The following is a 132,472-nucleotide window of genomic DNA, read 5'->3' on the forward strand; positions in this document are numbered from 1 at the left end:
CGTTTTTATTCCTTTTAATTTTCAACGGAAGTTATGAATAATGTCGTTATATGTTCCTGTTTTCTCGAAGCTTTAGCGATTGGATTTGTTTCGTGTTGAAAATCCCTCTCCCGTTTTCTTGGAAGAAATTCTCAGCTTTGGTTAAAAGTGAAAGAATTGATCTGTAGTTCCAGAAAGTAAATAAGACAAGATTTACGGGATGAGCATAGGTTATAAGTATTATATTTATATGCAATCCTAAGTAAGGTACATGTTTCGGTCACTCTCCTCCATTTGTTCCAACACCTATCATCTCCCCGTTCATATGAGACATCCAACAATTTAAACTATGAAGGTGAATTCTATGGATTGTCTGCATGGTTTGATGTGATTGAAATGGTTATCTCAGTGTTCTTGGCTGTTTAATTTACTTATTTAATGATTCTGTTGTGTTTTCTTCTTTTATTGTTATTTGGGGATGAACTGACAGTGTTATTAATGTTTCTCTCCATGTACAATGAGCCACAGCCCTTTTGTCTGATCTTCATGATTTCAAGAAGCACTGCTGCATTCTGCGTTTCCTCTGAAGCAGGAAACGAAAACACCTCTATTCTCTGCAATCTGGTCTGCAATTTCCCTGAATTCTTTGGATCTTCGGGCGTTTTCCTTAATCCATTTGGTTTTCGGGGAGTTGAGGAGAAGCTTCTTTTACCGGAAATCTTTAGCACAAAATGGTTTCAGCCCATCTGCTTCCTGTTGGACCACCAGATGCCATAGTCTTGGGGTCTGAGAAAAAACCAGTGTTAGAGGGTGAAGGGAAAGTTGAGAAATGTTGTTCTGAGGATGTTGTTGCCAATGAATCTGTTGTTTCATCGAAACAAGTCGGGCTCGAGGAGTTTGAAGTGTTGAAAGTTGTGGGCGAAGGGGCGTTTGGGAAAGTCTTTCAGGTGCAGAAGATTGAAACCTCGGAGATCTTTGCAATGAAAGTTATGAGGAAAGACAAGATCTTGAAGAAAAACCATGTTGAGTATATGATAGCCGAGAGAGCTATTCTGACAAAAATAGATCACCCGTTCATCGTGCAGCTCAGATATTCCTTCCAAGTAAGCAGTGGATTCCTTAAAAACATCAAATTCGATGGTTGGATAGCGTTTTAAGATGAGACAGAACACATCCTTCAGTTAATAGCTCGGGATGTTAACACTTGTCATTTGTTGCAGACAAAATATAGACTCTACCTTGTTTTGGACTTTGTCAATGGGGGACACCTTTTCTTTCAACTCCACCATCAAGGCTTATTCAGGTACCAATACCATTAGGTTCATGTCAAATTTGAAGCTTTATATTCTTTCTTTGTGAGTTAATTATCACTCGATATTCTTCTCAGGGAGGATTTAGCCCTAATATACACAGCTGAGATTGTTTCCGCAGTTTCTTACCTCCATGAAAACGGGATAATGCACAGAGATCTCAAACCAGAAAATGTACTGTTGGATGCAGAAGGACATGTATGCCACTTTGTGTTCTTTCCCTTAATTGCTAAGTTCATCATAATCTGTGCCATTTCTATAAGAGTTCTTCGATTTACCTGCTCTCCGTGTTGATATAGGTTGTATTGGCTGATTTTGGCCTGGCAAAGGAGTTCGATGAGACCACGCGATCCAACTCGATGTGTGGAACATTGGAGTATATGGCACCAGAAATCGTTCTCGGGAAGGGCTACGACAAGGCTGCTGATTGGTGGAGTGTTGGAGTTCTTCTGTTTGAGATGCTTACTGGAAAGGTCTTTAGTTCTTCTTGATTAACCATTTCTGCAATTTTTTCATGGCTAAAATCAACTGTTATAATAAGCTAGTATTGTCTGCAAATCTTGCAGTCTCCATTTTATGGTGGAAACAGACATAAAGTTCAGCAGAAGATTGTAAAAGACAAGATCAAACTCCCAGCATATTTATCAAGGGAAGCACATTCACTGCTAAAAGGGGTATCTATCTATCTAATCTAATCTAATCTAATCTATCAGATTCTTTAGTTTTGGATCTCTGCTAGCAAACCGGGCGGAATTATGTTATTATTTCTGCAGCTGCTGCAGAAGGACCCGAGCAAGCGCCTTGGGAGTGGGGCGGGAGGGGGCGGGGAAATAAAAGGGCACAAGTGGTTCGGGTCGATCAACTGGAAGAAGCTGGAAGCGCGAGAAATCCAGCCAAGTTTTCGCCCCGAGGTTGCGGGGAAACGCTGCACTGCGAATTTCGATGAGCGGTGGACGAGCATGGCTCTGTTGGTGGATTCTCCTGCTGCTAGTCCAAATTCTGGTGGTGAAAACCCCTTCAGGGATTTCACTTATCATGATTCTCTGCTTTAATGTAACAAGAAATGTTTTTTATGGATATAAAAAAAAGTATATTTTTAGCATTAGCATTCATGTTTCTGCTTGATCAAGAATTACAGGCAATTAAGTAATTTGCATCCCCTACTATAGTTATGGATAGTTGCACTCTGGGGTGCGTTCGTTCGAGTCTCGAGACCTGTCCTCGGATGAGGGTCGGGTGTCTTCATCGGGCTGCCGGATATCCTCGATCATCCTAACCACTTCTTCCATGGAAGGCCGAGCATCCTGCACTTTAGCCACACACGAAAGAGCGATTTGAAGCATCTGCACCATCTCTTCTTCTATGTTCTGGTACTTTATCAGCTCTACGTCGAAAACCTCAGCTGTCCACTCCTCCCGGACCACGGACCGGACCCACCTAGGCAAATCAACGACATCGTCATGCCCCGTTGGCAGAGGGGATTTGCCAGTGAGCATCTCGAGGAGCAGCACCCCGAAGCTGTACACATCGGACTTCTGTGTGACTTTTCGTGTTTCAATCACTTCAGGAGCCCGGTAGCCCGCACCCCTGTATTTGATCGCGATGTAGTTCATCAGAGGGCTCAAGCCAAAGTCGGAAACACAACCTTCGAGGCTCGTTGTAAGAAGTACATTCGAGGATTTTATATTGCCATGAGTAAATCTAATGCCACCTTCAGAGTGGATATGCGCTATTCCCTTTGCTGCTCCTATCGAGATCTTCAATCTCGAATCCCAGTCTAGCGGGCTTCGATCAACGCCTCTGTTGCCTGTTATAGTAAGATCACACAAGAATGAAAACAGAAGAGACATTGCCAGTTTAAGGATGTTTCGGCTATGTCTGGCAAACCTAGCTGAAAAGGTATAAGGTATAAGCTGAAAACTGAAGAGCTGTTAACTAGCTGATTATGCTTAAAAGTGTTTGGTAAAATTAGCGTTTTGATAAGCTGATAAATGTAAAATATTACCATGGAGGGCTTCAAATAAGCTGCCAACAGGCATGTATTCATAAACAAGAAGCTTCTCATCCTTGGAATAGTAATAAGCTCTTAGTGGCACTATGTTTGGGTGTCGAGCGATTCTTCCCATAAGCTCCATGTGTTGTTCAAACTCTCGTTTTCCTGCTCCGACTTCTCTCAGGCGTTTCACCACCACCATTGCCATCTCATCCAAGGCGGCCTTGTATGCAGTTCCATAGCTCCCTTTCCCAAGAACTTCAGCAGAAGCCCTTAGCAGATCCTCGAGATCAAAGCCGTACGAGCACCCTTCAAAGAACACCAGCTTGTTCTTCTCAGAATCTTGAACCCCGCTTCCAAAATCCTCAGGCTTCTCGCTCCTTCCCCCGTTAGCAACCTTCTCCTTAACTTCACCGCCATCCGAGACTTTCTTCTTGAAACAGCAGAAGCAGATTAGCAGTGCCAGGAAAGCCAGCAACAAGGAAGCCCCTATGGCAATAGCAATGACAGTTCCAGCACTGAGTTTCTTCTTGGAAAATGCAGGAGACGATGATGGTGATGGAGAAATCGTGGAGCATTCACTCAGAGGTTTCCCGCAAAGATGAGAATTACCCACAAACGAAGAAACTGGAAACTTATGGAGGGAATTCGGGATCGAGCCATTCAGCATGTTATAGCTCAAATTCAAAACCTTTAGCCTTGAAGTTTCAAGATCAGGGACAGTTCCAGATAACGAATTATATTGTAGCTTCAGCACTGATAAACGCGTCAAATTCTTGATCCCGGCTGGAATTTCTCCAGTAAAAGCATTACCGGATAGATCTATTACACCAAGCAGAGGCGAGAGGGAACCAGGAATTTCACCAGTAAAGTTGTTATCTTGAAGGTAGATAGATTGAAGAGAAGGAATGGCAAAGATATCAGAAGGTAGAGTTCCATTGAAATGGTTGCTTCTTAGGCTAAGAACCCTAAGAGCATCCATCTTCCCTATACTTTTGGCTGGGATAGGGCCAAAGAAACCGACACCCGGGAGATGAATTCCTATCACCCTCCTTCCATTTTCACCGCATTTGATCCCAGCCCAAGAACTGCAGATCGGGCGAGTAGAATTCCAGTTGAGCTTCCGGACATGAGGTACAGATGCAGCAAACTCTAGTAAGGCCTGTCTATCAGATTCAAGATCAGCAAAAATCCCAGGAAGAATCGATAGCAGGAAGACAACAAAAGCAAGAACTGCTGATAAGAATTTAAGTCTCATTGTGTTTTTTATCCCCGCAAAAGTGTGCCACTCTCCTGAATCAGTCAAAAATTTCACCAAACAGACGACAATCTGATTCTTCTTCTAGGAGGAACCACCCTGTTTGACAGACCAAGAACATGAAACAGGTAATCAGCTTGAATAGAAGCATTAAGAATCGCATAATGTGTCAGGCAATAGACAACATAGACAAAAGAAATAACATAAACCAATCTGAAATTCAAATTGTCTGTTCCAAAAGGCGTTTTATAACAAGACATCGCAGACATAAACCTCAGATTGATAACTCAGAACTAAGCTCAACAGACTAGGATGCAGGAGCCATCTTGCAGAATGATTGAAACTGGAGCCACAACATGCTGGAAGAGTGCAGTGAGAATATTTATGCAATAATTAAGGCCTATAGTTCTTTTGCCAAAAAAGTCGTTCTTTTCTAACTTTACATATTTTATTAAGACAAAGGAATGAAATTCAATTTCAATTCCAAAGTGTTATACTTAAAGCAAGAACACTAAAACCTCAAAAGTAATCAAGACTATATTTTGACTATCTAGAACCAAGTTTCAATGACTGCAATCTACCACCCAGAAACCAATAGAGCTGCCAGTGCGGGCTTGTAATGTTTAATACTATTGCTACCATTTGGTTTATAGAAAAAAGCTCTAAATTTTAACTTTCCAAGAGTCTTAAATATAGTATTGTTCATTGAGATCTGAGACATTTTCCAGTATTCAATCCATTAATGGTATTATCACACTTCACAAGGCAAGAAAGCATTGACTTTAAGCAATCACCAAGGAAGTGAGGAACAGCCATGAAACATATGCCCACTTATCCCTCCACCCTTATAAAATATAGAAAGTTGAGAGCCAAATAATTGAAACTACATTGTTTCATGGCCACCAAAAGTTGAAGGTTTACTGAATTAATTAAGCAGAGAAAGCTAAAATGCAACTGTGTTCTTCAATGGCTTTTTAAAGGTGGAAAAGCAGGATTTCTAAATGATATTTTGCTATATAAAATGATAGTGCAACTTCTTTTTTCCAGCACATTAAAAGTTTCAGGGCATTATCAAATCTTGAAGAAGAAGGTGTGCACAGTAAGAGGCAGAAAAAGAAGGTGATTCATACAGGGGAAAAAGCAAAAGTTCATTATAAAGAATCCAGACCAGAAAAGAGAAGAAAAGAAAGTCATAGAAAAAGCAAAAGCAAAAGTTGAATTGTTCCTTTGTCCATTGATTAGGATAGAATTCTATGAAAAAAAGTTGGACAAATTAGCACAGGTGTCTCCAATTCTACACACTAAACACCAGTAAAACTCCTCTTTTTTTTTTGGGGGGGGGTTTCTTTCAGAGAGAGTCGAAATTGGAACCTTCTTGTTACCAAGCCAACGTGTGACCAATTTCGCCAGGTTGCTCCTTTTTTCATAATCATATGACCAAGAAAAACAAAACATCATGCCTAATTTTATGCTGCTAATGTCTACCACTCTAGCTCATCCAGCCAGACCACCTTAAAAAAATCACCAAAATTTAAGGAAAATCCCACCCATTGACAACCAAGTCCAAACAAAACTAGATATTGAGAGAGAGAGAGAGAGAGAGAGAGAGGCTTACAAAGGGCAGCAGAAAAATCAAATCTTGGGCAAAAAGATTATAGTTTGCAAGCTTGGAAATCACCATTAACAAGAGAAGATACTAAAGAGGTGCTGCAAGGTGGTAGGAAAAATGAAAAAGTGAGATGGTGGATTGTTACAGTCCCTCTGTATATATGTATTTATCTATCTATCTGATCTGATGAGTGATGAGTGTGCAGAAACGAAACTGAAAAACGTATATAACAAATGAGGTGTTGTTAAGACCGGAACAGAAGCAAAGAATACGGAAATATTTTCAAAAATAGCTGTTAGAGCATAACGGCACTCTCTACCAAATGCTGTTGTTTTCTTGAGGTGCCATTTATGGGAATTTACCTATCAAACCCGTGAGAACCCAACACCCATAATAGTCCATAGCGAACCAGTGCAAATTTCAGCTTTCTGGGTTTCAATTATTCAGCGGCTATGTCGGCTCCGACATTGATGGCTTTTTAAAACGACATTTATGTAACCAGCAAGCAAGACAGGCCTAATTTTTGTTGTTTTCTACTTAGATTTGACACGCAGAACAAAATTTAAGGTCGAAATAGATGATTGATTGGTCGCAGAAAAGATCAAAAGAATGAGTCTTGGTGGCCCCCCACGAAAATACTGCAAGAAGAATGAACTGATATCGCAGTGAAGAAGATGATGGAGTTGCAGGGTAGTGTGAGAGAGAGAGAGGGTAACTGCGTTTGTTGTAACGGCCATTTTCGTTGGTTTTTAAGATCGTTGTCCGGGTTCATTAATGAAGGTTAACGTTGGATTTGTTTTTTGGGGCGGATTCGCATTTACTGCGTTTTTTTGTCTTTTGAGTTACCTAATCGGATTAGGTGCTAACCAACAAGGAAATGGATTGTACATCCTCAGACATTGTCGTGTTATGCCGTCAACAAGGAAAATGGATACATTGTATTGTTACCACTCCAAGGGCCCCTCACGTTTCGGCCCGATATAACATTAATTATAGTTAAATTTTTACTTATTAATTGATTACTTCAAAATAAGTCGATAATTTAGTGTGATGGATATCAGTGGATAAATATTTGGAGAACTTATAAACCGCATTGAAACAGGTCTCGTGTAAGTAACCCCATTCACTAAGTCATCATGACATGAAAGATAAATTAAAAATCTTCTGAATTAGGAATAATTGGTTAAATTTTAATATATAATAACTTGTATCTAAAATTTTATATGCAAGTGTTTAATAAAATTTAAAATTTTAAGCATTATATATAGTGATAATTATCTATCAATTTTTTATTTCTTTTTTGATAATTTATGTCAAAATATAAAATTATAATTATTATTACTTTTTTTTTTCAATGACAGTTCATGAAACTTCTTTTCAGCATTTGCAGCAATACCAAATAATTATCATCAAACATGGTACTGTTGTTTTGCCCCTCCTTTTCATCCATGAAATCATTATCCCATTTGATGATTTGAATTTTATTTTCCAAAACATAAAATAATTAGCTAATACCTTATTCATATGGATCTTAATTAGGCTAACTTAACCTATACACTTTCGAGCTAACTTGCTATGGTCATCTTGGGCTTATCGATTTTGAGTTAATTAGAACGGTTTTTTATTAAGCTAAATTTATTACCGTAACCCTAAAACATTGAGCCGTTAGATTTAACAATTGGATTCAATTAAAATTCTTATCGAGTTCAATTTTTTTTTTTTTTGAATGCTATTAGCTCTATTACATTGTAGTATCTGTTCATATACTTTCTCAACCTACTGAAACACAAAGAGCTAATAACACCTCCACTGAGGCTTGAACTAACAAAATATATAGCACAAGTAGACAAATCAGTCTAAGTTGTCCATAACTAACTGTCTTAAATCGATAATAAAACCAATAAGCCTAGATTAATATTCTTATAATTTTTATTTTTATTTTTACATTACAAGTGATAGAATGAACATATTTATGAACAAATTACTCTATTTATATTTATATTTATATATATATATATATATATATATATATATATATATATATATATATATATATATATTTCATGAACCAAACTTTGATAGAGTCATAAAACAGATCTTTTAACTTTGCTTAAAATGCATTAAAAGCATATATGCAAGTTTAGGATATGAATGATTCAATTTGTGCTTTATTGACTTGTCACTCCTGGCTCCCCATGCATTAGGTCAAAAATTAAAGCCCACACCTATTATATTTCAATGCAAATCATCAACTCACATGGTGGGATCCAATTATAATCATAGCTTATTACATTATTAGGTTTTGATGTAAATGCACATCAAATTAAACTAGATTTACATATTTAATTTCTATCATAATAGCTAGCTAGGAGGAAACCCTAAGTTACATTATATTATGTAGGTCAAAAATAGTTTATTAAACACGCTTATTGATGAAAAAACAAAAAAAAAAAAAAAATTGCATGTTATGATAGATCGTGTAATAGTCCGCAAACTACGAAGGAGATAAATTGTATTAGGAAAATCGTACCATATATGTGTGACATGCTCAATCAAGAGAGTGTTGATCAAAATCATCAAAATACAAAAATCATGCTCCGTCCTCTTAGTTGTGCCTTGGAAAGGGTGGTTAACTAGGTGAGTATGATTCACGTACTAAGTTCTTGTCAGCACCCTTTCGATCGAGCCTATCAAATACATAATATTCATAGTGTAATTTATTTCTCATGTGTTATTTATGAAAATATTTTACACATGAATAGGGTTTACCCAATACCACCCTATTCAGTAGTGATGGTCGGTTTCCCTTTTCATAAAAAAAAAAAAAAAAAAAAAAAAAAAAAAAAAAAAAAAAAAAAACACACACACACACACAAACAAAGAATCATGTTAGAGTAGCTTAGGAATAGTTACCCTTTAAAAAAAAAAATTCAGGTTCGATTCCTAGTAACAACATTATTTTGTTCATTCATTATGGAATTTTAGTTCATGGATTATGGAATTATAGTTCATCGATTATGGAACTATAGTTCATCGATTCTGAAATTATAGTTCATCGATTCTGAAATTTGAGTTCATAGATTCTAGAATTTTAGTTCATTCATTCTGAAAATTTTAGTTCATAGATTAGATTATGGAATTATAGTTCATCAATTATGAAATTATAGTTCATCGATTATGGAATTATAGTTCATCGATTATGGAATTATAGTTTCGAACTTTTTTTTTTTTTTAAGGGGAGACGCGCGTTTTATAAAAACGACGTCGTTTTTGCATCCGTATGCACCATGCTTGGTGCATACGGATGCACAGCATAATTTGCCGTAGCTTAGCCCATGAGCAACAATTTGGGCCTTCTTTTGTTCTTATTTGTATTTATAAGCCCAATATCTGGGATAGCATTGAACTATTGGGCTCGATTGAGATTGTCGGCCCATTGTTTTTCTTCTTCTTCTTCTTCTTCATGGGTATTTCATGCAATAGTTCATTCAAAACCATAATTAAGTTGTATAGAAGAAAATCAAAATACTCAGTACATACCACCAAAGTACATATATAGTTGCTTTTTTATTCTTCCAACACGTATGGTACATGTATATACATTGTTAGAGTAATATTTAAAATGTATTTAGATATATATGGTTTATATTTTGTGTAGATTTGTTGTTTATATTCGAGTGAAATAAATGTGCTGACCATCTAGCAAACTTGGGGCAAATGCCGACTTGGGGGACAAAGTGGCTCGATGCTCCGCCGCTAAGCTTAATTCCTTTGGGGCAAGTTCCGTGAGAGTTTGGTAGTTTTATTCATCTTTTCCTATAAGGTATGAGTGTTATTCCACCAAAAAAAAATTATAGTTTTATGATAAAACTTTCCATCTCAATTATTGTTGTGTTTATTTCTTAGTGTTTAATTGTTATTTGTTAGTGGTTTTTTTTTTTTTTTTTTTTTTTTGAAAACTATTTTTTAGTGTTTAATTGCAATATGTTAGATCTATAAGTTAGCACGGACTAGTTGCATCAAACTTATAAATCTATAAGTTAATTTCTAAACATGTATATCTCAAAATGTACTTTACAAAGAAATCTTTAATAATTTGAAGTTTCATTATTTGGCACCTTCTAATATTCCTGCCCTGAACAATTCAATCTCCTCTCCGGCCACCCTCTCAAAAAACTTCACCTTGCTCAGCTTCTGCTTGCACGCCGGCGCCTACTGCCGCGGCTTCTTGGGCGCCAGCGGGCATAACAGGGATGTCGGTATGGAATTACAGGGCGATCTCGGCGTCCGACACTCTTCTTCTTCCTCCTCTTCTTGATCTATCTTACTTGTAGAGCCTTGAATTCCGTGGGTTTCAGTAGAGCCATTGACATCTGGGGGGCTAATCTTGAGTTTGGCAGTTGAGTTTCTTGAAGGTCTAGATCAGCAGACATATTACGGCGAGGATATGATATATGATGAAGATGAAAGAGGACGGAGAAAAAAGCTTAAGGGGTGGAGACAGGAGACTAGAGATATGGTAAAAGGGGATTTGGAGTGGCATATATATATATATATATATATATATATATATATATATATATACATATATATATATATATGTATATATATATATGGGTGAAAAAAATTAAGAAGATATATAAAACAATTATTTCGATAATTTTTTCCACCCATATATATAAACGTCAGTCCAAATTCCTAGCTTTTACCATCTTTCTAGTCTCCTGTCTCCACCCCTAGATTTTTTCTCCGTCCTCTCTCATCTTCATTAAATCATATCCTCGCCGGAATATGTTTACAAATCTAGACCTCCGGCAAGACATTCAAGAAACCCAACTACCAAGACTCAAGATTAGCTCTCAATAAATTACATGAAACAAATAAGAGAAATTCGTATTTTTTTTTTCAAATTTTCAATATATGAGACATTTTAGAAATTTCCCAGGTTGCTCTTTTTTTCTTAATCATATAATAACCAAGAAAAACAAAACATCATTGCCTAATTTTATGCTGCTAATGTCTATCACTCTAGCTCTCCGCCCAGGCCACCTTTTAAAAAAACACCAAAATTTAAGGAAATAAAAAGCAAGGAAAATCCCAGCCATTGACAACCAATTCCAAACAAAACAAGATATTGAGAGAGAGAGAGAGATCAGAGGCTTACAAAGGGCAGCAGAACAATCAAATCTTGGGCAAAAAGATTATAGTTTGCAAGCTTGGAAATCACCATTAACAAAAGAAGTTACTAAAGAGGTGCTGCAAGGTGGTAGGAAAATGAAAAGTAAGAGGGTGGATTGTTACATGCAGTCCCTCTGTATGTATATATACAGGTATATTACCCTCAATCCTCTCCCATTTACTCAATTTACTCAATTCACTCCCCTCAATTCTCTCCCATTTACTCCAAGAATTGTTCTTTGAATTGGAGTATATATGCATATATTTTTTTACTGGAATGTTCTATAAAACTTCTACCCTCTAATAATTATTTAGTTATTTTGGTAAAAACAATAAAAATAAATAATTCTCTTTATTATATGAAAGGGGATATACCCTACATATACACACTACTTGCCTCAAATGAGGTTTGAAGTTATCACTTTCCACGTAAGAGAACAATCGGTCCAGTAGACCACAAGGTCTTTGGTAATAAAAATAAATAATTCAACTTCGATATATCCTCTAATAATAATAATTATTTACTTTAAAACGAATAATGATTAGTAATTTAATTGTAGAATAATATTATGTATTTATTATTAAAATAAATTAATTTTAATTTATTCATAACATGTATTTAAATCTCATTAGTAAATGTATTCAAGGGAAATAAATGTGCTGACCATCTGGCGAACCTGGGGTAAACGGCGGCTTGGAGGACAACATGGCTTGATGGTCCACCGCTAAGCTTAATTCCTTTGGGACAAGTTTCGTGAGAGTTTGGTAGTTGTATTCCTCTTTTCCTATGGGGCGTTTGGTTGGAGGGATTTTAAATTTCCTTCCCACTTAATTCCAAAGGTCATTAAATTCCGCAGTTTGATTGGAGGGAATTGCAATTCCATGGAATTGCAATTCCCCCATTTTCATGGAATTAAAATCCCATGTCCCCCCTTGGTATTTTAATTCCTGAGAAAAAAAGATGGTGATGAGTCAAAATTACCCCTTCCTTTTTTAACCTAAAATTAATGTCTAACAACAATAATGGACATTTTTGACTTTATACTACTTGTTCCCTTTCAATTCCTATGTATACCAAACATTGGAATTGAAATTCTCAGTAATTTTATTCCTGTCAACCAAACACTGGAATTTAAATTGCCACTTTATTCCCAGTAATTCAACTCCCATGGAATTACAATTCCTTTCCCACATAATTCCACCCCTCCAACCAAACGCCCTGATAGGGTACGAGTCTTATTCCACCAAAAAAAAATATATAGTTTTATGATAAAACTTTCCATCTTAATTGTTGTTTATTTCTTAGTGTTTAATTGTTATTTGTTAGTTTTTTTTTTTTTTTTTTGAAAACTATTTATTACTGTTTAATTGCAATATATTAGATCTATATGGCTAGTAAATATATATGGTAGTGATTAGAGTGATTATAGCTTCTTCTTCTTCTTTTTTTTTTTTTGAAAATAGTGATTATAGCTAATCACCTATTAATGTAGGAGTAAGTTATGTTAGATATGTATAGTAGTTACGTTTTTTTATATTATTGTACTTTCATATCATATATTCAATATACATTTTGAATCATCCCTCTCATCTGGTATCGTTAGATCTCCATAATCTTTCTCCCTACACACCAATATCAACGACACGAATTATATGTTCTGGCGACGTGGAATTTTCTTTTTTTACCTTGGTTATTTACACAAGGCACCTTCTGATATTCCTGCCGGCGTTTGCACTGAAGTCCTCTCCGGCCACCATCTCAAAAAACTTCAGCTCCCGCCTCCGCGGCTTCCTGGGCGCCGGCGGGCATTCCAGCGCCGCCGGTATGGAATTCCGGGGAGATCTCGGCGTCCGGCACTCTTCTTCCTTCTTCTTCCTCTTCTTGATCTACCCTACTTGTAGAGCCCTGAATTTCGTGGGTTTCAGTATAGCCATTGACATCTGGGGGGCTAATCTTGAGTCTTGGCAGTTGGGTTTCTTCAAGGTCTCGCCGGAGGTCTAGATCTACAGACATATTCCGGCGAGAATATGATATGATGAAGATGAGAGAGGACTGGCGTATGACGTGGGGTAAATGAGTGAGGAATCGAAAAGCTTTGGGGTATTTCTTCCTCAAAGCTTTTCAACAGATGATCTGCTAAAAAGGATATGCAGATATAACTATTTATATACTCCGTATATCATTAATCATTAATTTCTAAATATCACATATATATATATATATATATATATATATATATATATATATATATATATATAATAGAATTCACAAAATTTTATACCTGGAAACACAGAGTTTTATAACTGAAAATTCTCATGTTTCGAATGTATATAATTATATAATAGAATGTACATAATTTTATACTTGAAATTAACTGAAAATGACATCGTTTTGGGAAGCGTAATGTGCGCCCTGATGCACAGTACGATTGAATTTTTTCCACCCATATATATACGCTAGTACAATTCCCCTTTACATATTTTATTAAGACAAAGGAATGAATTTCAATTTCAATTCCAAAGTGTTATACTAAGCAAGAACACTAAAACCTCAAAAGTAATCAAGATTATATTTTGATTATCTACATAGAACTAAGTTTCAATGACTGCAATCTACCACTCAGAAATTAATAGAGCTGTCTGTGCAGGCTTGTAATGTACATTATTTTTGTACTAAACGTATATTATTTGTGTACTAAATGTACATTATTTTACAATATACAAATTATGGTCCATACAACTTGTGTGGATCATGCTTGCGGAGCAACAATTTGGGCCTTTTTTTTGCTCTCATTTGTATTTAAGCCCAGTATCTGGGCTAGCACTAAACTATTGAGCTGTTGGGCTTCGATTGAGATTGTCGGCCCTTCGGTTTCTTCTCCTTCTTCTTCTTCTTCGTCCACTTGTCGCCGATCCGGTAGGTAATTCGGTTTTCCACTTCGCCATGGCTCTCGTTACTCACCAGCTTTCTTCTCTCAAATTCTCCACCTCACATTCGCGGTTATTTACCGTATCTGCTATCCGTCCTCAACGCTGTCGTTTACCCCCAGCTCGCCGGCGCTTCCTGGTAGTTAAATCCACCGTCGCCGTCGAATCTCCTGCGTATTCCTCCGCCGACCGCGACGATGGCTACTCGAATCTGTTGCTCGAAGTCAAAGACCTCTCCGCCGTCATCTCCGAGTCTAAACAGCCGATTCTCAAAGGGGTTAACCTCACGGTTCGCGAGGGAGAGGTACTCTCTTTCACCTGTCTTTCAGTATTGAAATTAGCATAATTTTGTTCAGTTTGATATAGAAAAGCAAAGGAAGCGGAAATTGTATACAATTTTCAGTTTAAAGGTTATAACTTTACAAGCTAGAAAGATTGTCTTGGTGCTATTTAGGGATGTTTTAGTTCTAATGTTGCTGTATTGGGGTTTATCACTTAGGTACATGCTGTAATGGGGAAGAATGGTTCTGGAAAGAGCACATTTGCAAAGGTCAGTGCTTGTTTCTCCTGCTTCTCTTTTTTGGGTCTTCTTCATATGTTAATCTTTGGTTCAATTCAATTTTGTTTTTTTATTCTAAGCTTCTATTATAAATATAGTTGTATAGAATCTATAGATAATGTTCTCCCAATTTGTCCTGGTTTGCATGGAAATTGGAACTTTACTAGCTGAATGAGTATGCAGTTTTTACCAAAGCCCTTGTATTAACTCAGTTGGTTTAGGTCCTCGTTGGGCATCCCGATTATGAAATTACAGGAGGCAGTGTGACATTTAAAGGCGAGAATTTGCTTGAGATGGAACCGGAGGAAAGGTCTCTCGCTGGGCTTTTCTTGAGCTTCCAGTCCCCAGTTGAGATTCCTGGTGTGAGCAATATTGATTTCCTGAACATGGCATATAATGCTAAGAGAAGGAAACTTGGACAGCCAGAACTTGGACCAATTGAGGTATGTAGAGATGACTAGCAAAGTGATTCCCTTGTGAATTAATACATTGTTCTTTGGGTGTATATTTCATTATGATTTATGAGTTCGTCTGGTCTTATTTTCTAAACTTGAAACTCATTCGCTTGAATGTGCAGTTTTATGGATACATCGCCCCAAAACTTGAACTTGTGAACATGAAGGTAGACTTCTTGAACAGAAATGTGAACGAAGGGTTCAGTGGTGGAGAAAAGAAGCGAAATGAGATTTTACAACTAGCGGTATTACCATTGTTTTGCATCCCTATGCTTTAAATGCAAAAATGAAATAAAGGCATCAATGAACTCTGTTGTGTTTTTATTCTTAGTTGATTTCTGCTTGGGTTTATATCCAAATAATAATAACCTTTCTAAGCACCTATAACAATTGTGTGGCACTCAACAATGTCATGAATACAAAGGTATTCTAAACACTGTTTGGTTGCAGGTCCTCGGAGCTGAGTTGGCTATGTTAGATGAAATTGATTCGGGCTTAGATGTTGATGCACTTCGAGATGTGGCAAAAGCAGTGAATGGGCTATTATCCCCCACAAAATCTGTTTTGATGATTACTCATTATCTACGACTCTTGGAGTTTATTAAGCCAAACTTTATCCACATCATGGTAAATAATAACTCTTTTTTCTAGGGGTGGAGAAACAGAAGAGAAATTCGAGTTTTTCTAAGCTGTAACACATTATTTGCTCAGTTTCTTCTCTTTTAACACTGCTTTTCCTGTCTCAGGAGGATGGTAGAATCGTGAAGACAGGGGATATATCCATAGCTAAACTTCTAGAGAAAGAAGGATACAAGGCAATTTCAGGTGCATAGCAGACTATATCTAAGCTGGTGTTCACTCCCTCCATTCTGTCTTCTTCGTCTTTTTAGTGAACTTCACTACCTATCCGCGAAGCATAGGGTGATTCATTAATTCATTGGAGGATACAAGGTATAGTTGCCTAACAATGAAGAACTTAATAATCTTGAAGAACTGGAACTAAAATAACTCAGCACCATTTCAAACCTCCAACTTGGAAGAGGATCTGGGAGTTTCAAAGCCTGTGAGTATTGAGATGTGATGAATTTTCCTTTCTTGTTTCCAGTTTCTTGTGCAGTTGCCCTTGCAGGGAAAATGTCTGTTTTGTTAGTTTACTTAGTTACTGTAATCATTATCTTCTTTTTTGTTCCTTTGAATTGGTATCATGTCATGTATGTGGGGAAGTAAAACAATTTTTAAAGTCTTGCAGTGAATTAAATGTTGAATAGAAACACTGATATGTTAGCTTATTATTATAATATATGTTTAAACAAAAACCTTAAGCGGGTGTCTGGTTCAAACTACAGATTATTATTATAATATATGTTTAAACAAAAACCTTAAGCGGGTGTCTGGTTCAAACTACAGATTATTATTATAATATATGTTTAAACAAAAACCTTAAGCGGGTGTCTGGTTCAAACTACAGATTATTTCACATAACTTTAGGAAGGAATGTGAATCTGGTAATATCAAATCCTCACATTTGATTCAAAGGAATGTAAGATTATTGCAAATCATGCGAAATTCTCAAACTTTGTTTTTAGTTTATTTTATAATATTTTTCACGGGAATCACATTCACCCTACAAAATGCAAGTGAGATTCTAAAAAAAATATTACATTATCTCAAAATATTCTTTAAACAAAAGACTTTGTCAAGCTAAGAAAACTAGCCTTTTATATATATACTCATATATATAATCGAGACAACACAACTTTATCATCCCGTTAATCAACATAATGACTAGTTGATATTGTAAAAAGTGTTTGATAAATTAATTATTAGCTTATAACTGATTATATGTAAAAATGACTTTATAAAAAAGTTAATTTGAACATCTTTTTGAATTTTAACATTTTGAAACAATAAGCTGTTACAAAAAGCTTATTAATCAAACATTCATATTAATTGTTTAATCGAGTCAAACAACTAATAGTGGTTAAATAAGCCAAAATTGACTGATAAGCTAACTATGATACCAAACAGGGCCAGAAAGAACTCTTGGGAGCACAGGCCTATTGTTCCATATTGGCATAGCACTTGCAATCTTGCATGCAGAAAGGTAATATCGCCTTCAAAAGGTCAAGAAAGAAAAAGGTAATAACCAGAAATACTTTTTATGTCAATGTTTTTGGACTTTCATGGCCTATGCTCATGTTATAGAGATAGATCTCCTTGTGAAACAAAGTGTCGGGAACACAATATGCAATCCATCATGAATCTCTTTTTTCTATTTTTTCAATTTCTTCTCGATGCCTTCTTTCAGCTTCTTGCCGTTTCCTTTCCTCGTCCTCTTCATCCTCCAACTGATCAAGATCTTCAAACTCCTTGCTCGCTGCCATTGCTTTAACAACGGGATCTCTTAGTTCAGAAATCAGACCACCACCTACCCTGTATTCTTCTTCATCGCCAATCAGATAAAGGCGCTGGTCAGGTCCGCTAACCATTGGTATGTCTACAGCCAATAGCTTCATATCATACTGCAGAAAACACGGGCAGCAAATACCATATAAGAACAGAAGGAACCAAAATATTAAATGAATAATACTATTTCTTATTGTCATAGATTTTTTTTTTTTTTTTTGGGATATGTGAAGCATACAGTGTAATCTAAAATCTTTGAAGATAGAAGAAAACCTGGCCTTTCTTGTTTTTGACTTCAACGCTTACTAAGCCTTTCCTCTCAGAGCCCCGTATAGGAAAAATTAGAAAACATCTTTTACTTCTAAACCGCGGCTTGAAGTTCTTCAGTGTAACACCACCCCCTGACATCACATATGCTCTCAGGTCTGTCCCTGACAAAGGAGCACCCATAACCTCAAGAATTCCAGCTGACGTATTGAGTCTTCTCATGGCCATTCTATAAACTTTATCTGGATTGATCGTGAATCGTGTTCGTACATACAAGCCCTTATCATAGAAAAACAAAGAAGGAATGAGAATATCATTATTTAGCAAAGCAAGCAAAAATTGCCATATTCATACAAACCCCGCCCCAAGGCACCCCCAAGAAAGAGATATCAACATAAAATGTTTTTTTTTTTTTAATGCTATTGACTCTATTACAATGTAGTATCTGTCCATACATACTTTCTCAACCTACTGAAGCACAAACAGAGTGTGAGTTATTAATGAAGTTGGTACTTTTGGTATAGTAGTCAATGGATCCATTCCACTAAGCACTGATCTTCATTACATTGCAGGGAGAGAGCTAATTTAGTTTTCAATTCATCTCAAGCTGAAGTGCACTTGAATATCATGTTATCAACTTGAAATAAGAAAATGCTAAAACACGTTGAATGCAAACATCTAAAGCATCCAAAAGTTTCACTATTAATCATCAACACACACCTACCCATTACTTTTCTCATACCATATTTGTGGTCTAATCCAATTGGTCCTTAACATTACAACAAATATTATCATTCCAGCTATTACCTACTACGAAAGAACCAATTTTTATGTACAATTTGTGTTTTTGAGTTCACAGTGAACAATCGATTCAAATGGTAGCAAGAGACTGAGAGTGTTCACATTAAGGCAAAACAGTAGCAAATTCAACCAGATATGCTCAATCACAAACCAAATTACACAATAGACGTGATAAATCAACTGCAGTAATAGCTAACAAGAACTAGAGCAACTTATGAAGAAGCACTCACAGCAAATGCGACAATGGCAGTGGAAAGAGCAAGGAAGCCATACTTAGCCATGCCTTCAGAAAGACCAATGAATGTGTTGGCAATCCCAAACAAAAGCTTCCAAAGCAAAATGCAAACCATAACCCCAACTGCACCATACAACACTAAAGAATTCCTCTTCCAGAATGCCTCAATCTGTAAACCCACAGCTTCCTTGTACCGCGAAACCGTATTCTTCAAAGCTCCCACCGGAATTTTCACCCCATTCCTCCCAAGCACGCCACTCATCTTCGCACCCAGCTCGGAACCCTTCATCGAAAACCACCTAAACCCTAACAAATTCCTCCTGGACAAGAAATCAATAGCCAATTTACCGTCTGGGTTAAGCTTCCGGGTAGGGCTTTGGAGATGCTTCGGAAATGGGGATGATGAAAAATGAGTTCTCTGCGACAGCCATGGCGATGGGATTGGGGTTTGGGGAATTCCTGGATTGCGAGTGAAGAAATGCGATGCTCCTCCACTCGAAGCGGCATTCTGGGCTGATGAAATGTAGTGATAGAGGTTTCTGATGATCAGCTTTGATGCGGTTGATGACGATGTTTTCGACATCTTCGCTGCTCCGAAAACGTTGCAGAGATTTAGATTCACGTTGCCACAAACTCCAAAAAAGAAAAAAGAAAAAAAATCTAAGCAATTATTCTTCGCTCAGAATTTCTCTTCCGTTTCTTTCCCTTCTTCTCTAGCAGTGATGAAGTCAAAAGCACGCTATATTGCGATCTGTTGCTGAAGCTCGACCCGATTGACCGACCCGGATTCCCTTAATTTCCCCGAAGCCCGAACGCAATTTGCCTCATCTTTGTCGTTTTCCGAGTTTACTTTCTTCTCACTTTTTTTTTTTTTTTTTTTTTTGTTTTTGTTTTCTTCTTTTGAGGTTTTTTTATTAGCATTATTATTATTATTATTATTATTATTATAACATTATCCTATTTTCTAAGGATCTTACGTTTCGGCTCAGCAGAACATCTAGAGAATGTAAATCACAGTCAGTTGACACATAAAAATTAGATATTTGTTTTAAAAAAATTTTCACTTTAAGAGATTATTCTTACCACAAGTAAAATTTAATTTTTGATCTATATTTTAAGGTATTGATCAATATGATACTTATAATATCATGTATAATTAAAAGTGTATGAAAAAGATTAATATGTCCTTGTAATTTAAAATATTAATTAATAGACCGTTCTAATAAGGAATTACATTTGAAACCTTGTAACTGATTAATTTAAGCTAAAATTATCCCTTTTATGCTATTTTGAATGTTCTAAAAGTAGGGAATAGTTATGCTGTGCATCTGTATGCACCATGCATGGTGCATACAGATGCAAAAACGACGTCGTTTTATTAAAAACGCGCGTCTCCCTTTAAAAAAAAAAATTCAGGTTCGATTCCTAGTAACAACATTATTTTGTTCATTCATTATGAAATTTTAGTTCATGGATTATGGAATTATAGTTCATCGATTATGGAACTATAGTTCATCGATTCTGGAATTATAGTTCATCGATTCTGAAATTTTAGTTATAGATTCTGGAATTTTAGTTCATTCATTCTGAAAATTTTAGTTCATAGATTAGATTATGGAATTATAGTTCATCAATTATGGAATTATAGTTCATCGATTATGAAATTATAGTTTCGAACCTTTTTTTGTTTTTAAGGGGAGACGCGCTTTTTATAAAAACGACGTCGTTTTTGCATCCGTATGCACCATGCTTGATGCATACGGATGCACAGCATAATTTGCCAAAAGTAGGGATTGAAGCGCAATGGGTGTCGAAATGTAGGCCGGCCACGTAGCACAATTTGGGCCTCGTCGTCGCAGTCTGCAGCGGTGCCGCCGCACCGACCAACTCGCCAACTTTTACTTGATTGTTTTCTTGATATTACGCCAAAATTCTACACTGCAATATATAATGTCATAAACATATACAACCTGCGAGTAACAAAAACTGCATGATTATTGTCACTTGAATTAAACCAGGAAAAAGCCATACCATACCAGAAACTAACTCCGATGAAGATTGTTCCCGTTCAGTGCTTCGAAGACGACCGCTATTCCTACCTGTAATAATATCCTATCCCTATCCTATTCTATAACAGCATGCTATTCAAGAATCAGTCTATCCCACTGTATATATATACTTTGCAGGATTATAGACGAGTCCACTAGAGAAGCTGCAGCTGTGGACCCGGCGGACACCGAGAAAGTCCTCCAGGCCGCCGACGCCAACGCCGCTGAGATTAAGATCGTCCTCACCACCCACCACCATCAGTTTGTTTATAACTTCAACAATATATATATTATTACTGGTTGTTACATCTGTCTCATTTTATCTGTCTTGTATACTAACTGAATATGTAATAATATGGGTAGCTATCATGCCGGCGGAAATGAGAAGATGAAGGAAATGGTGCCCGGAGTGAGGGTCTACGGCGGAGCACTTGACGACGTGGAAGGGTGCACCCATGGAGTCCAAGACGGCGACACCATTGCTCTTGGGGCATATACCACAATCACATGTTTGCTCACCCCTTGGTATATACAAATATATTTATGTTTCATAGAGCTGTCAAAATGGACCATATTAGTCTGACTCGTTTGGATTGATCTAGGACGAGATTGAGAAATTGCACAAAAGAAATAAATCTTATTAGAAATACTAGTTTGACTGGTTCGATCAATAGGGTGTTAGCTAAATTCATATTTGAAGTTATTGATTTTCTTATAACTTATAAGTAACCCTTTGTTTAATGTGCAGCCACACTAATGGTCATATAAGTTATTTTGTGAGTAGCAAAGAGGGAGGCCAACCTGCTGTTTTCACCGGGGACACCCTGGTAAGATTCGTCTACCCGAATTTATGGTTTTAAATTTACGAGGTTATGGTTTTAGATAACCTCGTAACCTTCTATATATACACAATTTGATGTGCAGTTTGCTGGCGGTTGTGGCAAGTTCTTCGAAGGCACAGCCGAACAGATGTATGAGTCATTATGCAAGACATTGGCTGCTCTGCCAAAGCTGACTCTGGTTTACTGTGCCCATGAGGTCTGTATTTAGCGGGATTTGATAGTATACTGTGAAGAATCTCGAGTTTGGTTCAATTTTTGAATTCGGGCATTAATTTTGTTTACTGATATCTAATTATTTGTATTTGACGGGATGTGACAATAGTATACTGTGAAGAACCTCGAATTTGGTTCGACAATTGAACCGGACAATGTGAGGGTGAAGGAGAAGTTGGAATGGGCTCGGCAGCAGAGGAAGTTTAACCTTCCTACTATCCCTTCCACCATTGAGGATGAACTGGAGACCAATCCATTCCTCAGGGTTGATTTACCAAAGATTCAGGTATCTTTTGTTATGAGATGAGATTTTGATATGTTCATAGTTACTTTCTCAACTTAGTAAAGTACAAAGAGTTAATACTGTTTTTACTGTGACTGATTGACAAATAACCGTCTAAATATTTAGCTTACATTTTAAATTTGGAGCAGTCCAACTGAGTTGGTTGAGTAATTGGCTTGATAGCTATAAGGTTATAAGTTTGATTTCTGGCGATGTAGTGTAATGATTGTGAATTTTTGGTAAATTAAAACTTAAATTTTAAAGAATTTTAGTGATTTGAAGTAATAATATTGCATACCATATTGTTGTTGATTATAGGATAAGCTGGAGTCCAAGTCCCCGGTGGAAGCTCTAAAGAAGCTAAGGCAACTCAAGGATAAAAATCTGAGTTAGATATATGATGAGAGATGGAAGAAAGTGATCTTGCGAGACAATATAATTAGCAGCATAGCCGCATAGGTTTAAGGTTTTCCTTCATTGTGTTAAACCAATAATGTAAGGAAGCACCTAACAAGGTTTCAATAAATTTTGTTGAAATATGTTGTCGTGTATTAATATTAGTAGACTATGTAATACGAATTATAGTCAAGACTACACATATATAATAAGAACATAGATTAAAATTAAGCATAAGATAATTTTGTGTAATAATGATGCGCATTAAACGGTTTATTTATCTGTCTGATAAAGTATTCTTATATATAATACAAAAGTATAAATTTGAATAATATTAAAGAGCTACAATTTATTGTCTAGATGGCTAAGTATTAGTAAAAATATATCTTATGTTGGTATCAATGATTGAGTGTAAGAGTTTTGTTATTAATTTGATAAAAGCATGTAAACAAATAATTTGAATATAAGACATTAAATAGAGACGTAAGTTGTGTATTTGTATAAAGAACAAAACATGATTCTTGATACTATGATTATTATATAATTTAGTATGATCATGTTTTAGATGGATTGATCATTCTCTGTCAAGTTTTTGATGTATTGATGTTAATAAAATTTAGCCAAGATAATTATAAAAGATTATCAATGATCATTTTCTGTCAAGTTTTTGATGTATTGATGTTAATAAAATTTAGTCAAGATAATTATAAAAGATTATCAATATTGTTTAAGTGTCATTATTTTTCTTAAAAATATGATTTATATACTAAGAAAGATATTAAATTATGCATTTAGATGATAAAACGTATCATTCAATAAAGTATATTACTATATTAGTTGGCCTAAGACGTTTGACCAAGTTAAAAGAGACACCATTATCTTATCTACCGTAAGAATATGTTGCGCATATATATTAATTAAAGTCATATATATAGAAAAGATCTTAGAGTTTTTTTTTTTTTTGAAAAAAAATCTTAGAGTTAATATTCAATATAATCATCAACTATAATGGTTTTATTCAATTTAATTCTAAATGACTTTTTGTGTTTAATTTAGTCATTAATTTTGATAATTTTACATAATTTAGTCTTTATTAAAAATTATGTTAGTAGACGGTTAGAAATAGTGTTATAATAGTAATTTCTCTTCCTTCATCCAATTTGGTATGATTCTTTATTTTTCCTTTTATTAAGATCATTGCAGAAATGTAAATCTTCGTACTCAAGTTAACTTCAACCTTAAATAAATAAATATTTAGATACGAAGATTTGTATTTTTGCGTGGATCTTATTGAAGAAGAAGGAATCATGTTAAATGGGATGAAAGATGGAGAAATTACCATTAGAACTCTATTTCTAATTTGTATAGTATTTTTAATAAATGACTAAATTATGTAAAATTATCAAAATTGAAAACTAAATTAAACACAAAAAATCATTAAAATTAAATTAAATAAAATCATATAATCCAGGACTATATTGGGTATTAACTCTAAATCTTATAACAAACTTGCCATTTTGCTGGAACGAGGCTTCAGCTTCTGGTTAATTCTATTTGTGCCCATGGAGATTTCCAGAGAATAGTAGATTAAGTACAGTATACTACCTAGTACATACGAGAATAGAGCGATAAGCAACAGGTTAAAGTTATCGGAATCGCCGGCCGCCGGAGATGAAGATCCTGCACATTCCATGCTTGGAAGACAACTATTCCTATATGTACTACCACCTCAACTCTCGAAACGTTCATTTGCTTTCCAACTTTAAGGGTTCCGCTCTAACTGTTTTCGCCGTTTGGCAATTGTGTTTACTGTTTACAGGATTATCGATGAGTCCACCAAGGAAGCCGCTGTGGTGGACCCGGTCGAGCCGCACAAGGTCTCCCGAGTAGCTCAGGAGAACGGCGTTGACCTAAAACTTGTCCTCACCACTCACCACCACTGGTTCGTTATCTCCGCTCATTTTCCATTAAGTTTCCAACTCTTTTAATTTGTTGTCATTGTTGATTTTCAGGTTTTGTGTTTATCTTCATTTATCTTTCTTCAATGTTTTTGCAATCTATTGTTACGTTGTTGAGCTTTTAATTCATAATCTGTCACATTGAAAGTGTTTTAGCATATACTTTTGAAATTTGCATAAACGGAGGTCCACTTATGGTTATGCTGTGAAGTTGATAAATTACTGTAAGACATATAATCATCCTAAGTTTAATATTCTTTTTCTTTTATGATAATCATTGCCTGAGAGTTTAATTTTATTACTATTTTTAATAGAACTTATTTGTTTGCATTAAGTTGCCATAGTAAATTTAGACATTGCATCCATTTAGGATGATTACTGATTAGGCTTTGACAAGTCAGATTCCAAATGTTTCTTTGAAATTTTGGTACTATCAAGCATTTATTTTCTGGGAAAAGATCCACTGGAGGAGGTTGATGAGTATTGATGTCCAAGAGACAGATTTAAAAGTTGTGATACTGAAGATCTCTTAAGCCATGACTTCTGCTCATTCACACATTAACACATGGGCTTGTGAAAAATAAAGAATAAAATAAAAAAATTGATGTGTGAAGGAGCTAAAAGAACTATAATAACTGTTCATAACCTATACCTTTGAATGCTCAGTCTCCACCCCATCTCCCTTACTCATACAAATTCAAATATTTTAAATCGCAAGGCTTAGACTCGCTGAATCTCTATGAAAAAAAACGTGACAAACTTCCTCTCTGAAGTCAGGTGATACAGACATGGTTGAGTATGCATGGATTTGAAGTTTAGTTCATTGTATTACTCTGATGTAGTAATTATTGCTTGACAGTTTGCATTTATTAATAGTTGTCATTTTGTTATATCATTTTATACTATATTACAATTTGATTATGATTTACAATTTTCCTCGATTATGTTTGGTGGCTTGGTTTTGCAATTTCATGGTCAGTAATTCTTGTTTGCTTGCACTATTCTGCAATTACATGATTTTTGTCAAGGTTGTTATCCTAGTTTATCTGCATTTACTGGTTGCTGATTGATGCTTATATATGATAGGGATCATGCTGGTGGCAATGATAAACTAAAGCAGTTGGTACCTGAAATAAAAGTTTATGGTGGTTCAACTGATAATGTGCAGGGTTGCACTGATAAGGTTGAAAATGGTGACAAGATATCTCTTGGAGCTAACATCAACATATTATCTCTTCACACACCTTGGTAAGAGTTTTGAGACTTCCAAACTTCAATCTATTATGCCACATTGTCTTCTGCCGATGTTGTTTACTATCTTGCTTTCTTTATTTTGTGAGTTCTTTTGAAATGCATGTAAATTGATATTATGCTCCATTAAAAAAAATAAAATCTCATGCCTCTTTTAATGGTGGTCAAATACCATTTTGCTTGTGCTGCCCACCATATGAGCTCTTTGCAATTCTCTCTCTCTCTTTAATAACTATTGCTAATTGCTATCTCCAGCCACACTAAAGGTCATATAAGTTACTATGTTACTGACAAAGAAGGAGATGAACCTGCTGTTTTCACAGGAGATACACTGGTAAGTGTGAAGTTCTTCATTATTTAGATTAGACATAACATTTCATGAAATTTTGCACCTAAAATTTATGAAGAGAAGTTATAAGATTTAAGATATGCCTTCTCTTATGTGTTAATTCATGCATTAATGACCAAAGTCTCAATCAATGACGATTATGTACTGTCCTCCCTAGATATGTTGAGCTTCCCTATTTTGCTGCTGGTTCTGACCCCTCTTTCTCATCCCCTGCAGTTTATAGCTGGATGTGGGAAGTTTTTTGAGGGCACTGCAGAACAAATGTATCAATCACTTTGTGTGACATTGGCTTCACTGCCGAAACCAACTCGTGTTTACTGTGGCCATGAGGTAATATATGCACATATATATGTTTATCAACCTTTTGCAGCAATCACTCAGCAAGTTTTCATGTGTACAATCTCATGTTGATGATAAAATGCCAACATATGAAATGTATTACAGATCCTGAAAATCTATTGAACTTGTCCAGTCTTGAATACTATTTATTTCCTGTGTTTTATTTCTAAACAAATGGCATGACCCAAAATAAGACTTGATTTGGCTAGATACTCAAAGGTGATTTGCTGTGCATTAAGCTATCAATCACAGGGGAGTCCTATGATTTTCCATATTTTTTTGTTCTTTCAATATCATCATAACCATGTTTCACGTTGAATTGATAATACTAACTCAAATGACATTATTTTCTAGTATATTGTGCAGGTGCAAGATTGATCCATTTTTTTATTTTTTTTTTTCATTTTCTTTATCAAAGCTTGTCCCGTGTGGAGTTTGGATTTCTTGTCAATTTTAATCTTTAACTTCCCAAATCCCAATAGTCCCCATCAGGGATTCTTATGATTTTGTTGTTTTTTTTTTTTTCTGCAGTACACGGTGAAGAATTTGCAGTTTGCTTTAACAGTTGAACCAGACAATGCAAAAATAGAGCAAAAGCTATCTTGGGCTCAGCACAAAAGAAAGGATGGGCTTCCAACTGTTCCATCCACTATTGAGGAAGAACTGGAGACTAACCCATTCATGCGGGTTGATAATCCAGAGGTTCAGGTTAGCTTTCTATTGGTTTGCAAAGTGCTTAGCTCTGCTTGTTTCCTCAAATTTTTTACTTTTCTCAGTGACATGGCATGGCCAATAAAGTGAAGGGATGGTGTCAGAAAGTAAACAAGTTCCTGCATCTGTCTTTGGCTTTTGAGGTTTAAACTTTTAACTGGAATCTCTTGCTTGTTACTCAGGGAAAGGTAGGATGCAAGTCTGCTGTTGAAGCTATTCGTGAGATCAGGCAGCGGAAAGATAATTGGAGGGGCTGAGGAACAACCTTCTGAACTGTATGCTGTTACTCTTTCCCTTTGTGTTTGTACATATCTATACTATATCCCAATAAGTGAAAGTGATACTCCAACTTGGATTCTCCAAAATGTTGGCTATTTTCTTTAAATAATCTTTACATTTTGTCGTTTTGATGTGCATTTTTAGCCTGAAATTATTCCCCAGCATGCTTGAGTTCCACTCAAAGCCCTCATTTATTGCTTATAGATGAATCAATACTATTATTTATGGAAAACATGAGTGGACCATGTTTAGCTTTTGCCACATTCACATATCAGCTTCAGTATATGGTATTAATAAATGTGTAGTTCAATTATCAATTTAGCTTTTAGTCGAGACAGGATACATTCTTTAATTTAGTATTAGAACATAACACGTGTTTCTCTATCTAGGCGTTGAATCAAGCATGAATGAAATGATGGGATGTTGTAGGCTACTAGTTAGGTTGTCACTTAGACTTGGAGAAAAAAAATTATGAACAATTATTGCTAATTATTAGCCAATTTAGTGATTTATTTTTTTTAAAAAAATCATGTTTGTTAATAATGATTATTAAGGCAGCCATGTTGTCTTCTCTTCATTGCGTAAGGAAGTAGCATAATTTACAAAATCATTATATACTTGATTTTTTTTTTTTTGGCTTCTATAACATTATTCTTTCAAGTTAAGATATTGCTCTAAATACTTCTAATGTTTTTTAGATTATGATGTATTATAGTTTGATCAAGGTTTTAGTCTAAAAATAATTTGAACATGATGAAGAAACCATCATGCAAATTGGAGTAATATTCCATTTGATTTATTGTATCAATCATTCAGCTCACAATCTCATATGATGTTTTGGTCCGATCGAGAAATCAGTTGTCTAATCTTCATGTAGCAAGACTTACTCGAGATTTAGTTTTATATCTTATACTCCGTATATTGTAAACATTTGCCTTGTTTGGTTAATAGCAAATCTGTTAAAATTTGATGGATTTGACCATATTCAACATTTTGTTGAATATTTGGAGCCACGATTTTATAAAGAAATCCTTGAAAGGAAGTAGTTTAAATTTAATTTTGAAATGATATTTGTAACAACGACATAATTCACATTAAATTTAAGATAAAGTTCGGAAACGGATGCTGTCGTTGCGAAGTGAAAATGCAGCATTTAAGCCTTGTGAATAAACAAAAACTAACCTAAAAGATCATACAAATCGGCAAAAGTTGCATCGTCGTCATACAACGTGGTGCCGCTTCTCGTCTCGTTTCGGTGGCAGGCCGTGTACGTCAAATCCGGTGAAGTGATAAATACATTTTTTTGACAAAAATCCTCATATACTAAAAGCGCGTTCCATAACTTCAAGCAAATTATTAGTCCATTATTATTATTATTTAAAAATTTCTATCCAAACTACTAGCTTACCTTTTTAGTTGAGGCATGCACAAGGTCATAGGAACCCATAAAAAGTAATAAGTGAGGGGTGTGTTAGTATGTAATATATAAACATAAATCTAACTACTAAATTATGTTTTTAGTTGAGACGAAATATATTTTTTAATTATACTTAAATAGTAAGAATATCAAATACTATAAATAAAAAAAAAAGCGTTTTATATTCTTTATAAATAATAAACCATTTTAAATTTTAATACAATATTAATGTAATTATATACGGAGTAGTTTGCAATATTATAGAATTTCAAACTTAAAAGAAATTATTGTAGGGAGAGGAAAAAGTGGGCATTAAATGCTCCTTTGTTGAATTTTCAGATGAGCTTTTACTTAAGCTGAAAGATTGAAACTTTTTCTTACTCAAATTATGTGAATGAATAGACAGAATACAAAAGAAATTTGTATATATAGTCTACAGTACTTTTGATATTTTAGTCATTGTTTAGGAACAATTTTTTTCTTATCTTAGTCTTCTGACTATTATTCATTCTTCTTGTTTGAACGTTTCTCTGTAAAACATCCTTCGTCTCCAAGAAATTCCAAATTTTTTTGCTAAAAAATCCAATCTTTAAGCTTGTTTGAGCGGTTTTTGGGTTTCTTCAATGGAAACAACGAATGGGTCTGGGTCGGATTCAGTGTCGTCGTCTTCTTCGCCTTCGTCTCCGAGCAGTATTCCTGTGTGGCCTCCACTTCGGTTCTTCCGGTTCCCGGTTTCCACCTTGTTAGAGTACTCTGGGATTCTCCGGGTTCAGCCCGACAGCTCTGAGAGCATGGCTCTGCTACCGGATGCTACTGAGCCCGGGAACTCGGATGCAGGGACTCGTGGGAGTGGGGAGGTTACGATTAGGATAATTGGAACAGCTGAGCAGGATCGGGTGGGGATTGAGGATGACGAGGCGGCGGCGGCGCGTGGAGGTGAGGCTGGGGTGGAGGAGAGGGGTGTGGGCGGTGAGGAGGCAGCTAGAATGATGGTGGATTCCGGCGCCGGGGAAAGTGGCAGTGGGACTAGTAGTGATTCTTCCTACCAGAGATATGATATACAGCAGATTGCTAGGTGGATTGAGCAAGTTCTTCCATTTTCATTGCTCCTCTTGGTGGTTTTTATACGCCAGCATTTGCAAGGTATTCTCAAATTTAGCTTCAATTCCTCATGATTGTGTCCAACTTCTGATTACACTGTTCTTGTTACAAATTACAATATGAACTGATGATATGGAGTTAGTTTTATCCATAAATTTACTTGGTTGTGGGGTATTGCTGCACTTTTGCAAGTATTTTTAAGTTTATGTGGAAGTGTTTGATCACCAGTAATGAGCTATGATCAGATTGATAATTGTGGAAAAGTTCGATGAAGCAGTATTATCTCAATCTTGGTATATAAAAAAGGAGCTATTTTGATCTTGTTTTGCAAATTACGCAGGAGTGATAGACAGTGGGATTTTTTCTTATGTTTGTGTTGAGGGAATATTGGATTATTGATGCTTGGTCTGCTTATAAGTGTAATTTTTACTTTGCACTAAACCACTGGCAAGAACAGTGCTCACCCAAAAAAAAAGGATGCTTTAAATGCTAGGAGATTTGTGAATATGGACGTTTAACCTCCGCCCCCTTTCCCTCCATCGTTTCTTGTGTGTGCATGTGTTGCTGTATTTAATCCCACCTTTTGGTTTTTAATACGGGGTTACAGGTTTTTTTGTTACAATTTGGATCACTGCTTTCATGTTCAAGTCAAATGACATTCTTCGGAAGCAAACAGCTCTAAAGGTGCAGGTGTATTCCATTTAAAAAAACATAGATCCATGCTACAGAAGAATAAACAAAATCCTACCTTTATGCAGGGAGAGAGAAAGATGTCTGTCCTTTTTGGTTATTTTCTGGCCTTCATTCTTCATGTTATTGTAATCTACTGGTGGTATCGGAAGGATGATCTTTTCTTTCCGTTATTCATGGTTCCTCCAAAAGCTATCCCGCCCTTCTGGCATGCAGTGTTCATCATCCTGGTAAATGGTATGGCCATTGACCTTATTTTTGTATGCCTCAACTCTTTCGTCTTTCTTTTGGATGTGTCTCTCTATCCTGAACAATGTTTTTGTATTTCAAAGTTTGGAATTTTATTGCTTTCAGACACTATGGTGAGACAGGCAGCAATGGCTTTGAAGCTGGTGCTGCTAATGCATTACAAGAATGGAAGGGGTCATAATTTCCGGAGACAGGTATAGAACTAATAATGTTAGCATACGGAAAGGTTGTTATTTACGATGTTGTCTCTTCAAACCTCGTACTTTCGTAACTCTGACTTTAATGGGTTTATCAGGGTCAAATATTAACTCTGGTTGAGTATACCCTTTTGCTATACCGTGCATTGTTGCCCACTCCAGTCTGGTATAGATTCTTTCTGAATAAAGATTATGGAAGCCTTTTTTCATCACTGACAACAGGGTTGTACTTAACATTCAAGCTCACTACAATAGTTGAGAAGGTATGCTTTACTCTCACGGTTTTTTTTTTTTTTTTGGTACGCTCAACCCTGCAAGATGAAGTCTTGAATGCAATTTTTTCTCTATGGCCCTTTGGGCTTTCTATTAGTCTCTTCCTTATCTCATTTGTTGCTGTTCAGGTCCAGTCCTGCTTGACTGCTCTGAAGGCACTATCGAGGAAAGAACTCCACTATGGGTCTTATGCTACAACTGAACAAGTATTGTGCTGATTCGCTTGAACTATAAATTGTTCTATATTCTAAGAGGAATTAAAAAATAAATAAAATGCAGTGGCCCGACCTATTTGGGTTTTGCTAAAAATTATCTTGAAAGAAGTATTGTTTGGAGGTTCCTTGGCTATGCTCAAGTATATGTCAAGAAACTGTATTTGTACTGAAAAACCCACAAACAATCATCTCGGGTCAATCGAAGTTTGATTCAGTGGTGCATAGAATCATAGGTCTGGATTATAATCTTACTACTTAGTTGTGGGCTAATGGTGCATCCCGACAATCTTGATTTCTCGGTGGCATAGTTTACTTCCATTCAAACTTATTGAAAAAACGAGGAAAATGGCACTTGTGGTCCCCCAATTGTGGGCAAATAGTGGTCCGAGTCCTTCAAATATTTGTGTCACCACCTTTGATCCCTAAGTTGCAGCTTTGTGGCGGAATTAGTCGCTAAGGTGACAAAAATGAAAACTTTTGACTGCTAAATATACAAAACCCCCGACTTTTCAAGGTTACTTTCTAATTAGTAGTATTCTTCTCCAGTTATTCACTCTATGCTTTTCAAGCTGCAAAATTGGTTGTATTAGGGAGAAGAGTGCTGCAATTTTGCAAAAATAACCTTGAAAATAGTTAGGATTTTAACCATTTTACATCCAAAATCAACATTTTCATTGATTTGAGGGAGTAAGTCAACTATTTTCCAAAAATTGGGGAACTGAAAGTGCGATTTTAGTTTACTAACAAGGAGGATTTTGGATTCTGTAAGTCTACTATATTTTGTAAGTATCCAGGCTTGTATTCATGTTCTTAGGTTAGCTGGTATTCCTTTATTGCCCTTTTTATCATCTACCTAATACTATAGAACTTCTAACCTGCCATTATCTTAGGTGAGGTGCAAGTACTTTGTAGTTTTCAGTTGTTTGTTTGTTACGCCTACTTTCCTCTGAGTTGGTCTGGCGAGATCATGGTTGTTATGCTATTCTTCTGACGAGAAAGAGGATACTGCTTTTACTTTTTAGCGTCTTTTTCATAGCTTTCTTGGACAACAAATCGCTACTAACTTTCTACCCTCCACTGCAGGTAAATGCAGCTGGCGATCTGTGTGCTATTTGCCAGGAGAAGATGCATGCGCCCATTCTATTGAGCTGTAAACACATCTTCTGTGAAGATTGTGTGTCAGAATGGTTAGTTTTTTCGTGCATCTCTGCAAGTTGTTTACTAGCATTTGCTCGTGATTCGTGAATGTTTATTTATTTAAAGACTTTTCGTTTGTTTAGTTGCTTATGTTATACGTTTAACTGAACTGAAGTCACACTTAATCCCGATTTCATATCTTCATGACATGAAAAATATGAAATCAAAATGCCAAATTTAACGATAATGTGGCATCACCTATGTTCCAGGTTTGAAAGAGAAAGAACGTGCCCTCTGTGCAGAGCCTTGGTTAGACCCGCTGATCTACGATCCTTTGGAGATGGATCCACGAGCCTTTTCTTCCAATTATTCTGAATATATATATCCTGTACAAAGAAAATTTCTCTCCCCACCTCTCCAACCTTGTCAATCCCGTGGGGTTATAACAGATTCGATACTAGGTTGCCCTTACTATTTCGACAAAGGAAGCTACCTCGTAAACCATACACCCCGCCATGGAAGACTCTAATGGAAAAGAAGCTTCAGATCTCAGTGCAATACATCTACTGATTTCTATTTTTTATTTTTGGATAATGTGAAATTATTGTCTAATGTTGTGTATAGATGCACAAAGCCTGTGTTTCTGCACTGAAACATGAGCCAAAAAAACGACTTCTCATACTACTAACAGGTTCAGTTATGTTGCTACATACATAATTAAGATGTATACAACTATACATACATTTTCTTGTTGACTCCTATAACAGCTTATCGTTCCTTTTTTATCTCTCCATTTGAGTCTATTTCGAGAATTGCTTGGTGTACTCTCATGAAGTATTATATGATCACGTGTTTTTCTGAACTAATCGACGTGTGTCACATTAGTAGGGAGTGTGTGGAGGAGATGGCCGACTCCCCCACTGCTTTTCGGTCCATTTTTTTGCCTGTCTAGTTGGATCTATGTTTGTGCATTGCTAGAGTATGGTTATACATTGAGAGAAAATGACTTTCATGGTGTTTGAGAATGGTGGGTGCTCTATGTGGTGCAAATTGATGGGAGGTAGAAGATGCACCATTGTAGTAGCATTTTGGTTGACTTACAACTCTTCAAACTTAACATCATTATGTTATGCCCACATTTCATCCCACTCCAACCATCTTATACTTTAAAAATATTCAATAGTTACCTCGAAAAAGTGACTGAGTGAGTAAAATATGATTCTTATACCAGAAGTTTGATTCTTGTCAACACTTTCTCGGTCGAGTCCATTGCATGAGGTCTTCTTGTTTACCTTATTTTGTGGTTCGCTGACATTACACAGAAATAGATTTACCTAATGCACACTCTCAGTGATGGTTGCAGGTGGATTTCTCTCATCATCCAATAGTTGACATGAGAGAATGATGTGAGATGAGATATACAGATATACACACACCACCACTAGTGGATTGTATGTATATATCTGCAAATATGCAGCCTATATTCATTCAAGAAATCATGATTTCAAAATCAACAATTGCAGTTAATGGAGGAGCTAGCAAAGATTTCCCCAAGAAAAAAAGAAGAAAGCATTTAGGTAGGGTAAGGGGTACAAGCTAGTGCTTTGGTGGGCAGTGGTTTGTTTTGGCCATTCCCATCTTTTAAAACGCAAATCGATTCATTCCAACCCGGAGTCTAAAGTAAGAACTTTTGTCAATAATACGATAAGATTATCATCAACACTTTTTATAAGCGTTATTATGGGTAAAATTTGTCAAGTAGGGAACATTTGTGGGATATCTCAAAGATTTGATGATCAGGAAGCAGAAGCAGGTAGACCATGAAACACAGTGTAGTGGAAACTGGGAAGGGGAGATGAGGCAGTGGCATCTGACACTGAGCACACAATCTGATCTGAGGACTGAGGATGGCTTCCAGAGGAGAATTGGGGCACTGAAAACAACTTCTTATGGAGAAAGATTCCTCATGTTCTTCTCCATTGGTCCCTTGACAACTCACCTGTCCCTTCAAGCACTTACATTTAGTCAAATTTACCCATATCTCATTTTAACATTGTGCTAGGCTTTTAATGGAAATGCTGACACCCACACGTTCTATACTCTATTTAGCTCCCGTGTGGTTGTGTAAGAGTCTGCAAATCACATTCAAAAGATGTTTTTGTACCCGAAAAGATGTTGGCAGGAATCGAACTCATGACCTTAATCATGTTTTACCCATTTAACCCACGCTTTCTGGGTATCTAAAAACATTGTTGGGTACATAAAGGAGGAATCTTGGTAAGAATTTGGCTTATCAATCTTGGGTAGTTGGATTGCTGTCATTTTATTTTGTTTTTAGGATTAGGGTTAAGGATGTTGGGCTCTAAGGTTGTGTATGAAAAAGTTGGGACACTGACAGAGTGACAGACATCAACTAGTTTCAGTGCTCACGTTGCATGTTGGTATAAATCCACTTGATGATGATAACATTCATAACCATGTCTTTTTCTACTCTTCCAAGTTCCAACCCAGAATTAAAAGGAAAAAATTACATGAATTTAGTTCTCACTACACTCATTAGATCGAGACAAGACCCTTAAGAATTACTGGAAATATAGAGTCCACCCATTACATATCAAAACTCGATATTATGCAAGCATACACTATAGAGTTCAGACTATATGCAACTAATCAGTTAAAATTTAATATTATACGATCTTACTTATCTTATCTTATCGTATGATTTTTGTGACGCGTATCTTTGAAAAATGAAATGGCTAATAATTTGGTGCTTGGTCAAATCTGTGATTGAATTTACTGATTATTTAATGACATAATCCAACAATTTCTACATAGACAACATAGTACACCCTTCACTGAAAATGCCCAAATGCAAGAACTCATCACTCATGAATGCAGGAGCATTTAATGGCCAAGCATGAGATCACCCACCCCCCTCCCTCCTTCTATTGCTCACTCCATTGTGGGATTTCAAGATTTAAAAAAAAAAAAAAAAAAAAAAAAAAGAAAAGATTTTTCACTCTCTTTCACCTGCCATTTTGCAATTTCCTGCAGTATCTTTGTATCTCTAACTATATGCATACATATATGTGGGTGTAACAGAAGGAGCTGTGTGAATGTGTGAAGAAAGAAGATTTGAAGAGATATTGATATTAAATTAAAAGTCGCTTTCTCATCTCTGATTCTCATGGCGAAAGCGACCCATCATCTTCATTTGTATTTATACCCTCTCCCATTTTTCTACACATCCTCTTCCCTTATTTCCCGCAAGAAAAAAAGGAGAAATTTTTTGCCCTTTTTCCCAATCAAACACTGCCCTTTCACTGCTTCACTGTTCTTTTTCTTTCCCCCTTTTTTAATAAATGTTTTCTTTACTTTTTGATTTACCCTTAATCTGTCACTCATGAACCAACTGAGCTACTCGTGTGGACTGATTTACCCTTTCCTGTCTCTATTTATTGCAGTGAAGTGGCATTCATAAGCACCTGAAGTGAATGAGGTAGTTAAAGCATATCAAGAATTGCTTGAGATACCATGGGGTTTCAGATTTTTCTAGCAGTTTATGTTCTTATATCTTCTGTCTATTACCTTATCCTTTCTTTTTTGCAGTTTCAGCCCAAAGATGGTACCTTTTAAGGTTTTCTTGTGGTCTAATTTTGCTGGGGACTGTTAAAGTGTTAATTGCTTTATTAGATAGTCTTGGTAATGCATGTTCATCATACTGGGAGAGTTTTGTTGGCCTACTGTTCATATTAGGTTTTGTGAATGAGTTAATTTGGCCCAGTATCTGTGATGATTTATGGCTTTTGGTTAGGATCAAGGGATTTATTGGTATTGTGTAGCTCTTTTGAGGTGCGATTTTCATTTGATTATGGAGAGTTCATAGTATGTTGATCATTACTTTTTGGTTTTCGGTTTTGTAATGCTTTTCTGGGACTAATCGGATTGGCTGAGAAGTTTTTGTTTCTTGGCTTTGTGTGATTGAACTAACCATAGGGATATATGTAAACGGGTAATTCTTTTTATGAAATCCATTTTAGTTTTTTTATGAAATCCATTTAAGTTTCTGCAGATGGGTAACGATATGTGCAGAGGTATTGACAAACCATAGAAAAAGGACTTATTTTTAGATGAAACGATACTGGTGGAAATGCTCCATTTAGGTATATTTCAAGCAGGAACGAGGAGAGAAGTAATACCATTTGCCCCCACACTTTGCTTTTTCACCTTTTAGACGAGGTTATTGTTATCATTTCTTCTTTGCTTCGTGAAATGGAACCATCAGCCCTCCGCTATTTTAATCATAGGCTTGGCTTCTGCATTTTTTGTGCTTTTCGTTTTTGTGCCTTTTAACTTCTGGTGAAAATGGAATTGAAGGGGCTCTGATTTTTCTTGTGTTACATTGCATCTCTTAAGAAGGCGACTTGAAATGATAGAATTTGTGAATTTATGTCTTAATATTATGCCATAAAATGGTTCGAAGTTTATTGCATTGGGGAATGGTCTGAGAGAGCTTCCTTCAGCCCACTCATGGATGAGAATTGGGGTTGAATTAGCTGCCACCTCATTCATCCAATCACTCAGTAGAAAAGATTACGCTTTGTGCTACTGTGATCGAGTGAATGATGCGGGAGATAGTTTTCTATCCCGCTCTTTCTTTGCTTGGACTGAAGGGAGCTCCCTTTTTCTATTACCTCCATTTTTGCTCTTCCCCGCATTTATACTCATCTCCTTCATCCAAACAATAACGTTTCCTACATGACATTTCTTATGATCTTATGATTACCTTGAATGATGAATGCCATTTCAAAGCTTCCCAACCCGAGCTTTTCCCTGCTCGTTAATGGAAGAACTATGATTATGACATTTGTTTCTTTTGCACTACTTCACAGTTGCTTGATATGAAGCATGTTGAGCATACAACTATCAGCTTAGGCTTTTACTTGAGATGGAGCACATGCTTCAATTTGGTATCAGAGCCAGACCAAAAGTCATGGCTACGGTCAACGTGTTGCTTGGAACCCACCGAGCATATAACCATTAATGTGCAATCTAACTATCAGCTTAGGCTTTTAGTTGAGATGGAGCACATGCTTCAATGCATACTTCTGGATCTTAGTACGAGGTTTCTTACAGGCTTTAACTATACAGCAGTCGAAAAGGCGAAAGCTTGGTTATGGAGAACAAGTTCCTGGAATGCAACTATGCTCGAGAATATCTACCGGGAAGATCTAAAGTCTGCTGATCAGGTTTCTCTCCTGAACTCGAATCTCAAAGAAAGTACCAATCTTTTTCCCTTTTTCCATTTGCTATAGAAACATTTGCTCACTTTTTTTATATCTGGAAAAGAAAGTTGCCTCAGCAGTGTCCTTTGCATGTGGTTGTAGCCTGAGTTGATTGCTAGTTGTTACGTAGTTTATTCGCAATTAGGTCACTCGACTTGTCGGATTACGAAACTTAGGGTTGCATGGGACTGAGGTGATGCCATTTTGTTTGCCAATTATAGAGAGCTGGAAGGGATTGGGGGGACCTCTGCTACTTCAAACCCTGTTTAGAAAAGGACCTTTTTAATTTCCTGCAATAATATGGTGTGTTTTATAGGTTGTTTACAGAATATTTTTTGATTTAAATTTTTTTGGGTCCTGTGAAATGTCAACTATTTCTACTTCTAGGGTGGTCCCTCATCATTTTGGGGTGTAAATAGGCTAATTTGTTAGTGTATCAGAGCTGCTGAGCCTCTGATGCATGTTGTATTATTGTAAACAATCTGTCATTTTATGGTCCCCTCTATCTTTAGGGCCTTAGGGCAGTCTCATTTTGTTTATGTGATTAGTTTCTTTGGAGTATTCTCTCTCGGAAATGAGTTCTGCAAACCACACAGGAAAGGTAAATCGCACTGGGAAGATTATATGTGACGGGTTTAACCAAGAAGATGGTGTTGGCAAGAATCGAATTCGGAACTTTCTAGTACGAGAATCATGTTACACTCACTCGACTATCCATTTGAGGCGGACCATTGTCATTTTGATGTGTGGTGTATGGCAGTTCTTGTTGATTAAGGCCCTAATTCTTACAAAATTTCTTTCTTTCACATTGTGGCTCCCCATAGTCCCTTTCCTTCTTGTATTGACAGGTGAAAGGTGACTAGTTAGGAATAAAAAATTGTACTGAGGACCACTTTCTCCACAAGACTGGCAAGTTAAATGATGTGACGGGTTCTGATAAGTTACTTTTTTTCACGTGAGAAAAATGAGAATCAGTACATAGTATTTTTCATTTCAAATTGGTTGTCACACTAGTTGTTTGCTCGCTTTTTAAGGAATTAAAGTAAATGCTATATGTTTTCCAATTATGCTCCTCACTTTTTGAAATAAAAGTAAGAAAGAAAGCAAAACTCATAGTTACTGCGGGTTTTTCTCGTAATAACACATATACTTCGTATTATTTATTATTATCTTATAAAACTTGATTATTTTCAAGGATGTCCTTGGAGCAGTGCTGGCAGGAGCTCCATGACTACATGGTGAAACATTTGCAGATACATCTGTGCTTCCATGAAAACATCATAAGTAAGACGTTCCGCGTTTCATCTCGAATGTTTACCTAAAGCTTAGATTGCCCGACGGTCTTGCCATCGCCAAAAGTAAGCAACACCTTCCCGATCGCCTTCCTATCTTTGAGGGCAGAGAAAGCGAGATTGGCCTGCCAGAAGCAAAGAATTGTTGTGTATCAGGTGCAGTGAATATCGGGGTTATCTGAACTAGTTCTATGAAACGAAACGTAGAAACAAGGTCATAGCTTGTTACCTCTGATGGGCCGAAAGTATGAGAGATGTTTATGGTAATCAAGCCCCTCGACAACCAAGATAATAGCTCGTTGAGAGAATCTTCAAGCACAGCTGGGCGGTGTATCTTATGGCTTCCCCAGTAGAGTCCGTGTATTGTCCAGTTCTGTAGATTACGAGTCACAAAACAGACCAAAGATGAATGTAAATACAGAAAAAGCGCAAATGCATAAAAACAGTACCTTAACGAGAGCAATATTTGCTGGGATGACGGGCACTTGTCCACTCGCAAACCCAATAACCAAAATCTGTGCTCCCCAATTCAACAGTTTCAAGCTATCTTTCGAAAGCTTTCCCCCTACTGGATCATACAAGACATCAACCCCCCTGAGCTTTCTTGACTTTAGAAACGCCCTAACATTCTCAATAACGTTATCCTTGCTCACATCAACTACGTGATCAGCACCCATCGACTTCAAAAAATCCACCTTCTCAGCTCCCCTAAGATCCACCAATCAACACTACTGTAAGTTCAATAGCATTACATTTTCAAAAGGTTAATACAATGTCTCATTTCATTGCACATGATCCATTGATCCACAAAGGTTTCCCCCTAAAGAAGCTGATAAATAGCAACAACCCAACAACAGGAGAATGAATCAGGTACTATTAAGTGATTGAGCATTTTAATGATCAAGAACACAAGTACCTCGCAGCAGCAATAACAGTAGCTCCGCAAACCTTTCCAATCTGTACTGCTGAAACCCCAACACCTCCAGCTGCTCCAAGAACCAGCAAAACCTGTCATTTAGGAGCAGTGTCTCACATTTTGCCTTCAAAAGGCGAAGTTCCCTCACCCTAGAGCTCCCACACCCCAGCCCAACAGGATAGTGAAGGAGACCAGTGCCTAGTGCCTAATAGGGCCCACCACATTAGGAATAACTCTCACAAGATTGAGCCCGACAACTATAGTGTGGGACCCACACTACAGTTGTCGGGCTCAATCTTGTGTCCTTGCCCACAATCTACCACTGAACTGAACTCATTAGGTTGGGGGACCAGTGCCTAACGCCTAAAAGGGCCCACCACATTGGGAGCAACTCCCACACTCTAGTTGCCGGGCTCGATCTTGTGTTTTTGTCTATAATCTATAGCTCAGGAACCGTTCCCTGTACAGACTCATTGCCTCACATTTTAAGTACTCTACTCAACAAACCACCATTGCCATTTGTCAATTCCATAAGAATAAGAAATGCTGTCGAACCTGGTTCTGACGCAACTGCGCCCTGTAAGCTAGGGCTACATGTGATGTTCCATATGCCACAGGAAGTGCAGCAGCCGCAACTAGATCACAACCATCAGGCACTCGAAACCTTCAACCAACTTTAATCAGAATACTTAACAGAATCAAATACGGAGTAGAATTGAATAAAGTTTCAGCTTTTTCCATAACCAATCACAAAAGGAATTTGTAAGATTAAGAAATAGAGTTCACAATCCAATATGAGCGTGTCTTGCAGTATCGAGCAAGAGAATTAAACAAAATCTTCAATTGAAATGCATACGCAGTTAAAAGAACTCAAAATCAAAAACAAAACTGACGAAATAACGTACAAATCGGATTCATCGGCGACGATGAATTGGGCAAATGAACCAAGCGCGGCAAAAGAGCACACACGGTCGCCGACCCTGAATTTAGTGACTTTGGGGCCGACGGCGTCGACGATTCCCGAGTAATCGGAGCCAAGGATGAACGGCAACGGAGGCTTCTCTTGGTACAACCCTTGGACTTGCAGGTAATTGGCGAAGTTCAAGCTCGTGGCTTTGACCCGGACTCGGACTGAGTTCGGCGAGACGAGTTCCGGGATCGGATGGGATGTTGAATAGGTGAGTGGAGAATCGTCCGAGTTCGGTCGGATTGTTGGGTCGCCGATCTTTCTGCATACTAAAGCTTCCATTTTTTGTAATCTTTTTCTTGGGAAACGAACAGTGCTATGCTAAGAATTGCTATCTACTTCTGTCATTGCGTGTAAAATATATATATATATATATATATATATATATATATATATATATATATATATGTATGTATATATCCTTGTCATTCTAGCCGATAAAAGTCCTCACTATACACTATGTAGTAATGTAGTATAACCAATTCTATAACTGTCCAATTTAACCAACAATTTAAATTCAAAAGATTAATAGATAATAAAAAAAAAAAGGGAAAATGACACTTTTTCCCACTAAGTTATATACTTATAGCACTTTTTTCCCCTCAATTATTTATGTAAGCATATTAGCCCCCTCAATTATTTTAAAAGTGGTGGTTTTTTCCCCTGATATATTAAATTGACATTTCTACCCTTAAAGTAAATATTTTATTTATTTTACTTCTCCAACAAATTATTGTGTATATGTAGCAATGACCACGGTTCGGTTCGAACTGAACCGGACACTATAGCAATCGAATTAAAAGTTTCCGGTTATGATTCAGATCTAGAATCCAATATTTAGATTTCAATTTATTAAATTTATGAACAAAAAAAACTGGATCATGAACCGTGAACTGGCGGTTTCGGATCCGGTTCGTGATTTTGAACCGTCTTTATTTTAAATTTTATTTTATTTTTTATTTTAAAATAGTCTAAATTTAACAATAAATGTATTTTATTTTTTCAGTTCGGAACATGAACCGGCCATTTCGATTTGCGATTTTAATAAACTCTAAATATCGCGTTTTGATTCTAAATTGTAATTGGAATATTTTGGTTTGGTTGCTATAATATCTGTTTGGTTTGAACCAAATTATAGTAATAATTTGTTGGAGAAGAAAAATAAATGAAATATTTATTTTAAATATTTATTTTAAGGGTAAATATGTCCATTTAACATTTTAGGGGGGAAAAGAGCCACTTAAATAATACAGGGGGAAAAGTGCTATAAGTATATAAATCAGGGAGAAAAAGTGTCATTTTCCCAAAAAAAAATTGTATAAATTTAGTTTATTGGTTCAGTAAGTAATATTTGACATAAAAGATCAAGATTTGAATCTTGACAGCAATAGTGTGGACAGATCTTTTGTCTTCTTGTCCTAATTTATTTTCCTTACCATTTTTTGCTTTTGACTTGACATTATATGATTGATTTAAATTTCTTTTTTTAGCTAGTGGTTGGTATTTAACTTTTAAGCTATTGATTGATTGATTAGCATATTCATGATCACTCAGTGATTGAAAGTTATATTATGAAGGGAAATATGGAATGAGAAATTTAGGAAGGATAAGAAGTATTTTTCTTTAACATTTAATCGAGCCAGCCAATAATTTTATGGTCTAGTGACTCTCTACATTGTAACAGTGTCAGTAGTACTAAAAAAAAAAAATCTAATGAGTCAATAAAAAATATTAAAATTACTAAAAAGAACACTAAAAGTAGATTAAAACTCAATCAGCACTTAACCGTTGCTCTTTAAAATATTAAATAAAAAGTTGTCTTTTTTTAAAAATCGTGTTTTTGTTTCTCATTCCAGTCAGTAATCTCTATATCGAGGGCGCGTGGCAAATGATGATTGCAGAAATGGCACAGTACACTTTCTTGGCCTAAAAGACAGTGTAAGTCCATACTGCTAAAGTGAAGAGAGGATAACACAACAAATTCCTAATTCCCAGAAATCATTCATTCATTCAATTCCAAACCATTTCAGAGTTGAAGTTGTCAGTCAGAGATGATTGTTTGTGGAGTGCATTTGCAGTCTCAGCAGTCTGCCATTCTTGCCTTCACTGAATTCCCTGCTAAGCTCTGGAGGGGTGGAAGAAGATCTGTTGATCTAAGGATGAATGGAAGACCAGAGCTTTCTTTTATTCCCAAAGAACCCATCTTGAAAACCCTACCTCAAGCTGCTGCTTCCTCCTCTGCAGGTGCTAATTCTGGTAATTTTGCTGCCCTCTTTTGCCATTTATGTCTATCTTGATTCTTGAATATTGGGTTAAGGAAAAATTCGTCAAATATGTCACTAAACTTATCTTATGTAACTTAAAGTAAGAAACTTTGGGGAAATTAGAGTTGTTATGGTCTAGGGTTGTTGATGTTTTGTGTGCACTTTTCCAGAACAGGTGCTTGGAGCAAGAGAAAAACAGAAAAGGCAGATAGCTGGAATAGACCAGGATGAACTGCAGGAACCAGCAGTTCTGGCTGACCCTGATAGTTGTTTCTGTGAATTTAAGGGAGTACAAATACACCATAAGATATGCGACCCAGAGCCTCGAAACTTGTCTGGAGGAGAAGGGAGTGGCTCTCAGTCTCGTTATCCAAGTAAAAGACTGAACTTTCCTATGATTTTGTTACATGGATTTGGAGCCTCGGTTTTTTCATGGAACCGGGCTATGAAGCGACTGGCGAGTATCAGTGGTTCAAAAGTTCTTGCCTTTGATAGACCCGCCTTTGGATTGACCTCAAGACCTAATCCGGTTGTGAAGTCATCTCCCGGGATGGGAGATGCTCGACCTTTAAACCCTTACTCCATAACGTTTTCTGTGCTTGCCACCCTACACTTCATCGACTTCTTAGCAGCAGAGAAGGCAGTTCTAGTGGGGTATGTTCAATTTCACTTCTCGTGTTTTAATCGGTCCTTCAAACTAGCATAGCATAATGGAGTCTTTCACTCTTTCATATGCATTCTCAAAGTTGAATTCTTTTGTTACAAACTAACGAGATACCAGACATTCAGCCGGTTCCCTTGTAGCAGTGGAGGCATATTTTGAAGCACCTGAGCGTGTAGCTGCCTTGATTCTTGTTGCCCCCGCAATTGTTGCACCATTTACTCCACCAAAAGTAGCCAAAGATGACCAAAGAGGAGATAAAAGTTATAAAGAAGACGAGAAATCAGAGCCAGGGAATAAAAGGAATGTGTTTACCGGGATTTTCAGTATTTTATCAAAGTTTACCAAATATGTTGCAGAAACAATCGTAGGCATGGTTAAAGGGATGGGAGAAACGCTTAATTCTCTATATAGGAAAGCTTTATCAGCACTCTTGCGCTCCACCATTGGTGTTATGCTGGTAATGGGATCTGTTCTAAACTTGATTTAAATTATTTTCCAATGATAAGCCGAAATATTTTCTTTGCATCCCAAATTATCAAAAATTTTCAGGTGAGGATGATAATTGATAAGTTTGGTGTACTTGCTGTTCGAAATTCATGGTACGATTCAAAGCAAGTAACCGATCATATCTTGCAAGGGTATACAAAGGTGAGTCGTAGCTAAAAGAGTAAATCTCTTTCTTGTATAAAGTTCAAGACATACAATGTTCGCGAAATATTTTGTATATATTGTCATCTTGATTTGTCGTTTTTTGCAGCCTCTGAGGGTGAAAGGTTGGGATCGGGCTCTGGTTGAGTTCACAGTGGCAATGCTTACAGATTCTGAGTCGGGATCAAAGCCACCACTTTCAGAAAGACTGAGTGAAATCTCGTGTCCAGGTTATTAAACATCTTACTTGTTTCTGCAGTTCTGCCAATGAATTCATGTCCTAGGTTTCAGATTTAACACTCTGATCCTGATAATTCTGATTTGAATTACGAGGTTCAGTTTTGATTATCACTGGAGATAGTGACCGCCTTGTCCCTGCTTGGAACTCTGAAAGACTATCGCGAGCTATTCCAGGATCTTGCTTTGAAATAATCAAGAATTCTGGTCACTTGCCTCATGAAGAGAAGGTTGAAGAATTTATATCCATTGTGGACAGATTTCTTCAGAGGGTGTTTGGAGGGGTAGACGAGCCACGCCTACAAGCAGTTACTTAGGATTGGTATTTATTTGTCCAATCCGTTATCTATGAATTCTTATGTCATTACGATGCAGAATAGATGCAACCGAAATTCATGGAACATTGAAAACTCTCTGCAAAATCTTGATTGAAATGAGATGTATACAGGGAGTGGTGTTCTTAATTCAATACCGAACCATATGAACTTGAAATGTATATGAAGTTATGAACCATGTTACAACAGATTGAAATTGGATTTTTCAAAAGGGAGGGTCTGTTGAAATGGTTAGAGAGGCACCTTGTAATCCACTAGGAAGATCAAATCCCGACATGAAGTCATTGCCATAGATCATAGAACCTGCTGCTAATGCACCAACTCCAAGTCCGGCTCCAACGCCAAATCCAGGACCTCGTGCAGGTGCTGCTCCATTAGATGGCATGTTTATGTAACTGGACGACATGTTATTGGGCCTCGGGAGAAAAGTGGGAGCGTAACCAACATTAGCAGGTAGAGGAGGCGGAGGAGTCGTCCAAGATGGTTGATGGCTTGGTCGCCCTGCTGATGGGTAGCTTGGTCCACTTATTGATGGATGATAATAGTTGGTTGGTATTGGCACCGGATGGGGATATTGGCCATTTCCTGGTGGATGATTTTCAGGCAACTTCAAGGGGGGTAGAGATGATGATGGGAGGTATGACTGTGGGGGTCCATATCCATTAGCCAAATTGATGCCATTGCTGTTATCTGCAAGCTTAAAGCCCCCATACTCACCTAAAGAACATTAAACACAAATTAAACACTTGTAGTCACCTAAGCTTAAGGGCAATAATTAAAGCTTGCACGGGCAGCTCAGTTGGTTCCTAGGTGGTAGATTGTGGGCAATGACATAAGATCGAGCCCTGACAGCCACAGTGTGAGAGTTACACCAAATGTGGTGGGCTCCTTGTGGCATTGGGCACCAGGTACTGGTCCTCCCACGTAATAGACCACTAAGTCATCATGATTTACCCCACAACTATCTTGTCGGGCCGGGGTGTCCTGAGGGGAAGAGAATTTCGCCTTTTGATGGCAATAATTAAATACAAGAATATAAATTGCACATTTACTGAAAGTAATTGCATACAAAGAAGGGAAATTAAAGTTGGAGAAGAAGGCCAAAAAGAAGTGCTTATACCTGGGTAGGTGCTATGCTCTTCATTTTCCTCTGAAATTCTGATTGAGATATCAATGAAACCCTGAGGTTTGTTGGAATTCTTTTTCCTCAGCTGAAAGCTCCCAACTTCTTCAACTGACCTTGAAGAAGCCTCTGAAATGTTTGCATACTTTTCAAGAAATTCTTTTAGGAGAATAGTGGCAGTCCCCAGAAGCTTTTCTCTAAGGAAGATGGGTTCTCGGCTGTAAACCTCAACATGCAGGGCCAAGTCTTGGAAGTCTGGTTTAGATGAATCAACTAAAGCAGAAAACTTTGTTTTCCAAACAGGATTCACATTACCTGACGAATCAATCTTGGTGCAGTACTTGTCATTCGGATCAATCCATCCAACAGCATACCATTGAAGCTTCCACAGAGAAGATGTACGCTGAAGCCCCCGAGCAGACATCATACCAACTTCAATCCATATCTTCCCCATTTCCAGTGAATCTCAGTAGCTGATACACAAAGCAATGTGGCCTCTTCCAGGCTCTTTCCTTGATAAAGCTGATGAAGAAAGGTGAAATGGCTGTGCTTTATACCTAGGTTTTGTTAAGAGTAATCCACTTCACTCCTTTCCATAATATGACTCATTAGTGCATCACAGATGGGCAAGAATCAGAAAATTAGTCAAAAAGTTGGCAGCAGAAAACTGTGAAGATAATGAAGAGGGGGGTCCACACAAAAAAAAAGTAATTTATCTATAAATTCTACAGCTATAGTCAGTTGGAATACTACTAAATTTGTCTGTAAAGAAATATTCCACCATAAATCACATTTCTACAGAATTATATAGATTTCAATAACTTTAGCTATATCATCATGAGCACCATCTCCCCTTTTGTCTTTGAAATGGAGCTCCTTGAACCTTGGGAAATTTACTGGGGAGTAGATTTTAATGAAGGCATCTTATGTTGTCAACTCTATCATCAGCATATAAAGCTCATGATTTAATGCCCGCTCTCAGTGGTGGAATTAGCATCTGCTTTCTGCCTATGTTTTTAACCACCTGATCTCCATTTGAATATTGAGAAGTAGACCTAGTATACATCATTGTAGTGGATCCCAGTATATCATCTCCGAATCCACATGCGCTAAAGAAGGGTCTGTTGACAGTATATGAACAAAACAATAAATATAGCCCCAAAAAAATCGTTTTTACACCAGAAGAAAGACGGGAGAAAGTGAGGAGAATTAGGGCCAGTTTCAATGTGATAGAAGTAAAAAGAGACACTGTATAAATGGATTACTAGATTTACAGACATAACATTTTTCCCATTTCTTAGAGACAGGGTATAATATAGCACAGATAATCCAAGACAGCATCATTTTTATGCTCATATGAACAGATTACTAGATTTACAGACAGAACATTTTTCCCATTTCTTAGAGACACGGTATAATATAGCACAGATCATCCAAGACAGCATCATTTTGATGCTCATATGAACAGATTACTAGATTTACAGACACAAACATTTTTCCATTTCCTTTCACATCTTTAAAACTAATATGCAAGAGCTCCTGATTGCACATCTTAGGTGTCAATCTCATAGACATTTGAAAAAAAAAACACATCTTTTGAATCATAAGTACTCCGTATCTTTTATATGTAACATACAACTTCATGCACGACTACTTAGTAATAATGAACTTACTTCTCTACATCGGAGCAGAGGGCTGCTATATCATATATGCCTTTATTTGTTAGCATCCTGCCAAGAAAAAATCAGAATGTAAATTAAACTCAAGAACCAATGCAGTCACTTGTAGTAATCTAAATAAACTGGAAATGGATCACCAAAAGCTAGATCGAGTTCTAACATAACTAGACACTGCAGCTCAGCTGGTGATTAACAGCTTGGGAATGTAATCAAAGAACAGCAAATTAGCAACCTTAGTATCACTTGAACTATCCTCCTGCCAATGCCCCTCCGCCTTAATGGAGGAATAACCTACAAATTACTGAAAAACAATCATACTTATAGTCATAGACATAACTCTTATCCTTGCATAAAACCATAATAGCAGGTTAGTTTCCGCCAATCAAGAACCAACATTCATATACTCCATACAATATAATCAGAAGTACTCATTCTTTCCCATTTTACCTGTGATTTGATCAAATCAACTATTTTCTTATGATTTTTTTTTTTTTTTGGTTTGATAATACTTTTAATTTAGTTTTTAAGCATATAAATTTTATATCCTAATACTAATCTTAGCAATTGAATTGAAAACAACTTCAGAAAAACCACATTAACCAAACTTACACATAAATGGGATAGAGGGAGTAATAATTAGCATCAAATGGCTTTCTTGTAAAAGGCGTCTATGGTTAAATGGCTGAAAATGTTGAAGAACTAAACAGAAAAATCACAGTGGTGAGAAGGTAATGATCGGACCATGACATCGTAGATGGAAGCAGTGAGCGCAGAATCCGAGACGGCGCGACCAAATCCAACCAGCTGGCCGTTGGCCGGCGTCACAGGCATCGCCGTCCGAACCCAATCACCTCCAATACTCGCCAAAGGGGAGGAGAAATCCGGCTGGGTGAATACCGAGACGACGACGGAGCTGTGGCGGAGAGCTTTTCGGAGCTTGTTGAGGTCGACGGGATCGACTCGGCCGTCGGCGTCGAGGTTGGGGAAGCGGTGGCAAGAGTGGTTGCAATCGGAGTAGAGGTCACGGACGCGGTGGATGTCAATGTCGCTTAGCTTTGTAGTTATGAATAACGACGGCGGGTTTGGTCGGATTTCAGAGACGACGGTTCGCCGCCATAATTGGAATTTGGAGGGAAGATAACCGCCGTGCACGGCCAGCGCCATCGTACTTTTTTTTTTTTTTTTTTTTTTGAGAAGTTATTTTTTTATTTTAATTATCCAAATTTTGAATGCGATATTAAGTGCACATTTTTCTTAGAGATAATTTCACTTTGCTCCCTGGAAATTTATGCTCGTGCATTAGACCCCTTAAATTTTTAAGTCCCCAAATGATATTAGGGGTGTTAGGTAAATAGCTGTTAGCTAATTATGATAGTGTGTTTAACTAGTTAATAGCATTAGCTGATTGTAGAAAAGTGGTTGGTAAAATAGCTGTCAGCTGGTTACATGTAAAATGACTTTCTTAAAAAGTTTATTGAAAAAATTACTTTGAGTAGTTTTTTTAATTTTAGCATTGTGAAGCAATAAACTGTACATATTGCTTATTTAACCAAATCAAACAACTAATAGTGATCAAATAAGTCAAAATTAACTGATAAGCTAATTATGTTACCAAACAGATCCAATGGTCAATTACTTTCTTATTTTACTCAATTTAGTCATCGACTATAGCGATTTTTTTTCAATTTAATTTTTAATTCTAACAATCGATGACTTAATTAAGTAAAACTATCAAAGTTAATAACCTAATTAAGCACAAAAAATTATTAAGACTAAATTAACAAAATTACTATAATAGATGACTACATTGTGTACTAACTCAATTGTAAACCAAATATGAAAAGTTCACCATGAAAGATGGCAAATTATGCTGTGCATCCGGCATACGGATGCAAAAACGACGTCGTTTTATTAAAAACGTGCGTCTCCCTTAAAAAAAAAAATCAGGTTCGATTCCCAGCAACAACATATGAACTAAAATTCCAGAATCGATAAACTATAATTTCAGAATCGATGAACTATAATTTCAGAATATATGAACTAAAATTTCAGAATCTAATCTATGAACTAAAAATTCCAAAATGAATGAACTAAAAATCCAGAATCTATGAACTAAAATTTCAAAATCGATAAACTACAATTCCAGAATCGATGAACTATAATTCCAGAATCAATGAACTAAAATTTCATAATCTATGAACTAAAATTCCAGAATGAATGAACAACATAATATTATTGCTGGGAATCAAATCTGAATTTTTTTTAAAAGGAGACACACGTTTTTAATAAAACGACGTCGTTTTTGCATCCGTATGCACCATGCAGCATAACTACTCATGAAAGATTGATTGGAAATATTAGGCTTGAGTGAATGGACATTCCTTATGAGCCCAACTTTACTGGAGGCCAAATTATTGGCCCAATCAGTTAGAACAAATATTTCGCGACCCGAACCGACTATGAGCTACAATCGGACTCGCTGGCATACATACTCCACACTCCTTTTCCGATCTCCCTGGACTTGAACGGAGAAACGCCTCGCATCTTTCCGGCATCGAATCGGCCATGGCTTTCATCTTAGCTCGTAAATCGATGTCTGCGCTTCGTTCTCGGCAGCTTGTAAGCTCTCCTTCGTATCCCCCTCTCCGCAGCCTACATCTTTATATTTATATATATAAATCGTGTCAATCTCTGTATATACTGCAATTTCCGCGAGTCTAGGATTTATGTTAGGCTCTAAATTCATTCGGGAGACGAATTTACTTCTGATTTTTTCTCCGTTGTTGAATTGTCTGGATTAGAGTGCTAAACTTTATGCTCCTTTCAAATATTCTTATTTGATGATTTGTGTTAAGGAATTCTCTGGATTAGAGTGCTAAACTTTATGCTCCTTTCAAATATTCTTATTTGATGATTTGTGTTAAAGGAAGATTGAACTGCTTAATAAGATGCCCGAAACACCTTTGTACGCTGTTATAAGGCATTTCTCCTCTGTTGTCTCACATGGAAAATTGATTTGTATCCCTCTCTTTTGTCCATTGGGGAGTATAGGTTTTGGCAGGACAAGCATTACAAGGCTCTAACCATTATGGAACCTTGTATGGTACACGATCATTTGCTACAAAGCATTCGTTTTCAACTGACAAAGGTTTGTGCTTTGCTCTTAATTTTTTAAACTTTCAGTTTTTGTATTTGCTTTTCAATTCAGATTATTAATTGAAAAAAATAAAATAAATGCCATATATAATTAACAGTTATCTATGTGTTTCAGAAAGAAAAAATTGTTTTTTTGATGACTCCTATGGATATCCATATGGCCTTTAACTAGAAAATTTAACAAGCACTTGTGTGTATTACTGGATAGCACATTATGACTCGAAAGGATGAACAAGGGCCATGTAAAAGAAAAGGCTATGCAATAGCTTAGGTTATGGGTACTTTTGATCTGCCAAAATGTCCAAATACCATAAAAACTTGTGTTTCTTTCCTGGTATCAAGTAGTTCAAAATGTTGCACTATAATTTCTTGCCATCCTACAATTGAATGTTTATGAATGTAGTATTAATTCAACATGCATGGTCCAGGTGGAGTATTATAAGAGTATTGCTATTTGAATTTTGCAGATGATGAAGAGAGAGAGCAGCTTGCAAAAGAACTGTCAAAAGATTGGAATTCTGGTAGAAGCCTTTCTACAATAGTTTTAACTTACTTTCCTTCTATATTCCTCTTAATGCAATTATAAATTCTTCATCCTTTTCAACTAAGTGCAGTTTTTGAGAGGAGCATTAATACACTATTTCTGACTGAAATGGTTCGGGGTCTGATGCTGACACTCAAGTACTTCTTTGACACGAAAGTCACTGTAAGTTATAGGTTTTTCCCCCTTCCTTCTGTGATGGTCTACTTTTTGTCTTTAGTTTGGCTGTTTGGGACTCCCTATAGTTGCTTCTCTCCCAGGGTGATTATGTTTGATTTGGTTAATCCTTTTCTCTCTCTTTAGTAGGGCTATTAATGGGCCAAAGCATTTGTGACATGGTTGGCTTGGTATTCTCAGTTTGGATATGTTTTAGGCAGGCCATATTCAGCTCGTTAATAGAGCCCGGGTCAACCTCAGTGAAGTCCTACCTTCTCCATTTTCTTCATCCTTTTTGCATCTCTTTTCCTCCACCCATAATTGCCATTTCCACATGGCCATGACCAGCCTTCAGATCTGGCCATTGATAGCCAGAATGCCAGATAATCTCTTTCTTTGCCTCTTTTTTCATAGATCCAATCAAGCGCATTGGCTTGGGTTGTTTAAGTTAATCATGTTGAGCCTAACTCAAGCAACTGATAGCTATAACTAAGCTGAACTTAGGCACTCTCTTAGGTTTGTGACTTGCAAGCCAAGTTCAAATATTAGGCTATCCTTATCCTTGCAATACTCTCTCACTTTCAAAAGTGGATCCTACTTCCACATCATCAAATTTGTAAATTCTTCACTATTTTCTCTACATCCCTGCAATACTCTCTCACTTTCAAAAGTGGTCCCACTTTCATTTTATATTATAAATATAATAATGAAGTAATAATAAAATAACAAATAAAAAAAAAAAAGAAATAAAACTATATAGTCAGGCTTGCAAGCTTGCTATAAGCTAACAAAATAAAACAAAAAAGAAATCCACATTACCTTCCACATCATCTTGAAAGGGGTTCACTTGCTGGGATGAGGATAGCCTTAGAGGTTTGGTTTGGCTTGACTAGTTTATTGCTCTATAATATATAGAATATTTGAGTAACGGTATTTCCAACTGGCAGATCAACTATCCATTTGAGAAGGGTCCTTTAAGCCCTCGCTTTCGTGGAGAACATGCCCTCCGTCGTTATCCAACAGGAGAGGAACGTTGTATTGCCTGCAAACTTTGTGAAGCTGTAAGTGTTTATTTAGGCTATATTACCTTGTACTTTCATTATATTTTATATTGTTCTAACATTTGTTTAATGTGATTGATGTGGCTATCACAGATTTGTCCTGCTCAAGCTATCACTATTGAGGCTGAGGAGCGAGAAGATGGAAGTCGACGAACTACCAGGTAGACAATATCATTCTCACTTTTAAGTGCACAGCTCGGGATACTTCTAGAGTTCTAGATAATTAGTGCGGGCATTTGCAAATGCATCCCATGCAATTGCTCATGTGTGAATTTGATATGATAGGTATGATATTGACATGACAAAATGCATCTACTGTGGATTTTGCCAAGAGGCTTGCCCCGTCGATGCCATTGTTGAAGGGCCCAACTTTGAATTTGCAACAGAGACTCATGAGGTTGGCTATGTTTCATTTCCTTTTATAATTTTATATCAAGAAAATGAAATTATTTAGGGCACAGTAGAATTACATCTTTCATTGGGCATAAAGGTATCACCAATTAACAAGAACACACTCCTAACTCCTAATTGACACTGGAAAAACCGTAAGAAAAAAAAATATTGAATGCAAAGATCCTGATTCATTTTTCAGAATGTGGATATGCAATAAGAAGTCTTCTTCTGCAAAGACTGCTTTGTGATTAAAATGACAGTTTGAGTTTTTCTTCCCCTGCCACATTTGTTAAACATTTGACCTTGCCCTTTCACACCCCTTTTCTTTTATTAGGTGACCAGAGGATTGTTTTGATGGTAAATTAACCAATTGGTGTACACTACTGACATAACCTGTTGTTCGGTGTTCTCAGGAACTTCTTTATGACAAAGAGAAGCTGCTCGAGAATGGTGACCGTTGGGAAACTGAGATTGCAGAGAATCTGAGATCCGAAAGTCTCTATCGTTGAGTGATCCTTCGCTGCAAGAACATAAACTTGGATTCACTTGCATGAGGACCATGATAAATAAAAGGATTTGTTTATCCTTGCTATGCTTTGTTCTTTTTTCCTTCCCTAATGCTGGAGATAGCTATGATTTTGTCTTTTAGACATTTGATCCAAAAATCATATACTTAATGTTGGCAACACACATCTTTTGTTCATTGATCTAGTTCCTCTTGTATACCCAATCTTTGGAAGGGTTTTAAGTAGGAAATAATAGCAATGTAAAGGTGGTAGCTGCCTTGCAGTTCTGGAGTCTGGACCTGCATAATCAATCCCATTGCTATTTGGCTTTGGTCTCTTCTCTAATTGCATTCTTGAACTTTAAAAAAGTTCTATTTGAAAATCCGAACTTTAAAAGAAAAGGTAAAATTTTTAGCTTCTACTCGAAGATGCGTTTTGAACTTTAGAAGTAAATCTATTTAGGTTATTCATAGTTCTTATGGCGTGTTACATTTAAAATTTTGTAATTAGTAATTATTTGACCAACTCAGAGTTATATTTAACATTTAAAACTTACTTTTTTATTAGCATGAAGGACCTTGATTAAATTTTATTTGATTATATTTTAATTGTACTTTTCATTCTATTGATGAGACTTTAAAAAATTGATGAAAAAAATATGTAGTCATTAATTACGCAAGAAATATAAATTACATTAAAAATATCTAGACTCGGTATGTGTTTACAAGAATTAAACCATTCAACTATTCGATCACCTTTTTGAATTTTTTATTCAATATTTATTATATTATTATATATAGAGAGGTGTTTTAAAAAAAAAAAAATATATATATATATATATATATATATATATATATATATATATAAAGTAAAAATAATTAGAAAAATGTTACATTGTACTCCCATTTTCTACTTTCAATTTGTACTCTCAAATACAAAACTTTGATATAAACACTTGTATTAAGACCTACATGAAAAAAAATAAAAAATTAACTTATCAGGATCTAATACAATTATGGGATGGTATTGGCGTGTCATTGTAATTGTATAGCTTTAAAAGACTTGAATCCAATAAAATTCGAGACAAAATTATGTTGGATGGGATTTTGAATCTTTGACAGCTAATAATAGGCTAGATCGGACGGTACTGTTCAAAAATCTGATACATTCCTCCGGTGTCCTCCCTCCGTGATAAAAGTTTGGCCACCTTGTTAGTTGTTGTTACTCTACCCTGCTCCGCTTCTTGAATTTCCGGCTATGCACCGGTGCACATGAGCAGAGATAAGATAAGCCACGCAAAAACCCACAGTTGAAGCAGGCAGAGAAAGATAGAGGAGGGGAGGTTTTCATATATCATATGCCACAGTTATTCATATCTGGGTCTTAGGATTCGGAGCTTGAGCACTCGGAAAGATCGAGGAAAGTTGTCTGTTTTGTTGTGCTGGAGGCTGTGTTGTCGGAGCTGGAATGTGAGTATACCTGGAGATTTTTGTGTTGGGTTTGTCGGCGTTTAGATTCGTAGCTCCGGGGATTGTTGGGGATGGATGGGAGGAGAATAACTGCGAGCCTGCGGCCGGGTCGTGGGCGGCGAGTGGTGGCAAAGAGGCGGCGTCGCGGTGGCGTTGATGGGTTCATGAACAGCGTTAAGAAGCTCCAAAGAAGGGAGATTTCTTCAAAGCTCGACCGGGCTTTTAGTATGAAGGATGCGCAGGAGCGATTTCGTAACATTCGTTTACAGGTTCTCTCTCCCTCTCCCTCTCTCTCTCTCTGTTTTCAATTTGAGCAGATTTTCATAGTTATGGAGTGAGATACACTACTGGGTTTGGCCAGTTAGGGAGTAATGATCAGAAAGCTGTTATCTTTTCCTTTGCCCTATTTAATTCTAGTGGTGTATCTGAGAACCCTAGGAGAGAGATATTTCATATTTGTCCTTCTTGTGTGCTAAGGAGCTAAGATGACTTAAATTCTTATATTTGCTCCAGAACTGAAACAGGAGAATTTTGAATCTAATGTATGCAAATAACACTAGGTAATTGTTGTCATAGTTTCACAGTACTGTGTGAAAGAAAGGTGAGGCTCCCTAGATGGCTAGATCCAATGGTTAGGAGTTCACCCCCACCCTATCTGAGGCCGATGCCATATTATTCTCCATTTATGTACCCAAATTTACGATTTTGTTATGATTAGTCTTGTATTGTTGCAGGAGGAGTATGATACTCATGATCCTAAAGAGCATTGTGCCATTACACTTCCGTTTCTGAAGAAAAGGTCAAGAATTATTGAGATAGTTGCTGCGCATGATATTGTTTTTGCTCTTGCGCGGTCTGGAGTCTGTGCAGCTTTTAGCCGAGGTAAAATGATCATAATTTAATTAATCGTTATCTAGCTTGCTCTCCTATGCTTATTATTATTATTTTTTATGGTGCAGAGACCAACAAGAGGATATGTTTCCTGAATGTCAGCCCAGATGAAGTGATACGGAGTTTGTTTTACAATAAAAATAATGATTCTCTTATAACTGTTTCGGTGTATGCTGCAGATAATTTTAGCTCCTTGAAGTGCAGGACTACGAGGATTGAGTATGCACTTTATGCAATTCACTCGTTTTTTCTACTTAGTATATTGTATCTTTTACTGATCTTCTTTGGTCCTTGACGATACTAGATACATAAAAAGGGGTCAACCGGATGCTGGCTTTGCTCTTTTTGAATCGGAGTCATTGAAGTGGCCTGGTTTTGTGGAGTTTGACGATGTAAATGGGAAAGTACTCACTTACTCTGCTCAGGATAGGTAGGGATGCTCGGTTAAAGTGTCCTATATATTTGCTACCGGAGATGATTTTTCTTTTATATTTGATCAGCATATACAAGGTGTTTGACTTGAAGAACTATACAATGCTGTACTCCATATCGGATAAAGATGTTCAAGAGATTAAAATCAGGTTAGTTCATTGACAGTTTTTGGGTCAGACCACGAGGTGTCTTGAGCAGGCCCTAACTGTAAGAGGCACCTTTAAGCCCGTACCGTACTCAGACTAATCCCCGTTTTCACCGGGCCGGGCCAATTAAGGGGCAAAGTGCTGGCCAGATTGGCTTTTCCATACAAGAGGGGGTTCGAACTCCCGACCTCTCTTAAGGGATAAGAGTGCACGGCCACTCACGCCAACCAAGCTGGTTTAGTTCATTGACAGTTGAAGTATGTAGTTGGTGCTCTTATAGAGATGTAGTCATACTACATGAGAATTACATTTTTGCGCCCGTACGGGTAGTTCAGTTGGTTCGTGGGTGGCAAATTGTGGGCAAGGACGCAGGATTGAGCCTCGGGAGCCACAATGTGGGAGTTTCACCCTCTTGTGTGGGTGGCTCTTTGTGTGCACCAGACACTGGTTCTTCCACCTAGTGGGCTATTGAGTCACCGTGATTTACCCCTCCACAATCCTGTCAGGGTGGGGTGTGGGGGCCCTTGGGGCGAGGGATTTCGCCTTTGTGGGCAAGGGTATTACATTTTCACATTGGGCTTGTATTCAATAAGTGCAGCAGAGTCAAAGTTCGAATTTTTATATTAGCTGCATTACTTTTTACTGTGTTTTATATGCCAAGAACAGGCAGCTTTTTCTCCTATTCATGCTGTTTTATCTGTACTTTTGGAAAACAGCCCGGGGATCATGCTATTGATATTTACCCAAGCTAGTGGTTATGTTCCACTGAAGATTCTCTCTATCGAGGATGGAACTGTTCTCAAATCGTTCAACCATCTACTTCATCGGAATAAGAAGGTCGATTTCATTGAGCAGTTCAATGAAAAGCTACTTGTCAAGCAAGAGAATGAGAATCTCCAGATTCTTGATGTGAGTGTTTTACTGCTTTAGCAGCTTCCCCAGCACCTCTTCTCTAAAATGCACGGTCAAAATTTAACAAATATTCGAATTTAGGTCCGCAATTCTGAGTTGACAGAAGTTAGTAGAACTGAGTTTATGACGCCATCAGCATTCATATTTCTGTACGAGAACCAGTTATTCTTGACATTCAGAAACAGAACAGTCGCGGTTTGGAACTTCCGCGGGGAGCTTGTAACTTCGTTCGAGGATCACCTCTTATGGCATCCCGACTGTAACACTAACAACATTTACATTACTAGCGACCAGGACCTAATCATCTCCTACTGCAAAGCTGATTCTGACGATCCCCTATCAGAAGGAAATGGTAAGAAATGAAAGCTAGGCAGTTTTACGACTATATCCATGACCACTATTAGGATTGTGGCATGCTGCCTGTATGGGCTTAGCTCACTGGTTCAGTAGGCAGTATTTGGGAGAAGAGACCAAATTGGGCAAATTCCTTGTGCACACCGGCATTTGGCCCTGTCCGACCCTGTCTGCTGAGCCATTGAGTCACTGTAATTTACATCCTCCCAAATGCTCTGTCGGGCCGGGGTGCGGGGGGTCCTTGGGATTGGGGATTCAGCCTTTTGGCTGTTTGGGAGAAGGATTGTGGCATGCTATGAGAATCGATAATGATCTTTTTTTTTTGTCCATTTGATTTTGGTATCTGTTGCTTAAGACGTTCTTACTTTTGTAATGTCTAAGATTCTAACAAAGGTTACTCTGGTTGGACAACAGGTTCCATCAATATCAGCAATATATTGACGGGCAAGTGCCTCGCAAAAATAAAAGCAACTAAACCCGATACCCCAAGTGATTGCAGTTGTAGTCCCAGTTGTCGTGGCCAAAGTTGTAATAAATCTAATAGAGTCCAAGCGTCTAGAATCAGGAGCACCGTTGCAGAAGCACTGGAAGATATCACTGCCCTCTACTATGATGAAGACCGCAATGAAATCTATACCGGAAACAGGCTTGGACTCGTTCACGTGTGGTCTAACTGAAGGTTGTTTCTACTTTCTTTTCTACCCCTCGGTTCCCCCTATAAACCTTACACGATACCGCTCTGTTTGATAGGCGAATTCCAGCTGCTGACTTAATGCAGAAGGAACTGTACCATTAGACACTAAAGTAGCCCCCGATCTCTCTTTTTTTCACGTGTAGCTTTCTTCCCCTATAAGCTGCAATTTTGGGGCGAGGGAGGGGAGACAACCTTTTCTTCCATGTCATCTTAGTACATGCTTGCTAATTATATGGTTTCTTTTGGGGGAATGCCCTTTTCAATAAGACAATACTAAATAGATGATTTCTTATGATGTAGATGTGTTCTTCCTAGTTCCTACTATGTTGTAGATGATGGATTGATTGTATTGTACATCTAAATGATACCATTTCACCATTTGTATGTGATATTTTGCCCATTGAGGTTTCACTGGTCTTTTTGTAACTTGCTTTTACATTATGGCCGTGTTTGGTAAAATAGTTAGCTTATAGGTCAATTTTAGCTTATTTGACCACTATTAGTTGTTTTTTTGGTTAAAAAATTAATATAAGTGTTTGGTTAATTAGTTTTTTGTAACTCTACATGCTAAAATTCAAAAAGCTGCTCAAAGCAACTTTTTTAATTAACTTTTTGAGAAAAGAAATTATACCAAACAACTATCAGCTAACAGTTAATTTATCAAACATTTTTCTACAATCAGTTAATGTTATTAACTAGTTATACCTTCTAATTAACCAAATCATCTAACAGCCAACAGTCATTTACCAAACATGGCCTATTTCTTCCAGTTTTGTAAGATGGGTGTCACTGTCAAAGCAATGTGTAAAGTGAGAGTGTTTAAAGCTTGCAAGAACATCAATGGTGGTGGATCCATGGATGGTTTGGTTTTCTACTTGGGGACCCAATAGTGGAAAATGATAGTAAGCAGGATAAAGGAAAGCCTTTGAATGGGCCAGCATATGATAGTGTTTGTGGTGGGTTTCATTTACTATGCTTATGAAAACCAACTTTAGGACAATTGTCTGGCCTAATTGAAATTCAGTGAACATTACTATAGGTATTATATTATGATACTACCTCTTCATCCTTTGTAATATTATAGTTATACTAGAACTCTGTATATTTTATATATATTTTACCGAAGAATGATTAATAATCGATTGATATTTTTACCGATGTTATATATGTTCATGTGAGGATTCATCAAATTTCACAACATTTACAACTTTTATGAGTAAAATCTATATAGTGGGGGTGGGGGGTTCCAATTTTAATGTTGCTTCAAGAATTGCCAAATTGCCATGTATGGGAGCCTTCTAGGGAAAGAAGTTGATTTTTTTGGGATGGGACCAAAGTGACATGATGGGCAAAATGGACCACCAAGGACTTGGAATATCTTTCTATCTAGGCTATGACAATGAAGATTAATAGTCATGTTGTTTTTAATCTCTATACCAATAAGACATTATAATAAATAATACTCCGTACTAGGTATTGTCATCATTTTCTCGCGATACATAGTAGACATGGGCGAGTGGGTAAAACATTATTCTTATATACTAGAAAGTCACAAATTCACATCCTCTTGGTTAAATCCGTTATATAATTTTTTTAGTGCGATTTATCTCCTCTGCCTTGAGATTTTGCGGAGTTTACCCAATGCATCCCTTCCCCTATTAGAATGATTGTGAGATTTTACTTGGTGGATATAAAAAAAAAAAAAACATGTTGCTCAACAGTCTTGATCATCATAAATTATTATCCAGTGATTACAAAAATTTGATACACATATAAATATATAATATATGTACCTCCAATTGCCACTTTGAAGCACTTCAATGGCCTCATTGTGTTATATTTTCAAACTCCACTAATAATCATATTTTATATTTTAAACTATAAAGTTATGTGGTGCGACAAAAGTGTAACACACATGTGTAAGGTTGTATCAACACTCAAATTTGAAAATTTATGGGACTTTCCTCTTGGTGGAAATTGGACTAGTCTACAAGTTGAAGATGTAATGATTTGAATAATACTCCGTAATAATAATGTCATTATCAAACTTCAATGCAGAGCAACGTGGAACTTTACCCCCTCCCCTCCCCCTCCCACTCCCACTTTAATAATCACACCTATCACCATCACTCTATATATATATAACGGATTTAATTTTTGTTAATAAATTTCCAGTTAAGATCATCACACATAATATGCTTAATGTAATTTATCTCTTATATAATTTATTGGCTATTATACATGAACAAAGTTTACTTAATGCACAATTCGTCAATTTGAGAGATCAAGCTCTGACTTGAAGGTCTGATCTAGGGAAGATTTAGTCCATCATGTTTACAAATGGACATTATTGCATCTGGAATATTAAAAAATAATCTACCTTATACAAATAGCTTGTAAAATATAACGAAGGAAAATTGATAACTCAAACACGTTATACTAATAACCACCTTTGGGCAATTCTTAAGGGAGTTGAATGGGCTTAGAATAAGGGTCTCGGGAAAGTGATTGTGCAAAGTGACTTGAGGAAGGTTATTGAATATATTGAAGGGGGGATTTTCCCTAGAGGTCCTCTACGAAACCGTATTGAAAGTTGTAAAAGTTGGAAGCGAGAACACTGGGAGATTTCTTTCCAAACACATCTATCAAACACATCTATCGAGAATAGAACATAGTGGTTGATATTCTTACAAAACAAACACGTATCTCCAATTGAAGCATGTGCTCCATCTCAACTAAAAGCACACGTGGCGTTGAGATTCAAACCCATGACGTTTAGTCTGGCTCTGATATCAAATTGAAGCATGTGCTCAATCTCAACTAAAAGCCTAAGCTAATAGTTGGATTGCACATTAATGGTTATATGCTCACATCTCCAACACTACGTGGGTGGAGTGGGAGGAGCCCTTCTAGCATCAAGGATGCGTTGTTGGTTGATTTGAGTGCTTTACCGTATGTGAAGACTATCACGGAAGGGTGTCAGTTGTAAAGCACTGAGCTTGGCCCTCCCTTGGATAAAAAAAAAATATTTTGATATTAATTCACATTAATGATATCAATCATATTTTTACATACGCTATTATAGCATTTTTATCATTTTATGTCAACCCATATGTATTGCTATGAAGAACAAAAGGTTATTTTATTTTATTTTATTTTTAAGGAGCCTTCGTGGGCGAAATCGGTACAAGCGTAACATCACAATCTGTGCAGCGTTGGCAGCACGTGAGTTCGGAAATGTATACCCTTTATTTATCTCTTTTCCAAGTCTGTCCCCCTAAATTGTTCATTTTCTCATTTATTAGTCCTTTGGTGCTAAAAAATAATAAAAATAAAAATTCAAGTTCACAAATACATAAAAGTATTATATAAGTGACCAAAGTGCAACAATTGATAAAACTAAATGTATAAATTTTGGCTAAATTCTTCCCAAACTATCAAGTATCCGTCTCAAATTAAACAGTTTTCCTTTATATTATAAAAAAATTGAAAAAAAAAAGCTTTCTTTTTTCAACACAAAATATACATTTGACTCATCATATCTATCTCTTACAAAGTATTCATTGATGTAGCACACAATAATAATTGGATGTAGCTAAAAGATAGTTTAATCAATCGTAACGTATAATGTCACAAGTATGATGGATTGTGGGCATTGCATTTTTTTTCACACGAGTAGCTTAGTTGGTTTGTCTTAACAATTACAGTGCGAGAGTTTCACTCAATATAATGGGTAAATGAGTTCTTTGTGGGCAATATACTATTATACAATAGCTCTCTTACCTAATTGGCTGATAATTTATCCTTCTACTATCCTATCGGGTTAGAATGTGGGGCTCTAGGTTTAAAGAATTTCACCTTTTGTAACAAGGGTATTACATTGTTATTGTTGTTGTTGTTATTATTATTATTATTATTATTATTATTATTATTATTATTATTGCAATGAAGTTGATGAAATAGTAGGTAAATCAATTTAGGTTATTAATTAACTTTTATGGGTGTTTCTAATGCAAGTTTTTAGTAATGGCTAGAAGTGGTTAAGTGGTATCAAGTAGTGGGTGAGTTGATGGTTAATACTTATTATAGTGGGGGGTTGTAGTGGAAAAGTGGTTGCCATTTGCCCATTTCTTTGGGATTCACTTTTTTACCATTAGGCCATGAAAAAAAAAAAAGGACTAATTCTTGAATCAAGAAATGGCAAAGATTGCAACTTTAATCTGTTTTTGAAACATGATGAAGAAGTTAGTTCAGGGGTAGTTCCATGATTTCCTGAAATGTCAAGGACTAAACTGAAAGAAGCAAAAAAGGAGCAGCAGCACAGTAATGGGGGACAAGGACCACAGAATAATTAAATTAAAATAAGAACAGATTTGAATTCAGTAACGTATAGAAGAGAAAGAATAAACTATAAAAAGATGGAAAACGTGACATCACGCGCCCGGGGAGATCGGTGCAATAATTACATTATTACTCACATCATGTGTGGTGAGTTTAGCGGCCTTTCATGTCTTATGTTGTCATTAATAAAAGCTGGGCTGTACTCTCTCTCTATCTCTCTCTCTCTCATTCTGTCTCTGTGCAGTGTTTTATCTTCTACTTCACTCTCAAACGCCAAAGCCCAAGGCATTTTCTTTCTTCTCCTGCTTGTTCTCTCCGCAGCCCATTGCCATCTTCTTTCTTAAAAAACAATAAGACAGGTTGAAATAAACAGAGAAAAAGAGAAAAAGGCTGCAACTTTTTCATTCTTGCCCCAAATCCCATTTTAGATCTTCACCAAAGCTTCCATCTTTGAGCTCTGTTCAGCTTCATTCCCAGTAAGCTTCTCTTTCACTTGCATTTTCTTGCACTGTCCATACATGTATGTGGATGAATCTGTGTGTGTATTAGATGGGGGAGCTGATTCTGGGCAGTCAATGGGGTGCTTGGAAATGGTGGAATCAGGCAATGGGTGTTGATAGTTCAAGAAAACTGTGCCATCTGTGTCGGTGGGCTGAAGGTTTTTGTGGCAAAGATTGGGGTTTTTCTTAGTCTAGATCTGATCTTGAGTGTAGTTTGGTCTGTTTTGATTGTTTCTTATGTCTGCTGAATTTTGATTGTTGCTTCTCTGGTTTGATTTGACTATGGCTGATTATAATGAGCTGTGCAAGTTAATGTGTTTTGGTTGGTTGTATAGCAGCAATCTTTACTCTTTAGCAATCTTTAAGGTCAGATTGGGTGTACCTATCTATCTTTGCTTGTGCAATGGTATTATTATTTGATGTCTCCAATGTTGGGGGCTAAGGTTGTTGATAACAAGTGTGTTTGTTTGTGCCAGCCAGGCTCTGTTGAACCAGATGGAATGAAATTTGGGCTGGTGCTGAAGGCTTAGAATTTCAAGGTTGGCATTGTAATTCAGTCTGGGATGATGACAAGAACGCGTTTTGTTAACATTAATTTGTGTTGTTTTTGTTCATCAGGCTCGAGTTTTCTTGAGATTCAAGGATGGCGGGTGGGATCCATACTGATGTTTCGTTGGATTATGTTGAATTCCAGATTTATCCAAGCCAGAACAGGTAATCTTGCCTTGTTATTTGAAGGGGGCTTAGTTTCGAAGCAGTGTAATTGGCTGCAAATGTTGCAGAAATCTTCTTTTTTTCAGATGATTGATGGTCTAAACCAAACCTGTTTGAGATGTTTAATGCAATGTTCAATTAGTTTAAGGTTACGGTGTTAGATGGTTCTTAGTACAGGCTATGAAAACTTGACTGTCTTGTTTTATAGGTACGAGGCTTGCATATGTTGGGACAACGAGGTAGAGGCGGTGGCTTCTGGGGTTCTCGAGCAACTGGCACAGCATTCTTCGAAAGTTAAAGCTTTGAGCTCGAAAGGGCGGGATGCTTCTTTTAAACTCGAACCCCCGGATAATGTTAGCAATGCTAAATGGTTTTCGAAATCCACTTTAATTAGGTATGGTCTGCAAGGACTTCTTCGTTTCGTTGTAATGCTGTTGTCTGTGATTAACTTCTTGTTTGTCAGGTTTCTTAATATTATTAATTCGGGGGATATATTGGATAAAGCAAATGCGGTGGAGAAAGAGATATCTCAGCTGGAGGAAGCCCGGGGATTTCACCTTTCTTTATATGCAAAGGTGATCGATTGATCCCTTATTATCGAACTAATCTGTGTTTCAAACCAACGGGATTGCTAAAATTGACTGCTTTCGTCTTAAACAGGCTGATGATGATTCTGCTACATCGGATTCTTCCAAGTACGCTCTGGTTACTCTTTGGTTTTGAATTACGATTTGCCCTTGCCTAGTATCTTGAGTTATCTTTGTGGTGAACAGGAACGAATTGCTTCGAGCAATGGACTTGAGGCTCGGTGCGTTAAGAAGCGATCTCGCTGATGCTTTTGACCAAGCTGCTCCCGAGGAGATTGTTGAGATTGGAAAGTTCAGCAATCATTTTGGAGCTTTCGATTTGAGGTAAGATAATGGTTATAGAGATATACGTTATAGAGATAGATAAAACGTAGAGAACTAGATGAAAATGTGAGAGCGATTGGTTTGTGTATACCTATTTCAGGAACTCGCTACAAAAGATTGTAGAAAATTATTCGGGGAATGATAAACGTGGTTCAGAAGAGGATTCTCGGGTCTCGTCTAAGCCATTGCTGCTTTCAGAGCAACCCGTAAGATATGGTGCCTCTCCTGCTAAAGCTGCACAAATCGAGAGGCAGAGTTCATCAGAAGGCGAGGAATCGTCTTGCACGACCGAGGAGGATCAACCATCGGTAGAGCGAAGTCGGGCTCTAGCGCGATCTGCTTCACCGAGAAGGTCTGCCTCCCCGATGCGAAGAGTCCAAATTGGACGGAGCGGGTCTCGGAGACCCACCGCTTTAGCCATCAAGAGCTTACATTACATTCCTGCCCGAGTAGTGTGCCAGAAAGACGAAGGCGAAAGCAGTAGTGGTGGCGAGGAAGCATCTGAGAAAACGTCGAAAAATGTGCGTAGAATGAGCGTGCAAGATGCAATAAATCTTTTCGAGAGAAAACAGAGAGGAGATCAAACCTCGGATGTTCAGAAAACGGCAAGTGTAGTCTCCGCTGGTGCAAATAAAGCGGTTCTCAGGAGATGGAGTGCTGGAATGTACGAAAGCTCTAAAAATCCCGCAAATGCTGCTTCAATGACTACCGAGGAGAACTTAGAAGGCGAAGAGACTATGAGTGCTTTGGAGACGAATTTAGATTCTAATACCGTCGAGGCTGCTGAAATTGAACTCGAGCCCGAGCCCGAGCCTGTATGTGAAGAAAGAGTATCCGGTCTAGAAGGACAGCGGGATGATACTCTCCCTAACGAGACCGAAGAAAGCAGAAAGTTAACCGCCTCGGCTGAATGGAGTCGCCAAAAGGAAGCCGAACTAAACCAGCTGCTGATCAAAATGATGGAAACGAAACCCGCAAGGTATAGAAATGCAGCCCCGAGTGATAACCAAGACCAACGCTTTCCCGATCAACAGCGAGGCGGTTTGTACAATCATTACAAAGAGAAAAGGGACGAGAAGCTTAAAGGGGGCGAGACTGCTAGGAAGCGAGTAGGGGGGAAGGACACACAAATTAAAGCAAAACCCGATATGGCATCTGGAAAGGTAAACACTGTTAGTAAAAGACCTGCAGTTAAGAGAACCCAAACCCCGCTTAACCATTCCTCCGAGTCTGCAAATTCCAAAACCGAAACCCCTAAACCTGCTGCTGATGTGAAGAAAGCTTCAAAAAAGGCGGCATCTTTGCCCGCCATACGTAAGTCATGGCCAACAGCACCGTCACCGAGAGCTAACGGGGCATCACCCGCTAAAACACCTGTAACAACGGCTAGTTCTACAGCTACCCGGAGAAGATCACATCCAACTCCAACACCATTAGTTCCTCAATCAACCCCGAAAGTCGAGAGATCCCAATTGCCAGCAAAGCCTGCGAAAACATTACCAAATGAAGCTAAAAAGAGCGTAAGAAACTCCGCTGAAAGGAATCAGCAAGCGGTGACAAAAGCTAGTAGCAAACCTACAAAAACCAAAGCTCAGGCTCCTCGAGTAAGTTCTGATTCCTCTGCAAAACCGAAACTAAACAAGGTAACCAAGAAAAGCAGTGTGGTTCCTCTCGAGCCAAAGGATACACCAAAGGAACCGAAGGAACCAAAGCCTTTTCTGCGTAAGGGCTCCAGGACTGGACCTGGTGTTGGTCCCGTCGCAAAAAAGAAAACTTCTCCACCTCCACCAGAACAATCGTTGAGGGACTCGGTTGATTTGGTTGAAGCAGAGAAGAATGAAAAAGATCCGATAATTCCCGAACCTTCCAATCAAAAGGGCGATGTACTTCTTGCAGACCCAAAAGTCGAGTTAGATCTAGCAAGTGAAACTCAGATAGGCAGCCCCGAGAAGTGTGAAGTAGACACAGAAAGTCCTAATCCGGTTGCTGCTCCAAAAAACGAAGACGATTTTTGCGAGAAGCAAGAGTGCGTTAATATAAAAAACGAGGTCGAAGAAGAAATCAACATATCCCCCGCAGCTTGGGTGGAAATAGAAGAGCACGACAACGAAAAGGCTCCAAACAATGATGGTGCTAGCCATATCGACTCTTCAGCTGATGTGCCCGTGAGAGCTGCCAGTCCACGAGTCCGCCATTCTCTTTCCCAAATGCTACTCGAGGAAAGCAGTGAACCCGATAGTATGGATTGGGGGAATGCCGAGAACCCTCCAACCATGGTCAATCAGAAAGATGCACCAAAAGGATTTAAGAGACTCCTTAAGTTTGCTCGAAAGAGCAAGACTGATGTAAATTCATCGGGTTTCTCGAGCCCTTCTGTCTTCTCAGAGGGAGAGGACGACACCGAGGAATCTAAAGGTAGTAAGAAGGGTTCCGACAATCTACTGAAGAAAGCCACACTTCATGCTTCGAACTATGGGCAGTATGGTCATGAACTTCCTGGTAATACTCGTATTCTAACTATCCCGTCTTAGTTCCAGTTCAGTTTTCATCGAATGCATATATAGATATACTCGACCATTATGATATTTTGCAGCCCAAGCAACTATCGGCCAATTAGTCGCTCAAAGCATATCTCAGAAATTGGAGGAGGGTCACGTTTCATCTTCAGTAACCACAACAAAAGGTTAGTTTTTTTTCGTTTTCACTCAAAATCTTTTATAGCTTGCGAACTTTTAATCATCTTTAATAGTATCCTCCATGCCTTTCATTTCAGCACCGAGATCATTTTTCTCTCTTTCAGCATTCAAGGGGAGCAAACAGACTGATTCTAAGCTCCGATAATATACTTTTCCATAAATGCAGTAACTTTTGCTCGGGCAATGTTCAGGAAAAATGTTTTTTTTTTTCTTGCATCCAAAGAGGGGGTGGAGTACATGCATATCCTGTTTATATGCACTTTATAGATCTGACTGTTTAACGCAAGATTCATTCCGGTATAATACAATATATCGCCATTTTATGTATCGATAGAAACTAAGGTATTTTTTGTAGGATCAGAACCCATGTTGAATCTGTAATTTTCATTACTCAGCCTGGCCTTTTGTTTATATCTTATATAATCATTTGCATGTATGCTTCCCATTTGAAGTTAGTAGTTGAGAACAATATTTTACTGAACTTTGCTTAGCTTGCTTACTTTATTGAGCCCAAGCTTGAGCTTGAAGCCTTGAATAGATGTTTATTGTTTATTAAGTATGCTTGTTTGTTAATTATTTTGTATAAATATGTATATTCCTTAGCCTGGGAAATATACAGAGTTCTTATGTTAACATGGTATCAGAGGCTGTTCGATCCACTTTGTGTTCACCTGGTTATGAGTATTGGTGGCGTTCAAACTTTCGTAAATCCGCTTGTTCGGTTCACTTTGGTGTCTTTAGAGCTTCTATTTTAGGGGAGGATTTGGTCCAATTTCGGTCTACGCAGCCTAGTCATCTACTTGACTCGAGTGCAAAGAATCTCACATTGATAAAATAAACCTTGGTGACATGCGAAAAAACAAACTTCTTTAACCTAAAAGAACTGACATTAAGCAAAAATTTGAAACTCAGACAAACTAGAAAATAAACAAATAGATCTTAGATTGGCTTGTTCTTTGATGCCCCAAATAAGCTAAAAACCTTGGTGAAACAATTCTAGTGCCCCAACAAGAACAAATAAAAGAATTAGTATTAAGATCATGCCAGGCAGCCAGCTTCTTGCTGGAGGCGTTGCAGATATGGAAATATAACGAGTGCATGGGATCCAAAATACCGTGAAAAGATTTCAGCAGTGCTCTTTGTAGTGCTGGCAGCATCGCGGTTGCCACGTTGCAGTTGGATGGATCCAAGTTTAATCAGTTCGTTCCCGATGACAATGTGATTGGGATCATACAGTTTTTCAAGAATCTGCAGTCAATATAAGAATTCTAACGAGAACAAAGTTGTGGTGGTACGTAATAAGCATGAATCTGGTGAATGCTAAACGTCTTGTTGAGTTAATACTTTGACAACAAGAAAGCGCCATAGAAGTTAACTGTCCCGAGATTGAAGAGAGATATGTACCTTGATTGACGCTTTACAATGATCCATTGCAGCTTGCGGTTCCCCAACCAAGCACATTGCCTGTGCTACATTGTCCTCCACCTGAAACTCGTAAAATCAGAATAGTTTCTTGTTTACTAAAATGTATACGGATTGTTAAGAGTCCCACATTGATAAAATATGAGAGAACATATGGTTCATAAGACCATGGATTAGACTTGCTAATTGGTTGGATTCAATCTTTTAGTGTCTGCATTATAGCCCAATTGAGTGACTCTAGCCCAATCCCAATCTTTGTTTATAACACGGATGAAAACAAATCAGCACCAATGGGAGTGTGTCAGCCATTCACCTCTGCAATTCTCTTGTTAAACGGATGCAGTGTTGATCTCAGAATATCGGAAGCCTTCAAAGCATTGGAAAGTACTTCAACCGGGACATCATTGGAAGCAATTGCGTCTTGCAACCTATTTACACGTCAGTGTTTAATGCATATCTATAGAGTCACAATAAATCAAGAGTGTGTTTATGTACTAATAAAGAAGCCCGATGTACCTCCCGATAGAACTCTCAGCTTTGCTAATCGTAGCACATGCAGCTTCTAGATCACGATACAAATTGCAATTCAAGCAATGCCCAGGTTTAAGATGATAATCGGCTTTATGAACTGCATAATGGGCCACATCACTGATTCTCTCGTTTTCGACCTTTTCAACCTTCACGGGTCAAGATTATTGACTTAGGAACGGATACGAGTTAGATACATAACAATAGCGATGGCAATATCAACAAGGCATTGAAAATAAGCGGGTGTAGACTTTTGCAGTATAAAAAAGACCTGCTTAGAGACATGCGGGAGTTTTTGTTTCACATAGCTAGCGAGAGTGCTGTCGGGGACTACACCAAGGCAGCCGGGTTTAGCACACCTGTACGCATTTATACAGAGGTCGGATAGATTTAGTTGCGAACAGCCTCTACATTGACAGCTAAACGAGTAGCGGTCTCTCAAGATCTGCTGGCGGTCTTTGTGGTCCCACTGCCCAACCTGCAAAGCAGAATATTCGGGAACACATTATAGTTATAAGAAACGAACTGAAGCAATGAAAACGTTGAAGGCATATCTACACAGCACCATTAAACATGGAACTTAGGACACATTGTATAGTACGTTTCTAGAAGTTTCATGAACACGCCAATTTCCTGTTCTCTTAATGCTTTTTTTTTTTTTTTAGGAATAAGGGTCAAATAGGTCATCGAACTGCACACAATAATGCAATTAGGCCACTGAATATAAAAAAAAACAACCCCAAATTTAAAATGACCAACGAGAGCTGATGTCTTAGGAATTAGGACCAGCGAACAATAACATATGAAAGATCAAGAGGTATTATCAATTGAAGCATGTGCTCCATCTCAACTAAAAGCCTAAGCTGATAGTTGGATTGCACAGTAATTAGTTATATGCTCACACGCCCCCTCACGTGTGAGGTGGGTTCCAAGCAACACGTGGACCGGTAAACCGTAGTCGCTTACGAGTGGGGCTAAGATTCGAACCCATGACCTTGGGTCTGGCTCTGATACCAAATTGAAGCATGTGCTCCATCTCAACTAAAAGCCTAAGCTAATAGTTGGATTGCACAGTAATAGTTATATGCTCACATTATCTACTAAAACGAGGTACCTGTGGACCATAAGAGAGCTCGAGTTCGGATCCCGCTGACACAGAATCTGTTGTGCGGACATAAAGGGTACGTGAAAGAAAGTAAGCATGAGCATTTGGCCTACAAGAATGGTTAAACATACTGCCAACCAAATAAATAGCTTGGCCCACCTTGACCTGCATAATAACATAACAATACAAAATTTTAAAGAAGTCCTTACGCAACTTGGAGATAGATAAGCAATACAAAACGCTCTTCAAGCATTGCCTTTGATAATTGCTAGGATTGTTAATTGCTTGAAGAACGAGATTCAATAAAAATTTGAAAACGAGACAAGATTGATCTATACCTGCTCTAAAGAACTGGTTAAAGCATTCACATGCTCGTCTAAGGATCCTTTTGTATCTAAAGATTTCATACGGACAATAGCCATTGAATTTACTCTGATTTGCGATAGAAGTATAACCAGCTGCAAGCAGGATATGAAATATAAGGAGATTGTGGATAACAGAAACTATATATATATGACAGATTTCATTTCAAAGCATTGGATATTTTGGTTTGATTTCATTCAACCTGTGAAATGATAACCCCAGTCACGGGGAGTTTAGGTGCATAAGAATTCTGAAGACAGTTCAACAGAATGATCGAGTAAATATGCATCTCCAGCTTAGTGTCGGGAGGGAGCTGCACAAAATTGTGGCAGAGATCCTACACGAGATACACAATTAGTTTCTTCCATAATATGAAACTGTAAATGAAAATTAAGCAAAAGAACTAGTGATGAACAGATACTGCATTGTAACAGAGTCATTAGTACTCACAAAAAAAAAAAAAAAAAAAAAAAGGACTAGTGCAAGTACCAAAACTGTGAGAAGGTTAGAGAAACCGCTAGAATCCTTTTGTTGCTCTATAAATTTCACGAGGACTCGACCAGCCAAAACTACTTCTGACGGCAATACTGCAGGCCAATGGACACCTTGACATTCATGTCTATGCTCGGCAATATCCTCAGTACGTGGACCAGAAACGCCAATTGAAACGCATTCTGAAATGTACTTTTCGAGTTCATCTGGTAGCTCATTATGACGGCTAACTTTCCTCGGAGTTTTACCAAACTCTTTTCCTCCCGATACTAATTGACATTGACTAGAGCAGTATAGTGGTATAGAGCACGATTCACAGGGCACGGCATGCATTGGTAGTTCATTGAAGCAGAAATGACAGTTGGTCTCCCGACAGTTCTTCAAGATGATCTACATAAAGCTTAGCATGATAAGAATCCAACGGCAACATCATATATGAAAATACCTTTGCAATTTAGTACAAAGTATACATATCTTTGACGGCCATTGTTCAGGTGAGTCCACCCCTCCCATGAGTCCATGTGGACAAATCTGGGCCATTGAATACTTGAGTTCAATGGCTTGGATTTCGCCAACTGTGCACTTCACTTGCACAGTTCGCGATGCACAATTGGAAAAATTTATGCCACTGATCTCAAGCATTCAATGACCCAGATCTGTCCACACGGAATCATAGGAAGGGGGTGGACTCATTTGATCATGAGTCTATCTTTGACATTCAGTTTTGAATTGAATAATTTGCAATAAATCATAATGTATCTAAGAGCAAAATGAGGGTAATCATCAATTTCCCGAATCATTGCAGATGAGAAGACATAAGAAAACCTGATTTTATTAAGACAACCTAGCAAAAGTACAGTGTTTGCCATCGCCAAAGAAAAGAATCTTGACCATATACCGCTGCATAAGGATCTTCTTTATGAACCAAGGAGCCTATTGGAATATCAGCACGCGATACCATTCCCCGTCCCTTAGTAGGTAAAGATACACACTGCATATTTGCTCGGTCTGGCTCATCTGTCACATAAGCTCTACATTATAAGAAACCAAGAAGAGGGGTCTGTTACAAATACTACAATAAATCCAATCAAAGAAAGTGCAATCACGACAAGTAACAGTAAATATAACAACTAGATGAACACCAAAAGTTCTCCAAAATATAACTAAATAAAGAAAATGCAGAATAAGAAGTGAAAAATTGCCTGTGCAATTGTGTACTGACGTAAGATATTTAAAAAAAAATAAGTGTTATTTTCCCAAGAGAAAAAGGAAGAATAATACTCCAATAAATTAGAAGTTCATGAACTAAAGTACTATACCTAACATAGTAACATCTGACTCATTCCTGTTGGACTTATACAATGAACTATGCTTCAGCTTATGTTGGTCCAAAATAATCCTGAGTTCATCTTCTATTTGTCTCTTTCCACTCAAAGACACTTCCATCTTTAGTGAGACCTTCAGATCTTGGATTGCATCCTCGAAATTTCCCAAAGAAGCATTAGCTTTACCTCTCCTGAACCATGCCTGCAGGGGAACATACTTTAGAATGGCAAATGTGTGTTGCATCAAGAAGCTCTAACAAAATAAAAGTCAAATACTACGAAAACAAAATGACAGATCTGCAAATGAAATAGTTGCAGTGGCATGCTGCGCTATTCAAATTTCAAACTATCTGGCAAGGAATGCTATTAGAGCTCGACTTATAGAAAGAAGTATTGTCTGAGAAGAAACATTTAGAACTGACTGGAGTACTTTCACATTAACTCGAGAAAGTCCAACTATATATTGATATTGGAAAAGAACAGGAAAGGATGAAGATCTTCAATTTTCTTCTGTCAACTGCAACTACTGAGCTTTGACAGCAAGTGATTATATGATAAATAAAACAATTACAATGCAAATAAAGGAACACAAAACCGCCTAAAAGTGCATGTGTACACACCTTAGCATAGGTTGAAAAAATTGCAAGAGCCCGATCACAATCTTGTAAACACTCTACAATTAGTCCCATTTTCTGGACACAATAGAAGCACATAGTGAACAAGCAAAGCAACTCACCATTATATAACGTTGTTAGTACAATTTGGGAACACAGTGATTGATTGGTTTTATTAGGCTTAGGAGGTGGATATAAGGAAGTAAACTAATGTGTTAGGAAGCAGCTCTTCATAGACATAAATTCGCTACAGAAAGAGGTTAAACTCACATAAAGAAGCTTGTTACTTCATAGTAAATTAAAAAAGAGAGAAAGAAATATCCAATTCTACAAAAGAGTTTTTTCAATGGGATAATACTCTAAATTCACAATCCTTGGAACCAAAAGAAAAATAGTCAACCTTATAAAGTTTGTGCAATAAACAGTAAGTACTAGTTCATGCAATTCGAATATGGAACTCCCGAATCTATACAAATTCAGAACTCACATGCAATGCAGATGCACGATTCACATAGAGCATAGCAGATAGGTTTTTCTCTGTGTCATTGCTGTTTGTTGGAGCAAGGCGTAATGCCTGTTAAACTCATAAAGTAAAAAATAAAACATGATTAGCTTCAGATATTAAAAGTGATCATCAAATTACAAAAAATAATAATAATAATAATAATACAGCCACAAAGCTTCTCTTCCTGTTACAGATCAAAGCTGCACTGCAGGAGAAACCAAGAAAATTACTAAAAGGTTTTCATAAGCTTAACCACTTGCGAAATCAATCATTCCAAAACTCTATATCAAGATAGGAAAAATCAAAATGCTGTTCACCTGTGTATAGAAATGCAACGCTTTAGGATAATCTCCTCCGGAGAAGCATTGGTTGCCTCGAAGCTTTACTTCAGAAGCAGCACTATGGTCCTTGCCACACAAAGCCATTTCTGGGTCTGTCAACTCCTTAACAACCTTGAAAGAGCAGCTAAATTTAGCAGACAGTAGAATCCATATTCCATAATACCACTAATCTACACGCCTATACAGCCATACATCACATATACAATACACAATGGAATGACTAACCATTAACCAAGTACATAAAGACTACAACTTTCAGATCAAGAAAACACACAAAGAGCTAATTACGAATTCATGGTTCGAACTACACAAGATTTGAGCTTTTAATGCAAAGAGCCACTAAAAGCAACAGACAGATACATATATAGCTATGCAGACCGCTTTGGTTACCTGGTGAAACTGGGGCAAGCGGTGGAAGAATTCTAGGAGGGAAGAACAGGTGGCGGGGAGGCCATCCGGCGTGCTCTCAGAGATTTCCTGGCGTAGGGCTTTGGGCACTAAGGATTTCAGCTTCTCCATGTGCTCAGAAGTCAGAACAGAGGGTTTCTGTACAGGCAAGTTTAAGACTTCACTCTGTGTAATTGTGTATTGCTTTTACCTTCCTCTCAATGAGGATTTACTAATGGCAAAAAATGTTGATTTAGTTGATAAGTTGTATTTATTAGGAACTCCAATTTAGTCATTGGTTAGGGTGATTCTTTTTTTATTTTGTCTTAAATGATTTTTTTTTTTTTTTTAATTATGTCATCAACTTTGATGGTTTTACCCAACTAAATCATTTGTTAAAATAATTTGATAATTTCACATATATTAATATCTAATTTAGTCAACGATTACATAGTTTAATTTAAGTTTGTATTCAACTATAGTGATTTTACTCGATTTAGTCATTAATTCTAACAACCGATGACTCAATTGGGTAAATTCATTAAAGTCGATTACATAATTAAGCACAAAAGTAAAGAGTAAATATCCAAAATGGTCCCTCGACTATAGTTGAATTCATAAATTGGTCATCGACTTTCAATTTCAACCAATTAAGTCCTTAACGTTGTAATTTGAACACAATTTGGTCCTCTGTCTATTTGACCGTTTGTTGACTGTGATTTTTGATGATATATATGTAATTTCATGGTCTATTGTCGGTTTTTTAAGGTTCTGGTTGCATTTCCAGACCGCACTGTTACATTTGAATCCACTGCCGAAAGCAATCTACCAAATCCGGTTGCCTTTCTTCATCCTCCATTTGGATTCAATGTAGTTGAGTTCGTACCAGAACGAAGAAGACGACGTGTTTCCGAACCAGTGCAACGTCATCCTGGAGGCCTCCACGTACTCCGACGAGAGCTGAAGGTTCTTCTGGAGATCGTAGATCACGGTCAACAAACGGTCAAATAGATGGAGGACCAAATCGTGTCAAAATTACAAAGTTAAGGACTTAATTGGTTGAAATTGAAAGTCGATGACCAATTTGTAAATTTAGTTATAGTCGAGGGACCATTTTAAGTATTTACTCAAAAATAAATTAAAACTGAACCGAGAATAATCACTATAGTTGATGACTAAATTATGTATTAACTACGGAGTATATTTATTAGTGATGATTCATATCGTTGTTAATAGTACTATATTTAACAAAAACTAAAGTGTATACATAATTATGTTTGGTATATTATCGTACATATTAATATCATAAAATTTCTTATTTGATTATAATATTATCAAAAAACTAGACGATTTAGTCGTTAAAAATATCCGAACAATTAACCTTATCAAAGTTATCTAGTCGATGCTCTAGGACTTTCTATAAACTTAGCAAAAAACTAGTTGACCAAATTGTTAATGATATTAACCTTATCAAAGTTATATCTGTTTAGTACAATGAGACTGTCTATAAACTTACAATACTTTTTAATTTGTTGATTTTTTTTTTGTTTTACCGGATTAAGTATAATGAGATTAGCATAGTGAGCCAAGGTATGAGCATAACCCTAGCATTCTAGCAATAAGATGATATATAATACATGAATATAAAAAATGTATTTTCCAATAAAATTGTAAATAATAAGAGATAATTTCATCGAAGTTGGTCTGACAGTAAATTTAATAATGGTAAAATTTAAAGTGTACAAGAAATTTCACTCATAAAGTATATTTAGATTAGATAGTAACGGTAAACTTTTATATAAATCAAAAATAAAATCTTAAATCTTAAATAAACTAATCCTTTATATAATAAAGCTATATGGTTTGGGAAATAATTAATGTTACAATTAATGCCACAACATCCTTTATTATAAAAAAAAAAACACGACATTTAAAAAATAAAATAGCTATATATTATATAATCATATAAAAAATATACTTTTGAAAAATAAAATAGCTACGGAGTATATATTATATAATCATATAAAAATGTGATCAATTAGAGTTTAAATTTACACATACAAAGTTTGAAATTTGCTTTCCAAATGTAATTATCTTAGTTATTATTCGTATTGTGAAAATTATAATATAGATGAAATACAATTAAGAATAAATCAATGTAATTATGTAAATTCTCTCTATACCAAGACTATGTGGTCTAATGGTATCCGGGTTGGACTTTCATTTGGAAGGTTATAAGTTTGAGCCTTAGTGGAGGTGTTATTGGTTTTTTGTGTTTCAGTAGATTGAGAAAGTATATGAACAGATACTACATTGTAATAGAGCCAGTTCATTCAAAAAAATGTAAATTCTCTCTATAAGTTTATTTGAATATGCACATAATTAGAGATTATATTAACCATACAAAATTATAATTTTAATTTTGTATTCTATAAAAATAATAAATACTTGACCAATGGAAGCTCAAAAATATTATTATATTAAATAATTTAAAATATTTTAGTTTTTCTATTTTTTATTTATATTTATAATAATATAATTTTTTCCCGTGCATCGCGCGGGTGAATTACTAGTATAAACTAATAAGGGAAAATGACGCTTTTTACCGCTAAGTTATATACTTATAGCACTTTTTCCCCCTCAATTATTTAGGTAAGCACATTTGCCCCATCAATTATTTTAAAAGTGGTGCTTTTTCCCCATGATATATTAAATTGACATTTATACCCTTAAAGTAAACATTTTATTTATTTTACTACTCCAACAAATTATTGCGTATACGTAAGAATGACCACGGTTCGGTTTGAATTGAACCGGATACTAAAGCAATCGAATTAATAGTTTCCGGTTATAATTCAGATCTAGAATTCAATATTTAAATGTCAATTTATTAAAATTATGTATCAAAAAAATTGAATCTTGAACCGTGAACCGGCGGTTCCGAATTCGATTCGCGATTTTGAACCGTCTTTATTTTAAAATTTTATTTTTTATTTTAAAATAGTCTAAATTCAACAATAAATGTATTTTATTTTTTCAGTTCGAAACATGAACCGTCCGTTCCGGTTCACGATTTTAATAAACTCTAAATATCGAATTTCGATTCTAAATTGTAATTGGAATATTTCGGTTTGGTTGCTATAGTGTTTGTTTGGTTTGAACCAAATTATGGTCATAATTTGTTGGAGAAAAAAAAATAAATTAAATATTTAATTTAAGGGTAAATATGTCCATTTAACATTTCAGGAGGAAAAACAACCACTTCAATAATTTAGGGAGAAAAAATACAATAGGTATATAACTCAGGAGAAAAAAGTGTCATTTTCCAACAAATAATAATAAAATCATCTCAACCGTCAACACAAACATTTTCCTATAATAAAAGCATTAAAAAAAGATTAAAAGAAAACACAAAATCCCGAGGGAGAGACGATTACAAAGTGGTACGAAGGCGATAAGGCCGTCACTGAAGTTTCAAGAGAGAGAGAGGAGCCCTTCCTTAAACCCTTCTCTCTCAAGTCTCTGCTCTCTATTTTTTATCGCTCTCCGCCATTAAAATCCCTTTCTTTCAGATTGCAACGAGAAGCCATCTATCTCCGGTGACCTGCAATCCGTGAGTTTTCACTATCCCCTTTCTCTGTCAATTATTGATAATGTCATTTAATTAGTTAATGATGATGATAAAATTTAACATTCTTGCTTAAATTCTTCACTGTTATATCTCGCACAATTTGAAGAGTGTTTCCTACACAAGCCATAGCTTTATAGGCGATTTTACTTACAAAATTTGGTTTTTTTTAATGTTTAGTTTTGCTATTTTGTTATTGGGCTGGGGATTTTCCCCAATAGATTGCTTACATTTTCTTTTGGGTGTTAGGGTTAACACTCAATTTCATCTCTTTAGTCATTATTTTAGCATATAAGTTTGGTTTTGTTAGTTCAGTGGTTATTTTGTACCCAAATTCCTTCATATTATTGCAATTTTTTTTGTATTATGGTTAATCATTAAGATGTTGGCTCTAATTTGAGCTGGGGTTTCATTACAGTCTCCATGGCTGCACAAGTAGTGAGAGAATGGGCTGGTATTCAGCAGTTTCCGGCTGCCACTCAGACCAAGTTACTTGAATTGTTGGGGAAATTGAAGCAGGAGGTTCAGCTCTCCCTTTTAACTGATTTTTAATGTATTTTGTGTGGTTTTCTACACTCCAATGATGGCACATTGGATGACATTATTATATTATGCATTTTTTGGATGTTAATATTGTAGAACGTGAGCACTTTGACTATCCTGGTGGTGGGGAAAGGTGGTGTTGGAAAATCGTCTACTCTGAATTCAATCCTGTCTGAAAGAGTCGTTGCTACCAGTGCTTTCCAGGTATCTATCGTGTTAACTTTAGAGAAGGAAGCTTTTGTGCTGTTTGTCAATAGTAATAGGAAGGTTATGATTTTCAGGCAGAACCTCCAAGACCTATAATGGTCTCACGAGCACGGGCAGGATTCACTTTAAACATTATTGACACTCCGGGGCTTGTTGAAGCAGGATATGTGAATGACCAGGTTATTGATCTCATAAAAAGGTTTGCATCTATTACATTTTGCAAATTCTGAACTCCTTATTTAAAAACAGTTTTTCTATGCGTACTTGTGGGGTATGTGTGTGTTTCTTGATTCGTTAAATGCATTCTCCTTTGGTGTTTGAATTTGAATAGGTTCCTTTTGAACAAGACAATAGATGTTTTGCTCTATGTGGATCGCCTGGATGCGTATAGAGTGGATAACTTGGATTTACAGATTGTCAAAGCCATAACTGATAGTTTTGGCAAGCAAATCTGGCGTAGAGGCATTGTTGCACTTACTCATGGTCAGATGTCACCACCTGATGGATTGAGTTATGATGAGTTTGCCTCCAAAAGGTCGGCGGCAATTTTGAAGGTTGTTCGCCAGGGAATAGGAATGAGGAAATCAGAATTTCAGGTTCATTATCATTTTCACACGTTCTTTTTATTTGGCGAATTTGGAAAACATAAGGGTGTAGATAGAGGAAAGGATGGTGGAAAATTCTTGTAGAAGAAATGTTCTCCATTTTTTTGTTACGATTATTATTGCAAGTGTTCCCTTTGATATTTGGATGTGTTATTGATCCCGTTTGCTATCCTGCTTTCAGAAAACTCCAATTCCCCTCGTCTTGGTTGAAAACAGTGGACGGTGCAACAAGAATGAAAGTGATGAGAAGGTTTGTCTTGTTTTATGGGGAGTCAATATTTTTTTTTAGTTTCTTTTTTTTTTTTGTTTGACCCGTAAAAAAGTCCTCTTTGGTTTGCTAAAATGTTTTGCCTGCAGATCCTTCCCAATGGAGAAGCTTGGATACCTGGTCTTGTTCATAAAATCACGGAAGTTGTCTTAAATGGAAGCGAGAGTATTTTGGTCGACAAGAAGTTGGTTGATGGACCAAATCCTAATGAAAGGGGGAAGTTATTTATCCCTCTCATTTTAGCTTTCCAAGTAAGCATTTGATTTGGAGGTCTTTTTCTTATTACACTACTGAACCTGGAAAATGTTTCGTAATTCCCCCGTTTTCTTGGCAGTATTTCTTTGTTGTGAAGAAGATTGAGAACTGGATCAGGGCCGATATAAGGAAAGATCGCAGGTCAAAGCGTTTCTGATGTTCTCTGTCTTCGATGCATCGATTTGTTCTAATACCGTAGAATCTTTTGTAGTAGTTGTCTATCACTCTATCCATCAGAGGCAACTGGAAAGTTATATGCGGCTGTTGAATTTCAATTTTCTTCAAAGAGCTTAGATTCTGTACTAATTGTTAACTCAGATTTCTCACTCTCTTTCTGGGATTGCTTGAATTTATTCTCCATTTTCATTCTCAATTTCTTTTTGGTTCTGTTCCAATTATTATGTATTCTTGCTGGCTGCTATCTTATTTCCTGTGAACAAGGAATATTGATGATGATGAACATGCAATTCAAATACATAAAGATGAGCATTTAGTTTGACTGTAATGAACATTAATTATACTCCGTAGCATTTTTAATTTAAATAAATGTAATATACTTACAATGAAACTATGAAAGAACTCAAAGAAGATAATCAGTTTAAACTGAATAATGTGTTTTTCAAGATATTGTGATAATCACTTCAAAAACATGGTCACCTTCCTTTTAAGAATTCAAAGCTTAATCATATTATCTATCCTTCACCCACAACATGGTATAAACCTTGGTCAATGTCTGGGGGCTATATGTCTTTCAAAACAGGCCAGCCTTTCTTGATGATATCATTAATCTTTGCATCAATCTGCTTTTGGATCCTTGGAGGGCAAAGTTCTGCTGCATAGCCATTTAGTTTTGCTGCCATTGTTGATGTCTCTAGCTCTTCCTCGGGCATGTTCCCCATCAACTGAAGAAGGAATGGATTCCGTTTCAGCTCAAATTTCTGCAGAACGGAAATCATATACTTGCAGTTCAGTATGTCGATAATCATTAATGAATAAGTAGCAAAGGATGAAACAAATATTTCAGATTTTGGATTTGGAAAACTAATTTTGGCTCTCTTCATACTTAGTTAAAGAAAGATTGTATTCTCTTCTCACCCCAAATATCCACTGTTCTGATCAAAGGAATCAAACATCCATATCTCTTTCAAGTTTCAACACCAAAGTTTAAATGCTAGCTAAAATAGCTCCAAATCCTTAATGTCAATTTTGAGAAAGCACCGGGGCTAGATTATGAATACTACTATACCTGATGTTCAGGCTCTGCAGGGTAAAATGTTTCTAGCTGTTGAATTTGAGTAGTGACAATGCTGCTCCTGGACCTTGATTGCTCTCGTTCTTTGCTGACCCCAGCCAATCTGGCCTCCTCGGTTGCATTTGTGAATATGATAGACCTGCTTTACACACACAATATGAACTCTATCTTGAACTTGCATAGTTGCAGGCATGCATTCTGCAGTCTCCAGGAAATGTCACTTGTGAATGAGAGTGATACCTGTACTGGTTACCCACATCAGGGCCTTGCCCGAAGACTTGCCTAGAATCGTGGCTTGACCAGAAGACCTCCAGCAGTTGTCTAAAACTAACCAATCCAGGATCGTACTCAATCTACGGCATATTTTATGAAAGCCCGTTAGAAAAGAATCGAATGAAATAGATATTCATTCACAAAGAAATGAAAATGGATTTACAATGGAAGATTCACAGAAGTGATTAATTTCAAATACTAGTTAGGCCACCTTACTGCCACAAAAAAACAGACAACTGAAGCTAAAAGAACAAATGAGCAATCATCAAGTGTAAGATAATTGAAAGCAAAATCAAAATAATTATGTGAAATAGCAAAAGAACGCAATGCTTTGTTGTTAGCTCCCAACAAAATTGTCTCGTTTAGAACAAATATAAATCCAACAGGAAGAAAGAGAAACTGCAAAGACAATGGCCATGGCATAATCAAATATCACATTTGTCAAGAACATAAACTGCATTACTGGAGAGCCCGCAAAGTTATGAAACAAAAATGCCATTACTGAAGCACCAACAGATGCCATTACGCATCCAATGAACACTAGCTAGTTTTTCACCCAAATTGTTAAAGATTGTTCCTTTAGCACAACTCAGACTCGATTGAATCCTCAGATATTACAATTTATTCTTCAATGACCATTTTGCCTTCCTAGTTCTCTACAAGCTGAATGTAAAAGCACTTCTCCATTCAGAAACAGTTATACAAGATACATCATTCATCCACAACTTAAGTTCTGCTCCATTAACAAATTTGTATGTCATACATAAAGCACATCAACAGTGTTGCCCGCATGAACAGCTCAGGTGGTTCCCGGGCAGTAGATTGTGGACAAGGATAGGGGATTGAGCCTGCAGCCGCAGTGTAGGAATTACACTCAATATGGTGGGCTCCACAAGCACGGATTCGGGCCGCTAAGTCACCCTGATTTACCACTCCACTATTTGGGTCGGGTCGATATGTGGAGCTAGGAAATTTTGCCTTTTGTAGGCTAGGGTTCAATAGCGTGATTGTGATCAAGCCAAAGTAAATAATTTTAACAGGTTTGTGAGTTACGCACGAAAATAGAGGATTCAATCTTCGGAGTTTCAGGGAATGAATGTTACCTGCACACACTCGGCGTGGTCGCCCAAGTTGCGGTACTCGGGGTTGCTCCTGGACCCTCCGGCATAGCCGGCGGTAGTTCTGACGACGCCGTCTAAGCAACCAAACACCGCCTCGGACCTCCAAAAGCTTCCCAGAGCAAAAACCGCTGTTTTCAAGGGGCGATTGAACGGATCCGCCGGAGACTCGAGGGTCCGATCCGATAACCTGATGCTTACAGTTGGACTTGTGAACAATAAAACAGTTAGGAAAAGGAAATTACTTGTAACGGAGGAGAGAAATGCAAATCTTCCAGCGACCTTCATTGGGGAATAGAACAGCGGAACGGAAACCGGCCGGAGAAGGCGGACTTGCCGGAAAACAAATAAGTTCTGAGAATTGATCCTGTGCTATTCTTCACACGTAACCGAACAAACATTTAGGGGTGTTATGTAATTTTCTATTAAACTGTGGCCAAAATAATAAATAAATGAAAACATCAAGGCTCTGTTTGATAACATAGGTAGTTTGATAACATAGGTAGTTTATCAGTCAATTTCAACACCACTATTAGCTGGTTGACTTGGTTAAAGTGTTTGATTAATTAATTTTTTTTTTGTAACAACTTATTACTTCAAAATGCTAAAATGCAAAAAAAGCTCGATCAAACTTTTTAGAAAGTCATTTGCATGTAATCAGCTATCAACAAACAGTTAATTTACCAAACATCTTTCTATAATCAGTATTTATCAAACACTTCCCAAAATATTTTAGATCATGTTGGTTTTGTGATAGTGGGACGAAGTCAATAGAAAATTTAATGCTGGTCTCGGCTAATATACAACTCTTATAAGAGTTAAACTTAAAATTTTGTGATTACTTAGTGAATTATTCAATTAACTCGACTGAAGATCATCATCCCTAAATAAGTAGAGATAGTATAATGAAATTTGTTAAATGAATGGATACATATACCATTGCCTTTACTAGTATAAAGATTAAGATTTATGTCTAGCACTCATTTGACAAAACCAATGGAGAATTTAAAAACAAAAATTGGGTACATATCGTGAGACATTTCATCTAAAATTACAAACTTGTTGACAATCAGGCATTTGCATGCTTCAATTCGGTTGTTATAGTGAGAAGGGTTTGCTGTATACATCAAATTGTTCATTAGCACTCAACTGCGGCTCCTGCCAAAAACAAAAGAGTAAACAATCTTAACTTTACATATGAGCTAGGTAGCACAGAAACAAAAAACAAGAAAACAGAACATATAGATCTCAAGAGTTCCCAAACATTATAGTTGCCGAGACACCATTTAATTTGGTTCACAAGGAAAATCTGCAGTACGGGATAAATCCCAACTTGTGACCCTAGTCGGGATTCAGACATCATTTGATGTACACGAAAAAACATGGTCTAGGTTGTATGTACTAATGTACCTGTCTCATTCCAATGCCACCACTCCCTCCAGTAACAAGCATTGTCAGAAGTGATGTCACAAGGCTTCCAGCAGAACCTCCTAACAAACCATTGTCTGAACTGCGGATTGAAGCTCTCATTGCATTAAGAATGCTGCCGTAGGTTGTCCCTTGCCCATGTTCAATTGCTTGGATGAAAGAATATGTCATTGCACCTGTGGAAGTAACCTGGGCTAAACTCTGCAACAATCAACAAACATCATATCAGGAATCAGCTGATTATTCATTATCAGCCCCATCATCTCAAGAATTGAATCTTTACATCTGTATCAGCAGATGCTTGATCATCATCACAGCCACTGAAGGATATGACTTCTCCCCCGCTCGATCCTTTCCAGGCTCCAGAACGAGGCCGATGATCCTCCCACATATACCTCCCACTTCTGCATCATATCCAAATCAAAAATGCTGATTGAGATCACCCTTTTCTTCAATTCTGCATATATTGTTTCGATCAAAACATACCTGTCCATTCTGCAAAGAAAGGGTAGATCAAGCATGGTGCCACTATGGCAGGCATCTATAATGGCATGAAGCTTAGCCCCGCGAGGGATAGGCCTAACAAGCGTGGCGTTGATTTCATCATCAATGATCATCCCTTGAGTCTCGAAATCCAAGGGGCAAAGCGTTTCGTCGTAGCCATCGACTTCATCCCCGTTGTAGTTCCTTTGCTGTGACCCGTGGCCCGAGTAGTGGAACACCATAGAATCCCCTGGCTGACAGCCCCCCACAAGCCAGTGCATTGCCATCCTAATGTTGTGTTTGGTTGGGATCCTGTAGGGGTCAGTTTCCTCTTCTGAAAGTATACTTTCCAGAAGAGAATCAAGATCAAAACTTGTTAGCAAGGATTGCTATATGACCAGCAAAAGAGAGCTCAAATACATTTGAAATGAACATTGCATACAGTTTAAGAACAATCTCTCAGCTCAGATCAATACAAACTACCCAGAGCAGCTTAAAGCAAAGATATTGATTTGTGGGGCAACCTCAAAGTTGTTAGTTTGGTAACCATAAGGTTTCAAGTTTGACTCCCAACAGAAGTAACCTATTAATTTTCTCGGTTTGAGCCAATCAACTATGGACAACCTAAGCTGACCTTCCTGTAATCCTTTACTAGTTATGGTCACAAGACAAGATTTACCCTGCACACTTTTAAATAGTGGTCACTCAAAAGTTACAAGTTTTATTCTGTCTTTCTTAGTTTGAGTTGATACGTTGTGACCAATTTAGATTGATTTACTTACTTATGGTTATGGTTCTTTGTCACTAAGATCATAAGGCAGAATTTACCAAATATACGTCTTAAATAGTGAATGCAAATTTTTATCTCACTACAAAAACAATGCATTCTAAGTTGTACAAAATTTCAACACAGAATAAATTCCATGTAGACCATGTTTCAAACAAAATCAATGATTTGAAGGAAACTGTACCAGTGAGCATGAGAATGGAGTCTGGGGGGAACTTGAATCGGTTGACCAGCAAGAACCTCATACATTTAGCATCATTCAGACACCCTTTCAGCTCATGCCTCGAGTTCCGGTAAGAAATCCCGACGATCACCGCCCTCTTGCGGCCGTGGGGTTGACCGGAGGAGGGGCCGGCGGGGGAGAACGGAGATGGAGGTGGCAGTGGGGCGGCGGCGAGAGGATCGGCGACGCGCGTGACGGCGCGGCAGATTGCGCAGCGGATGGTCCTGGCACCCGGCGGGAGCTGCAAGGGGGTGCGGCAGCAGGAACAGTCAACGAGCATCATCGTTTTCAGCGAAAAGTATTTGAAGAAAACGAGGTTTTCCGGCCTAACAGAGAAATTAAAAGTAGTGTGAATTATTATTGAATGGATGACAATGTTTGGTCGTATGTATGGAATGATGGTCACAGGTCACTAGTGGAGGAGTTGGTACTTGATAGGAAGGAGAGATGAGGACAAAACGAAACTACTTTAAACTTTCTTTTTGTTTTTTGAAAAGACAAAACGAAACTACTTGGATTGACACTTTCATGCAAAACCCAAAAGTACTCCTTAATCACTTTTCATTTAGAATGAGTCATTTTCAATAAAATATTTTTCAGTGTTTTGGGTTTTGAAAAAAATTGTTTTGTTATGTTTGGTTCATTTTTCAAAAGATGAACAAGAGTTGTAAACATTTTAATTGTTTTGTTTATATATAACAACATTTATATAACAATTAGAACAAGACAACATATAATTACAACTCATTCATGGAAAAATAGAATAGATAACTCTGACGGACTGATTTCGATATAAATTTTCAACGTGGTCTTTTGGTAGAGAGGTGTGATTTGTTAGTAGAAAAAGGCATGGAATGACTTATCAACAAAAAAAAAAAAAAGTTATTTTCTTGAAAAACATATCTATTTGAGTTGGTACTTGTAAGAATGAGAGATGAGAACAAAACGACACTACTTTTTTTAAACGAAACTACTTGATTGACACTTTCATGCAAAACCCAAACTCCTCAATCACTTTTCATTTATGGTGTGTTTGGAAGTAGAAAATCGATTTCTAGAAAACGAGTCATTTTCAAGAAAATATTTCTCTTTATAGTGTTTGGTTGCGTTCGAAAAAACTGTTTTTGTATGTTTAGTTCATTTTCAGAAATCATTTTTCGAATTTCCAAATACACCCTTAGGAGAAAGTCTACCTATGACTATTTAAAAGTATACTCAAGATCAAGTACATGATCCTAGTAAACAAATGATCATACACGGATAAACTATCTTAGTTTTTAACATTTGATCAACTCAAATAAATAATCGAATTAATTGTCCGACCAACTTAGATGACAGGATGAGTATAACATGATTATCATATTAAAAGATCATAGACTCAGTTTTATTCAACACTGTTTTAGTCAAGCATATCACACGTTAATGCACTAGTTTAATCAAATTTGTCACACTTTTATTTTTCTATATAGTTTATTGAGTTTATTAAATACACACTCTTAAAATAATAATTACAATATTTCTTCCAAAAAAGTAGTGATAATATATATTTTTCATGTAACTAAAAAAAAAAAGCACCAATATAATTATCCACTAACAAATTTGTTAAATTTAATGATTAACCAATCAAAACATACCATGTATAACAATATAACATTATATTTGTTAGGTACAAACTAAAAAACTTGTCAAACAACTTCCATTTTTTGAGAAGATAAAAAACTATCATTTTAACAAGTTCCGAGAGGATCCATTCATGGAACTGTAGAAATCTCCGAATTCGCAACTCATCTTTGGTTGATCCCCTACGTAATATTTGCGCTTCTCTGTTATTTCTTTCTAATAAAAGTATAAAAATTCCGATTAATCTCCGGCCACCAAAGAGCCATCACCCATCCATCTCAGCTGCCTCTTCTCTGAGTTTTCTGGTTTATTCTTCAGTTATAAACAGACGCACGAGGGAGCCATGAACGCTCTTGCAGCTACCAACCGCAACTTTCGCCTGGCGAGTCGCATTCTCGGGCTCGACTCCAAAATCGAGAAAAGTCTTTTGATCCCCTTCAGAGAAATTAAGGTACGTGTATTAAATTTGTGTCGCTGGGAAAAAGCTAAAAAAGAATGTGTTTTTGGGGATCTTTCCAGGCAACCCAGAATAGGGAATAGCGAAAGGAGTGATCTTTTCAAGCACCCTTTGTGTTTTAGTGTTAAAAGAAATGTGATGATTGGTGGGATTTGATCAGGTGGAATGCACAATTCCAAGGGATGATGGAACTCTGTCATCTTACATTGGATTTAGAGTGCAGCATGATAATGCTCGTGGGCCAATGAAAGGAGGGATAAGATACCATCCTGAGGTGATTATTCTTGATTCTTGTTCTAATCTTTCTTATAAAAGATACAACTTTTATTGCCCAAAAAGGCAAATTCCATCGTCCCGGCCCATATTTTGGTTCGACAAGATTGTGGAGAGGTAAATCACTACCCAGTAAGGATCAGGTACTCACAAGGAGTCACAGACTCCCATATTGCGTCCTTGAATTACACGTGCGGGCTAGATACAGGCTTTACTTTGTGACCGCTTTGCTTGTTTTATAAACACAACATTCTTTTGATGACTTGGTTGATTTTGCTGGGATTAAGAACCTGAGTACAGTGTTGATTATTGTTTCAATATAATTTGTTAAGAAATCTGAGGATGAATTGAGGTGGATTGGGACTTGGGAGGGGCTGCATTGTTTTGTATTGGCTTTATTGTTGTTTATGTTGCAATGCTTTGATTAGCCTATAAGATTAGCAGTGTGATGACTTCTTGTGTTGCCCAAAGTATCTGACTTTCTGCCATTGATTGCATTAATGGATTTAGTTTCAATTTGGTTGAATCAGATATGTTTTGCACAATGTTCCTGAGAAATTGTGTTTGTGCCTCTGCATTTAGTATGAACCAATGGGATATAGATTTGGAAGTTTTCATCTTGTCTTAACTTTAGTGAGTTTTGTTGTTTTCTTTAATGTTAAATTGCAATTTCAAATATGTAGTTTACCAACCTGTTTGGTCAGATTGGAAACAAGATGCTACTCTGCTGAGGCTTTTTTCGAAATTACCAGATCTTCATGTGATATGTACCTAGTCTTGTGCTGAGGTGTTTTTGTCTGTTGTTTTGTACAAGGTTGACCCCGATGAGGTGAATGCTCTTGCTCAACTGATGACATGGAAGACAGCTGTAGCGGATATCCCATATGGTGGAGCGAAGGGCGGGATTGGATGCAATCCAAAGGATTTGAGTCGGAGTGAGTTGGAGCGCCTTACTCGTGTCTTCACCCAGAAGGTTCATGATCTCATCGGGATCCATACTGATGTGCCAGCGCCCGATATGGGCACTAACTCCCAGGTTAATCATCCTTTTCATCAGAGTTCTCGTGTTTTTTCTCCAATGTTTTGTTTCATTTACGAGCTAACAAATGTTTAAGGAAAAAAGACTAATTCTTAGAATGTTTAGGAACCAATAGACTATGGCTTGGATTCTTGATGAGTATTCGAAATTCCATGGCCACTCGCCTGCTGTTGTCACAGGAAAGCCAATCGTAAGCTCCTATTCATAACTCATAATGTTCTTTTTGCATACTTAGATTTTCCTACTGAATCAAAAATGCTATCTTTTTAAGTACCCTCTTTTCGTTTTGTATGTTAGGATCTCGGGGGGTCACTTGGCCGTGAAGCTGCAACTGGGCGTGGAGTGGTTTATGCCACAGAAGCTTTGCTTTCTGAATATGGGAAACCAATTAAAGATATGACCTTTGCTATTCAGGTTAATCTTATGGTGTTTCTTTGGTTTTTTATTTTATCGTGCTAAAGAATGTGTATATATCCCGGTATCTGAACTTCACGAATTTTAGGGGTTTGGAAACGTGGGGTCTTGGGCAGCAAAGCTTTTGCACGAGAGAGGTGGTAAGGTCGTTGCAGTTAGCGACATAACTGGGGCTGTCAAGAACCCGAATGGGATTGATATCCCGGCTTTGCTCAAGCATAAAGAAGCAACCGGGAAGCTAACTAATTTCAGCGGTGCAGATGCCATGGATTCCAACGAATTGGTGACATATAAATGCGATGTTCTTATTCCCTGCGCTTTGGGTGGAGCCCTTAACAGGTTTCTAGCGATTCCCTATAACTGTATTCGATCACTGCATACGATTTTATCTTTTCGATTTCCCTCTGCAGAGAAAACGCCTCGGATATCAAGGCCACGTTCATCGTAGAAGGTGCAAACCATCCCACCGATCCAGAAGCTGATGAGGTACCAAACACGTAAACTTCGTATCCCAATTCATACATGTTATTCATGTTCTCAATCTTGAATCTTCTGCAGATTTTGTCCAAGAAAGGAACCGTGATTCTCCCCGACATTTATGCCAACTCTGGAGGTGTGACCGTGAGTTACTTCGAGTGGGTTCAGGTAATATGGTTAAATGGAGAGACGTAAACCTCTACGAATGAATCATGGTATATCTTGAACTGCATTTTCTCCGTCTTTTTTTTGACAGAACATTCAAGGTTTTATGTGGGACGAGGATCAAGTAAACGAGGAGCTCAAGAAATACATGACCCGAGCCTTCGGTGACATCAAGAACATGTGCCAGACCCACGCCTGCAATCTTCGGATGGGCGCGTTCACTTTGGGGGTGAACCGCGTTGCCCGCTCCACGCTCTTGAGGGGCTGGGGATCATAGACTGCAGAATCTTCATTTCTTACTCTGATCTGTTATGCCCTCTAATAATGGTGGCACTTCTAGACATCTAGACTTGGTTAAGGTTCACCATTTTTTTTGTTTTTGTTTTTGTTTTGTTTTGTTTCATAGTTTCTGTTCTGTTAAGGTAACACTTTCCTGCGGGACTGTTTAAGTGTTCCGTTTTCAAATAAACTACATATGTTCCATGTATAGTTTGCTAAACGTAATGTTCTCGTACCAGACTCAACTGATAATTAGTGATGGGCAGCCGTGCAGTTGTTGCAGCAAATGTTTTAAGTCACGTAGATCGCATGTAATATTGTAATGCACGACACGAGTCATATGACTGACGATGTTAATTATAGTCCGAAACTGATAAAATAGTTTGAAGAGATCGAAAAGTTAACGAGTTAGAGTAAAAAATTATTAGTTTGATAAAATAATAACTTAATTAACTTGAATTTAGGGATATGAGAACTTGAAACATCAAGTGAACTCGTTGGATTGACGTCTCCACATACACGACATCTATACTTTATTAGTGTTACTAATTGTGTTAATCGACAGTGCGTCAATTTACATTGAGTACATGTACAATCTTATCTGTTATATATAGGTAATAAATTAACAAATTTGAGTGGTGTCAATTGACACCCCTCTCCCTAAGGTAGCTCCGCAAACGGACTCCCAAATAGGAGTTCTAAATAGGAGGAGTTTTTACCCATTTTGGTCCCTTGACTATGGCTCATTCTCAATTTTGCATTCTGACTTTTAATTGCACCCAATGTGGTCCTTCGATTTTTAAAAATTACCCCGATTTGGTCCTCCATTACCTTTTCCATTAACCAGGCGTTAAGTTTGGGGATATTTTGGTCATTTCCTTGTGTTGTGTGGTTTTTGTTCTCTCTCTTGGGCTTAGCTTTCTCTCCGATCAGTTGTTCAAACAAAGAGCCGCGAGACCAGCATCTTGGAGGTAGTCAGTAGCCACCATATCCTCCAACAACCATTACATACATACCTAATTCCTAGGCATTGCTTTGTAGGTAGTCAGTAGTCACCATAGAGCTTGAGTTCGATAACGCCAATGCCATCGTCAAGGAGGAAGCGGCCGACATCATTATTGGAGGGAGACGATTTTGAGACCAAAACGCCCTGAAGCCAAGCGCGTTAGAAGAAAATTCCGCCTAGAGAGAAAGCGGGATGAGAGCCAACTGTGGCGTGATCATAAGAGCTTGTGCGGTGGTGAGGTGTGATCACAAGAGCTTGTGCGTTGAAATGGGGAAATATGGGATCAGAGCCAATTGTGTTTCGATTGCTATCATTACGACGAAGCTGGGAATCCACAGCCTCGGAGTGACCATGCAAAGCCGCGACCGCCGGGAGAACCTCCATTGACGATGGCGACTTGAGAGTTCGCAACAGGTGCGCGATCAACAAATTGGCGATGGCGATCAACAGCCCTAGCATCACTGATTCCAACGGTGGACTCCGATTGCCTATGCACGGCCGCAATGGAGTACTGCCGTCTTCTTCCGGCGATCTCCTCCATCACCTCCCTCTCCTTTTTTCCTCGATTTTCTCTCCCTCTCCCGCTAGGCAGCAGGCGAAGATGTACAGTAGAACAGAGCAGATCGACAACAGCAGCAAGTGTGGGTGGTCGGCGGTGAGCTCGGCTGGTTCTCGTCCGGCAGTAACAGAACTCCAGCGTGGGTAGCGCCGACGAGTGCAGAACAGAGCCTTCTGCAATGGCGGTGGCTGGCGGCGGTCGGAGTTGTGATGACGTGTAGTGGCATCACTGTTTCTGGGGTTCAAGGGGTGTCGGCGGGTGGAGATGTCTCTGGCTGCTCCGGCTGCTATAAGGATGGGTAGACGTAGAGAAAGCATAAACCACAAAACACAACGAAATAACTAAAATACCCCCCAACTTAGCGGTTAATTGATGGAAAAGGTAACGGAGGATCAAATTGGGGTAATTTTTAAAAGTCGAGGGATCACATTGGGTGCAATTAAAAGTCTGAATGCAAAATTGAGAATGGGCCATAGTTAAGGGACCAAAATGGGTAAAAACTCTAAATAGGAGCAACATAGCCTCAGACAAACTGACAGTTAACTTAATAACTACAATGTTCTTGTTGGGGCTATCTATTGACTTTATTGATTAAGTCGGTTGTGATTCTAGCTAGAGCTGTCTACGATGGCGGATCCATAGTGGGGCGCGCACACACACACACACACACACATAGTTAACTTATAAATAAAACTTATAGTAATACATTTTGTTTTTTGCCTTTTAAAAAATATTAATAGTAAAATTATACTCCGTAATTATTATTAATGAGATTAATTTCTAATTCTAATTGGATTTTTATTTGTAACATTGTGTTTTTTGGCAAATTATGCTGTGCAGCAAAAACAACGTCGTTATATTAAAAACGCGCGTCTCACTTAAAAAAGAAGAAGTAAGTTTCGATTCCCAGCAACAACATATGAACTAAAATTTCAGAATCGATGAACTAAAATTCCAGAGTCTATGAACTAAAATTCCAAAATCTAATCTATGAACTAAAAATTTCAGAATGAATGAACTAAAATTCCAAAACCTATGCACTAAAATTTCAGAATCGATGAACTAAAATTCCAGAATCGATGAACTAAAATTCAAGAATCTATGAACTAAAATTCCAAAATGAATGAGCAACATAATGCTGTTGAGGGAAATTGAAACTGATTTTTTTTTAAAGTGGGATGCATGTTTTTAATTAAACGACGTCGTTTTTGCATCCGTATGCACCATGCATGGTGCATACGAATGCACAACATCCCTATCCGTGTTTTTTCTCATTGTTTCTTAATATTAATGTTGATATTGATATGAGTGTCTTATAATGTATTTTCTATTTGAACTATTTTATCTACTTAATTATATTTAATATTTTGTTTTGAATATTTTTTAATCTCATTTTTATGTATTTTAATTTTTCATTTCTAGTCAATAATATTGATGGCTCAGTTCTAAGTATTTATTTATTTTTGAATATCTCATTGATTTTTAATCTTTCGCCTCTCTTGGTGAAGATTTATAGATCCGTCTCGGTCTGTCTATTAACCTTCTTGGTTTGAGACTTTGAGCTGATTAGTTACAAACAACCTAAATTGGTTTACTTACTTTGTAATCCTTTATCAGTTAGAGTCACAATGCAAGTTTCACAAAAAATACATTTAAAAAAAGTCGATGAGTATATGAAACATGATTTTTTACGTGAAACCATGAATTTGATTTTTAATGACACCTTATTAATAGAGCTCCTAGTCATACATGATCTTTCTAAATTCTAATGAGATTTATGGAATATGGTTAAAAAAAAAAAATATAAGGGTCTATCCACTATAGAATATAATATACGGAAAATATTATCATTTGACCCATTTATTGCATCATCTGCTTTCAGTTTCTTTCTTTTGCGTTTCAGTTTTAATCATCGGTTTTTCATTTGATCTTTACCCTCGAGCTCCTGCTCGGATGCGGGAACCGCCATCACTCTCAGCAGAATGCGGTCCTACGCCAGCTCTTTGTCGCGATCTCAGTCGGTGGACTCCTCGGACGCCGGCTCAGCCGCGGAGCGCCGCCTTCGCGAGGCGGAGGAGCGCCTCAGGGAGGCCATAGAGGAGCTGCAGCGTCGACAGCGTCGCGAGCGTGGTCTCCACCCGCCTTGCGACCACGCCGATGAATCCTGCGTCGCCAATGCCATCGGTAACCTCTGTCAGAGCTTCCTTCTCTCTTACGGAGTTCGCGTTGGCATCGGAATTCTCCTCCGAGCTTTCAAGCTCGCTCGCCGTCAGTCCTATTCCTCTATCCTTGACCTCAAGGTTCCCAACCTCTTCATCTATCTGCCTGTCTCCATTTATTTCAGTTCATCTGTGCTGTTTAATTGGTTTATTGAATAGTCGGTATTCATTATTGTTTTAGTTCCGCCTAAAAATTTTGCTCTTTCGGTTCTTGTATTGAAATTTCTTTTCTACTTTCAATAGATCAATATGCTCATTTCTTCACTTGATTGCTTAATTGAAGAGAATTGATTCATTAGAGCATTTTATACCAGTACAATATATTGGAGTTGTTGACTTATGAACTTCTACAGTACTTTTTTGCATCCTGTTTGTATCCATAATCAAACAAAACAGACTGAAAACTAGAAGTATGTTACGAATGCAATTATTCTTTATAATCAACTAAGTTATCTTTTGTAGTTAAATTAACAGAAATTAATCCCTAGCTTAATTAACAGTTTGCCCATTGCTTTGTGTGAGAGCGTGTTTTCCTGCCTGGAATCATAATTTTCTAAAAGCACAAATTCTATACAGCAACTTGTCTCAGAAAAAGATCTGATTGTAAGAGAGGAAGCATGTCGGATTGGCTTACTTTTTGGGGGGTTTACTGGTTCCTATCATGCTCTAAGGTGTTTGCTGAGAAAGCTGAGAAAGAAAGAAACTCCACTAAATGCGTAAGTTTATCATGCAAAAACGCTCTATTCTGTTAACTGTGTTTAAGATTTTGTTACATTTTTAATGGATTGTGTCCTATTCCATTAAAGTGACTTTGCTAAAGGGGATGATGGGGCAGAATTTTAGCAGGTTCAGTTGCAGGTCTGTCCATCTTAGCACTAGAAGATTCCAGCCGGAGGCGCACACTTGCTTTGTATCTTCTAGCTAGGGTAGCCCAGGTACATTGTCATGGATACCTGTTTCTCCATTTCAAGTTTTATGATTCATGAAATACAAACAATGTTTCATTTCTTCTACTTCCGGTGGTAATCTGATTACTCGTCATCAATCAGTGTGCATATAACTCTGCTAAATCCAAGAACAAATTTCACCTTTGGGGAAGTCATTGGAGTCATGGAGATTCTTTGCTCTTTGCTTTAGCTTGTGCCCAGGTATTTTGCTTATCTCTCAACAAAATATATCATATTCTATTTGTAAACCTGTTTGGCTGTGTATCTTACTAGGTTGTATAGTTCTGGTGGGAGTGGGATTGAAGGTGCCAAGCTATGGTTTCTTGCTGGCATAATATCATTATGTATCATCATGTTTCTTATTAAATTGCTGTAGTTCCGAGACGAGTTGCTGTGTATCTTACTAGCTTATCATCATGTTTCTTATTAAATTAGGAAAATGTTTAATTACTTGTTTCTTTTGGCACTTAGACGTAGTAGGTCTCACTTTATCCTTTGTGCATACTTGTTTCATGTTGCATTTTCATTAATTTTAAAATGATTTCAGGTTATGTATGCCTTCATCATGCGCCCTGAAAGCTTGCCAAAATCATATCAAGATTTTATTCAGAAAACTGGCCCTGTTTCAGCACCAGTTTACAAGGCAGTTAAGGATTGTTGCAGGGGCTCACCAGTAGATGTTGCGTCACTATCTGCTTATTTATCCTACAAAAAGATTCCAAGCAATGTGAAGCTGGAAGAATTCCCTTCTATTATTCCATGTTCTTTGATTCATGCTGGCACCAACTCCTGTTTGGTACACAATGCTAACGCAACAGCAGCTACTTTTCGGAAAACATTTCCTCTCTACTTCTCTTTGACTTTTGTTCCATTTGTTGTTCTGCGCTTGCAGAAGGTAAATCCTATTCTAAAGTTTAAATAAACTTTTCTGGTTTATATCTTCTAGACTAGGGGTTTCATACTTAGCACTTATTAGTTTCTTTGGTTGAAGTGTGATTGATACATTATTGACTGTCTGAAGTCAAGCTTCTGTATAATGAATTGGTAACTGATTTTGCTGAATGTGTTGGATTAACCTGGGTACAGTATAACTCTGTTATTTAAAATGGCACTATTGTTGGATATTAGAGGAAGTTTCTTTTCTTTTGGTTTAAACTGACCCTAAATCTTCTACAAGATTAATTGATGATCGTGCTGCCTCCAGGATGTAACCCCCTTCAGAATAATGAGCAACAGAATTTGATGTAGTCTCTTCATACATTTTAGAGTTGTCTATTGGTTAGCAGTGAATAGAATTTCCAAACTCATTAGATGCTGTTGTTTGATTGGGAAGGACATGCATACTCTTTTATGTTTCCCTTGTGCACTGCTGTAATGTAATTGTAACTGAGTAAAAAACTTTATTGCAACCAAATACATTGGTTTTTAACACACCTATTGATTGTATTTGATGTTCTTACCAGTTTATGGCTGCCCCTGTACGCACCTGTTGGCATGCTCTTACTGGAGCTGTCCGTTCAACAACTTTTTTGTCAGCTTTTGTTGGGATCTTTCAGGTATTTGGTTTACCATCTTTGTTTTTGTTCATGAGACTTTGCATAAACTTACAAATGGTTTTCTCTTGTCATTTAAAAAGGCAGTCATATGCTTGCATAGAAAGGTTGCAACGAAGGACCATAAGCTTGTATATTGGGTTGCGGGAGGAGCATCTGGCCTCTCTGTGCTATTAGAGAAAAAAGCAAGACGTTCTGAGCTTGCCTTGTATGTTCTTCCACGAGCTGGGGAATCTTTATGGGGTATTCTAGTAAATCGCCATTTGATGCCTGATGTCAAGAATACAGAGGTATTGGATATTGATTTTGGATGTCTTTGTTACTTTGAACCTCAATTTGTGTAGATTGTAGTGAATTGCCATTTGTTCCCGAACATCAAGAATGCAGAAGTATTGCCTATTGTCTAGTATGGATAGTCCTACTAATCTCCGCTGCATAATCTCTCGTTCCATATTACTTCAAAACCTATTCAATTTAGGCTTCTTCGTTACTTCAAAGTCCAGTTTGTGTAGATTGACGTGCTCTTTTCTGTTCAAAGTGTTTGGCTTTATGCTGTTTTGATTTTGTATTTTTTTCTTGGTTCTAACTTGTATTGCATTTAACCCTTTTCCATTCTGGGGTAGGTTGGAAATTGATAAAGTTAGCAAACTATTTTGAGTAGGCTAATCTTGTTAGTGTTCGTCTCTTTTGTCAAGTAACTGAAGTGTTTTTATTGGGTGTGAAACTGTCCCAGGTGGCCTTGTTCTGTGCTTGCATGGGGGGAATCATGTACTACCTGGAGCACGAACCAGACACGATGGCTCCATTCCTGAGGGGCCTGATTCGCCGATTCCTTGCCAGCAAAATTAGCAACCTTAGTCCTTCATCAAATAGGAGTGCATCTTATACATATCTGCAAGCTCTTGATGCCATGAAGAAACCAAAAGAAAATCAAGACGCTGAAACTTCAACTACAGAAAAATATAATCTTGAATCCATACCAGGACTCTGAGCTATATTCATGTTCGTAAACCCGGCCTGCAGCTCTATTTATATACTCCATATAATTTATAATCTGTCACCGGCAGCAGCAGTGATGCTTAACCCATTCTCATTCAAAGAAAGAGGGTATCAACAACGACACCAGCGCCTCTTACCTTCCAGAACTGATGGCTCGTTTTGTTGTATTCTGATAGAACGGTTGTTTTAACAGCTCAAGACTACGTACTTTACATGATTTATTCCTTCTTCTGACGTAGTACATTGTCTTTGGATAAACAGGTATTGTTCATTAAAATGTTTGACTGTATACTAGTAGTATTCATATTCCTTTCGACAAATTTTGCATTTCTTGTTGGGTTTGTGTCCGTAATTCATCCTTAACATTCTTGTGGGTGGTGTTAGTTTAAACTTCTAGTTGAAGTTGAAGGGATACTGTCCGTTATCCGTTGTATTTTTATTGACAGTTTTAAGTCTTTAAATTATCATTTGTTTAAAATTGAAATGTAGAATTGGGATTGGAGAACTTTGCTTTATTCACAGTCGAAGAGAAAATAAAGGAAAGTGGTTTATGTGTCCCATCAGCCGCAGTGTCATTACCAATACTATATGGCTTTATTTCTTGTATATATATCTTTTAAGGGAAATATTACTCTTCTACTTTTAAATTTTACTCTCAACTAGAAATGATGTCTCTGATGGGTATCCTTGATCCCGCTCCGACAGAAATGGGGATGAGGATGGAGAAAATTTTTGGAGAACTTCACTAGTTGTTGATGTACTTTCAATGCATAGTATGATAGATTATCCTTTAATTTGTGAGAAAATTTTCACTATTCAAAAGTGTACTATGTGAAACTCACCTTGTAATCCAAACTGACACATAGTTGATTAGCTCGACTATGGTTACCTCCATGTATGAAAGACTAACTATAATTTTTTAAAACCAAATTGATCTAGAATTGGCATTACAAACAATTGAAAAATGACAACTATGTACTACTATATATATAAAAAAACATTTTTCCAATACCAAAAGTACTTGAAAAAATTGTTTTGAATTGCAAATATAATCTTGTTTTCCAATCAGTTTTCACATATAGTAGAAGCTAGGCTAGAAGTTGAGATATTCTGCTTCCATTAGTACATCATACCAGAAAGCATTCACATCATCATCATGTGTGTCGGACGAGAATGCTGGTGCAGTTCCATTATTACCCCCAGAAGGAGCATCATTATTCTCAACCCTACTACTGCAGCTTCGGCTGCTCTCCAATATAACAACTGATGATGAGTTACAGTGGTCAGCAATAATAATCTTAGCATCATCCGAGGTAGTGTTGTCGTCTTTGCTTCTGCGATCAGCCGCCGCCGCCGCATGTTTGGGTTGCCGCCGGAGGTGCTTCTTCAGGTGGGTGTGGAAGAAGTTCTTGATTTCGTTGTCACTTCTCCCCGGAAGCTGTGCCGCCATTGCCGACCACCTTAATTAATTCAACAGTTGAAGTAGTTTTTTATAATCTTCAAAAAGAAAGAAAACCCAACCGTACCCTTTTTGTTTTTAATTAACATGATTATGATTATTGTTATTTTGTTCTTGATTACCTACCTGTTTCCCATTGACTCATACATTTTGATGATAATCTCCACTTCTTCCCTGCTAAAAGGCCCTCTCTTAACATCAGGCCTCAGATAATTCACCCACCGCAGCCTGCAACTCTTTCCTGTTCTTGAAAGCCCTGCACCCAATACATGCATCATCATACACAACAAGCTTTATATTTTAACTTATATAATCAACCAATTAACCGGTGACCAGATAGACGGCTAGCTAATACAACTGTAAGCTAACATCAAAGAATATAATTGACTTTGCAGGCACGTGTGTAGTAGTCATGTTAAAGAGTTCTGGATAGTAGCACCCACAACCTAGTACCTAGTAATGAATAAGCTGAGCAGACAACTGTAAGGTCGAAGAATCAACTCTGGTACGTCAACAACAAAACTTCCCCAAGTAATTATAAGAGTTGAATGGTGTTTATATATATATATATACCTGCAAATTTGGGCATTTGGGTCCAGTTCCAGATGCCATGATTGCGGATATAGGAGATAAGCTTTCTGTCTTCTTCAGGGGACCAAGCTCCCCTTTTCACTTCCGCCATGGTTACTTGTTCCTGCACCACCTTAATTGCTGTCGTTTCAAATCCTCATCACTTCAAAATCTCTACTCACCTCATGCAATGTATATTGCCAGGACTTCCTCGATATAATTAAGGAATTGAAGTTGTTGGAATTATTAATTAAACTGTACTGGACCATCATGAAATGAGAACAACATGCAAGAATGTTTCCATGAATTTCTTCGAAGGGACGTCCCTCTCACTTGTGTGTGATTTGATTAATTAATATAATGATGGTCAAAGTTGCATGCTTCCTTTCCTGAGAAAAGAACATCATATCATACATACTTTTGTATACAAAAATCATTAAACTAAAAATAATAATTCTAAAACGCACGGCCAACTATATTTGTTTTGTTCCTCATCAAAGTGCTTTTGGAGCATATAAGGCTACGAGTTTGATTCTTGCTAATACTCTCTTGATTCATCCATCACACATGATCAGCTTCTTAGTTTGATTTTCCTCTCCCCGTCATGTGATTTGTCAATTATTACACGGAAATGATCAAGATTTACCTAATTTACACTCTTAGGGTTTAAATCGTCACCCAACAAAAAGTATGATTTTGTCATGAGGATATTTATTAATCTAATGTCATATTAATTTAATTACTTAGTGGATATTGGTTAGGAATATAATACAGTGTCAAACTTTTGAATTGAAGTTTGAGAGGTTTGACAGGCTCAGGAATTGGGTTTCTAACAACTTAAATTTGTCTTCTTCTCTCAATTGGAAATAAAGTATATGCATGATTGAGCTGAGGTTCTTTGTAAAAAATTTTAAAATTCTATTTTCATATTCTAAATTTATCTCTAATACTGGTGTGCCAATAAATTTTTTTATATTCAATATATTAATTGTCTAGTCTATGATCAAATTGATCGATACCACCATAAAACATATAACAAAGAATTCACTTCGGGCATCTTCAATTTTAAAAAACTTCTTCGCCCAAGAAAAATGATAACGTGAAGAGATAGACAATGTGTGAAGTCAATAGATGTTCCACACCTTGTTCCTAAAAAGAAATTGTTTTGAAAAGTGAAACATGTTATGCCCTAGTGGGTTGTAGGAATGCTATACCTGCACCCGCGCTCGCTACTTTCCTGACTAATCTATTTTTTTTTTTCATTTTTTTTTAGTTTGTTGATAATATAGATGAAGAAAACTGCTTGTAACATTTGGGGGTGTCCTTAATAATTTACCAAAGCATCCCCTCTCTCTTTCATTACGAAGGAAAAACAAATTACAAAAATCATGACATCTCTAGACCGATACGATCATTTATCAGAAATAGTCCAACACCCTCTGAATATGTATTTAATACATATATATACCCATTTGAATGTGATCATAATCTTAGTAATTGACCAAGAATTCCTTTTAAATATTTACTAATGTATGCATGTTTTGATTTTTTAGGCCATAGATTGGAAAAAAATGAGTATGAAGGGAATATATAGTATAGTCCACTGCACCCACCAGCTACCAATGGCATCATTACCTCATTCCACTTTAGATTTTGCAGATCTTTGTCCAAATTTAAAAGGAGATCATGAAGTGATTAATTATTTCCAACAACCTTTGAGAAGTCAAAACAAAACAAAACAAAACAAAACAAAAATTTCATTCTTTTTTACAATGGAAAGTGATCTTTTCCTTTGGAAAACCTGCACTACTATTCGAGGTGTGTAATAGATCGCAAATGTGCAAACTATACCAGAAAGGTAGTGTCAGAAAGGTAAACTGCACTAGGAAGACCATGTGTGATGGACTCAAGCAAGAAGCTGTTAGCGAGAATCAAATTTGTGACCTTCTAGTATGAGAATTATACTCCACTCGCTTGGCCATCCTCTTGGGACAAGTGAATTGAATTATATTTTAGAATTAATTCTATTTCTTGTTTTAGATTTATAAGTGACAATCCACTTTTAATCATTTTTTTCCCTGAACACCCCCCTTTAATTTAGTCCTACTATTATTGTGACATGATCATTTTTTGTCCTCGGTCAGCAAAATCGTTGAAATTTCGTAAACTACAAGAATAATAGTAATAATTTTTCAAACGATAGTCAATCTAATGTCACGGGGTTGGTTTTTATATTGCGTGACTCCGAAAGACATTTCATTGCAGCTCTAGAAAAGAACTTGAAAGGCTTCTATCATGAACTGGCCGAAGCAATGAGTGTCCGGGAGACACTTAAATGGCTCAAGAGTTTTGGGGTGGAAGAAGCGCAGATTGAATCAAATCCATTTTTGGTTATTGAAGGAACTATATAGAAATATTGACTGTTGCACTTTGTTTAATCTTATTATGGAAGATGTTAATGATTTTGCAATATTAGCTTTGTTTTTGCTAAACAGTCCGCGAATAGAGCTATCTATTTACTACTTGCTACAGGAAAGCTTTATTCATAGCTGATCGTAAGAAATTGCGATCTTCCCCTCCTTCCTTTCTTTCAAATGTACTTTGTTCTGATATAATTAAATTAATGAATTTTTCATTGTCAAAAAAAATATTTTACCTTTTTTTTTATATTTTTTTTTAATCAAATTTTCATAACTATTATAATGTTGTCCAATTCCAAACAACATCAATTCTTCCTATTTTGGTCAAAAACCCGAGGTAAGAGACAAGATGGAGCTGAGTGGTGAGTAGTAGTTATGACGACAGAGTAACAGCTCACGCTGAGGTAAGCCCACAAAACGACAAGAGTTGTTACATATATTTTATCAAACAAAATTCTGTAAAGGTCCCATATATATCCAAAAGTCAAGTCAAGCTATCCTTCGAAGAATATAAGATGCCCACAAAATATATAATAATATATCTATTTTATTTTATAATCTAAGATTATTAAACTATATTCTGAATCACATAAACTCGTCTCATGCACATAAGAAAATAAATTGAATCAATATAGTTTCGAGGCTCAACACCAAATTATACACTTATGTGCATAAGTAGAAACTCAACCCGAACTCAAACATCTGATGCTATCAAATCTCCACCCTACATATCGTTGCAAGCTAAGGAAATTTTAAGTGAAGCTTTTCATTTATTAGATCAATGCATTGGAGGCATTTTATTTTATTTTTTGTTTTTTTTGTTTTTTGTTTTTTTTCATGTCAAGTAGAATTTCAAGGGTTTTTAGATAGTTGTATTTACGGGACTCGAATTTAGAATTACTGATTAATTGAGTAAAAGAAACACACACTATCTCAATATATCTATATGTAATTAATATGACAAAATTAAAAAAATAAGACTAAATGTGATAATATAACAGTCGATGACTAAAGTAGAATTTGCTGTATATAATTATACTTCATTTTTAATTACCATAGCATTTCACATGGAAAAATGGGTGCCAGGTACGAATGTACGATAGATGTTAGTTTCTCATCTCTTTCTTCCTTTTCCTTTGTTTGGGGAGTGAGTCATAATGGTGGACACGAGGTATGACCAGATTTTGCACTACTTTAAATAATTAATTATCAACTTTAATTAATTATTAAACAGACAATACAGCTACAGCTTTCACATAGTTAAGGGTCAAAATTTTATGCCTGAAATGGTATGTAGCTCAATTAATTGTTTCTAGCTAGGCGGCAAATTATAAATAAAGAGTAATATCGAGCCTATATAATTACTTTTTTTGTGGAGATAATGATTCTTTTTTGTGAACATTAAACACTAATTCTTTTACCTAATTAGTTACCGTGATTTATTCTTTATAATCTTATCCGATCCGGTTAAGATATACCAAACTTGATCTTTAAACGAGAAATTTCAATTTTTTGGCCAGTGTCAAATTTTATTGCTCCTAGATAGGATTCTGGTCGATCTTTAATAATGTGAAAGAGACAAAGATGTAGAATGTTTGGATATGAATTGAAGAAAGAGCCTCCCAAGTTCTAGGTTGTGGTCAGAGGTAGACATGCAAAGAATGACCATTTTCCTCGATCTCTAATATTGAATAATAATCGAATTATAATAATTATATTAACTAGAGTTCTGACACAAAATGACAGAAAATCTTAGGGTTTTACTAGTAAAAGTACGTAATGCTAATAGTTTTATACATTTTAATTTACGAAAAAACTCATAGCGAAATCCATAAAAAATTATAAGAAAATTTTCATGAGAAATTAAATTTGAAATTTGTGATTATAAAAATCGATATATAAATGTAAGTAGCAAAGTATAATCCCTAATCATTTTGTAATCCCTAATTATTTTGTATACTAAAACATATACTATATATATACATACACGTACTAATACACATATATATAATGGAGTGGGATGAGGGAGGAGGAGCAATTGTCCCCTTGTCCCCTTCTGGATCTGCCCCACGAGGTTGTCACCCATAGTACACACTATTGAAAATCATAGATTTTTCATCTACCCAAAAATAATGAAAATTTTTCTTTTTTCTTTTTGGCTTGATAATGGAAATAAATAAAAGAATATTATTCTAAGGGAAAATGGCACTTTTTCCCCCTAAGTTATATATTTATAGCACTCTTTCCCCCTCAATTATTTAAGTGGCTCTTTTTTCCCCTGAAATGTTAAATGGACATATTTACCCTTAAAATAAATATTTCATTTATTTTTATTCTCCAACAAATTATTACTATAATTTGGTTCAAACCAAACAGATACTATAGCAACCAAACCAAAATATTCCAATTACAATTTATAATCAAAACGCGATATTTAGAGTTTATTAAAATCGCGAACCGGAATGACCGGTTCATATTCCGAACTGAAAAAATAAAATACATTTATTGTTGAATTTAGACTATTTTAAAATAAAAAAATAAAATTTTAAAATAAAGACGGTTCAAAATCGCGACTGGATCCGGAACTGCCGGTTCACGGTTCATGATCCAGTTTTTTTTTTTTTTTTTTTTTTTTTAATTCTTAAATTTAATAAATTGAAATCAAAATATTGGGTTCTAGATCTGAATCATAACTGAAAATTTTTAATTCCATTGCTATAGTGTCTGGTTCAGTTCGAACCGAACCGTGGTAATCGCTACATATACGCAATAATTTGTTAGAGAAGTAAAATAAATAAAATGCTTACTTTAAGGGTAGAAATGTCAATTTAATATATTTGGGGAAAAAACCACCACTTTTAAAATAATTGAGGGGGTTAATGTGCTTACATAAATAATTGAGGGGGAAAAAGTGCTATAAGTATATAACTTAGGGGGAAAAAGTGCCATTTTCCCTTATTCTAATTAATTTTGGATAAAGAAGTACCAACATACGCACTTGGACACAGACTCAAACCCTAGAAGAGACTCATGTTCATCTCATTATTACAATTGACTTGGGCTCTAGTTTGGTAATGTTATCAAATTAAGCTAGTAGCTTAATATAAGAGCTTATTTTGAAATCCTTTTGATTGGCCTATTCTCTTCTTCTATATTTTTATTCATCCTCTTCCGCAACTCTTAACTGTCCAACAACTCCTTAAAGTTTCAACTCCAATCGTCCGTTCATAAGTCCATCAACGAAAATTTAAGTGAGACTTCTATTGAGATGAATTGAAGGAGATTCGCAACAATATTACTACTTCATTATGAGATGCTAGATCATGATTATGCTAATAGTTTCATTTCAAAATGTTAAATTTTAATGTGTAAACAAACCTATTTAAATTTTATGAAGATGTCCTTTTTAATCTTTTTTACCTTTAATATTACCGAACACTTTTTAAGCATAATCCGCTAGTTTAACAATTCTTCAATTTTTAACTTCTAACTTATAGTTTTTCAGATTTCACCTACTTTTCAAGTTTCAATTACATTTTCATCTAGGTTTACCAGGAGTATATTTCAAAATCATTAAAAAAAAAACTCAGTATACGAGTGACAGAACTAATGAATTGAACTCCGTGCATGCATATATTCAATAATACTCAAAACCACAGAATACAAATCGAGTTTGTACGATGAAAAATCACACAACAATTTATAACCAGATAGAGACGACGAATTGAAACCCATCCACTCCGATCATAAACCCATAACCCCATCATACATCCTAATTATATTCCTTAAATTAACCCTTTAATACTATATTAAAGACGTTCTGCTTCTGCTAACATGTCGTACCAGAAAGCCGTGTCATCAACATCGGAGGATGATGAAAAGTTCATCTTCATATCCACTGTAACCGCCGCCGGCGCCGCCGTGTAGGGAAGCTGATGCAAACCAGCTTCCCCAGAAAGTGGCGGCGCAAATGAATTCGGACTGCTCTCCAATATAACAACCTGCGGCGAACTATTATAATCCTGCGGTGTTTCGGAGAAATTAATGTTGTTGTTGTTGTTGTTAACGTCGACGACGGAAACCTGGTAAATCTCGCTGTTCCAAGAATCTGGAGACTCAGGCGGCGGCGGCGGCGGGGCGGCGGCAGAAACAGTGTTGTTAATAAGATTAGTGGCCACTGTTTGTGATATTAGTCGCTTTGCTCTGATTGAGGGTTTGGGCCGTGACGGTGCGCCGGCGCCGGCGCCGGCGGTGGCATTGTTCATCTTCAACAGCTTCTTTAAGTGTGTGTGGAAGAAGTTCTTGATGTCGTTGTCTGTTCTTCCTGGAAGCTGTGCGGCTATGGCCGACCATCTAGAATACATGAAATTAATGTAGTCATCAAATATGTGCCATGCATATTAATAAATAATTAAGTAAATTAATTAACCACACACTCCATATATATAAATAACAAAAAAAGGTTAGTATAACAACCCATAATGGTAAGATATAGTACACAAAACACTTTTTTTAGGTGATAAAATTGTACACATAACTATAACCTGCATTAGAAAGACTTTGTGCAATGAATTGAACTTATCCCAGAAGGTGTTACATTGATTGGACAATTGACTTGATAATTAGAAAGTTTAATGTTTGACATCCTGTGGAGTTGTCTATTAACTTCGTTCTTAAGTAGCGATTGTGAAATTTTTTCGTAAATCAAAGATGATGTAACATGCAACAATGGTGATACAAAGCATGCTAGCTAGCTAAGATAAACTATATATATGTGTGTGTGTGTGTGTATAGGGTTCACGTGTGGTTGTGCGGTTGTTTAGGTGCGTGATTTGTGTGCTTAAGGTTTGAAACTTAAGGTGCGTCGACGTAAAGCTTTAGGTGCGTTGTTTTCCTTCTTAAGGTGCCTAATTTTATGCTTAAGGTGCGCGAATTTAAAACTTTAGGTGCGTAATTTGTGTTCTTAAGGTGCTTTGTTTGTGTGCTTAAGGTGCGTGATTTGTGTACTTAAGGTACGTTATTTTAATGTTTAAGGTGCATCTTTTTTAGTTAACCGCACTTGAAGCTATACCTGCACTTGAACCCCTTATATATATATATATATATATATATATATATATATATATATATATATATATATATATATATAAAAGACAATATAGTAATTTGGATATGTAGATGAGAAGACCTATCCTAGTAGCCATGCCAGATGATCCATTGTTGATGACAATGAATTAACTTGCACTCGTCAACATATATAAAAGGAATCTGAATCGAAATGAGGTGTTAGTCGATTTGATTGTAATTGAAACCTAATAATATCAAGAAGCATGATTTGCAATTGTGTTAAAAATGGTTGAAAAATCTTGTTTTCGATTCAAAACTCTTGATTTTCAACTATTTTAGCAATTTGTATCCATACTAGCTAAGAACTAACAGCAAATCTTACTTGTTTCCAAGAGATTGATAAAGGTGGATGAGAATTGAAACTTCTTCCATGTCAAAAGGTCCCCTCCTCACATCAGGCCTCAAGTAGTTCACCCATCTAAGCCTGCAACTCTTCCCCGTCCTTTCAAGTCCTACATAAATGCATATATACATACACTCAATAATTCAATCGAGTAATACAATACATGGATTTTTTAGATCCCGATATATAGTATCAGGTATTATCAACACTCACTACTGTTAATTATTACCAAAACTGGTTCAAATTATACCTCATATAACTAAACATGCAATATACATACATAGTTGTATTTCATACTAACTGGATATGCCAAACATCTCTATGGATGAAAGCAAGAACATGGATCAATCCAAGAAATGAAACCTAGAATCCAAGAACATAACTTATAACATATTATGTTCTCATCAGACAAGATGGGAACATGTTTCTTAATCTCTTCGAACTTATTCTTGTTTATATATATATATAGTACCTGCATATCTGGGCATCTGTCTCCAGTTCCAAATGCCATATCTCATTATGTAGGACACCAGTTTTCGGTCTTCTTCAGGAGACCATGGCCCCTTTTTCAGAGATGTGGCAGGTTCCATATATATACAGTCAACTACTGAGCTGCCCAGATTTGATGACTCAAGAGTGGGAAGATCAGAGATAATGGCTGGAGCAATGCTTTCTGATCTCTGACCAAACTGGATTTATAGTTGTCTGGTTTTGAAAGACACAAAAACCAGTTTCCCAGAAGCTGCTGCCCTAACAACTTTGTCACAATGTCTTTACTGCCCCTGCTAATTGATTAGCTACTGCGTTGACATATTTATCCAACTTATCTTTAACTATACTTTTTTACTCTGGTTTCCGAGCTGAGTGAGATAGCAACCGTCTCTTAACTAGAAGTCATGGACATTTTTGTATTTTTTTAGATTTTATTACTTGGTACAAACATGATTAGTTATTACCGTGTGCCGAGTGTAGGGTTATAGTGTACCTTGACTAGGGAAACATGTGTTGAAAAAAAAAAAAAAAAAACTACACTTTCTTGGGTTAGTCTTTAATTATTCACTAAGGCAGCGATGATTTGAGAATTTCACTTGACTGAGGTAAACTCTCTTCTTATGTAATAGTTTGCAATGCAAATTACACATAAAAAGTAAATTATATTAAGAACGTTTATTCTGTGCGACAGTCTAGTTGACCAACATGATTTTTGTAATAATCAAACTTGTGATTTTTATGTATACGAATCAGACTTCACTCACAAGTTAATTTACTTTCATTTTTTGAATAAATAAAAGTAAATAAATATTTGCCTATTGTTTTTTTAAACATCTTTTTTAGTTGGATTTGGGTGCCCAACCCTTAGAGAAGCAGTAGAGAAGTAGCAGAGAAGCATCAGTAATCAGAAATTATCATTAGAACCCTATTTCTAACGGTCAACTAACATAAATTTTAATAAAGTACTAAATTGTGTAAAATCATCAAAGTCGAGAACTAAATTGAGCATAAAAAGTTATTTAGGATTAAATTGAGTAAAATCACGGAGGACTATATTAGTTATTAAGTCTTTATTTAACTATTCCAAACTATTTTAGGAACTAAAGTGTAATAATTAAGCATCGGTGCAAGTTACATGCACTCATAATTTTTTGTTGACGACTATGCATAAATGCAATTTTTATTTTATTTTATTTTTGTAAGTACTTCGTTTGGCAAACTCATTGTGAGTATAGTCATGAGTCAATATTTTGTTGTCATCGAAATGTGATGTTGACTGCTATGTAAATATAAAGAAATAAAGTTTCACTTTTGTTATAATTATAGCTTTTGTGATATTAATAAGTACTTGATTTGACAATTAGTATAAGAGCAGAGCATGCTATGCATTTGAAGCTAATAGGTGCAGCGGTGCAGGGCATGTGCTAGGAGAGGATTGTTTGGCTTGCAATTATTATACGGAAATGAGATTTACCTGATTTACACTTTTAAGGTTTAATTTCCTCATCACCCCAAAAAAAGTATGATTTTGTCATGAGGACATTTATTAATTTAATGTTATATTAATTTAATTACTTAGTGCATGCACGGATATTGGTTAGGAATATAATACAGTGTCAAACTTTTGAATTGAAGCTTGAGAGGTTTGAAAAGCTTAGGAATTGGGTTTCTAACAACTTAAATTTGTCTTCTCTCAATTGGAAATAAAGTATATGCATGCACGATCGAGGTATTATTATGTAAAAAAAAAAATTAACATTCTATTTTCATCTTCTAATTTTACCTCTAATACTGGTGTGCCAATAATTATTATTATTTTTTAATATTCAATATATTAATTGTCTATGATCAAATTGATCGACACACACACACACATATATATATATATATAGGAAGCCGTTCTTGTGAGAACGAGTTGTCCAGGAGAGAACTAAGAACCACTCACAGCTGTTCACGTGGATCAGAGATACTGATTAAAAAAAAATATAGTGGCATTTTCATAAATAATTGAACATCGAAGTACAAGTAAATTGTGTTAAAAGTGCAAGTAACAGTTTCATATAATGCACCTAAGTGCAAGTAAAATGTATTACAAGTGTAACAAATAATGTACACTGAGCATCAATATTAAGTGCACCTATGTGAATGACTTTATCATTAGGTGCACGAATGTTAACAAGGTAAATTAGTTGCACTTGTAAGTGATTTTACTTGCACCAGTTACTTGCACTTGTAACACATTTTACTTGCACCAAAGTTCGAGTTATTTACAAAAATATCACCGCATCGTTTTTTTAAATTACATTTGATTCGTTAAATTTGAACACATAGACGGCTGCGTTAGGTTCTTAGTACTCTCCTAGGGTCCCGTTCTTACCTGAGCGCGCCACTATATATATATATATATATATATATATATATATATATATATATAGCCGCACACACGCACATACACAAAAATAGGCGGTCCAATGGAGTATGATGGGTAAAATCTTTAAATTGTATATTGAAATTTATAATGGTGTTCGGCGGATGTTTGGATGGATGTATGTAAACATCCTACTGCCACCGAAATGTGATGTTGACTGCTATGCAAATATAAAGAAATAAAGTTGTCCTTTTACTATAGACTATAAATTTTAAAGTATTAATTAGTATTTGATTTGACAATTGGTATCAGAGTAGAGCATGCTATGCATTTGAGGCTAACTAATAGGTACGTGGCATGTGCTAGGAGAGCATTGTTTGACAAAGCTCGCCATCAAAATGTGACTCTGACTACTGCTATGCAATTGAGACATAAAGTTACACATTCGTTACTAATAATAACTTTTGACATAATAATAAATGCTTGATATGACAAACCTACCATTCATATCAAAATAAACTAGCAAAACTTGTACAATGACCTTGCTAAATTTATAAAAATCACAACTAAATAGGAGTGGTAAGTTATATATATTTATATGTTTTATTAATTAAAAGTAAATCTTCTTCTAAGAAAAAGGTTAGTGTTATCCTTTCAAGATGATGTTGAAGGGATACAACTTGATCATACGAATTCGTGAACATCAAGAAAGGATCTTATATAGTTATATATAACTTAGAATTGTCAAAAGAATATTTAAAAATGTATATAAAGGTCACATCAATGTTGTATTATTTTGACAAATGTTTAAACTCGTCTTTAGGGTTATAGTTTTTTATTAGTATATTCGTTTGGTATGTGTCTATACACACATTATTTAATTTCATACAGTGAGATTAGCTAGAAATGAAAATAAATATGAGTTTTGAGCCGCTTAAGCATGAAGTTTGAAACTTTGAATCTTATGTGTACACAACAATATTTATCTATTTTGAGTAAAATTAAAGTCACATAATGTAAAATTTCATTATCTGTTATATAAAAAAAAAAAAAAAGAAAAAAAAAGTCACATAATGTAAGATGTGTAGATACTAATATAGTATGTGTTACGGGAATTATTACTATGCTTAACACCCAGCTCAACAAGCTGATTTAGAAGCTCGACAAGGTCATTTATAGTGCAACATCTAAGGCAAAACAAAGTTGGCAACTGACTTGGTAGCTCGGCCACATACGCCCAAGAGTGCTTAACGACTAGAATGTTGTCAGAGTTAATTACACCTAGTGAATAAGCACTAGTGCGTGTCAAAAGGAATTGTGGCATGTACAAGCATAAACGACACGTGTAATGAGGTGTTTAGTACATGATAGTCCTAAAATAACTAGTACAATTATTATCTTTGTAATAAGATAAAAGGAACAACAACTTCAATACAATTTTTCACTATAAGCTTTGTGGACCTAAGTTACTCATTAAAACCTTTTTCTCTCTCATTGTTACCGTACGTTCCACTACTTCTCATCATTGAATATAAGCTTAAATCTAGACCTATGGTTTGATGTTAAGGCCATAGTGTATATATTTACGCTTTAAAAAAAGTAGATAATATTAGATAAGACTTATGATATTGGGTCAAAAGACGATTTAAGACCATCTCCAACTTAAAACACCAAATTCTGTTCTGAAAGCAATATTCTCAATATATTCTTACACTAAATTTTATTATTACACTAAAATAATTTATATTCTCATAAATTCAAAATTAGATTAATACTTTTATTATTTTAATATAACATATAGTTGCATTTTAATGTAATTTAATAAATTAAAACTTTAATTATGTTTTATGCAATTTAATTTTTAATTAATCTATATTTAATATTAGATTATATGTTAAAATATTTAACAAAATATGTAAATATATATATATTTTAAAAAAAAAAGGATGCAAAGGAAATTATTAAAAAAGACCAAGAACAAAATTGAGAAAAAAAAATTTCAAAAGTTTTGCCGTACATGAACAGTACTGCGCCAAATACTGTTCATCCACCCCGCAAAACTTTTGCCATTTTGATGTGTTGATTGGAGAGCAATTGCGCCATTTCTTTTGCCAATATGCCATTTTACCGTGTTGGTTGGAGATGGTCTAATCTCCATAACCATTAGACTCTATTAATATATATTTAACATACCCAATCAAAATGCATGGATGTTCTAATATAATTACTTCAAGTAAATGAAAATGGGTTGTCTTGAATCTTTTTCTTCCCTAACCACCCAAAAAAAACAATAGAAAAATTATCCATTGATGTTGATTGGTCGTTCTCCCACCAATGACCTCTCATGAGTAATGGCAAACAATATTTATAGTGATGATTCATTCTTTTAGTGTTAATTAAATAAAATAAATTCCAAACATAGAATATAATATTGTATGTATGTATATATATATATATATATATATATATATATATATATATATATATATACTAACTTGTGTATTCATAACACAAATAATATCTCGTTCAGTATAATAACTCACAAATCATATATAAAAAATAAATTGTTTTAAAAAAACTTTAATTTGCACAATGAATAACAGGAATTAAACTTGTAATCTTCTCGTACGAAAATTATGCTCATTAATTAGTGATTGAATTCGAAATTATTTGAGATGAAGAGTGGAGTGACGTCAGCTTGGTGGTTTCATGCTGAAATCAACTTTCCAGAAACAAGAAAGCGGGATCCAGCTTTAATTTTCATTTATTTTGAATGGAAAAGAACATTTCAGCAATGAAAGCAACCTTAATTATTATATAATGATTTGTTTAACATAAACAATCAATTATTTGAGGAGCATTTTCAATGTGAAAGGTATGACAAAATGAATTATGTATGACTGACTGACCAATATGTCTTTTCTTACTCTTTTCCTTTCGTTCCATCAATAGTCTCTGGTCATACACAACCTAGACATAGCTCTTCACTATACATTTTACGTCTTTCGTCTTATGTTACATTTACTCTTCTTCTTCTTTTGTAACCCTGAACGTATTATTATCACAATTAATAAAAGAATTTTACTTCACTCCGACAAATGTAGGCACACTGTTGAATCACGTAAGTTTTATACTTTGTTCTTTCCTTTGTGTCTTTGTTCTTGATTTTTTCATCTCGTTTTTCTAACATCTATCGACATTATTCTTTTGCCTCTGGTTAAGTATATAATATATAAATAATAAATGTGCAATCCAACTATTAGTTTAGACAAAACACATGGGCTGGTACACCACTACTGGAAATTATGAAATTTCCAACCACCTGAAAGTGATATTAAATCAAGTCAAAAGTCTTGTTCCGATCATTTTTAGTATTCGAAAAACCTTTGTTGCTATTTCCGACCACTTTTTGGTATCAACTTGATTTAAGATCACTTTCAGGTGGTCAGAAATTCCATAATTTCTAGTAGTGCACTGGAAAGTTTTTCAAAATATATGTTTTTTTTTTTTTAATAATATTTTTTTTTTACATATATATATACTACGCAGGTAATTTTCAGACATATTGGTTATATGCCCAGGATAAAAGCATAATAGAATTAAATATCTTATTTTATATGAAGATAATTGCTGTAAATTAAAGCCACCCCATACATTCAATTTAAAAGTCAAGTAAAGCTGTCATTTGGAGAATTTACAGCTTATAGTAGTTAAATGATGGGTATGGTACGAGGTACGATGTTTCTTGTGACTAGCTAGATCGAGAACCCAGGATTTATAGTGATAAACGTTTGATTTTGATAATTAATATCAAAATACTGTACAAATTAAATGATGGCTAACATAACACTATTAAGTAGACCTTGTTCATGTATAATAGTTAACAAATTATACAAAAGAGGTAAATCATACAAAAAAGATTACATGTGACAGACTTGACTTAAAGAGGTTATCAATAATCAAACTCATAATATTTAAGTACGAGAATTATACTCTATTCACTTTTTTTAGTACTATATATTGATTCTATTACAAAATAGTATTTATTCTATACTTTCTCAATGGCCCTGTTTGGTAAAAAATTGGCCTATAGGTCAATTTTGGCTTATTTGACCACTATTAATTGTTTGATTTAGTTAAAATATCTATATAAATGTTTGGTTAATTAGCTTTTTGCAACTTCAAAAGGCTAAAATTCAAAAAGCTACTCTAAGCAATTTTTTCAATTAGCTTTTTGAGAAAAGAAATTATTCCAAACAGCTATCAGCTAATTTACCAAACATTTTTCTACAATCAGCTAATGTTATCAACTATTTATACTCTCTAATTAACACAACCAGCTATCAGCTAACAGCTAACAGCTAATTTTACCAAACAGGACATATGTTGCAACCCAAAGGGTCGATCCTGTGACCTTTCTTCAAGAATAGTCACAAATGTGTCATCGGAACACAAGGTGTTTGGCATACTCTACCCACTTAGTTATCCATTTCAAATTGAAACTGTTCCATTTTAGGCAAAAACAACTTGTAGCAACTAGCAAATATTAAAAATAAATTTAAATTTAATAAACAATTATTATCATTTATTAACTCAACTAATTCCGCCTCCGTACACTATTTTTGTCTTAATGTTTTGATTTTTATTTTTTAAGGATGGTCGAATGGTTTTGAATGGAAAAATGGGCATATGAAGGCAACATATAGACGGATAAATAGTATACTCCACCCACAAGCTACCAATAACATGGTTACACGTGCATGTCTCCACTTGATTTTGAGGATCTTTGATCAAATTAAAATTAAAAGGAGGTTAAAGTGTAATTATTTCTAACAACCATTAGAAGTACAAAAAATGACTTTTTTTGTTGTCATACCCTCTTCGTCGAATCTGTCGCACAAATGTTTTTAACATGATTTACTTCTCTTATACAATTTACAAACAAGTAGATATGAATAGAGTTTATCTAATGCACGCTTTCTTGTAGTTGCTCGAGATTTATTTCGTTGCCCAAAAAAGGTATGCATAGTACATAAAATTTATGATTTTTTTTTAGTAACAACTGATGCTGTCGTGCAACCTCACCAAGTTGATGCAGATAAATTTTTAAGATTTTTATTCATGTCTAAATTTTACAAACTTTTTCTCTCTCCTAAATCTTATAACTTTTTTTTTAGTACTACTGACTCTATTACAATGTAGTATTTGTTCATAACTATTTTCTCAATCTAATGAAGCACAAATCTTATAACTTTTTATTTTTGTGTAAATAGTTTAAATACATCCATTAATTAAACTCTAAATTTTTAAACTTTTTCTCCTTAACTTCTAAACTTTCTCCATAAATTTTTTTTCCCTCTAAATACCTTAACAAAGCAAACTTACGTCAAATTTTACTATATGTTTCATAACGTTCATATAAACACTTGTATATTTTAATTTTTGTTCTTTCTACGAGCTTTTTATTCATAATTTTTACTTTCTCTACGAACTTTTTCTCTCTTAATACCTAAACAAATTAAAGCTAAATTTCATTTATCATCGTCAATTTTTAACATATGTTTTATAATATTTATATAAATATTTGTATATTTTGATTTGTATTCTTTCTACAAACTTTTTATCTTTAATTTTTAAACTTCTTTTTCCAAACTTTTTCTCCCTAGATACCTGAACAAAGCAAACTTTTCATCTTACACGGAAAATTTTACTATATTACCCGTATAAAAACTTTTATATTTTGTTTTTTATTCTTTTTATTTTATATGAGTAATAGAATTTTTCCCTTTAAAAAAAAAAAAAAAACAACGGATAGTTGTTAGCAACAGTAATTTGAGACTGGGAACAACAGTACGTTGTTGTTTGCATCTCCAAAATGCTTTTGCAAATAATAGCTGTTTTGCTTGATATGGTAATAGTATATCGTGTATAAATAATTTTTTTTATGTATTATTAATAGTATAATTTTTGTAAGAAAATTATAAATAATAGGGAAAATGGTCAATGAAATAAGCCTTCAAACATTACCTAAGAAGTCAATTAGGTCCCTAAAATTTTTACCAAGACTATGTGGTCTAATGGTACCCGGGTGGAGGTGTTATTGGTTCTTTGTGTTTCAGTAGGTTGAGAAAGTATATGAACAAATATCACAATGTAATAGGGCCAGTAACATTAAAAAAAAAAAAAAAAAGGTCCCTAAAATTTTTAAATTAAAGTAGCAATTAAACCCATCAATATTGTATTTTAGTGCAATGAAGTCCAAAAACCGATTAGTAATCTACTATCACAGGTCACTAGGGCTCCGACAATATTTCTGATGACAAAAACGATCGGCGAACACGCTAGCCGCCGTGGAAACCGAGAAAGAAATCGATATGTATTTAATTGCACTCTTTGAAAGTTCAAGGGCTTAATTGATTTTTCGTGTCAAATTCAATAATCTATTTGACCCGTTTCCTATAATGGTAGGCAATATTATCAAAACTATAAACAAATTCAAAAATATTAATACTTATTTTTTTGGCCTCAAGTCATGTTTTGACATTTGAACTCTGATGAGACCAAGGGAGTGGGTGGCGGCGCCCACCCCCTAAATCTTCCAAAGCTTTCAATTAATAAATTGTAATTTTGTAAAATTTTAAGAATTATATATTTGTATTGAATTGTAAAATTAATTCCTTTCCATATCAATTATATGTAGGTAGGGTTGCCGCTTGGAAGGTTGAGTACTTGAGTCTAGCATGTTATCGAAATGTGACGTTAATCACTACACAAGTATAAGAAAATAAAATTGTGCATTCGTTATTAATTACAACTTGTGGTGTAGTGGTAAACGCTTGTTGTTCCGTTGAGGCGGGCAAGTTTGATTCATACAAATTATTAAATGTGTTTTTTTTTTTTTTTTTTGCCCTTAAAAGAGTGACCGAGTGGGTAGATCATGATTTTCATATCTAAAAGTCACAAATTGGATTCTTATCGGAGGTTGCTAGCCCGATTGGGATTTCTGGTGAGTGTGCAGGCAATTCTCAGGCTGGTTTGGATGTGGAGGTTGCTAGCCCAGTCGCCGGAGGAGGCTTTTGGTGTTAGAGTTGTGGCTGATACTCCGGGCACTAGCATTCCGGTAACGTGGTCTCAGCCGAACACGGTCAGCTTTTCATGCAATGGTGAATTAAAGCGCCAAATATTACGATTCAACCGGAATAATTGCGAAGTTACTAAACTACCCTTACCATCGCCGGAAGTTGGCCATCCAAGTCACCGGAGGACTAAAATGGTTAAAATTTTGATAGTCGGAGGATTTGATTAGAGAAATCAAAATGATTAGGACTAAATTGGTGAAATCGACATAGTCGAGAGACCATTTTGGTAATTTGCTCTATCTAAAAGTGACAAATTGGATTCTTATCAACACACTCTCGATCGAACTCATCAGGCATGGTCTTCTTAGTTCGGTATACCTTTCTTGTGTAATTTGTGAGCTATCACACATGAAAAAGTTTATCCAATTTATATTCTCCAATAATGACTACAAGTTAACTTCATCACCCAAATTATATGTGTTTTATAAAATAAATCTTTCTCATTTAAAAAAAAAAAAAAAAAAAAAAGGTTAGTGTTATCCATTCAACCATGATGTTGATGTAGAGTGGATATAATAACTTGATACATGCATCAATAAAGGATAATCAGGAAAAAAAATCATTAAAAGATCTGTTAAGGTCATATCAATGTTGTATAATGTTGACAAATGATTAAGCTCGCCTTTAGGGTTATACATTCAGATTAGTTAATTCATTCAGATTAGTTAATGATTAAACTGCACAGCAAAACATCATATGACTGTCAAACATATGCAATTTGAAGACATCATTCTACTGAAACATAAATCAATCTTTATCCTCTCCATTTACATCAGTAACCAATAAACATAAGTCTTACAAATTCTCTTTTACAGCTACCAAAATATACATAAAAGGGGTTATAACTATAGTTCAAGATAAAACACTATGAAGTATTAACTGAACTGAATTAGTCGAAATTCAAAATCGCATTGCAATCAACGTCTTGAAGATTTAATCTACCCATGTACAGTTCGCTTATATGGACGGGGCATAACGGGAGACACTTCCTGTTCAAACTATCGTGAATGGAACCCAAACCTCGAACCCACTTCTCGTTTGATGAGTCGAGGTTAAGAATTTTCTGCAATAAGCGTATCCGGTAGACAATAGTATCGTTCCGGGTGCAAAAATGAGCAGCACATCGATATGAAGGCTCGTCAGATGCGAGCCTAACGCAAACCATTGTTAGAGCTCCATCGATAGGCTTTGGATCGGACAAAATGTTATCTCCCATCGTTTTCACGTCCCTTTCTGTAGGGAAGTGGAGTTCTTCAGTTCCATCGATGTTGAAGACTTTCAGATCTTTCGTGAAATGTCGGATAGCTTCTCGCTTAGTGGATTCGTGCTTCTCTGCTAATGTCAGGATGCAAGAGAATCGGAGATGGTAAGTTACGACGGTTTTAACTTTTTTGAAGTTGTGGGCACAGCAAAAGAATTCGAGCCATCTTCTCCCGATTCCAGCGTACCACTTGATAATATCGACATCTTCAAGAGCGACAAGTAAACTAATTGGCCGAGGACGACCCATGTGGTTCGTAAACCCGGCCAGTTTGATAGCTTTCCGAACAGTTTCGATTGGCGCTTCGACTTTTATGCACAGCTTTGTTAAATCCTCAACTGTCCTTTCCGAATACTTTCTCTCCTCTTCTTCCTCCAAACGTCTTTCGTGCTCCTCTATTGCCTTTATGGCTTTCCCGGGATTCAAGAACTTGTCGACTTGTTCCTGGAAATCGTCATAAGCATCGATAAGCTCTCGGGGTAATTGGTCTCTAATCCTTTCCAACAATAGAAACTCACCAGCAGAAAGTTGCCTATGCCATTCCCGACGCTCATCCACAGATTCTAGAAACTGTTTCACGACATCCTCAGACCAGGTTTTAAGAATCTCTCTCACTTCGCTCTCGATCCGGAAGTCAAATCTGAACCCATCACTCTTCTTCAATTTCTTAAACGAGTGATTCAACAGCTTCATTCCTAATTTCTTCCTATTACTCTCTCTCGCGTTTTTCATTTCCAAGAGTCTAACTTCTTTCTGTCTGAGATACTTCTTCCTCGCCCTAATCGCCTTCTCGGACATCGGTGGATTCAAGACGGACGGGGCAACAGCCTGAAGCTCCATCCCCAAAAACTCAATCTTTTCGGAAACAGCACTATGAATGACGGTTCTCTCCCTGTTAACGCTCAACGCCAAATCCTTCTCCAAGGAATTCACAATTCGACTCTTCAACTCCATACTCATCAACTTCGTCCCAGATGTGATCACTAGAATCTCGTCCAGATACCTAACTGCATAGATCTTCGGGGGCTTATAGAACGCCCTACCAGAAGAGGGCGAAACAAGGACACCGATTCGATTCTCCCTGCTCGTTTTAACCCTAATTTCCTGAATTTCGTGATCGAACGAGTTGAAGTAAATGTTGATCAACATTGGGCTCAACCTGCATTCTTGAGGAAATCCTCTGCCTAAATAACACCCACCCAATTCAATACTAATAGCCTCACATTCACACAACCTCATCACCAAATCAATCAAGTCCTTATCTTTAATTTTCTGTTCTATAAATAAGCACAATTTATCAACATGATTAGTTCCAAATTTTTTAGGGTTGAAGGAAACGGTGAACCACCAACTAGGGTTCTCTACAGAGTTCTTCAGGTACCGAATTGCAGTGTGGCGGCCCAGATTGGGTCGGCCGCCGTATGAAAATGTAACGAAGCGATCATCGTATACGATTTCAAGAACCATCCTAATGGCTTCCATAACAACTTTGAGCTTCAAATTAGGAAGAACGAGCGGTTTACCTCTCCGGGTCATCGGAGGAATGGCGCGGCAGCAGGACTCGACGTCCAGCCGGTGTCCGGCGAGCTGGGCGGCGAGTTCTTCGACGGAGAAGAATTCGGCCGAGACGGTTTCCAGATTGAGCGGCTCCGCGGAGGAAGCGGCATTGGGTCTGAGGCTGTTGCAGGCCGCGAGGAGGACGGCGGGCGAAGCGACGACGTTTCGAAGGAGGCCGTGGAACTTGCCATGGCTGCAATGGGAGAGAACGAGCGCTTTGAGCTCCGGTTTAGTTAGGGGTTTTGATGGGTTCTGGAGAGGAGCTGGAGAGGCGGTAGAAAGGTGGAGGCTTGGTGGTTTGATGAGTCGAACGACGGCGGAAAGATGAAATCCGGCGGCTTTGGGTCTGCGGAAGGTGAAGAGCATTGAGGTAGAGGCGGCCTCGGCGACAGCCTTAACTATTTTCCTGGTTAAACAATAAATGAAATGGATTAGTCGCCGGACTCAGTGGTCTGCACCCTGCCGGACTGGACTGGGCGAGAGAGGCGCAGGCTGGGAGTGTGAGGAAGTATATTGAAACTAGAGTTGGGTCTGTCATTTTATATTTGGGTCAATTTTATTGTTTGGGCTTAACATATATAAGGGCATTTGGGCTATGTAGAAATTGGCAAATTGATTATGTACTGAGCTTCAAAACGACGTCGTTTTGTTTAATGAAAAAAAAAATCATTCGTTCTGCGTCATTCAGCAAAAAGTAATTCTGTTATTCAGTTTCATTTTGTATACATTGCAGTTTCAGTTCAACACAATTACATTTTCATTTCGATATAATTACAGTTTCATTCGATATTTATACACTCAAATATGTGAAAATGTTATTTAATTTTATTTTATATACATTTTAGTTTCATTAAAACACAATTACATGATCATTTCGATATAACTACAACTTCATTGCACAATATGCACTCAAATATGTGAAATGTTATTCAGTTTCATTTTATATACACTGCAATTTCATTTCACCACAACTACAACATCATTTTGATATAACTGCAATTTCATTTGATAATATATAAAATAATATGTGTCGGTTTAGATACACTGTAGTTTCTAAAAAATGTACGCTCCGTTAACAATAACGACACGCCCCCTCACGTGTGCCGTGGACCGGTAAACCGTAGTCGCTCAAACCCATGACCTTTGGTCTGGCTTTGATACCAAATTGAAGCATATGCTCCATCTCAACTAAAAGCATAAACTAATAATTGGATTGCACATTAATGACTATGTGCTCACAATGACACCTCGTTGTTTGACCTAAAAAGAGTAGTATTTGAGTGTTAATTTAAAATAGGAAACATGAGAGTGGTGAAATAGTTTTTGTAATTAAAAATAAATTGTAATGGTTGTGTCAATAAATTTTAGTATAAATACTGAATTGCTATAAATAGGAATAAATATTATTTGTTGTACTAAATTTGACTCTGTTACAATGTAGTATCAAAGAGAAGCGCCACAATGGAGAAATATTTAAACTTGATTGAACTATTATGATATATAATAATAACTTGACCGGGGTTCAACAAAATTACCAACTTTATGTATGATTTTCCTACAAATTTAGATTTGCTGGGAGAAACTTTTGCTCTTTCAAGTGTACGTATTTCCGCTTGCATTACTGGAGTTCTTCAAAAGGATTTGTTGATGAGAAACGGGCCGGATCAAGAAATCAAGAACAAATACAAAAACAAAAGAAGAATATAAGTTTTACGTGGTTCGACAATGTGCTTACATCTATTGCTCTGTTCCGTTCTACCCACTTCGCTTCACTACGCTTCAGCACCTGGGACATACATGCACAACAGGTATGCATGCATGTGTTGAAATGATTCTGGTGCAGAATAGTATTATGACTCTACTAGAATAGGAGAAGAGACATTGTTGGTGGTGGGGAAAGATGAGATGGAGGTTGCTAGCTAGCTGCAGTAGTGTTGTGTTTGGGCCATCAAAAACTGCAATAATATACCCAAGTTGCCATGTTAGAGCTGTGAAATGGGTCTGATCATAGCACAATAAAAAAAGGTAAGAAAGCATCATGTGCACATTCTTGTGCTTTTGCTTTTGTCTAATTGACTTACTAACCAAGTTAAATGTAACTTCAACTCCTCTCCCGAGTTGTTTATATTGGATTTCTTAGTTTGAACTGATCAATTATGGACAATCAAAACTGGTTTACTCCACTTGTGGTCTTTTGACAGTTAAGGTTATAAGGCGAGTTTCACACAGAGTGAACCTCCATGTAACTGCTGAGGGCTTTTTTATAATTCTAAGAAAATATATAAGCTTAACTTGCCAGCTAGAGTTACAAGTCAGATTTCATATAGAGCGCACATTTGAATAACGGATGCAGACGCCAGGCGGGCTTTCCTGTAAATCCAAAAAGATCAACTTGACCAAACTCAACTTGATCGGTTCAACTTGACATGCACAACAATTAATCAAATCAAATCCATTATTAAAACAACATTAGAAATGTTCCAATAATGTTTTCATAGTTGTAGAAGTATGTGATAGACAGACAAAGCTAAGGTAGTTAACTGATTTAATTAGATGATACCTGCCCCACCCAAAAATATCTTGGATGATATATAGAACATGCATATTAGTGTGGGCACAAGATCAGATCTTGGGATCATCATCATCATCATATATATTGCATGAAGATGGAAGTGGATATATATATGTATATTATATATATGAGGTGAGAGGATTGAGGAAAGTAATTAAGTAAATGTGCACATGTATGATAAGATCCACTACATCTATACCTGCTTTCTAAAAGGCATGCACTGTATGTGAGATATAGATATTTGTAGGCAGCCATGATTGATGATGCTGTGGTCAAAACCCTCTCTCTCTGTCTATATATATCTCTCTCCACTGTATGAGGATATACATAGAGGCAGGTATACACTGTGCACCAGGCCACCACACCACCTTGCATCTGAGAGCAATATGCACTGTGAAGATAGAAAAGGGGTTGGGGAGAGTGGTCGTCGTGGCTTTCATCAATTATATAGTTTGTTAAATATCCAATTGTGGGTGCATGCCATAATTCCACCATAGAAAGCAACCTTCACTATATGTAGGGTATCATTCAGGATATGATGGAGACTGGTTGTTAGCAGGCCGGGCTTCGGGGTGGCTGGTATACTTGCATTGATTGCGCTCAATTTGCTCCGGGCCTGCCTGCTCTACTACTTATTTTATATTCAAAGTGGGCAGATTCATTGTGCGTACCAGCATTTAGCCACGGCTGTTCAACCATTGAGTCACCTTAATTTACATCTTCACAAATGCTCTGTCGGGCCGGGGTGTAGGACTCTTGGGCCTCTCACGTCCGGCCTAACAGAACATATGGGAGGATTAACGTAATTCAATTAAATACAAAAGCTCGACATTTGCTTATTACGCACGAGGAGCCCCTCGCTTTGAGAGGTTGTTCCTACATTGTTGCTGATGAAACTCGATTCAGAATCAATATTCCCAAATTTCACTCTTGTGACCAACTAAATTGTCCATATAGACTTACTCATCATAAATTAACTACACGAGTAGTGATCATCAGTTTGTGCTTGTGCAAAACTTTGTATATATATACCACTGACGTTTTGCTTTTCTAATTTAATTTAATTAGTTGTAAGCTTGGTAGGTAGGTGTTATATACTACGTACAGATCATGCGCCAGAAACCTTACGTGGGATGATTTTCTTTATGAAATTATGGAAACGTCTACTTGACTCGGGGCACGGTACGGTTGTGATCATGAATACAATTACCTTAAATTTTAAGAGAAAATATTTTACTCGGCAAGTTTGAAGTGGTGTCATCACTATAACTTAGAGATTTTTTATGGTGTCAATTATACTTAAACAATATATATATAAATATATATATATATATATATATATATATATATATATATATATATATATATATATATATATATATATATTCATACTTAATTGTATTGAGTACTATTAGCATGTGACAAGATAATAGAACATGCCGCTAGACCCGATCTGGACCCTTCAAGGCAGTTAAGGCTGTCAAACAATAATGGCTAAGAGTTGAGCATTAAGCGTAGAACCAATGCACTTAGCAGTTATGAAGACCAGAGCACTTATGAAGGAGAGCGTCACACTTATTAAGAAATCGTTACTATTGTATTGTATAAAAGCTAAAGTCTATATATGTAAGATGGACGCAATATAATCACTTGTTTACCTGTTAATACGTATTACACACTATATCTCCGATAGCTTTATTACCCATTGGCGTGCACCAACACCAATAGTACATTAGTACCCAATATTTACACATATTTTTATACAATATACCATATTTAGTTATATCTAGGACAATCGATTCAACACCATAGAAAAATTTATAATTAAAATTATTTTTTGATTGATAAGAGAAACCAATCATCTTATCTGAGAATGTGCATTAAGTAAATTTCACTTTGTGATTCTGGTAAATGACCATTAAATTAAAAGATAAATCAACCTAAATTATTAATAACAACTGACCAATTAAAATTATGAAAATCAATATATTGCTCTCTTGTAACGCAACCAACTTGATTGAATTGTCCCTATAATTAAATATTTAAAATTATTGCCTCAAGTAGGGAAGCGTGGTGGAATGTGTGGTGCGATATTTTAATACGTTAGTAGTAAAGTTAGGAAAGGGCGGTGGTGCAAATCATGTGTGGCGGATGCACACCGTCTGTCTTTCCGACAAGTGCCCCCCTTCCGGCGGCCCACAGGGCCCACGGCTCCGTTAGTGTCACGGACCTCATGAATAAATACCACTAAAACCCCATGCACAATCCACCATTCTTCACCTTTTTTTATGACCTTCAAAATCCTTAAAATGAAACCCAGTTCTCTTCTGCATTTCTCTCTGCTCCTACTTTTCCTTGTCTTCATCTCCGGCGACCCTTCTTTGGCCCTCAACGCCGGCGGGTTCAGCGGCGGACGGAAGATGAATGCACGGGAAACGTTGTCGTCTTCCTCGGGGGAGCCTACGGGGAATGCGCCGACGAGTGGTAGCGGCTCGGCCCACGGCCCGAACTGGGACTATAGTTGGGGGTGGGGCTCGAGCCCGGGCTCGGGGTACGGATACGGGTCGGGCTCTGGAAGATCTCCTAATGGGTTTGGGAGGGGATGGGGGTTCGGATCGGGTTCGGGTAGCGGGTCTGGGTCAGGCTACGGGTATGGTTCGGGAAGCGGTGGCGCTCATGGAGGTGGGTATGGAGCCGGGAGCGGCGGCGGCGGTAATGGAGGCGGTTCCGGAGGTGGCGCGGGTGGGTCCTCCGGCGGCAACGGTGGACGTTCACCGTGAACTTAATGATGGTTGCAGCAGTTTAATTAGTTATGACAGCTTAACTATGTATTGTGTGGTTCTTGTTAACGTTAACTAGCTTTAGTTTTTCTTTTTCTTTTTTCCTTTTTTATTTCCTTGTACGTGTGTTGCAGTTGGTGCTTAATTTTACGTAATTGTAGTATGGTTAAGGTAGTTGTGTAATAAACTTATAATGCAATATCATATACGGAGTATATTGTAACATTAGCCCATATATAGTCTTACCTCAAAATCACTCACTAATATATATTTCCAACTTCCAAGTAAGAGATCAGATAAATTTCCAACTTCCAAGTAATATATAGACTTTTCGGTTGCTCGAGTGATCATGAAAGCAGACATAAATTTTACCAAAAGTTATGAAAGAACGAGAGTTCAAATTTTGCGATGACAAGCTTTGAATCCCAACTATTTATTCTGCAAATTCTGAGTACTAAAATTTACGTGTCATGTAATATATGTGTGGATCCGGGTGAGTGGTGACATGGTCCACTAGAGGTGGCTAGGTTGAGAAATTTTTACATTTTTTTCACCAATTAAACCATAATTTAGTATTTTACTATCTTAGTTTTCTCTTCTTCTTCTTCTTTTTTTTTTTTTTTTTTTTTTTTTGTTGAAAAAAATGTTATATTCATAATAACCAATTGAATCAAAAATTTGTAACTGATCAAAGAAGACCCTGCAAATTTGATGATGTCCTCAAAGTCATGGGACTAATTGCTAAATACACATGACATTGTCAAAATTGTCGTGGAACTAAAAGTAAAAATTTTTCTTTGCAAAACTAGTAGTTAAAGAAAAACGTGTTTGCTAAACTAGTATGTTACTAGCCGTTCTTCAAATTCAACAAAAGAAAATCAGTAAATGCAAAAACATTACGAAGTAAAAACAAGAAATCTACACTTCTATATAACGCAAGAGCACGAGATTTCGCGTTTAATTTGCCGAATAAATGGCAGCTGCCAACATAGGATAGTGGTGTTGCTGGTGATGGTGATCGATGCATTCATCGTCTTCTTCGATGCAACATTGATGATGGTGATTACTAACTACCTCGCCAAGTTGTTGTAGGAAGCCGGGATAATGGGGTCGTTGTGCCTGAATTTGTGCAATGAAATGAGAACAATAGGTATGGAAGGTGGAAGGTGTTACGTTCAAGTTGAAACCTATGCCAAACAAGAAATCCACTTCTAGTATATTCATCTCCTTCGTGCCGATTCCTCCTACCTTTGCATAGTACGCATTGTTGTAAAACCTACGACATGGAACACACAAAATGGCATTATATTTCGCTACCAATTATCTGTTTTATATTTTCTCAAACATTTTCAGTCTAAAAAATTTAAATTTTCACTACTAGAAAATCGTTACTATTGGGATGAGATGTCATCACTATTCACAGTACATGCTAGTTGGTACATATAAGACTTATATTATTATATACCCATTGTAATATAAGATTAATTTAGTTAAGTTTTTGATCAAATTTCATTCGGACAAAATCGGAGTATATAAAATTCACCCGCTGCCGTCGCCAAGGACGTGCAGTGAAGTAGACAACAAGACATGACCACGACTCAGACAACGTTGTCTTTTTGTTCGATCAGTTGTTATTAGTGTCGAGGAAGTTTCTATCATGGATATGATCCACACGTTAACTCCAAACATGGACAATTTTACACCAATCCTATTGTCCAATTATACATTGGATCAAGTGTGTATATCCTTAAATAATAACGATTAATTTTTTTTCTCATTCAAAAAAGATACTGATATAATGCAAAATAAAATATGTATCCATCTATATATAATATACATTTTCTTTAAGTACTATTGACTGTATGACATCCTATTTAGAAGAACCACAGTTATATTATTGGATACTTTGGCATAATGTACCGATTATATTATTATTGACATAATACCCGATAATAAAAACTATTTAATATATATATATATATATATATATATATATATATATATATATATATATATACAATTGCACTTAATGCTAATAAATTAATCTATATTTATCAATTTAAGAGATCAACTTGTTTAATGTACAACTAAAATTCTCCATTAATTATAAGACTACACATTTATACACTATCTGGCCGAATATCTTTTGAAGATTGATGCCTATGACATTTTCCATCTGACTTTATTACAAAATTGAAAGATATATTTCGTCATCTGCTTTTAGAGTTTCAGATTGTTTGACACCGATAAACTTTTTATATCATATATATATATATATATATATATATATATATATATATATATATAAAGTGAAGCAAGCAATGATGAACTTACAGATCATCCATGAACTTGACGGAAACCAAGACGCTGGCAATGAGAAGGCGGTGAACGTTGAAGGAGTTGATGCGCAACAATGGCTGCCGCCGCGAGAAGCGGTGGAGGTAAATGTACGCCACCACGAAGCAGGAATGGCTGCAGTTTGCGTACTTGAAGATCCTCTCCAGGTAGCTTTCGACGGAGATGGCCGGCCTGGTTAAGCCGTGAAACACCGACGACATCTTCTGCAACCGCCCGGGGCTGTTCAGATCGTTCGCCGCCGCCGTCCTCTGGAGAACGGAGCCCATCTCCGATATCAACTCCGGCATCACCACCGCCAGCTCCGCCATTATATATTGACGATGATATATACACACAGACAGTTGTGGTTGAAGTGGACATTGAAAGTCGCCCTTTGTGCATATTTATATGTTGGATTAGAATGGAGAACTATCCTATCTACGCGGAGTTTGGGTTGTTAATTAGCTGTATTTTTCTACTATCCTTTTTGGATTATGATAAAAAATTTGTAAGATTCACGGGATAAATATCACTTCTGTGTAATAACTCATAAATCATATAGAAAGGATAAACCACACTTCAAAAATTCTGTATGATGGGATCGATCAAGATATTTTAGGTAATGTATTTTCTTTAATTAGCAACATGTGGTTCTTAGAAGACGGCAAATCATACCAGAAAGGTAAATTATAACCACACTAGAAAGACCATGTGTTCTTATGTAATAGACCACTGCACAAATCATATAGAAGAGTCAATTAAACTGCAACTGCACTAGAAAGATTATATGCAACGAGCTCCACTTTTTGGTCGGCAAGAATCATTCATAATTTTAGATACAAAAGTTATGCTTTTTTTTTAGACTTATGGACATATTTATTAGGGAGTATTTTTTTTTTATTGGAACATTGTAAAAATTCTATGGTATATTACATCAAGTTATATTATTCAACACAAAATATATATATTGGTTTAATTAAAGAAATGATTTAACCTCATCTATATGAGAACGGCAGGCGCCAGGCATATATAGTAGTACATACTTTTAGTTTTAATTAGGTATTAAGTATATCTAAGGGAATATTATATCTTAGCGAGTTACTAGTTTAGTCAAGTCAAAAAACTAACACCTACAGTCATTTAACGTTATTTTATTTCCTTTTTTTTTTTTATAGTATATATATGAGATTTGTGGTATTGTAAAATTAAACATTTATTTTTTTGGTAGGAAAAATTAAACATTTATGATTACAAGAAAAAGTGATATTTTTCTATCAAAATCACTACCTAATATTAAATCTTTAATGTGGCACTCTTTTTTACAAGTATTAAAAACAAATTATAGTTCATAGGATCTTCTTAATGCGATTATTCTTACTCTATGGTTTGCGAGCCATTTTACATAGAAGTAGGATTTACGGGGTGCCCACCTATGGATATGAAGAAATGAGAGCTTTTTATTTTCATTTGTTCCCCTTAAATTAGTCGATCTCATCCAAAAGTCACGGCTGCAAAATTCAGAATTTGTGCGCTTTGGGTGAAGGCCAATAGGCAATACTCAATTGGGAGCCAAACTTGAAACTTTATAATTATCAATCCAATTACCCGAACAAGGTTGGCCCAAATCTAATTATTCTTGTCATGCACGCATTAATTTGTTTTGGAACAAAGAGAGTACTAAGATTCATTAAGCAAATGTTTGTTAACTAATCATCATTAACATATTGTCTATTATAACTAACAAGAAGTTATAGTGGGATTGGAGATAATGTATGTTGAGTCCATCCTCATCACTAAGAACATATTGTTGGGCATAATGATGGATAATGGTGGGTTTATGGTTCTATCTACTTCTCATATATGAAAGTGGGGTTAAAAGTTTGTTCTATATTTGACTTGTCTTCTAAAAGAAGAAAGTTGCCAAGAGGGTTAGCTAGTTTTAGAGGAGAAATTTGTGTGGCAAGGGATAATGACTAGCATGATTTTGTGGCCTACTTGCAATTGTTTGATAGACGTATTAATAATGATTTCTTTTTCATGATTGATATTGTAGGCTGTTAGGAATATAATCCTATGAAAAGGGATTATTTTCACAAAAATAATAGGCACAAGAAAAACAAAAAGGTTTAAGGTTATTATGAGTCGAGCTGAACACGCTTTCCTTAAAACTTTATTTGTTACCTCTCAAAGATGCTAGGAGTGTTGTAGCCTAAGTTTTCTAAGATAAAACATACTACGGTTTAATGTTTGAGCACTCAAACAGTTAAACCCAGCGAACTAGAACTATGGAAGAACACAAAAGCTTGAGGAGAAGATTGAGCGGAGTTTCGAGTGATAAATTTTTGATTTTTCAATGTGTAAAATCATCTACTCAACCTCGGTATATATAGGAGAATGGAGGATAAATAACATTTATCATAGCATTAAAATGATAATAAAATCAATTTGTGTAACCTTCATAACAGACAACCATCACTCTGGAAATTAATTCTAAAATTTAAAAATTAGAATTAATTATGTAACATCGTCATATATAATCAATATCCAGAACGGTACTCCAAAGAGTGGTTCGAATGATTCAAAACGTGAGTAGTTCAAAAGGTAACTACTTCGAATGGTACCCGGAAGGTTACAAGACGAGAGGTCAACATTTGGTCAAACCCATTTTGACCAAATGATAAACCCCCCTAGTCGAGTAGTCAAGGCCTCCATTCAAATGGTAGTCAAGGCCTCCATTCAAATGGTAAACTCAAGTTACTACTTGGACAGTAGCTAAAATGTTTAAAAATATTTTCGAAAAGTTGGCATAACTTAGCTTGCAACTTTTCCAGCTAATTTTGGAATTTGATTTGCACCCCTGCGCGTGAGATAGAGCTTCTATGCTATACAATTTAACGACCTTCTAAAATGCTCTTGTATATATAGTGGTGCAATTCAATCATTACTCGCAGGTAGGCTATGTGTAAAGTCTGTCAACCTTGTACTGTGATCTTAGTTGACAAAGGATCACAAAAAGATAAATCATTTTAGATTTTCATTATTCATCAGCTCAAACTGAAAACACCAATAGACAAATCTCAAAAGAATTGAACTTGAAATATTGTGCATGGTTGCTAAGGTAATAATGGCATATCCAAAAACTTAATGATATGGTAAATAAATAATATTCAACCACATCAAGAATTTTAACATAGTGGATTATGATGTCATGTGTCAACTGTGAAGAAAAGACAAGTCTAGGAGATTGAGAATATAATAGCATTCATCATTTGACAATAGAGTTGGAAGAAGTGTTTAGCTTTCGGCTTATCCTAAATCATCATCATGAAACCTTGAAAACTGAAAATACAGCTATTGTCCTTCTAATCTAACCAACCAATATAATGCATGGTTGTTTGTAAATCCAGAATATATGCCATCAAAACTTAACCAAAATTAACCACCAACTTAGTTGTTAATTTGTTATAAGTGGATTCTTTGCTTTCTTGATTGGCAACTGGTGCCACCTATCATAATAAGTGGATACACACACACATATACATCTATTTTTAAAAAAAAAAAAAATAATAATAAGATTGACACAAAATCACTTATCAATAATTGAATCATCTGAAATTTTCAATTTTCGACTTGGTTTTGATTATATAGTTCAGAAAAATTTTGGGTATCATTTAAAATT

The 132,472-nt window shown here is 36.4% G+C and overlaps 24 protein-coding genes and 1 long non-coding RNA gene across 34 annotated transcripts in view; 14 read left to right on the forward strand and 11 right to left on the reverse strand.

Moving 5' to 3' along the window:
• LOC109186794 (serine/threonine-protein kinase AtPK2/AtPK19-like) overlaps window positions 1-2,394 on the forward strand; it is a 2,546-nt gene extending 152 nt beyond the window's left edge. The window contains exons 2-7 of the mRNA XM_019336940.1: window positions 508-1,082; window positions 1,200-1,282; window positions 1,367-1,487; window positions 1,589-1,762; window positions 1,856-1,963; window positions 2,063-2,394. Coding sequence (XP_019192485.1) covers window positions 711-1,082; window positions 1,200-1,282; window positions 1,367-1,487; window positions 1,589-1,762; window positions 1,856-1,963; window positions 2,063-2,341 — 1,137 coding nt within the window. The 5' untranslated portion in view covers window positions 508-710 and the 3' untranslated portion in view covers window positions 2,342-2,394. The remainder of the gene's footprint in view (window positions 1-507; window positions 1,083-1,199; window positions 1,283-1,366; window positions 1,488-1,588; window positions 1,763-1,855; window positions 1,964-2,062) is intronic.
• On the reverse strand, window positions 2,356-6,848 carry LOC109186793 (probable inactive receptor kinase At5g58300). 3 transcript variants are annotated; one of them, XM_019336939.1, is made up of 5 exons: window positions 6,512-6,848; window positions 6,156-6,247; window positions 4,580-4,639; window positions 3,295-4,549; window positions 2,356-3,096 (listed from the first exon to the last, which is right to left on the reverse strand). In XM_019336939.1, the coding sequence occupies exons 4-5, from the start codon at window positions 4,538-4,540 to the stop codon at window positions 2,459-2,461; spliced, it is 1,884 nt and encodes a 627-aa protein (XP_019192484.1). In that variant the 5' UTR covers window positions 4,541-4,549; window positions 4,580-4,639; window positions 6,156-6,247; window positions 6,512-6,848; the 3' UTR covers window positions 2,356-2,458. The 3 variants fall into 3 exon arrangements, with proteins under 3 accessions (XP_019192484.1, XP_019192482.1, XP_019192483.1); XM_019336937.1 differs by lacking the exons at window positions 6,156-6,247; window positions 6,512-6,848 and adding an exon at window positions 4,814-5,183; XM_019336938.1 differs by lacking the exons at window positions 6,156-6,247; window positions 6,512-6,848 and having other exon boundaries at window positions 4,580-4,743.
• A 7,374-nt stretch (window positions 6,849-14,222) lies between these two features.
• Window positions 14,223-16,540, forward strand: LOC109186927 (ABC transporter I family member 6, chloroplastic). The gene is made up of 6 exons (XM_019337121.1): window positions 14,223-14,559; window positions 14,755-14,805; window positions 15,036-15,257; window positions 15,392-15,514; window positions 15,720-15,896; window positions 16,016-16,540. The coding sequence occupies exons 1-6, from the start codon at window positions 14,272-14,274 to the stop codon at window positions 16,100-16,102; spliced, it is 948 nt and encodes a 315-aa protein (XP_019192666.1). The 5' UTR covers window positions 14,223-14,271; the 3' UTR covers window positions 16,103-16,540.
• An 844-nt stretch (window positions 16,541-17,384) lies between these two features.
• On the reverse strand, window positions 17,385-19,705 carry LOC109186905. The gene is made up of 3 exons (XM_019337093.1): window positions 18,974-19,705; window positions 17,949-18,221; window positions 17,385-17,791 (listed from the first exon to the last, which is right to left on the reverse strand). Exons 1-3 carry the CDS (start codon window positions 19,559-19,561, stop codon window positions 17,525-17,527), a joined length of 1,128 nt encoding a protein of 375 aa, XP_019192638.1. The 5' UTR covers window positions 19,562-19,705; the 3' UTR covers window positions 17,385-17,524.
• Window positions 19,706-20,930: 1,225 nt separating this feature from the next.
• On the forward strand, window positions 20,931-22,948 carry LOC109186344 (hydroxyacylglutathione hydrolase cytoplasmic-like). Its single transcript, XM_019336293.1, has 7 exons — window positions 20,931-21,079; window positions 21,165-21,287; window positions 21,390-21,551; window positions 21,775-21,853; window positions 21,951-22,064; window positions 22,191-22,367; window positions 22,683-22,948. The coding sequence occupies exons 1-7, from the start codon at window positions 21,030-21,032 to the stop codon at window positions 22,755-22,757; spliced, it is 780 nt and encodes a 259-aa protein (XP_019191838.1). The 5' UTR covers window positions 20,931-21,029; the 3' UTR covers window positions 22,758-22,948.
• A 1,338-nt stretch (window positions 22,949-24,286) lies between these two features.
• On the forward strand, window positions 24,287-27,798 carry LOC109186444 (hydroxyacylglutathione hydrolase cytoplasmic-like). The gene is made up of 7 exons (XM_019336429.1): window positions 24,287-24,478; window positions 24,580-24,702; window positions 25,805-25,966; window positions 26,225-26,303; window positions 26,535-26,648; window positions 27,189-27,365; window positions 27,551-27,798. Exons 1-7 carry the CDS (start codon window positions 24,432-24,434, stop codon window positions 27,623-27,625), a joined length of 777 nt encoding a protein of 258 aa, XP_019191974.1. The 5' UTR covers window positions 24,287-24,431; the 3' UTR covers window positions 27,626-27,798.
• A 1,716-nt stretch (window positions 27,799-29,514) lies between these two features.
• Window positions 29,515-33,715, forward strand: LOC109186441 (RING finger and transmembrane domain-containing protein 2-like). The gene is made up of 8 exons (XM_019336424.1): window positions 29,515-30,207; window positions 30,773-30,849; window positions 30,924-31,092; window positions 31,210-31,298; window positions 31,400-31,564; window positions 31,703-31,780; window positions 32,873-32,976; window positions 33,196-33,715. Exons 1-8 carry the CDS (start codon window positions 29,688-29,690, stop codon window positions 33,299-33,301), a joined length of 1,308 nt encoding a protein of 435 aa, XP_019191969.1. The 5' UTR covers window positions 29,515-29,687; the 3' UTR covers window positions 33,302-33,715.
• A 4,373-nt stretch (window positions 33,716-38,088) lies between these two features.
• Window positions 38,089-39,370, forward strand: LOC109186446. 2 transcript variants are annotated; one of them, XR_002055138.1, is made up of 2 exons: window positions 38,089-38,175; window positions 38,808-39,370. It is a non-coding gene; the product is annotated as an uncharacterized LOC109186446 (long non-coding RNA). The 2 variants fall into 2 exon arrangements; XR_002055137.1 differs by having other exon boundaries at window positions 38,109-38,175; window positions 38,760-39,370.
• On the reverse strand, window positions 39,347-41,751 carry LOC109186442 (quinone oxidoreductase-like protein 2 homolog). The gene is made up of 7 exons (XM_019336425.1): window positions 41,325-41,751; window positions 40,975-41,083; window positions 40,420-40,511; window positions 39,953-40,211; window positions 39,733-39,876; window positions 39,530-39,628; window positions 39,347-39,458 (listed from the first exon to the last, which is right to left on the reverse strand). The coding sequence occupies exons 1-6, from the start codon at window positions 41,666-41,668 to the stop codon at window positions 39,530-39,532; spliced, it is 1,047 nt and encodes a 348-aa protein (XP_019191970.1). The 5' UTR covers window positions 41,669-41,751; the 3' UTR covers window positions 39,347-39,458.
• A 1,501-nt stretch (window positions 41,752-43,252) lies between these two features.
• On the forward strand, window positions 43,253-45,668 carry LOC109186440 (abhydrolase domain-containing protein cgi-58). Its single transcript, XM_019336423.1, has 6 exons — window positions 43,253-43,642; window positions 43,821-44,304; window positions 44,432-44,771; window positions 44,864-44,962; window positions 45,072-45,192; window positions 45,302-45,668. Exons 1-6 carry the CDS (start codon window positions 43,438-43,440, stop codon window positions 45,514-45,516), a joined length of 1,464 nt encoding a protein of 487 aa, XP_019191968.1. The 5' UTR covers window positions 43,253-43,437; the 3' UTR covers window positions 45,517-45,668.
• LOC109186443 lies at window positions 45,603-49,514 on the reverse strand. 3 transcript variants are annotated; one of them, XM_019336428.1, is made up of 6 exons: window positions 49,078-49,514; window positions 48,569-48,627; window positions 48,331-48,387; window positions 46,973-47,778; window positions 46,655-46,875; window positions 45,603-46,251 (listed from the first exon to the last, which is right to left on the reverse strand). In XM_019336428.1, exons 1-4 carry the CDS (start codon window positions 49,498-49,500, stop codon window positions 47,616-47,618), a joined length of 702 nt encoding a protein of 233 aa, XP_019191973.1. In that variant the 5' UTR covers window positions 49,501-49,514; the 3' UTR covers window positions 45,603-46,251; window positions 46,655-46,875; window positions 46,973-47,615. The 3 variants fall into 3 exon arrangements, with proteins under 3 accessions (XP_019191973.1, XP_019191972.1, XP_019191971.1); XM_019336427.1 differs by having other exon boundaries at window positions 46,655-47,778; XM_019336426.1 differs by having other exon boundaries at window positions 46,655-47,778; window positions 48,569-48,637; window positions 49,078-49,287.
• Window positions 49,515-50,794: 1,280 nt separating this feature from the next.
• On the forward strand, window positions 50,795-54,494 carry LOC109186592 (NADH dehydrogenase [ubiquinone] iron-sulfur protein 8, mitochondrial). Its single transcript, XM_019336643.1, has 8 exons — window positions 50,795-50,955; window positions 51,388-51,484; window positions 51,960-52,013; window positions 52,107-52,198; window positions 53,137-53,250; window positions 53,344-53,411; window positions 53,536-53,647; window positions 54,057-54,494. The coding sequence occupies exons 1-8, from the start codon at window positions 50,902-50,904 to the stop codon at window positions 54,150-54,152; spliced, it is 687 nt and encodes a 228-aa protein (XP_019192188.1). The 5' UTR covers window positions 50,795-50,901; the 3' UTR covers window positions 54,153-54,494.
• A 707-nt stretch (window positions 54,495-55,201) lies between these two features.
• On the forward strand, window positions 55,202-59,447 carry LOC109186591. 2 transcript variants are annotated; one of them, XM_019336641.1, is made up of 8 exons: window positions 55,202-55,887; window positions 56,353-56,500; window positions 56,578-56,728; window positions 56,814-56,939; window positions 57,010-57,090; window positions 57,804-57,996; window positions 58,081-58,351; window positions 58,765-59,447. In XM_019336641.1, exons 1-8 carry the CDS (start codon window positions 55,690-55,692, stop codon window positions 59,028-59,030), a joined length of 1,434 nt encoding a protein of 477 aa, XP_019192186.1. In that variant the 5' UTR covers window positions 55,202-55,689; the 3' UTR covers window positions 59,031-59,447. The 2 variants fall into 2 exon arrangements, with proteins under 2 accessions (XP_019192186.1, XP_019192187.1); XM_019336642.1 differs by having other exon boundaries at window positions 55,205-55,887; window positions 58,768-59,447.
• A 4,114-nt stretch (window positions 59,448-63,561) lies between these two features.
• Window positions 63,562-68,762, forward strand: LOC109186590. 2 transcript variants are annotated; one of them, XM_019336640.1, is made up of 10 exons: window positions 63,562-63,864; window positions 64,365-64,427; window positions 64,507-64,602; window positions 64,811-64,996; window positions 65,066-65,177; window positions 65,263-65,297; window positions 65,376-65,513; window positions 65,614-68,012; window positions 68,107-68,196; window positions 68,314-68,762. In XM_019336640.1, the coding sequence occupies exons 3-10, from the start codon at window positions 64,532-64,534 to the stop codon at window positions 68,352-68,354; spliced, it is 3,072 nt and encodes a 1,023-aa protein (XP_019192185.1). In that variant the 5' UTR covers window positions 63,562-63,864; window positions 64,365-64,427; window positions 64,507-64,531; the 3' UTR covers window positions 68,355-68,762. The 2 variants fall into 2 exon arrangements, with proteins under 2 accessions (XP_019192185.1, XP_019192184.1); XM_019336639.1 differs by having other exon boundaries at window positions 63,563-63,864; window positions 68,287-68,762.
• A 315-nt stretch (window positions 68,763-69,077) lies between these two features.
• On the reverse strand, window positions 69,078-75,518 carry LOC109186101 (SET and MYND domain-containing protein 4). Of its 2 annotated transcripts, XM_019336006.1 has the most exons (15): window positions 75,295-75,518; window positions 74,881-75,015; window positions 74,546-74,632; window positions 74,065-74,136; window positions 73,439-73,646; window positions 73,018-73,136; window positions 72,117-72,509; window positions 71,830-71,964; window positions 71,603-71,722; window positions 71,274-71,429; window positions 70,431-70,637; window positions 70,148-70,308; window positions 69,945-70,059; window positions 69,614-69,694; window positions 69,078-69,457 (listed from the first exon to the last, which is right to left on the reverse strand). In XM_019336006.1, exons 1-15 carry the CDS (start codon window positions 75,421-75,423, stop codon window positions 69,248-69,250), a joined length of 2,328 nt encoding a protein of 775 aa, XP_019191551.1. In that variant the 5' UTR covers window positions 75,424-75,518; the 3' UTR covers window positions 69,078-69,247. The 2 variants fall into 2 exon arrangements, with proteins under 2 accessions (XP_019191551.1, XP_019191552.1); XM_019336007.1 differs by lacking the exon at window positions 75,295-75,518 and having other exon boundaries at window positions 74,546-74,640; window positions 74,881-74,953.
• A 3,188-nt stretch (window positions 75,519-78,706) lies between these two features.
• On the forward strand, window positions 78,707-81,290 carry LOC109186781 (translocase of chloroplast 34). Its single transcript, XM_019336917.1, has 8 exons — window positions 78,707-78,904; window positions 79,338-79,441; window positions 79,559-79,666; window positions 79,744-79,868; window positions 80,001-80,265; window positions 80,456-80,524; window positions 80,632-80,793; window positions 80,877-81,290. The coding sequence occupies exons 2-8, from the start codon at window positions 79,343-79,345 to the stop codon at window positions 80,952-80,954; spliced, it is 906 nt and encodes a 301-aa protein (XP_019192462.1). The 5' UTR covers window positions 78,707-78,904; window positions 79,338-79,342; the 3' UTR covers window positions 80,955-81,290.
• Window positions 81,291-81,327: 37 nt separating this feature from the next.
• LOC109186782 (peptide methionine sulfoxide reductase A5) lies at window positions 81,328-83,844 on the reverse strand. The gene is made up of 4 exons (XM_019336918.1): window positions 83,426-83,844; window positions 82,290-82,402; window positions 82,044-82,188; window positions 81,328-81,735 (listed from the first exon to the last, which is right to left on the reverse strand). Exons 1-4 carry the CDS (start codon window positions 83,726-83,728, stop codon window positions 81,538-81,540), a joined length of 759 nt encoding a protein of 252 aa, XP_019192463.1. The 5' UTR covers window positions 83,729-83,844; the 3' UTR covers window positions 81,328-81,537.
• Window positions 83,845-84,423: 579 nt separating this feature from the next.
• Window positions 84,424-86,741, reverse strand: LOC109186780 (metacaspase-1-like). The gene is made up of 5 exons (XM_019336916.1): window positions 86,323-86,741; window positions 85,355-85,685; window positions 85,152-85,272; window positions 84,851-85,069; window positions 84,424-84,598 (listed from the first exon to the last, which is right to left on the reverse strand). Exons 1-5 carry the CDS (start codon window positions 86,642-86,644, stop codon window positions 84,539-84,541), a joined length of 1,053 nt encoding a protein of 350 aa, XP_019192461.1. The 5' UTR covers window positions 86,645-86,741; the 3' UTR covers window positions 84,424-84,538.
• A 1,305-nt stretch (window positions 86,742-88,046) lies between these two features.
• LOC109186186 (glutamate dehydrogenase A-like) lies at window positions 88,047-91,293 on the forward strand. Its single transcript, XM_019336110.1, has 9 exons — window positions 88,047-88,432; window positions 88,599-88,712; window positions 89,526-89,747; window positions 89,866-89,940; window positions 90,048-90,164; window positions 90,253-90,503; window positions 90,575-90,650; window positions 90,723-90,809; window positions 90,898-91,293. The coding sequence occupies exons 1-9, from the start codon at window positions 88,325-88,327 to the stop codon at window positions 91,081-91,083; spliced, it is 1,236 nt and encodes a 411-aa protein (XP_019191655.1). The 5' UTR covers window positions 88,047-88,324; the 3' UTR covers window positions 91,084-91,293.
• Window positions 91,294-94,523: 3,230 nt separating this feature from the next.
• LOC109186926 lies at window positions 94,524-98,856 on the forward strand. Its single transcript, XM_019337120.1, has 8 exons — window positions 94,524-94,950; window positions 95,446-95,585; window positions 95,705-95,804; window positions 95,919-96,017; window positions 96,364-96,711; window positions 97,280-97,372; window positions 97,453-97,659; window positions 98,103-98,856. The coding sequence occupies exons 1-8, from the start codon at window positions 94,633-94,635 to the stop codon at window positions 98,358-98,360; spliced, it is 1,563 nt and encodes a 520-aa protein (XP_019192665.1). The 5' UTR covers window positions 94,524-94,632; the 3' UTR covers window positions 98,361-98,856.
• A 584-nt stretch (window positions 98,857-99,440) lies between these two features.
• On the reverse strand, window positions 99,441-100,541 carry LOC109186362 (myb-related protein Myb4-like). Its single transcript, XM_019336309.1, has 3 exons — window positions 100,401-100,541; window positions 99,954-100,083; window positions 99,441-99,828 (listed from the first exon to the last, which is right to left on the reverse strand). The coding sequence occupies exons 1-3, from the start codon at window positions 100,507-100,509 to the stop codon at window positions 99,462-99,464; spliced, it is 606 nt and encodes a 201-aa protein (XP_019191854.1). The 5' UTR covers window positions 100,510-100,541; the 3' UTR covers window positions 99,441-99,461.
• A 6,085-nt stretch (window positions 100,542-106,626) lies between these two features.
• On the reverse strand, window positions 106,627-108,877 carry LOC109186270 (myb-related protein Myb4-like). Its single transcript, XM_019336196.1, has 3 exons — window positions 108,760-108,877; window positions 108,267-108,396; window positions 106,627-107,170 (listed from the first exon to the last, which is right to left on the reverse strand). Exons 1-3 carry the CDS (start codon window positions 108,875-108,877, stop codon window positions 106,627-106,629), a joined length of 792 nt encoding a protein of 263 aa, XP_019191741.1.
• Window positions 108,878-119,019: 10,142 nt separating this feature from the next.
• Window positions 119,020-121,530, reverse strand: LOC109186482. The gene is made up of 2 exons (XM_019336476.1): window positions 119,153-121,530; window positions 119,020-119,099 (listed from the first exon to the last, which is right to left on the reverse strand). Exon 1 carries the CDS (start codon window positions 121,468-121,470, stop codon window positions 119,176-119,178), a length of 2,295 nt encoding a protein of 764 aa, XP_019192021.1. The 5' UTR covers window positions 121,471-121,530; the 3' UTR covers window positions 119,020-119,099; window positions 119,153-119,175.
• A 4,455-nt stretch (window positions 121,531-125,985) lies between these two features.
• Window positions 125,986-126,456, forward strand: LOC109186271 (putative glycine-rich cell wall structural protein 1). Its single transcript, XM_019336197.1, has one exon. The coding sequence runs from the start codon at window positions 125,986-125,988 to the stop codon at window positions 126,454-126,456; it is 471 nt and encodes a 156-aa protein (XP_019191742.1).
• Window positions 126,457-127,215: 759 nt separating this feature from the next.
• On the reverse strand, window positions 127,216-129,185 carry LOC109186487 (cyclin-U4-1-like). 2 transcript variants are annotated; one of them, XM_019336485.1, is made up of 3 exons: window positions 128,791-129,185; window positions 127,574-127,732; window positions 127,216-127,543 (listed from the first exon to the last, which is right to left on the reverse strand). In XM_019336485.1, exons 1-3 carry the CDS (start codon window positions 129,120-129,122, stop codon window positions 127,414-127,416), a joined length of 621 nt encoding a protein of 206 aa, XP_019192030.1. In that variant the 5' UTR covers window positions 129,123-129,185; the 3' UTR covers window positions 127,216-127,413. The 2 variants fall into 2 exon arrangements, with proteins under 2 accessions (XP_019192030.1, XP_019192029.1); XM_019336484.1 differs by having other exon boundaries at window positions 127,216-127,732; window positions 128,791-129,184.
• Window positions 129,186-132,472: the final 3,287 nt, after the last annotated feature.

This window comes from Ipomoea nil, unplaced genomic scaffold (assembly GCF_001879475.1).
Source record: "Ipomoea nil cultivar Tokyo-kokei standard unplaced genomic scaffold, Asagao_1.1 scaffold1407, whole genome shotgun sequence".
In the NCBI taxonomy this organism is placed as follows: Eukaryota; Viridiplantae; Streptophyta; class Magnoliopsida; order Solanales; family Convolvulaceae; genus Ipomoea; species Ipomoea nil.

What these genes read in the sequence shown, in the direction of transcription:
- LOC109186793 (XM_019336939.1), bottom strand. Translation starts at nt 4,540, where the DNA reads ATGAGACTTAAATTCTTATCAGCAGTTCTTGCTTTTGTTGTCTTCCTG. An exon ending in CTTATTTGAAGCCCTCCATG is followed by an intron (nt 3,097 to 3,294) that starts GTAATATTTTAC and finishes TTACTATAACAG; the next exon opens with GCAACAGAGGCGTTGATCGA.
- LOC109186927 (XM_019337121.1), top strand. Translation starts at nt 14,272, where the DNA reads ATGGCTCTCGTTACTCACCAGCTTTCTTCTCTCAAATTCTCCACCTCA. An exon ending in CAGAACTTGGACCAATTGAG is followed by an intron (nt 15,258 to 15,391) that starts GTATGTAGAGAT and finishes TTGAATGTGCAG; the next exon opens with TTTTATGGATACATCGCCCC. An exon ending in CAAACTTTATCCACATCATG is followed by an intron (nt 15,897 to 16,015) that starts GTAAATAATAAC and finishes TTCCTGTCTCAG; the next exon opens with GAGGATGGTAGAATCGTGAA.
- LOC109186905 (XM_019337093.1), bottom strand. Translation starts at nt 19,561, where the DNA reads ATGTCGAAAACATCGTCATCAACCGCATCAAAGCTGATCATCAGAAAC. An exon ending in CTGCCATTGTCGCATTTGCT is followed by an intron (nt 18,222 to 18,973) that starts GTGAGTGCTTCT and finishes TTCTATGATAAG; the next exon opens with GGCTTGTATGTACGAACACG. An exon ending in TCAAAAACAAGAAAGGCCAG is followed by an intron (nt 17,792 to 17,948) that starts GTTTTCTTCTAT and finishes TGTTTTCTGCAG; the next exon opens with TATGATATGAAGCTATTGGC.
- LOC109186344 (XM_019336293.1), top strand. Translation starts at nt 21,030, where the DNA reads ATGAAGATTGTTCCCGTTCAGTGCTTCGAAGACGACCGCTATTCCTAC. An exon ending in CTCACCACCCACCACCATCA is followed by an intron (nt 21,288 to 21,389) that starts GTTTGTTTATAA and finishes TAATATGGGTAG; the next exon opens with CTATCATGCCGGCGGAAATG. An exon ending in TTGATTTACCAAAGATTCAG is followed by an intron (nt 22,368 to 22,682) that starts GTATCTTTTGTT and finishes TGTTGATTATAG; the next exon opens with GATAAGCTGGAGTCCAAGTC.
- LOC109186444 (XM_019336429.1), top strand. Translation starts at nt 24,432, where the DNA reads ATGAAGATCCTGCACATTCCATGCTTGGAAGACAACTATTCCTATAT. An exon ending in GAAGACAACTATTCCTATAT is followed by an intron (nt 24,479 to 24,579) that starts GTACTACCACCT and finishes TACTGTTTACAG; the next exon opens with GATTATCGATGAGTCCACCA. An exon ending in TTATCTCTTCACACACCTTG is followed by an intron (nt 25,967 to 26,224) that starts GTAAGAGTTTTG and finishes TGCTATCTCCAG; the next exon opens with CCACACTAAAGGTCATATAA.
- LOC109186441 (XM_019336424.1), top strand. Translation starts at nt 29,688, where the DNA reads ATGGAAACAACGAATGGGTCTGGGTCGGATTCAGTGTCGTCGTCTTCT. An exon ending in GGAAGCAAACAGCTCTAAAG is followed by an intron (nt 30,850 to 30,923) that starts GTGCAGGTGTAT and finishes ACCTTTATGCAG; the next exon opens with GGAGAGAGAAAGATGTCTGT. An exon ending in CTTATGCTACAACTGAACAA is followed by an intron (nt 31,781 to 32,872) that starts GTATTGTGCTGA and finishes CCTCCACTGCAG; the next exon opens with GTAAATGCAGCTGGCGATCT.
- LOC109186442 (XM_019336425.1), bottom strand. Translation starts at nt 41,668, where the DNA reads ATGGAAGCTTTAGTATGCAGAAAGATCGGCGACCCAACAATCCGACCG. An exon ending in ACTGTTATTGCTGCTGCGAG is followed by an intron (nt 40,212 to 40,419) that starts GTACTTGTGTTC and finishes GGTGGATCTTAG; the next exon opens with GGGAGCTGAGAAGGTGGATT. An exon ending in ATACTTTCGGCCCATCAGAG is followed by an intron (nt 39,629 to 39,732) that starts GTAACAAGCTAT and finishes TGCTTCTGGCAG; the next exon opens with GCCAATCTCGCTTTCTCTGC.
- LOC109186440 (XM_019336423.1), top strand. Translation starts at nt 43,438, where the DNA reads ATGATTGTTTGTGGAGTGCATTTGCAGTCTCAGCAGTCTGCCATTCTT. An exon ending in GAGAAGGCAGTTCTAGTGGG is followed by an intron (nt 44,305 to 44,431) that starts GTATGTTCAATT and finishes ACGAGATACCAG; the next exon opens with ACATTCAGCCGGTTCCCTTG. An exon ending in CCACCATTGGTGTTATGCTG is followed by an intron (nt 44,772 to 44,863) that starts GTAATGGGATCT and finishes AAAAATTTTCAG; the next exon opens with GTGAGGATGATAATTGATAA.
- LOC109186443 (XM_019336426.1), bottom strand. Translation starts at nt 47,111, where the DNA reads ATGGGGAAGATATGGATTGAAGTTGGTATGATGTCTGCTCGGGGGCTT. An exon ending in AGAGCATAGCACCTACCCAG is followed by an intron (nt 46,252 to 46,654) that starts GTATAAGCACTT and finishes AATGTTCTTTAG; the next exon opens with GTGAGTATGGGGGCTTTAAG.
- LOC109186592 (XM_019336643.1), top strand. Translation starts at nt 50,902, where the DNA reads ATGGCTTTCATCTTAGCTCGTAAATCGATGTCTGCGCTTCGTTCTCGG. An exon ending in CGCTTCGTTCTCGGCAGCTT is followed by an intron (nt 50,956 to 51,387) that starts GTAAGCTCTCCT and finishes TGGGGAGTATAG; the next exon opens with GTTTTGGCAGGACAAGCATT. An exon ending in TCTTTGACACGAAAGTCACT is followed by an intron (nt 52,199 to 53,136) that starts GTAAGTTATAGG and finishes TCCAACTGGCAG; the next exon opens with ATCAACTATCCATTTGAGAA.
- LOC109186591 (XM_019336641.1), top strand. Translation starts at nt 55,690, where the DNA reads ATGGATGGGAGGAGAATAACTGCGAGCCTGCGGCCGGGTCGTGGGCGG. An exon ending in TGCAGGACTACGAGGATTGA is followed by an intron (nt 56,729 to 56,813) that starts GTATGCACTTTA and finishes TGACGATACTAG; the next exon opens with ATACATAAAAAGGGGTCAAC. An exon ending in TCCCCTATCAGAAGGAAATG is followed by an intron (nt 58,352 to 58,764) that starts GTAAGAAATGAA and finishes CTGGTTGGACAA; the next exon opens with CAGGTTCCATCAATATCAGC.
- LOC109186590 (XM_019336639.1), top strand. Translation starts at nt 64,532, where the DNA reads ATGGCGGGTGGGATCCATACTGATGTTTCGTTGGATTATGTTGAATTC. An exon ending in TCGAAATCCACTTTAATTAG is followed by an intron (nt 64,997 to 65,065) that starts GTATGGTCTGCA and finishes CTTGTTTGTCAG; the next exon opens with GTTTCTTAATATTATTAATT. An exon ending in TTCAGTAACCACAACAAAAG is followed by an intron (nt 68,197 to 68,286) that starts GTTAGTTTTTTT and finishes CTTTCATTTCAG; the next exon opens with CACCGAGATCATTTTTCTCT.
- LOC109186101 (XM_019336006.1), bottom strand. Translation starts at nt 75,423, where the DNA reads ATGGAGAAGCTGAAATCCTTAGTGCCCAAAGCCCTACGCCAGGAAATC. An exon ending in AAGAAGATCCTTATGCAGCG is followed by an intron (nt 72,510 to 73,017) that starts GTATATGGTCAA and finishes AGCTTTATGTAG; the next exon opens with ATCATCTTGAAGAACTGTCG. An exon ending in ATTGTAAAGCGTCAATCAAG is followed by an intron (nt 69,458 to 69,613) that starts GTACATATCTCT and finishes TATTGACTGCAG; the next exon opens with ATTCTTGAAAAACTGTATGA.
- LOC109186781 (XM_019336917.1), top strand. Translation starts at nt 79,343, where the DNA reads ATGGCTGCACAAGTAGTGAGAGAATGGGCTGGTATTCAGCAGTTTCCG. An exon ending in TTGCTACCAGTGCTTTCCAG is followed by an intron (nt 79,667 to 79,743) that starts GTATCTATCGTG and finishes TATGATTTTCAG; the next exon opens with GCAGAACCTCCAAGACCTAT. An exon ending in TGAGGAAATCAGAATTTCAG is followed by an intron (nt 80,266 to 80,455) that starts GTTCATTATCAT and finishes TCCTGCTTTCAG; the next exon opens with AAAACTCCAATTCCCCTCGT.
- LOC109186782 (XM_019336918.1), bottom strand. Translation starts at nt 83,728, where the DNA reads ATGAAGGTCGCTGGAAGATTTGCATTTCTCTCCTCCGTTACAAGTAAT. An exon ending in ACCACGCCGAGTGTGTGCAG is followed by an intron (nt 82,403 to 83,425) that starts GTAACATTCATT and finishes AATATGCCGTAG; the next exon opens with ATTGAGTACGATCCTGGATT. An exon ending in CTGCAGAGCCTGAACATCAG is followed by an intron (nt 81,736 to 82,043) that starts GTATAGTAGTAT and finishes TCCGTTCTGCAG; the next exon opens with AAATTTGAGCTGAAACGGAA.
- LOC109186780 (XM_019336916.1), bottom strand. Translation starts at nt 86,644, where the DNA reads ATGATGCTCGTTGACTGTTCCTGCTGCCGCACCCCCTTGCAGCTCCCG. An exon ending in TTTCTTTGCAGAATGGACAG is followed by an intron (nt 85,273 to 85,354) that starts GTATGTTTTGAT and finishes GATATGATGCAG; the next exon opens with AAGTGGGAGGTATATGTGGG. An exon ending in GTGGCATTGGAATGAGACAG is followed by an intron (nt 84,599 to 84,850) that starts GTACATTAGTAC and finishes TGTTTTTGGCAG; the next exon opens with GAGCCGCAGTTGAGTGCTAA.
- LOC109186186 (XM_019336110.1), top strand. Translation starts at nt 88,325, where the DNA reads ATGAACGCTCTTGCAGCTACCAACCGCAACTTTCGCCTGGCGAGTCGC. An exon ending in GGATAAGATACCATCCTGAG is followed by an intron (nt 88,713 to 89,525) that starts GTGATTATTCTT and finishes GTTTTGTACAAG; the next exon opens with GTTGACCCCGATGAGGTGAA. An exon ending in TTGTCACAGGAAAGCCAATC is followed by an intron (nt 89,941 to 90,047) that starts GTAAGCTCCTAT and finishes TTTGTATGTTAG; the next exon opens with GATCTCGGGGGGTCACTTGG.
- LOC109186926 (XM_019337120.1), top strand. Translation starts at nt 94,633, where the DNA reads ATGCGGTCCTACGCCAGCTCTTTGTCGCGATCTCAGTCGGTGGACTCC. An exon ending in TTCTAGCTAGGGTAGCCCAG is followed by an intron (nt 95,805 to 95,918) that starts GTACATTGTCAT and finishes GTCATCAATCAG; the next exon opens with TGTGCATATAACTCTGCTAA. An exon ending in TTGCTTTAGCTTGTGCCCAG is followed by an intron (nt 96,018 to 96,363) that starts GTATTTTGCTTA and finishes AAATGATTTCAG; the next exon opens with GTTATGTATGCCTTCATCAT.
- LOC109186362 (XM_019336309.1), bottom strand. Translation starts at nt 100,509, where the DNA reads ATGGCGGAAGTGAAAAGGGGAGCTTGGTCCCCTGAAGAAGACAGAAAG. An exon ending in CCAAATGCCCAAATTTGCAG is followed by an intron (nt 100,084 to 100,400) that starts GTATATATATAT and finishes TATTGGGTGCAG; the next exon opens with GGCTTTCAAGAACAGGAAAG. An exon ending in TATGAGTCAATGGGAAACAG is followed by an intron (nt 99,829 to 99,953) that starts GTAGGTAATCAA and finishes GAATTAATTAAG; the next exon opens with GTGGTCGGCAATGGCGGCAC.
- LOC109186270 (XM_019336196.1), bottom strand. Translation starts at nt 108,877, where the DNA reads ATGGAACCTGCCACATCTCTGAAAAAGGGGCCATGGTCTCCTGAAGAA. An exon ending in ACAGATGCCCAGATATGCAG is followed by an intron (nt 108,397 to 108,759) that starts GTACTATATATA and finishes GCATTTATGTAG; the next exon opens with GACTTGAAAGGACGGGGAAG. An exon ending in TATCAATCTCTTGGAAACAA is followed by an intron (nt 107,171 to 108,266) that starts GTAAGATTTGCT and finishes CATGTATTCTAG; the next exon opens with ATGGTCGGCCATAGCCGCAC.
- LOC109186482 (XM_019336476.1), bottom strand. Translation starts at nt 121,470, where the DNA reads ATGCTCTTCACCTTCCGCAGACCCAAAGCCGCCGGATTTCATCTTTCC.
- LOC109186271 (XM_019336197.1), top strand. Translation starts at nt 125,986, where the DNA reads ATGAAACCCAGTTCTCTTCTGCATTTCTCTCTGCTCCTACTTTTCCTT.
- LOC109186487 (XM_019336484.1), bottom strand. Translation starts at nt 129,122, where the DNA reads ATGGCGGAGCTGGCGGTGGTGATGCCGGAGTTGATATCGGAGATGGGC. An exon ending in GTCAAGTTCATGGATGATCT is followed by an intron (nt 127,733 to 128,790) that starts GTAAGTTCATCA and finishes TCCATGTCGTAG; the next exon opens with GTTTTACAACAATGCGTACT.